Source organism: Mus caroli, unplaced genomic scaffold (genome assembly GCF_978045245.1).
Source record: "Mus caroli unplaced genomic scaffold, Mus_caroli_1 scaffold_1, whole genome shotgun sequence".
NCBI lineage: Eukaryota > Metazoa > Chordata > Mammalia > Rodentia > Muridae > Mus > Mus caroli.
The window spans coordinates 21,053,719-21,170,430 of record NW_028227256.1 but is presented as its reverse complement, the minus strand read 5'-3'; the positions used below and the strand labels follow the sequence as shown (position 1 = coordinate 21,170,430).

The 116,712-nt window shown below is 40.2% G+C and overlaps 2 protein-coding genes and 1 pseudogene across 9 annotated transcripts; 2 read left to right on the top strand and 1 right to left on the bottom strand.

The window, feature by feature from the left end:
- Window positions 1–12,214: 12,214 nt before the first annotated feature.
- Fam135a (family with sequence similarity 135 member A) lies at window positions 12,215–97,671 on the top strand. Of its 8 annotated transcripts, none has more exons than XM_021156641.3 (22): window positions 12,216–12,488; window positions 24,477–24,568; window positions 25,708–25,824; window positions 36,278–36,357; window positions 46,785–46,924; window positions 47,016–47,086; window positions 48,377–48,550; window positions 49,480–49,606; window positions 50,277–50,430; window positions 54,356–54,433; window positions 57,592–57,641; window positions 59,901–60,056; window positions 71,136–71,209; window positions 72,919–73,073; window positions 73,289–75,626; window positions 77,085–77,245; window positions 81,375–81,466; window positions 81,929–82,026; window positions 84,226–84,377; window positions 85,459–85,569; window positions 91,180–91,293; window positions 93,753–97,671. In XM_021156641.3, exons 3-22 carry the CDS (start codon window positions 25,748–25,750, stop codon window positions 93,956–93,958), a joined length of 4,608 nt encoding a protein of 1,535 aa, XP_021012300.1. In that variant the 5' UTR covers window positions 12,216–12,488; window positions 24,477–24,568; window positions 25,708–25,747; the 3' UTR covers window positions 93,959–97,671. The 8 variants fall into 8 exon arrangements, with proteins under 8 accessions (XP_085692203.1, XP_021012300.1, XP_029331763.1 ...); XM_085836075.1 differs by having other exon boundaries at window positions 12,217–12,488; window positions 73,877–75,626; XM_029475903.2 differs by lacking the exon at window positions 54,356–54,433.
- On the bottom strand, window positions 31,944–33,103 carry LOC110306443 (E3 ubiquitin-protein ligase RNF146 pseudogene; annotated as a pseudogene).
- Window positions 97,672–101,496: 3,825 nt separating the features above from the next.
- Window positions 101,497–111,706, top strand: Sdhaf4 (succinate dehydrogenase complex assembly factor 4). Its single transcript, XM_021170986.2, has 3 exons — window positions 101,497–101,594; window positions 104,337–104,486; window positions 111,300–111,706. Exons 1-3 carry the CDS (start codon window positions 101,540–101,542, stop codon window positions 111,407–111,409), a joined length of 315 nt encoding a protein of 104 aa, XP_021026645.1. The 5' UTR covers window positions 101,497–101,539; the 3' UTR covers window positions 111,410–111,706.
- The last annotated feature ends 5,006 nt before the right edge of the window (window positions 111,707–116,712 follow it).

Here is a 116,712-nt window from a genome sequence, read left to right as displayed (position 1 = left end):
CGCACCTGCATACAAGCTCACTGTGGGCACTCACACACGCACCTGCATACAAGCTCACTGTGGGCATTCACACATGCACCTGCATACAAGCTCACTGTGGGCACTCACACATGCACCTGCATACAAGCTCACTGTGGGCATTCACACACACACCTGCATACAAGCTCACTGTGGGCATTCACACACACACCTGCATACAAGCTCACTGTGGGCATTCACACACATACCTGCATACAAGCTCACTGTGGGCACTCACACACGCACCTGCATACAAGCTCACTGTGGGCATTCACACATGCACCTGCATACAAGCTCACTGTGGGCATTCACACATGCACCTGCATACAAGCTCACTGTGGGCACTCACACACGCACCTGCATACAAGCTCACTGTGGGCACTCACACATGCACCTGCATACAAGCTCACTGTGGGCATTCACACACGCACCTGCATACAAGCTCACTGTGGGCATTCACACACGCACCTGCATACAAGCTCACTGTGGGCATTCACACACACACCTGCATACAAGCTCACTGTGGGCACTCACACACGCACCTGCATACAAGCTCACTGTGGGCATTCACACACGCACCTGCATACAAGCTCACTGTGGGCATTCACACACACACCTGCATACAAGCTCACTGTGGGCACTCACACACATACCTGCATACAAGCTCACTGTGGGCATTCACACACGCACCTGCATACAAGCTCACTGTGGGCACTCACACACACACCTGCATACAAGCTCACTATGGGCACTCACACACACACCTGCATACAAGCTCACTGTGGGCACTCACACACACACCTGCATACAAGCTCACTGTGGGCACTCACACACGCACCTGCATACAAGCTCACTGTGGGCATTCACACACATACCTGCATACAAGCTCACTGTGGGCACTCACACACACACCTGCATACAAGCTCACTGTGGGCATTCACACACGCACCTGCATACAAGCTCACTGTGGGCACTCACACACGCACCTGCATACAAGCTCACTGTGGGCACTCACACACACACCTGCATACAAGCTCACTGTGGGCACTCACACACGCACCTGCATACAAGCTCACTATGGGCACTCACACACGCACCTGCATACAAGCTCACTGTGGGCACTCACACACACACCTGCATACAAGCTCACTGTGGGCATTCACACACACACCTGCATACAAGCTCACTGTGGGCATTCACACACATACCTGCATACAAGCTCACTGTGGGCATTCACACACACACCTGCATACAAGCTCACTGTGGGCACTCACACACACACCTGCATACAAGCTCACTGTGGGCACTCACACACGCACCTGCATACAAGCTCACTGTGGGCACTCACACACGCACCTGCATACAAGCTCACTGTGGGCACTCACACACGCACCTGCATACAAGCTCACTGTGGGCATTCACACACATACCTGCATACAAGCTCACTGTGGGCACTCACACACATACCTGCATACAAGCTCACTGTGGGCACTCACACACGCACCTGCATACAAGCTCACTGTGGGCACTCACACATGCACCTGCATACAAGCTCACTGTGGGCACTCACACACGCACCTGCATACAAGCTCACTGTGGGCACTCACACACGCACCTGCATACAAGCTCACTGTGGGCATTCACACACGCACCTGCATACAAGCTCACTGTGGGCACTCACACATGCACCTGCATACAAGCTCACTGTGGGCATTCACACACGCACCTGCATACAAGCTCACTGTGGGCATTCACACACGCACCTGCATACAAGCTCACTGTGGGCATTCACACACGCACCTGCATACAAGCTCACTGTGGGCATTCACACACACACCTGCATACAAGCTCACTGTGGGCATTCACACATGCACCTGCATACAAGCTCACTGTGGGCACTCACACACGCACCTGCATACAAGCTCACTGTGGGCACTCACACATGCACCTGCATACAAGCTCACTGTGGGCACTCACACACGCACCTGCATACAAGCTCACTGTGGGCACTCACACACACACCTGCATACAAGCTCACTGTGGGCATTCACACACATACCTGCATACAAGCTCACTGTGGGCATTCACACACATACCTGCATACAAGCTCACTGTGGGCATTCACACACATACCTGCATACAAGCTCACTGTGGGCATTCACACACATACCTGCATACAAGCTCACTGTGGGCACTCACACACGCACCTGCATACAAGCTCACTGTGGGCACTCACACACACACCTGCATACAAGCTCACTGTGGGCACTCACACACACACCTGCATACAAGCTCACTGTGGGCACTCACACATGCACCTGCATACAAGCTCACTGTGGGCATTCACACACACACCTGCATACAAGCTCACTATGGGCACTCACACACATACCTGCATACAAGCTCACTGTGGGCACTCACACACGCACCTGCATACAAGCTCACTGTGGGCACTCACACACGCACCTGCATACAAGCTCACTGTGGGCACTCACACACGCACCTGCATACAAGCTCACTGTGGGCACTCACACACGCACCTGCATACAAGCTCACTGTGGGCACTCACACACGCACCTGCATACAAGCTCACTGTGGGCATTCACACACGCACCTGCATACAAGCTCACTGTGGGCACTCACACACGCACCTGCATACAAGCTCACTGTCTCTGCCTAAGAAAATGCAGTTGCCAAGTCTTTGAGTTCTTCTGACTATCCTTCTGTCGTTTGGGAGCACCCTTTCAAGTATTCTCTACCCTGTGGCTTACAGGTCATCTTTCTTACAGAGATCCTGGTGTCAGTCACAGCTTCTGGAGACTCTGTAATACAGTGGCCTGCTTCTGCAGGTATGCATAGAGAAGCCAAGGAAAGCCAAGCCCAGATGTACCCCTCAGTTGGCAGCCAGTCTCTCAAATACAACAGACCTCTCCTTACAAGTTACATTCTGTTTGTAACTGAACTGGCCCAACTACTGGCTTATAGCTGCTGTGTTAAACTTGCCCCAAAGGGTGTTTGTTGGAGGAGAGGGGCTGGACAGAAACTACAGTCTCAAAAGTATAAGACTGTAACCTATCCAAATGGCATGCACGCAGAGCTAAATAAAGCCTTAGAGGTTTCACCCACACTTTGATCTGTGAGATTCTAGCCTGCTCTAGCAATGGGGGTCTTTATTTCCGGAAAGCATGAAGAGGGAGGTGCACAACCAGATGCTTCTGACAAGATGTTGGGTTTCTCTTGTACTCAAGTGTAGGGAAGCCCTGAATGATTCCATGCAGAGCCCGAGTGAACAGGAACTAAGTGACTGGATGGAGTTGAGACATCCAGATATGCAAGATATTCGTTGTGTGTGTGTCTCTGTGTGTGTGTGTGTCTCTCTCTCTGTGTGTGTGTGTGTGTGTGTGTGTGTGTGTGTGTGTGTGTGTGTGTGTGTGTGTGTGGCATTAGAATGTATGCTACCCTGATTCTGAAAGAATTACTTTAATATAATACTTGTGGGTTTATTTCCTCTGTACTGGGGAACAATTTATTATGGAAGGGCTGGAAATTTATTCTGGTTTCTTGTTATAAATGTATCATTTATTTTCTCAGTAATAGGACCAGAAAGATTCTCTCCACTTTTTTACTTCTGGGATAGAGTGCCACATAACCCAGACTAGCCTCAAACTCACCATTTAGCCAGTGATGACTGTGGATTCCTGATCCTCTTGCTTTGAGTGCTGGGTGAGATTACAGGCATATGCCACCACACCAAACTTCTGCTCCAAATTTAAAATGTCAACACTTTCATTTTAATATTTAAAAGTATATATTATAGCTACATACAATTACCAGTAGTATCTTAAAACCTTGTATTCTGGCTATATATAGGTAGCTTTTGTATTAGCAATATTATAGTGACTCTGTCAAAGTGAGAGTCACTATTCTCTAAAGTGCTCCCTGCCCCCAAATAATTCTGAACCATATGGCAGAAATTTGATACAGATGGTGAAACTTGCTGTCATGCTTGTTAATTATTAATAGCAAAAACCAACCCAGAGACTTAGATGTGACACACTGACCCCTCAGAACTATATACGTGTGTGAGATTCTATCAAAATACCATCTTAGAGTCCTCCAGAGCAAATAAAACACTAGGCAAAGGGGAAAATGTGTATTGCCAGACACTGAGGCAGGAACTACACATACTTTAGGTGATTTAACATAAGAGCATTCCAACAGAAAGCCTTAGAGGGCTGAAGACGTGTTTAGCTAGTTTTTCTTTTCCCAAGCAAGCATATCACTTGGTTTGCATATTCATAATGGAAAGGTTAACTGGCTCACTCTCATGATTCTCTTGCACAATTTTTGACAGTCTCATCTTCTGAATCATCATCTGCCTCGGGCTTTACTTAGAGCTGTCTCGGGAAGACTGGTTTAGCTCTTCAACTCACCTTTCAAAGTATTTCCAGTGCCGGCCACTCATTCTGTGTCCCAGGTGTCTAGTGAGTCATTTTCCTCTTCCCAGTCGCCAGAGCAGGATATCAAAGGCTCGTTTATCTTTCTGGGTGGATACGGCCGGCATCATTAGCTTAACTATGCCCTTGGCTGACAGACTTGAGGGTTGGGTTTAGTTATTAACTCGCTGAGCCTCCACCCAGCTAACTATTCTAGGAAATAAGTTGGTGAGTCAGGTGTTTTTATGTTCATATTTTAGCAACCGACAATCTGTCTTGGGTGCTGCAGCGACAGGCTGAACATCCTGAAAAATCTGTCTTCAGGTTTCCAACACTTCAAAGGCTGAGTGCTTCCCACACAGAAAGATACATTGTTTGCTTCAGCACCATTGTTTGTTTCTCCTTTGTGGCACATTGCTCCGGTTCTTATAAAAGGTCCTATTGGCTTGCCTCACTCAGTCTTGGTGAAGCTGTGAAGGCTTGACAAGCACAAAGCCACCTCCCGACTTTGAGAGTCTGGAAGTGAGAAAGCCAAAGTGACAGGCTGTAATGAAACAGGACTGAAAAAAGAGCTGTTCCTTCGCCCCTGGTAGACAAGTCGTGAGTACCATGATATGAGCACCGTGATCATGCGCCTCTCTGTCTAAAAGACTTGACTCACTGGCTCGTTTTCTTTCTGGCAGCTGTTTGTGCAAGCATGCCGAGTGGCAGACTTTCCATCACCCTTTTCTCACCAAACACGCAGGGTGGAGGATGGAGTGGGGGTGGGGCTGGGGAGGACGAGCAGGTTCGGTATCTCCCCTATTATACAGGAGTAATCATAACAGATTCTCATCTGCTTGAGAAGTAAGGACGCATCTAAATTATTAAAACACAAACACAGCTGAATTTCCTAAAGGTCAAGACATAAGGAAATTTATTTTAGGAAAAAGGGCTCTCCTAAAAATCAAATGATAGTTAATTTTCTATTGAATTCTTTTAGCAAGATAAATGTTAAGCCAAAGACAACTTGTTTGTTCTGTGTATGATGATGCTCACAAAATTTCTATAATGTTGCCAATATTTCATTTTATAGCTGAGCTTTTAGACTGTAATTTTTCCCAGGGCTGAGCCAAAACAGGTATCATTTTTTCTGAAGAATTATTATTATGTTGCATTTGGGTATTCCGGACTTACATACAAAATACTCTATGTGAAATGCTAGATATGTTGATTAACATAACTGTAGTCGTTTTAGTATATGTTAAAATATAATATTATATACATTGCTTGTGTATATGACTTTTATATGCCAATTATTCCCAAATAAAACTACCAAAAAAGAGATAAAACTACTGGTAAGTATATTATGTTGGAGATACAGTAATTCTTTTAAGATTTATTTCTTTTATGTGTTTGCTTATTTGCCGGCATATTTGTGTATACCTTGTGCCTCCAGAGGTCAGAAGAGGGCATCAGATCCCTGGAGCCATGGATGGCTGTGGTGCTGGGAACCCACATGGGTACTGGGAATTGAACCCAAGACCTCCCTAAGAGCATTAAATGCTCGTAACCCCTGAGCCATCTCTCCAGCCCCCTATAGCATTTTTTAAAAAAAGAAAATTAGTACCACTAGCATGTATCCTCCACAGCAAACTTCTGACCAGTTGGTTTATACATATAGAAAAAGAAAACATACAGACATCGGCAACTGTTTGACATAGTTGTGTACCATTCTTGAAACAAAATGATACAAAATCTTCAAAAGCAACATTGAAAAACGATGAGAAATAAAGAATACCATCAAAACACAGTAAAATGTATAATCTAAGCAGTGTCAAGATTCAGTGGCAGCGTAATGTTGTTAAAAGTCATGATGAGGAAAAAATAATGCTTTCAGATTGGACACAGATGGTTGGAGGGCTCTCAATGTGAAGATACGATGTGCAGATACATATGTACACACACATGTGCAGATACATATGTATATACACACATATAAAAATGTATCCATTAAATCAGATTATCTATGTAGAACTTTTTGTCACAATCCCTAATTGACTATTCTCTTTATAAACATATGCTCTATGTCTGAAGTAACAAATCTAAAAAGACCTAAGAAGAACAACTATAATAGCACAGGAAAATAAAATACGATTTGAGCTATATTGGTAAAGCAGTAAATTATCTTATATACTTACTATGTGATAAAAGTAAACAAACAAACAAACAAACAAAAAACCTTCCAAGTTTATTTGACAGAGTTTATATAAATCTGATATTCATAGTAAATATAAGTAAAAGAAAGGAGGAGGCACATAAAGGGTTGGGAGGAGGAGGAGAATAAAAGCCAGAAAAAAAAGCAAGGAGTTTTATTTGGGTATAATTGGCATATAAAAGTCATATATACATTCAGGGTATATAATGTGATATATTAACATATAGTAAAATGACTACAGCTACATTAATCAACATATCCAGCATTTCACATAGAATATTTTGTATGTAAGTTTGGAATACCCAAGATACAATTCACAGATCATATGAAGCTCAAAAAGAAGGAAGACCAAAGTGTGGATGCTTCAGTGCTTCTTAGAAGGGAAAACAAAATATGGAGACAAAGTGTGGAGCAGAGACTGAAGGAAAGGCCACCCAGAAACTGCCCTACCTGGGGATCCATCCCAAATACAGTCGCCAAACCAGGATGCTATTGTGGATTCCAGAAGTGCATGCTGACAGGAGTCTGTTATACCTGTCTCCTGAGAGGCTCTGCTGGAGCCTTATAAATACAGAGGTGGATGCTCACAGCCAGTCACTGGATTGAGGAGGAGTTGGAGAAGGAACTAAAGGAGCTGAGGGGGTTTGCAGCTCTGTGGGGGGGGGGGAGGAGCAACAGAAATAACAGGCCAGACCCCCTGGAGCTCCCAGGGACTAGACCACCAACCAAAGAGTACACATGGAGGGACCATACCTGGCAGAGGATGGCCTTGTTGGACATCAGTGGGAGGATTGGCCCTTGGGCCTGAGGGGGTTCAATGTCCCAGTGTAGGGGAATGCCAGGGAGGGAAAATGGGAGTAGGTGGGTGGGAGAGCACCCTCATAGAGGCAGGGGGAGATGGAATGGAATAGGGGGCTTCCAGAGGGGAGACATGGAAAAGGGATAACATTTGAAATGTAAATAAATTATCCAATACAGAAAAAAAAATACTAAATAAAAAAGAATATTTTGTATGTGATGAAAACATTGAAGATGTAATCTCAGAAAGGTTCTAGCATATTATTATTGCCTGTAGTCACCATGGCACATTGGAGTTCCATGACTTACTCAGTAAAAGTAAAGTGGAGAGAGATGGCTACCTGACACCCATAAAGTGTCCTATCTATACATATAAATCACAACAATAGTGTTTATAGAATCATGTAAAAACAACATAGCAATGAATGGAAAATACTTTTTAAAGGACAGCAAATTCATTATGGTAAATTCTATCTCCCCCACCCTTTAAAGTCTTTATGTAGATCTGGTTGGTCTGGAACCTACTATGCAGACCAGGTTGGCCCTGAACTCACAAAGATGTGCCTGCTTGTGACTCCCAAGTGCAGTGATTAAAGGTGAATGCTATAGAACGTGCACACACATGCACTCACATTCATATGCACACACACACACACACACAGACTCACATAACTCTGGTTGCTAAGGAGTCTCTGGTAATGATACAGAAACGAAAGCTTATCCCCTAGAATATTTTCCCTTAACCTGCAAAAGCAAGCATGTGGCAAATTTCCTCCTCAAGATATTTCTACAAATAGAATCACCCAGAAGCTGACAATGTGCTCCTGACCCAGATTAGTTCAAATTGCATTTTTTTTGGCTGAATAAATTAGAAAAGTAATTTAAATAGCCTTTCAAGATTAAATTGAATTTTAGTCAACAGTCATGCTACCCTGAAATTGATCAACCTGGAGGCTAAGCAGAGCCAGGGCCTTTTAAGATTTGGCTGGAAAGTTTTAAAAATTAAATTCCTTTTTTTTCATGATTCTGTATGTTTTTCTTTTTCTGCACCCTAGATAATAAATTCAACAAATGTAATATGATACATTTCAAAAATAAAAAAACCATAAGGATAGACAAACTTGTAGTTGGCAATAAAGGAAATTAAGCCTAATAATAGCAGAGTATAAAAGTGTTATTTTATTGTTGTGGCTTTTCTGGCTACTGTATTTATAATGGTGGGTACCATGTAAAACCTAGAACTGAAAGGAACTCTTCTCTGAGAAGAATTTTAAATGTTTAATTTTGCATTCTATATGGACATTTGAGTTTAGAGTTGTATGGATTTTTAAGTGACTTCAAGCAATCATTACAAATATTGTCCTAGAAACTCAATCTATTTAGGGAAAGAAATATTCAGAAACACGGGCCTTTTCTTTTTTTAAAAAGGTCTTTATAAGAATAAGTTTTCCAACACACCCATGAAGCAGCCTATTCCGTCTATAAATCAGAGAGCTATAAACATTTTCATAAGGTCACAGGTTTTATAAAACATTTCAACTTTTTAAATTAAGTAATGAATTCGTGAGATAACCGAAAAGAAGCACACAACTTTAAAAATTCTACAACTGAAAAGGGCAAGAACACTGAGTTTTGATGTTAAACAAACATGAAAGGTGACACACGTACAAACGGCAATAGTTTTATTTGATACAGGTAAGAATGTTTTCTTTTATGCAGGCTTTAATTCATAGTAAATTAGTGTTTAAATACCTTTAAATTTGTTGCATGACTATTTTATATAATATTTGCAAAGACTGTCCTGCATCAAATAATCTAAAGTTGACAGCCCTGCTTTATTCCCATTCGTAGTATGTTTTGATCCCTTTCTCTAGTCTCACTAGAAGTAATGCTCCTTTTTGTCCATGCCTGACTTTTCCTTGGAGTTGGAAATCATTTTGAAATAGAGAAGTATTTGGAAACCCAATCGGCACATGGACATGAAATATATGGGAGACACAAGAAAGCATCCAGTAGGACTGGGGGATTCTAGGCTTGGTAAGTCCATCCCGAGAACCCAGATGCAAGAGACAGATCTCTGTACCCAGGGAAAGGGGAAGTGGGCAAAGGTCTGTTTTAGCTATGGTGAAGAAGGCGGTTCGTCACTCTTCCTATGAAAAGCAGTCTGATGTGAGCCACAGATCTGTGGCTGGAACGAGCTAGAAGGTCAGGACTAGTGATAGGGCTTCAATCATAAGACATATGAGCTAGTCTCTCTGGTGTGTTTGCTATGGCAAAGCTGGTAGTAATTAGCATAAACACCACATTACAGAACACCACAGTAAGCTCTAGGCACACTGAGAGGAGAATAAGCCATGAAGTCAAGTCATTGCTGTCACTCGATACTATGTAATTACACTCTACAGGAGTGACTCAGATGTGTGGCGGTAGGAGGGGCGTCTCCTGTCTGACAGCTTCTGATCCAAGCAAATGCTTTGCCACTTGGAAAATCCAAATAATCTGAGTTGCAATCCAGAAGTAACTGCTTGAACCTTTCCATACCGTATTGTAAAAAGCACTCTGCAGTCCAATCAATTGTGCAGTATCAAGGTTTTCCTGGTAATGCATTATTAAAGGCTATGCCACATAGATTATAAAAGTGCATTTATTGTCTATAGATTCCAATCTTCTCCTTTACTATGTTCATGAAGATCAAGTAGCAAAGTCTTCTCAGTCCTCACTATCTCCATTCAACAACCAGATGCAAGTAACGTCACTAACTTAAAAAGAAATTCTCTCATACACTTATTGAGAAAAGGGATCATATCGTAGCTCAGGCTGGTCTCAGCCCGTCTAGTGCAGCAATTACAGGCGAGATGCCTGAAACACAGCTGAGCGCTTTCTTTTTAACTGGAGGATTGGCATGGTCACTGTCTTATACCATTCTTTTCCCAGAGAGACCACAGCCATTAAGCCATGAAGTAACATCACAACGTGATGAACTGATATATTCACCCTTTAAACCCGAAGCTGTTGTACCCATAAAGGAAGTGCTATACTTAGACTTCACTTTCCTCAGTCTCATATTTGCTGTTAAAGAAATATAACTTCCCAAAAATACCTTACCATTGTGCACTGTGGACACCCATCTTAGTAGATATGACTCTGTCTGTAAAAAACAAGAGTAACTGTACCAGAAGGATCATTTATGCAAACATTATCATAAGGTGACACGGGCATTCCAATCCTGTTCAAATTTTGCCCAAAAACTGAAGAAAAGCCAGTGGTTAAATCACATTTAACACTTGGTTTCAAACGGCCTAAGGTACAAGGCCACATCACCACTGCCAAGTGGACAGAAAGGTTTCATTCATGTTTATTCTAGCAAATATACACAGTATTTGCCATTTTTAACCATCTTCAAGCAGATTATCAGTGGCATCATGTTCCCTCAAATTATATCTAAGAGACACCACTTTCTCCTCCTAATTCATTTTTATCACAAGCTGTGTTCTGTTCTCCCCATTCATTTTATCTTGAGCTGTGTGAAAGTGTTACAGCTCTGAGGGAAATTTTCAGCTATTGCTGAAATTCCCAACCTTGAGTCACACACAGAAGCTTTAACGAGCTATAAAACGTCCTGTTGGTGGCCCAACTTGAGACCCATCCATGGGCAAGCACCAAACCCTGACACTATTATAAGGATACTCTGTAGGCTCCACCCAGGAGATGATTCAAACCGAAGCAGACACCCACAGCCAAACAGTGGATGGAGCGAGGGGCCTCTTAAGGAAGAATAGGAGGAAAGATTGCAGCCCTGAAGGGGATAGGAACTCCACAGGAAGACCAACTAACCTGGATCCTTGGGGCTCTCAAGAGACTGAACCCCCAACCAAAGAGTATACACGGGCTGGACCTAACCCCACTTCCTCCAGCATGTGTGGCTGATGTGTGGCTTGGTCTTCATGTGGGTCTCCAACAACCGGAGGGGGAGGGGGGCTACTATCCCCAAAGCAGCTCCATTTATGTGGGATATGTTTTATTAGTTGGGCTGCCTTGTCCTGCCTCAGTGGGAGAGGAAGTGCCAGCCTCACAGACTCAGAGGAGAAGGGCAGGGGGCATGGGGGAAGGATTGTGGGAGGGGAGGGAATCTGGAGTGGGGAACCGAGCAGGATGTGAAGTAAATAAATCTTTAAAAAATGTTCTGTTCAGACAGTGGGAAAGAAGAAAATGAAATTAACCAATGAAAGACTATGGGCATCCGTTAATGGAACTTAAGACCTGAAAGCTTCTATTTAAGATGTCATCAATCAAGGCACTAATAGATCAGCTACACGCATGGCCACACCATGAATGGCCCCATTAGCGACTGCTGGGGTAGCACCGACCCCACTGCCCTGGCAGAGGCGCGGGGTCGGCCCTAGCCATGGCAGCAAGGAGAGAAGACGTGGAGGAGAAAGGATGACTTGGAGAGAAATCTCTTCAGTCTTCAACTGTCCTTTCGCATCTCTTGGGGTCCTTTAACTCTCGACCAGTGGTCCACACTGTCCCCCAGCTCCCACTCCGGCTGGGCTCGCGCGTTTTATTGACGCAAGTCTCCCGTTCTCGCGGGAACTCGGGAGGGGCGAGCCGGGAAGGGAGAACAAATCTTCAAATCTCGGTTGGCGCCGGGGGCCCGCGGCAGCGGTGTCTCCTGGGGGGGCGGGACTTGGAGCCCAAGGGGGCGGGTCCTCGCCTCTGAGAAGGCGGGACGTTGCGGGAGGGGGAGGGGAGAGCCCCAGGGGCGGGGCCGCGGGCCGGGACCTGTTGAACGCAGGTAGCGCTCGGCGGCCGGGTTCCCTTGGGACCGACGCGACTGCGCATGCTCGCCGGCGACTCTGGGCCGGGAGCCCAGCGCGGGAGACGAGCCGGCTCTTGGCTTTGCGGTGGTTGCGGGTGCTGCGATGGCGATGTGAGCGGGCCCGGGGCGGGATGGTGCGGACCTGGCTAAGGACGCCTACCAGCCGGACGCAGAGCTCCTCCGTCGCACAGGCGCCAGCCGAGGCCGTGCCGGTTGAGAGGTGAGCCCCTCGCTGCCCGCGCGACTCCCGGCCCCGCGACGCGGGCCAAGTCCATCTCCCCCGCGGGGCCGGACAGGAAGTGGCCTCCTCGCCTCGTCCGCCTCTGGCGCCCTGGCCTCAGTCGGAGCCGGGTCCTGGGCCCGCTGAAGGTCGGCGGGGACGCGAGGGGCGCGGCGCGCGGGCGGGTGCTCCCGGCCGGCCCTTGCCACTCGTCGTGCCCGGTGTCCCGCCGGCTCTCCGCCCGGCTCCACGGTCGCCGCCTGGCCCTTCGACCCTCATTCGCTTCCACCCGCGCCCGCGCGCCCTTTGGCCCCGGTGGTCCCTCGACGTCGGTCGAGCTCTCCGCTCGGTCCAGCGCGGTCCCTCGACTGTGCATCCCCAGTCGTTAACCCCTTGGCCGTCGCCGATCAGTTTCCTCGCTGTTAGCACTATTTACTCCTTGGCACCTCGTTCTAGCTCTTTTGTTAGTTCCTGACTTGTGGGAGGGTGGGCTTTTGGCCTTTTGCGTTTTGTTGTTGTTGCGTTTTAGCATCTCTTTGCTCCAGTGTCGAGCCTTGCCTTCAGAGGCCCTCACTCTCCTAACCTCTTTTGGTCCCCGCCTCATTGCTTTCGGTCCAGCAGCTCCTAACCACCGAACCGATTTCAGTTCTTTAATGTTGGTGTTTTGTTTTTTAAGTCATAAAACCCCTTTTTCCTATATGTGTGGATGGAACCTCTTTTTCAGTCCATATGTTTTACTTTTTATTACATCCCTGAAGAGTTGTAACAACCTCTGTTCTCTTCCGCTTTCTATGTAAGCTAGGGCTATGCCTAGTATCCCCACTGAAGCTTCTAGAGCAGTTTCTTCATCTTTCTTCACCAGAAATTCTCTAAAGAATGGCAGTTCACTTTATTGGATCTTGAATTACATGTACCAGTCATGTTATGAGAAACAAACTGCCATTTATAAAGAATTAAGATTTGCCAGAGGTCAGTGCTCCTGTAAATAACAGTTGACCAGGAACAAACCTGAAGTGAAATTTAACAAAAATTACTATATAAAATGTATTGATTTGTTGTTTTACTCTTATGATTACGGTTGGTTACATCATTTTGAGCTTGTTCTATTTAATAAATGCGTACAGTTTTTGCGAACAAGAATAGGATTAATTGCTTATCAAGAAAGAAGTATTTAATCTTTTGATTTGGGCAAAAGAACTTAATATATTTGGGAGCTTTTCTTCCCTCCATTTTGATTCAAATCTAATTGAAATGAACCTTGTGTTTCTGTTGATGATGGTGTTTCACGCTCTGGAGGCATCTGCTGAGGCAGTTACTGTCAGTAAAGTTTGCCTTTGTTTTAGGGTTGAAGAACAACTGGATTATGTATTTCATTCTGGAATCTCAAAGCAGCCTACAAACAATAAGTTCTTCCTTATGTTATCTATGTCAGGTAGGACTTACATTGTTTTCTGTTTCTATTTTAAGAAGAAAAATACCAAGGCAGGGGGAAAAAGGAGTAGTTCTTGTTCAGAGTGGCCTTAAAATGAAAAAAAGTAGAAGAACCCCGTGTAATTAAAGTACATTTCTCTTAAAAGAACTTGTATGTATGATGAAGTGAAGAACTTTTCCTATAGTTTACATTTTAATGCTTTTTCAAATGCAAATAGGTTATTGTTGTTTCTCAAAGATGCTTGCTCTCCTTTAAAAACCAGTCTCTTTACTTGTAGGGAAATATCTATTAGAAAGTTACCATCTACAAACTCTTAGTATTATAGTGAGCTATGTTAATTTTCTTTGAATTGAAATAAGGGATCTGTGTTATACAGCAGGCACAAGAGTAAATGTGAAAAGATTTGAACCCAGAGCATAACTCAGTAGTAGTCTGAAGAAGCCATTGAACCTCCCCCTCAGTGTCTCCACCTGTAAACTGTAGTAGTAACGCTGGCAGCCCAGTAATCTGTCTGTAATCACCCCTCATTTAAACGTGTTTAGGGCCACCACAGACAAAAATTGCCACGGGAAATACATATTTTTGTTTGTTTAATTAGATACTAGCAACAATAAAGTTACTAGTCCTTAAATCCCTAAAGATTTAAATCCCTAAACAGTTTGATGTCTTTTTTTAAATTTCATATTTCTATACACTATATCTAGTAGAATAGTAGTGAACTCTGAACGAGCTTAGATTAGTTAATGTTCAGACACAATGAGCAGGCATTGGGTCATTCAGTATGTAAAAGAGACGGACTCTTTGTTTGCCCAGAGTCGATCCTGAAAGGAACTGTAAGAGTTCTATCTTTAGTGACTCTCTAGTTTTCTATTGTCTTTTATGTTCACTTCAGTTTCTGTAAACTAGAGCCCCTTGGACTTACGGGTCGTCACGAGAGATTGTTTAGGAGATGTAGAGGGCCAGGATTTCCTTTGTTTTTGAATTGAGGTATGGAGGAGAAAACTAGTGAACTTTGTGATGTGCACATGTGTTTGTTTAAGTGAGCAGAGATAAAGAAAGCATAGAGCCTTAGACTGAGTAGCTCAGTTTGCTTTGAGTGTCAAGGTTAAGGACCGAGTAGGAACCAGATGCAGAGCTGGGATATAGAGAGCATTCTTACTGGATCCAGACGTTTTCAAAAAAGTTACAGTGAGCGTGTTGGTAGGCTGCATGTTTTCAAGAGTGTAGTTAGGCTCTTCCACAGAGGTTGCATGTTTTAAGGATTGTCAGTTTTAACATGCACCTAAGTGTTCAGGTATAAAGGGCGTGCTAAATACAAAAATTAACCTCTTTAATAGAAATACAGAAATACAGAGGTGCCAGGTATACTGTCATTAAAGGGTATATCCTATCTAAAACTCTTACCCAGTTCTTGGTTTTATCAAACCAACTTTGTGAATTATCTCTCAACCAAGACAGTTCTAAGACAATTACAGTGTGTATTTCCTTTGTAGAGTTCTATCACGCCAATCATAGTATAGAAATTATTTCTAGAGTATCTTGTGAATATAGAAGTCTGGGTTTGGCCAGATGCAGTGGGTTCTCAATAGGCATTTAGAACATTTCTGTTAAGTTTTATTCATGTCCTTTAGCAACAGTTAGTTTAATCTGTCCTAGAATTGCTGTTTCCTATTGAATCCTCTCCGGGTTATACTATGGTAGGCGAGTGTAGCATTCATAATTACTGTTAACAACAGTGGTGACTGTCACATGTGATCATTGATGTATAAAATTTGCCAGTAAGCTATAGACTTGGAAGGTGTCTAAGTAGCCTCTTCCTGTCTAACAAGTCAGGGATCATCATCAGTGTAGGACCATGGAAGCCTGCGTCCTCTGCCCCTTTTGTCCTTTGCAATCGTGAACTCCAGGTTTTCATGCTGTCCTCATCCTTACTTAGCTCTAAGACTTAGAAAAAGTTCCCAGTACAGGTGGACAGGGTTAGAATGCAGGCTTTCCCCAGCTCCTTTGTGTAAAATTCCTAACTGAATTGCCATATAATAATATGATACTTATAGAAGAGCTTTTAAATCATACAGGTGATCAGGGGAAAATGTTAGAAGTGAAATCGGTAAAAAAGTTCCTTAAGTTTGTAATTGAAATCTTGAGTTGTTTATTTCCCCAGTCTTTATAAAGATCTGCTTTGGATTTTAATTGGAGTTAGTCATTCTCCATTTAAAGTTGTCTGTCCTACAAGTGAAGATATTGTCAGGCTATACACTTGAAAATTATAACTAGTTTTACATAATCTATATTATTTGGAGTAGAAATTTTCTTGAACAGAATATTTAAAAATTATGATATTTAGCTATTTATTGAGCATCATGCACCAAGTACCACATTTAATGCTTTGTGTATATTACTTTGTGAGCATTCGTTTTTCAGGTAGGGATTATAAAATTATTTCCATTTGTGAAAACAGATTTAAGTCTGAGTTAGAATGCAAGTCTGATATCAAAGTTGGTCGTGGAATAATAACTACAAAGAAGCATAGGATGTCAAGAAGTTAGTATTCCTTCACTCTGATTCTGAGGCTTGTTTTCTGTTGAGATAACAAACAAGCAAACAAAAAGGTTATGTTTTGTTTTTCCAACTACTGTTGAGTAGATCCTTGAACTAGACAGTAGAGGATCACTGGGATTCCACAGGCTTTTGTAACTTAGGTCCTTCGGAAGTCTTTTTATTTATTTATTTTTATTAGATATTTTCTTCATTTACATTTCAAATGCTATACCGAAAGTCCCCTATACCCTCCCCTCCTCCCTGCTCCCCTACCCACCCACTCCCACTTCTTGGCCCTGGCATTCCCCTGTACTGGGGCATATAAAGTTTGCAATACCAAGGGGCCTCTCTTCCCAGTGATGGCCAACTAGGCCATCTTTTGATACATATACAGCTAGAGATACGAGCTCTGGGGGTACTGGTTAGTTCATCATGTTGTTCCACCTATAGGGTTGCAGATCTCTTTAGCTCCTTGGATACTTTCTCTAGCTCTTCCACTGGGGGCCCTGTGATCCATCCAATAGCTGACTGTGAGCATCCACTTCTGTATTGGCATAGCCTCATACGAGGCAGCTATAACAGGGTCCCTTCAGCAAACTCTTTCTGGCATATGCAATAGTGTCTGGGTTTGGTGGCTGTTTATGGGATGGATCCCCGGGTTACAGAGACAAAGTCTGGAGCTAAGACGAAAGGATGGACTATCCTTCTGAAGTCTTAAAGAGTATAACCAAACCCTTCTGTCCTGTGCTGTTAGCAGGGTAATTCTCTCTTCCTCATTGCTCTTTGGTAGCCTGTGGTTCCTCTCTGGTTCTGTGTGAATTCAGCATATCCAGTTCTGTCAAATCTTTCTCTGATGCCTCACTTTGCCCCTCCATTAGACATCACTTTCAAACAAGGCTGTTTCCTTCTACAAACTAACCTTCCCTTCATTGTTAGGGATTAAAGGTGTGTACTGAGGGCTTGTCTGTATTCCAGCCAGATCAGACAGCCTGTAATCCAGGGTGTGATTCCAGTCTGCCCAGATCATATCTTTAAATGTGATCCCTTGCTAGAGCAGCCATGTTGCTGAATTAGAAGTCCTCTATTTTAATGTATCCTTAAAAAGTTTGGATGAACTGGCTTTAGTAAATCCCGCATTCCTATTGTCCAAATGACAATTGGAGGTAGGGTTTTCCATTGTCACATGAAAAGCTCACAGTTCACACATTCTCATGCACAGAAGCAAGCATGGACAGAGTCGGGAGAACTAATGCTTCCTACTGGCTTTTATTTCTTATTTGTCCTTTTTTATGCTATTGACACAGTTTTCTAATATCAACAGTGTTCCTTTTGTTGATTTTTAGAGTGCCTACTTATATAAATGTCAGTTGTAATATTAGTAATAATGCATTTTCTTTTTAATAGTCAGCTGTATAAACACAAGCTTTAATGAAACCAGAAGGGACAGTCTCTTCAAAGTATGCTTTTGTTTGTGGCAGTGGGTGAGAGAACTTTAAGGATTTCATAGCAATACCTTTGATTACATGGGAGACTGAACATAGTTAATCTAGTTAAGTATAGTTTTTCCCATTAGTGTTTCCTTCTGGTTTTTCCTCTGGTGGGCACATTTATCTATGGCTTCATGATCATTAATTGTTATTTACAGGTGTGAATTTTTGAGTATTGTAAGTGAAAATACAATATGGGTATGTCTTTTTTCATTAATTCCTTTCTGTGTGACCTTGGAATAGTTACAGGAACATTTTGTGTTACTGGAAACCTTACTTTGCAGGCTTATAGGAGAAATAAATCAAATAGCATAATTAAAGCTGCTAGTGTAGGAGTTGCTGCATAAGTCATAAGTGCCTGCATTTGCTTTTATTTCACTCTGCTGTTTGCTCTCTATTGGTATCACCAACGGAGAACAAAGCTTTCCAGAAACATGTCTGTCAAATTAATCTTCCCTTTCCTCCAAAGGCCTGTCTTCTCTCCCTTCCCCAAAGAAGGGAGTCTAATTCTATATTTATAATTTTGTGTAGTTCATGCAGTGTGCAAGTGGCTGGTAAAATGCTAAATTTAGAGTTTAGTTTGAGAAGTGAGGAATACCAGCAGAAAATTCTAGATAGACACTTGCCTTGCTTAACTTGTTTTAATGGAACAACTGGACTAAGCTCAGCTTTGCTGTGACTGGCCCTTGTCACATGCATGGTATGTCCATGCAAACGATTCTGCGTGAGTGGTTACAAGCTTTCTGGGTGGGTGGTGATCCTTAGAGGCTGGAGCTTGCCAGGTGGCCGGGCCCTTTAGAGCAGCTCTGATCCTGTACTGAGCATGGTTTGCCGAGTAAGAACGAATAAAATGGGCAGGGTGCCATGGCCTCAGCCACCCAGAAAAGGACTGCATATAAACCTACGAAATAAGACTTGCTCAGATATTCACAATCAGCCAGCCAGTGCATACTTAATCACATGACTTGATGCAAACCCTGAAAATCCAGATGTCACCAGCTGATTGTCTTTAGTATATATACTGTGTGGTTTATGTCTTGTCGAGATTAGCTCAAAACAGCTATGTAAATGTAGAGTTCGAAATTTAGATTGAAATTTAGGAAAGCTAAGCATTCCTTCTACCAGGAGGGATCATCTTTCTACTGCTTGGTGGGATACAAACAGGATTATTAAAAAGACCTTTGTGTGACTCACAAGAAAACAGCATTCTGAAGTGTTCTTGGCTTTCCCCTATTTAAGGCCTCCTATTTATTTCTTTAGAGAAACCCAAGGAAATTAACATGGATTCTGTATTCACTGCTATTAGATGCACTGAGGTAATGCCATTCTAACCTCATTAAAAGTCTCTCTTGTATTTCTAACTGACAGACTTAAATTTACCTGTGCATTTTAGATATTCTTCTATTGCTGGTTGCAATTTCCAAATGTTAATCTCAGTTCCCAGTCATCTCTTACAGTGTGAATGGTTCTACTGCTCCTTCCTTTGCAATCAGTCTCCATGTCCGTAATAATGTGAACCTCTCACTATAGTGAACGTGAAGATCTAGTAACAGTGTGGCTTCTTAGAAGGAAGTTTATGTTAGACAGTATTTAGCTGGGTAAAAAAATGAACTTTCAGACAGTACTGGAGGAAAAGTATTTCTTGTTTTTATGAGAAAATGACACACTCCATGTTAACAAGGAGCCTTTCAAGAAGTTGTTTGTTTTCTGTCGGTGATACCATTTTGGTGTCATTCTTTGGACCAACACTATCACGGGTTTTGTTTGATTTCTCTTGTCTTATAGTTCCTAAATTACAAGTAGAAGTCAGAAACTAGCTGTTGGTTCCCCCTTTTGTTGAAGGTGGCCGCTGAATAAAAATTCCGGGGGGAAAAAAAAGCCAGCAGTGGTGGCGCACACCTTTAATCCCAGCAGTCGGGAGACAGAGGCAGGTGGATTTCTGAGTTCAAGGCTAGCCTGGTTTACAAAGTGAGTTCCAGGACAGCCAGGGCTATACAGAGAAACCCTGTCTCAATAAATAAATAAATAAATAATAAAAATCTGAAAAAAGTGGGGAAACAGGTAAAATTAATTTTAATCTAGAGAACTACTTGAGATAGTTCAGTTCATAAGTTCTGGAGAGATGGCTTGATGGTTAAGAACACTTGCAGAGGACTAGTGTTTGGTTGCTAGCACCTATGTCGGACAGCTCACAGCCACTAGGAAGTCTGGCCCTGTGGGCACCCCTACTCAAGTACCCACATATACATATACATCGAATGCTTTAAATATTTAAAAAGACATATTGAGCTTGATAGTTTTACGTCAACTTGACACAAGCTAAAGTTATTTTAAGGCGGAAACCTCGATTGAAAAAAAAGAAAAAAAAGAAAAAACCGCCTCTGTAAGATCTAGCTGTAGGATATTTCTTAATTAGGGAGGACCCAGCCCATTATGGAATTGGCCATCCCTAGGCTGGTTGTCCCAGGTTTGATAAGAAAGCAGACTGAATAATTCATGGGAAGCCACCCAGTAAGCAGCACCCTTCCATAGTCTCTGTATCAACTCCTGCCGCAGGTTCCTGTCCCGTTGGAGTTCAATCGAGAGATCTCCTGCCTCTGTCTCCTGAGTGTTAGGATTAAAGGTGTACACTACCATGCCCAGGCCTAGTGTTTTTAATACTCACCACAGAATGTTTAAAATAGTAGTTCTGTCGGCACAGGGAAGTTGTGCTTAGCTATTAAGGTATAGATAATTCAGCTAAGCAATCTACAAATCCCAATCTAGACATGGGGCCACCAGCTGTGCTTGAGATAGAAAGGAATTAAGAATGACTGGAGTGGGCAGGCTGCTAAGAGATGAGGGCAGAGAAGTTATGAAGGAATCTGCATACAAAGGTATAGATTAAGTGTGCTTACCTATTAAGGTATAGATTAAGCCATGTAAAAACAGAAGTTTGACATGTCTTCTGTTAGATTGAAATTAAATTACGAAGTCAGTCCCTCACTCACACTAAGACAGTTTTGTGGTCTTCATGTTGGTCACAGCATTTCAGAAAGAACAAGAATGACTTTCAGATTCATAACTGAACTTTTTTCATTGAAAAAAACTTAGCTGGGCGGTTGTGGTGCACACCTTTAATCCCAGCACTTGCGAGGCAGGTGGATTTCTGAGCTTGAGGCCAGCCTGGTCTACAGAGTTAGAGCCAGGACAGCCAGGGCTACACAGAGAAACCCTGTCTCAAAAAAAAAGTAACTTTTCCTGAGGTATTACAATGTAATTTCTTTTTCTCTGCTTATTAGCTGTGCTTGGTAGGGATGGGCTTTTCAGCATGGATTTCTCACTGAGCACCAGAGTCATTCCTTGTCTAGATTGGGATTTGTAGATTGCTTAGCTGAATTATCTGCTGGTGATTTAGGAAATGGTGCAGAACGGATTTCTGTTTGATTGGCCTCCAGATTATTAAGTTTTGTATTGTTTTGCCAGGACTACAAGGGTAAACCATTTAGTCTCAGATAAGTCAGCTGATTCCGATAATGTCAGAGGCCATGGTTAAATCTATGAGCTCTGAGCCTGCCCTAGACTGTTGAAAAGGCTATGAAGCTCATGGCTTGTGACTGCAGAAGAGTTGTACTGGAGAATTCCCTATGCATAATTGTGATACAAGGAAAGAAGTCTTTTCTGACAGTTTTGTTAGTTCTTGAGAAAGGACAGACCAGGATTTTTCTTGTGAGTGGTGTAAAAATCTGTATAAATTAGAAATCAGTATGTTAGTCCATAGAATGAATTTGCACTTTTTGAATTTGATTTACAGTGATTTACAAGTTTTTTATCTTGATCTTTTAATGAGTTAACAACATTTAAAAGTAAGATTTCACCTTAAAGGGGAAAAAAGTCTTCCAGCTTCCTTCTGGGAATTTTGAGAGACATCAATGATTTCCACCAAGGGGTGGACTGTAGATCACAGAAAATGTCTGATTCCTCTTGCAGAGAGCCAGCAAGGATTGATGGGGCCAAGCAGCATTTTATGGATGGGAAAAAGACTAGTTTGTGTCAAGAGAATCACAATCATGCTCACTAACCCTGAGAGCCCTCTTATTTCTTTCTTCTTTCACCCTTACCTTTTCCTTAGTTCTTTTGTTATTTTTTTCCTCCAAACAATTTGTAAAAGTACATTTGTACATATGTATGTATATTTTTCTTTAATGTTGTTTAATAAAAAGAAAAGGATTTAAGACAAGTAGACAGCAACAATATAGTGAAAAGCATAGTAGGGTATAGGAACTGGAGCAGAGGAGAATTCTGAACATACACTAATAAGGGAATGTATTCCATCAGTGCCTGCTAACATATCCATATCATAATGCCTTCCTCCAAATTGGTTTATTTTAGATAGGAGAAAAATAATGATCTATTTATGAAATATTTAATATTAATATCTTAAATATTCACTAAGATTAAAATTTGAGTTTCTTCCATATGAGTATGAAGCAGTAAATAGAGTAACCAGAATGTCCCACTTTTACAGAGGTTTGTATTTAAGATGTAAGAAAGGGTAATAAGGCTGGATTTGATAGCTCGTGTTTATAATCACATTATGTGGAGAAAGAAGTAGAAATATTGAGAATTCAGGACCAGCCTAGGCTCTGTAGCGATCTAGATTTTTAAAGGTAGTGGGTAAAGTCTTCAATATTTTAAAGGGACATAAGTGCTTAGGAACAGGTAGGGTGTGGCTGAAGCAGGTAGATAATGTGGCCAGGGCAAGCCTGGTTGAGAAGCTGGTATATGAGTCTAGACCAAGAAAAGGTAACAGTCCATAGCTGGATGGAGGAGAGCTCCAGAGAACACCAGGACTTTGGGGCCACCAGCTGTGCTTGAGATAGAAAGGAATTAAGAATGACTGGAGTGGGCAGGCTGCTAAGAGATGAGGGCAGAGAAGTTATGAAGGAATCTGCATACAAAGGTATAGATTAAGTGTATTACTGTATCAAAGAATCATAAGACAAAAGGACTGAGCAGTGTCTAAGCAGCTAAGACACTCAGGAGTCCAGTATACTTCTCTTCTCTTGCCAGTGTTTAAAGACTTTTGCCCTAATCTTTGTGATCAAAACTAGACTACTGTCAAGAAGATATTCTTGCCTAGAAAAATGATGGGAAGTGAACTTAAGGGCAGAGAATTTCCTTTTAAACAAGTTAGTTGCTGCATGCTTCACTTCGGTTTATATTCCATAAGTGCAGTCAGTCAACCACATTCCATGGGCAGGGTAACTTGGCATCAAGAGAGATTGAGAAATAGTCTCGGGCTTGGTGACCATATGGCACGGAAAGGAAAAAAGAAGTGACATGCACTGTCTGCTACTCTAGCTATCACGATAGCCTATCAAAAATGTGACCTCCCTTCTTACAAAGAAAATCCAAAAGCCAAAAAGAAAACAAGAGCTCTACTAAAACTGTACCTACTTCCCAATTCTCTACATAAGAATTGGAATCCCAAAATGAAAGATGAGAATTTATGTCTTGTCCCTGTAGTAGGCTTATTACTGTTTGCTGTGAGATGAGTACTATCTATTCTTTGAAGGAAAGGAAGACAACATCTTGGGACTGAAGTCCTAAAGACTTATTGTACCTTTGTACTATACTATATGTGCTTCCTGCTTTTCTTGTGATTACTGAGCCCACTGGTACCTTGAACTGACCTCATTTCGATGAAATGGGGAGTCTCTTATCTAAAGGTACATTGATGCGATCTATGTTAATCCTTATTATAATTGATGAGGTGACTAAAGTAGTAGACTTGGCACAGTCTACATCATCATTAAGAAAAACAGTGAAGAGTGAACATGGTCCTCATTTTAATGTTTTTGAAACCTAACACAATTACATTCAAGTCAGAAGTTTTTTCATCTAAATATTTGAACTGTAAGAAAAACTGTATGCCGAGCAGTGGTGGCCCACACCTTTGATTCCAGCACTTGGGAGACAGAGGCAGGCAGATTTCTGAGTTCAAGGCCAGCCTGGTCTACAGAGTGAGTTCCAGGACAGCCAGGACTACACAGAGAAACCCTGTCTCAAACAAACAAACAAACAAACAAACAAAAAAAAAACAAAAAAAAAAGAAGAAGAAGAAGAAAGAAAGAAAAGAAAAGAAAGAAAAACTATATAGCATAGTCGGGCAATGTTTTGTTATTCTTTTAAATAGTATATTTTATGTATACATGTCTGTATGAAATACATGAAATTTCGAAACTTAGTTATTTTAAATGAAGAGTTCTCTATCTTAAAAATTATGAAGGTCTCCAATGTTTTAGGTGGTCATTGAGAAGTGTTTCTGAACCACTGAACTAAGAAAGTACTCTGTTGTACTGTGTTGTCTATATATGTGAATCCTTAATAGGAATACAGAATAGTTAATGATGAAGTTATAATGTATTCCTAAGCCTTGAGGAGGATGTAAGTCCTGTGTGTAAATTGTGAACATTAAGTAATGAAATATGGGTATTTTAAAGATAGATTTTGTATCTGTGGTTTTATTTTATTGTTTCTTTCTCATAGGGGGCACAATATATTTTTAACAACAAGAATCAGTAACTGGAAATACAAGGTTCATTATTTAATAATGTAAAATGAAGATCTGATCAGCAGAGGTAAGTATATGGCATTTCCTTTGCACTCACTTCATCATAGGTTAGAATACTTGCTGAATTTTGGCCAGTAGTTTTTCGAGAGCTGTGAAGGCTGAGAGATTTTACTATGCTTGCTAATGAGTTGCTTGCTATGGTGCCATAATGTTGGCAGGAAACATTGGACTTAACAGTCAGAGTCAAAGATGGGTTCTACTCAGAGCAGTTGGGCCAGGTGACATCACATAGCAACAAAGTATAGAAGAGGAGAGGAACCCTGAGCTAAAGAATCCTGGAACTTTGATCATGGACAGTCCACCCACTTGTTTTCTGCATGGGAAGGCTTTATTGTGTAGAATAGTAGCAGATCTCTTCTTAGCTCTAGTGTGAGACACTGTTGCTGGCTTTTCAGATGTCCATGAAGAGATAGTCTGGAACAAAGGCAACTGTTAGAGTCCTTGCCTTAGTAAGAGGTGCAGAGATACCAGAAATCAGTGGAGGATTATCTCCAAGCATTTATCGTCTCTAACTTGCTCTTCCAAATATGTGCTCTTGGTATGGATGTTTGTTATCTGTCTAAATAGTGAAAATAGAAACCACTGAAACAATAACACAGGCTGGCTTTTAAACTGCAACATGCCCACAGGATAATAGTTACAGTTAAAATAATGTCATTTACATTTACTGGCTTAAATGTTCTTCGGAAGCTAATTTGAAATAAGCCGATTAGAAAAATATACAAGTCACTGACACCAGTTTTATTTTTATACACACACACACACACACACACACACACACACGGAACTATTTTTCAATGCGTATGTGAATGTTTTAATTTTCACTTGCTTGTGCACCTTTTATTTTAACTTCCATGAAAATTAATGCCTTAGGTTTTTATGAGAGGGATTTTTTTTAATTCAAAAGTGCTTTGTTCTTTAAAAAATATTTTCTTCATTTAACAAAAATATCCATGGGTTATCGTATGGATGGCACAGGGGAAGAAATGTTAGAAAAACTTTATAACCAACACATCTTGTGGTAAAAGTAGCACTGCTGGTTGGTATCTCTGGATTCTGGTCCTGCTTGGTTGGATTAAGCTAAGCTAGGCTTCTAAATTGCCATTTCTGTTGTGTTTCTCATGATCTCTTCCCCTTTTAACTAAGGTGCTGTTACCAGATTTGCCCTCTGGGTATAAATTAAAAAATGACTGAAGTTCAAGCAATGGTAGAATTCTCCGTGGAGCTAAACAAGTTCTACAACGTGGATTTATTCCAAAGAGGGTATGCATTTTATAGTAAGAATTTAATTATAGTTTTTATATATATATAAAGAGAGCTATATTTAGGTGATTATAGTCTAAGTAATTTCATATAACTAGATATTTGGAGATTATGCACGTAGATTTAGTGATAATGTTGAATATATTTAATATGTATTTGAGATTTTGTATTGATCATTGAGGGGGGTACGTTAATGAAAATGTATTATCTCATTTTTACAGTTTATAGGCATATTATATAATGGAGGAAAGTTATATACAAAGAAATAGCTAAGTAGAAATATAAAGCATATATAACAAAGATTCAATAGAAATCAAGGAGGACATTTTTCTGTTAATAAAGTCATTACAGTGATATTAGCAGCAATAGGAAAACAGCCCAACACTGCCATGTAGCCCGAGGAATTTCCTTCCCAACTTAAAGGTCTCCATTAAGAGAAAGGCAGCTCCTTGATGCTTTGCAGAAAAGTATTTCATGGTAAGTCAGGATAAAGCTTATTAAGGCAAGGAAGAATAAACTCTCAAGAGTGAGCATTTAAGAGAAACAAAGAATTGTTAACGAAAATTGCAGTCCATATCCAAGACCTGTATGTGAGGTTCTTAAGAGAGAGTCTCATTTCAGTGCCGTTAGAGTCTGTGTCTCAGTTACATGTGGAAAGCAGGTAATGGACAACATGGTTTAAAGACTAAGCAAGGCTTAAAATTTAACTTACAAATTAAGGCAAATTATATGAGCTCATTTACTTTTTATTGACTTAAAGAATTTCCTTTTGTAAATGATATTTAAGGTGGTTTTCAAGGAACCTTGCTTAGGTTCAGTGGTGTGAGAGAAATGCTAAAATGGTGGGCTTCAGTGTTACCAAGACCTTTGCCCTACATAATCATGTTTTTTTTGTTGTTGTTGTTGTTTAAGATTTGTGTATGTGTTTGTGTGTCTGTGTTTGTGCGTTTATCTGTCTGTAAGTTTGTGCATGTTCATGCAGGGCTATAGAGGTCAGAAGATGGGTTGATATCCCCTGGAGCTGAAGTTACAGGTGGTTCTGGGCTACCTGACGTAAGACCTGGGCACTGAACTTGGGTCCTCTGCAAGAGCACTGCCTCCTCTTAACCATGAGCCATCTCTCTAGCTTGGTTTTTTTGAGTATTTTTGCTTGAAAGGTCTTAGGAAAACTGGCATTATCTCTATGGCAATTTTGACTTTATACTGAAGTTTCTTGACTTTAGCAGGAAAAGCCAACTAGATCTTAGGGTAAGGGATTTCTTCCTCTGTTTGTGTCCCTTCCTTTTTTCCTGTCTGTTTATCTTACGTCAGAGATAGAATTAAAATTCAGATAAGACTTAAAATAGGCAAAGGATGAAATGAAAGAGCCAAGTCTTAGAAATGTGATATATTATTTATTCAGCTATTTTGTAATTTTTGAGATAGGATCTTGCTACATAGTCCTGGCTGGCCTTAAATTCATAACAGTTCTTGTTCATCAGTCTCCCCAGTGCTGGGATTATGATAGGTATGTACCACCACATGAATATGTTATTTTTAAAGGGTTTTTAGAACTCTAGAAGAAAGGTGATGGAAAGGCAGAGCTGTGTTTCTGATACCCTTTAGTGTCTGAGATAAGTTGATAGTGTAGGTTTAGGTTCGGTGAGTTGTTGTGGGAGATATTAAAAAATGGCACCAAGCTATGTACTCTGTGCTATGTACTCTGCTCCAGCCATGGAGGCTAGCCCCAAGCTAGCTCCAGTTCCCTGCCTCAGAGCCACCTGTACCTCCCCAGCCATCCACCCCTGAGGCTAGTTGTCACAAATCCCCATAACCCAGTAAATAAAAACTCAAGAAGCTTATAATCCTAAGTCAGATTTATATATCAATAAATTCTCAATTCACAAGATGCCCACAAAATAATTTCAGAGCCAGTTGATAATGTTATAAATTGTCCACCTAGATAAGACATATTGTCCTGTAATTATCCATTCCTTATAAGATACTCATAGCTGCCTGTGTCTATTTAAAGCCACTCGGAATCTGGATTGTCTTTCTCTTCCTCCATCTTCCTCCCTTCTCTCCCCCTCCCTGTCTCTGTCCCTGAAACTCTTTGCTCCGCCTTCCTTTTCCCTGTCCAATCATAGGCTTCTTGTTGCAGTAATATTTAAATTAATTAAGAGAAAATTCTGCTGCAGTGAGTCATTTCCCAGTGAGAATAGAATTATTATCATTATTACTACAAACACATGTTAATGTGGTATGTTAGTTATTCTATTGCTTTGAAAAAATGCCATTAATAAATGCCATTATAAAAGAAACCATTTAACTTGGGCCTTATAGTTTCAGAGAACCAGAGTCTGTGGTAATAGCGCAAAGGCATGATGGCAGAAACAGCTGAGCACACATCTTGATCCTCAGTTTGGAGGCAAAGAGACGGGGAAATACACACTCTAGGAATTGCTCCCAGTCTTTTGAAACCTCAAAGCCTTCCCCAGTAACAGCTCCTCCAGTGAGGCCATACCTCCTAATCTTTCCAAATGATTCTACCACTGAGGACTGAGATTTCAAACATAGGGCCCATGGAGGCCCTCCTCATGCAAACCACCACATAGGGTAAAATCGATGGTTGCATGAAGAAATGCAAGTGGAGCCTGGAATGCTGGTTCATGTATGCGATTCCTAGCACTTGGGAAACCAGCACAAAAGGCTGGTCTGCGTTATGTAACTTTCAGGCTAGCCTGCACTACACAGGAAACCCTTTTCAAAGGAAAAATAAATGAGCACAGCAAGCATTTCAGAGGCATCTACAGAATGCTCATGTGTTAACTGAAGGGCTGTGTGTGCATTGTGCTATGCTGTCCAGTGCTGGGTCCATAACCAGCTGACTCACCTCCTGGATTCCAAAAGAAGTAAGGAACCAAATCGGGTCAAAAGTAACTGGATCTATCACTAGTCTAGCCAGGTCCCTGTTTTTTTTTTTTGTTTTTTGTTTTTTTTTTTGTTTTTTTTTTTTTGAAGAAAAACTCTTGGAATGTAGGTTTAAGATTCACACCTTTTGAGGGTGATAGAGTTGTTTGTTCAAAGGCAAAGGGAGGGTGGACTTAGGGTGGCAGAGTTGTGCTGAATGGTCCGTGACTGAAGTGAGGGCTACAAGTAACTTTGTATAGAATGTATCCTCTTTGTATATAGGTCATATCCTCTGCACCACGTCTAGGTCTAGCCTATCTTGTGGGGGCTCAATAACTAATTATAGTAAGAGATTTTCTAGGTTTAAGGAGTTTGTTTTTCAGAGGATTTGGCTTAATTTTGCTATGTTGTTATTTTAAAAAATGAAAATAGCCTGTTAATGTTTTCCTTTCCTCCAGTATATTTTGTGTAGCCTCTCATTCATTAGTAGGCTAGCCTATCTTAACTCGGACAACAGAACTCAAAAATAATTTACCCACAATACAAGGCACCTTGAATTGGCATGCTGTTTCATCCAGTGTAGGCTGCTGATTAAGAAAGTTACAGAACATAGCCAGGAATCCAGGCTGCTGGCTTTTTAGACTCAACATATTAGGCACATTTATACCTGAAACAGCCATGGCCTCATCCACACTTTAAAAGCTCATACCTGTAATTGTTTTTGAAACATGCTTGCTCTGTAGATGTAATCACTACCACTTGGGCATCAGAGTTCTTTGCCCAAGCACAGAACTAAACTTCCTAAAAAGCATTTTGTCAATCTAAGAATGCCCACGTACAGCCTACCTTAATTCTTTCTGTGAATTTTGAAGAAAAATGTACACTACATTTTTAATATAATGTTTGATTCATCTTATATCAAATATCTTTTAGATCAGAAACAAAGTATTTTTATTTTCCAAGTCCCAAGTCCTAGTTCCTCTGAGGTCCCTGGATCCTGATGTAAAGTGACTAATTCTTTCTTTAGCTTTTTCTCTCCTGTTCCATCTTACAGTGCTTAGTTAGTAGAAACCATTTAGGATTGCTTTTTCATCTCCTAAACTTTCTTAGGACATTGTTTAATTTCTTCCTAAGTTCTTATAAATAACATATTTTAATCATCCCATTAACAAGAGTTACTAATTTTCTAATCTGTAATGTCTTCATTATTTTTCTACTTCTTATAATTAACATTTACGTTGTTCATAAAGTCATTGTGTTTTAAAATTTTGTTATAGCAAGTACCAATCCTAAGTATTGATTTGTGCATTTTTTATTTATTGCTATGGTAATATATGTATAACCAGCTAATAGCAAGCACAGAGCTTATAATAGCATTGCATCAACATGTATTTCTGCTCCTAAAGCTGTACTAGCTAGATAGTTCTGTTAAGCTCTTTTAGCTTGGCTAATCTTTGCTGGGTTCATTCATCAATCCAGTCAGCTGACAGCTTGGCTGAGTACTAGCTGATGCCAAATAGCCTCAACTTGGCAGACACAACTTTCTTTTACAGATTTTTATCCTACGTCTTGTTATCATGGAGTGGGCAAGGATCCAAAGAGAGAAAGAAGCCATTCAAAGAGCTCTCTTAGCACTTAGAATTGGTCAGAGGAGCATGAACACACCTACACACACGCACACACGCGCACACACACACACACACACACACACAGAGAGAGAGAGAGAGAGAGAGAGAGAGAGAGAGAGAGAGAAATGTAGTAACATTTTTAATGCCGTATATGCTTTCTTTAGTGATATTTTTATCATGTGGTTTGTGTGTGTCTACCTGCATGTAGAACACATGTACTCCAGAATGCACACAGAGGTCAGAGGACAACCTGCAGGGGCAGGTCTCTCTCCACCTGTGGTCTCCAGCTCTCAAGTTCAGGCCATCAGGCTCAGAAGCAAGCCAGCTTAAGCCACTGAATCATCACTGCCACCTGCTCCCTGTTTTAACCACTTTTACCTCATACGATTCTGTTTAGAGTTTAAGAAAAATATTGTAGAAATAAAAACATTCTTTTAACGACTAGATTAAATTAACATTCACAGGTTACATTTGATTATATATCTAATTTTTTTTAAAGCTATAATCAGTGACATAATCTAAAGGCTTACACTCAGTAGTTTTTAGAAGAACACTCAAGTGGTGCTGTGTCCTTTTGGATACATTACAGAACATACAGTGTCTGGCTATTTCTTTTTGTGACAAGATTGATTTCAAATATTAACAGTCTGGTGAACCTTTATAAAGCTTTTTATAACCTAATCAGTGGTGTCCTTTGAAGGTCTTTGCCCAGGGTGATTATTTTACTACGAGTTTCAGAACAGTGGCATTTCTCTAATTGGCAAACTATTACTTCATTAGCTATTTGGTTGCTGAGCAGTGCAGTCTGTGTAGGGCATAGGTTTTGTTCCTCCTGTCCAGTAGCTTTCAGGATATTGTCTTGTGCCCTGGTCCCTTTGCGTTACAGTCAGGTTTTCTTCAGTGGCAGGGTGACCTCACAGATTCCTTAGCTTTTTAATGATGCTGTCTCATTTTTCTCTTTTTTTTTTCTGATAAACTCTAGTATTTATTAAATTATAAAGTTTTTTTAATCAAAAAGAAAAATGCAGACTAAGAGAAACCTCCAAGTACAAGGACAAGACAGCAAATCTTCTGGAAGGGAACACCATGAAGTGCAGTACAGATTCCTAAACCTCATTAGCTGCAGCTTTACCGTTTATCTGAAGAAGACCAGCTATAGCTGTTAATCATCTATTTTAAAATCCCAAAGTCACATCAAGCTTCCTGCTCTTAATGATATCAAATATCTCATTTTATTGAAGATTTTATACCAATCCATGCAGAAAAATAAGGCAGTGCAGGAGTCAGATGAGTACCATTAATGCACAGGGACACACTAGCCAGAACTAAAAACTTAAAAAATACACTATAAAGTAAACAGATGTCAAGAAAACTGTGTTATACTAAACAGCTCTCAACTATCAACACCCCAGTTCCTCACATTAAATAAATTTGAGCAGAGACATGTTAGACATTTTAATTTCAGGTCTGTCTTTCCCATATCCCTCCCCACCCCCCTACCCCAACTCCCACAATGCACTACTAAGGATGAGTATAATGTTACGTGGGCAGAAATTTACAGGTATCCGTTTTACCCTTGAGTGTGGTGCTGAAGACATTTGTTTAAACCGCTGTCACTGTGCACTGTCCATCAGGCCTTCTGGATCTGACATTGACACTCATGGTCCCACCCCCTGCAACTGATCGGTCAGTTCCTGATCGGTCTGACTGGTCGGCTACTGTCTGGTTTGCATTTAAAAAGTCTCTGTTGGGTCAAAGAGTGCTGTGCAACTACCACAGGGGCATCCTCACTATCACTACTGGCATCTGATTCTGTTTCTTCAACGGAGGTATCTGGTACTCTGCCAGAAGATGGCGATTCATGATCTTCTCCTTCACCTCTGTGACTCCTTTCAGCTATGCTGTCTCCACTGAGTTGTGAATGAGCAAGAGTCTTCCAAAGAAATGCCTGCATCAGGGGATGGTGTTACAGGGCTGGTTAACTGACCATCAACTGATGTCAGGGGCCTTGTAGAAGATGGCACTGCCAGCTGAACAAAAGCTCCAGTCTGTGCTGATCCACTGTCCGCACCATCAGCAGAACTCTCTCTTGCTAGGTTTACAGTATTGGTGTCACAGTCCAGCCTAAGTCCAGCTACTCCCTTCTTTGATATATCTGTTATATCTCGCTTAGTCTTCCTGCGACGTCCATGTTCATTTCTCCTATATTGAACCATGTTTTCAAGATCAACAACATACAGAAATCCAGCAATTAACATTTGCGTGTTCTTTTTACCTTTGGAAAAAGCATCTTCTAGCTCCCGACTGGTGCACTCATCATACTGCCACCACCCGTTCCTTCCTTCATAACACCACGCATATTCACCATTTCCTCTGCTTGCAGCCTTAAGTTCTTCTGGTGACAACAAGAATTGTCAAGAAAATCCTCAGGAATCTCTTGTTGACAAAGAGCACATCGCTTCCCAAGCCATGAAGCACCCTTTACGCACAGATAACAGAAAACATGCTTACAGGGCAGACTGACAGGGTGAACACTTGTTTGTAGACAAAGGCACTTTCGGGAGCTGTCAGAGAAGGTGCAGTATTAGAACAGGACTCATTTGCCTTCTTATTTGTAGGAAGCATATTTATTGTGAGATCAATTTCACCACAGCCGGCCGCACTTCATCACAGATTCCACAGGCACCAGTCACAAAATTAAAGCGTCTTCTTTACCAGCTGTCAGCTAATTTGTAGTGTTTTCTCTTGCACTGCTGGTTCATTCTCTGTGCTCTCAGCCACCACCACAGCCGCCTTGCAGTCTTTTCTCCTCCCTCATTTTTCTCTTTTATGCTTATGGGGCACCCCTCATTTCATGTTGGCTTCACACACACAGTCTTTTCACATTATTCATAGGACACACTTGGAATTGGCTTTTCTAACAGTATTTAACTTAATTTTTTTTCCATATTAATCTCTACTTTTCTGGTGATTATTGTAGTTACTACCAAAAAAATTTCAAATATGAAAAAAACCCTCAATCCATATTTGCTAACTAAGGTAATTTTTATATAATACTAGGTTAAATGCTATTACAGTGTACCATACTGCAGGGGACTAGATAAACAGGGCAGGAAACTGTAGTCCTGGGCCTAATCTAGACCTATCCATTCATTCACTGGTTCACTGCATCCGTGGCTGCTTTTTCTTAGCACAGAAAGAGTAGTCTAAACAGGGTGTGTGGCCCACAATTCAAGAGATACGTATTACCAGGCCTTGAAGTTCATTCGTCCTTGATGAAGAATATGTATGTAAGCCGGGCGTGGTGGCGCACGCCTTTAATCCCAGCACTCGGGAGGCAGAGGCAGGCGGATTTCTGAGTTCGAGGCCAGCCTGGTCTACAAAGTGAGTGCCAGGACAGCCAGGGCTACACAGAGAAACCCTGTCTCGAAAAACCAAAAAAAAAAAAAAAAAAGAATATGTATGTAATATCCCAACCTTTACAGCTATCCAATAGGTTGTCCCTAATATATTCTAATTTGAACATTTTCATAGTTCTAGGAAAATGATAGTCATTGTATTTTATAGGATACAGTGTAATGTTTTGATGTAGATTTTGGAGCCATTTAAGGTAGTGAGCTTAGTTGTTGCCTCACGACTTATCTCTTTGTGTGTGGTAAGAATATTTAAGATTCTTTTGACCCACCAGCCATGGGTCTTCTGCTCCACAGCCTTACCAACCCTGTTCCTTTTGATAATTGTCATTATATGGTGTGTGTGGGGGTGTAATTACGTATTTTAGAATTGTGGGGGTTTTTGTGTTCTATATATTCAATGCTCATATTTTGTGTAAGTTGTCAAATACAAAATTATGGTTAGACACTTAAAAAATAGTACTGCTTCAATGGTTTAAAATGAAATATCACCTAGTATTTATTTAGTCTTAATAAGCTTTTGTGTCATATACTTATGCTTTAAATTCACGTAATATTGAGCCATGTTGTTCTCATGGGAGGTTGAAGAGCCCCTTGAAGACTTTGCTCTTTGGTTTGAAGGTTTTTCCTGCTTGGGTTTTAACTCTTAGCTACCCTTGCTTGCCAGCAGGCTGTATAATCTTTTTAGTCGTACTACTCTGCCTCCATGGAGTTTGCTATGTCCATTTAGGGCACTTTACACTTCTGTTCACTGTGATTAATTCTGCCCCTGTGATATGACTACCTGCTTGCTCCCTTCTGCATGTCATTTATATACATCCTCCTCTACCTCTCCCACTAACACATTCTCTCTCAACTTAATGTGCTGTCTTTTTGATTTTTGTTTTCTATGGTCACTGAGAGCATGATCCCAGTATTGTCACCTTCAGTGTCCCTGCCTTTTCTTTTCTCTGTTTTGTTTTGGGGGTAGGAGAAGGGGGAGGAAAGGTTAGCTCTTGGCTGTAATGAAACTCACTAGTAGACTAAGCTGGCCTCGAACTCACAGAAATCTACCTGCCTCTCTCTGCCTCTCTGCCTCTCTGCCTCTCTGCCTCTCTGCCTCTCTGCCTCTCTGCCTCTCTGCCTCTCTGCCTCTCTGCCTCTCTGCCTCTCTGCCTCTCTGCCTCTCTGCCTCTCTGCCTCTGCATCGTGAGTGCTGGGATTGCAGGTGTGTGCCAACCTTATCCTTGTGTTTTAATGTTTGCCTCACTTTGGGAAATCTTGTATTAATAAAAAATTTTATTTTATAACTTTTATCTAATTTAAAATAATTACAGTGACGGATAAAATGACTTGAAACAAGAAAGTAAAAATGTATACAGTAACTCGCTCCTACCTTGAAAACAATTGAATTCTTAAACAATGAACCAAATACATATTTTAATTAATTAGTTTTTAAATTGATTTATTTCGTGCATGTGAGCAGCGTGCCTTGATCAGTCCATCTCCTCCCTCTCTAACTCCTCCTCTACCTCTCCCACTAGCACACTCTCTCTCTCAACTTCATGTGCGGTCTTTTTGATTTTTAATCTACTGAGTCCACTTGGTGCTCCCAGTGTACTCCTAAGGCCAAACTGTATATTTGCTTCTTCCATTAGACACGGGCAGCCTGTCAGAGGTTTCATCCCCAGTGGAAACGGATACTCCCCTCTCCCAGCAAGTGTCAGTTGCCAGTGACTGTTAGGGACAGGTGGAAGGAGCTCTGTGAGGGCCTTTCTGTTCCTTCTGGGTTGTAGCTAACTCCACTCCCGCAGGTCATCACCCGTCCTTTCTGGGCTCACAGCTGCACCACAGTGTTCATTTCTTTTCTCCCCAAGATGTCTACATAGTGCCTTCTAGCTTATCATATGAGGGGTTTTAGTGTTTGTTTTTCTAAGACAGGGTCTTATACAGCGCAGCTGGCTTCAAACTTAAAATCTTTCTGCCCCAGCTTCCTGATTTCCATGTACTAGAATTCAAGGCATGTGTAAAATCAGTTTTAAAATGCTATTTTGAATTAATCTGATGTCTTTCTCAAACTCACAATCAGAAACATTTTCTTTTCTTTGATTTTTTTTTTTTTTTTTTTTACATTTGTGTGTGTGTGTGTGTGTATAAGTGAGTCAGTTCTGTCCTTCAATGAAAGTTGTAAAAATTGAACTTAAGTTATGAAATCAGGAGTGGCAGCAGTTTGCTAGCCCAATTCCATTATCTTTTAAATAAATTAAATGCTGAAGTTCTTAGAAGACTTAATAATTCCATAGGTTAGTATCACAGTCACTGCTATACAGTAAAGCTACGGTGTATAGTTGTTTATGTTTCTATTGTTCTTCTGTACATGTGCCAAATCTCTCTTTTGGTTTCATGCTGTGCTAGTATTTCATAGGTGGATATGGGAAATGTTACAGGGAACTGATAGAATTGGGCCAGAATTTTATTTTAATAGATACAAAATGTAGAGATGGGAACATATGTTTTAAAATAACCTATTTATTGCGCTTTTAGTTTTTACCAAATACGTGCATCGATGAAAATACCACCAAGAATTCCCCACAGAGTAGAAGCCAGTTTGTTACACGCAACAGGTAAGCCAAAAAATATTTTCAAGTTAAAAATAAGAATTTGAAGTAGCATATTGGTCAGTGATAACATTACTTGACTCTTTTTACTATAAGCATGAATTAGCAAATAGGATTGCTATGATTTCCCTTTTAAGAAATCAGTAAAACAGGCTTAATTTGGTTTCTTAGAAACACCTGAAAAATGTGTCATATACGTTGAGGTTTAAAAGAGTATGCAGTCAACAAAGTCTGTACATATTTGACTTAAAAATTACTGGACTGTTATATGATAAAATTTTACAATATGCTTTTGAATTCTGCATTCTTGTGACTCAGCTTCTTGAATACTGGGATTACAACTGCATGTTGCCATGCCCAGCTTTAGAAGTTTAATAAAATTACTGTATAAAATTATCTCCATCCTTCATGTTTAAGAAACATAAAATTTTGCCTTTAGTCTTGAGTCTCACCCCCAGACATCATTATATCCACATATAAGCTAGAAGGTACGATGTATAAGTACTATGTATATGTCTGGATATTCCACAGTCTCAAAAAGATTAGAAACCTAAGCATTTCTAATCCCAAGCATTCTGGATAAGAAATACTCAACTTGTATGTGTTTTTATTCCATATAATTAGGAAGTGAGATGGGGGCTGGAGAGATGGCTCAGCCGTTCAAAGCTAGGCTCATAACCAAAAATATAGGGAAGCAAGATGGTTAGTAACAAATTCTAAATATTTGTCATATAAACCTGGTATTATCGTTTTCAAAGTTATAAAAATAATAACACACTAAACCTAAATTTAGGCTGAGCACAAACAGACCATTTTTGATATTTAAAGAAATTTACTAAAAATTAGAATTGTTAGCCTAGCATGTATCTCACATATATACTTACTGTTGTAATAAAGCCTTTTTTGTAAGTCCACCCTCAAGAAATAGAGAGGGGGCTGGAGAGATGGTTCAGCTGTTAAAAACTGGGCTCACAACCAAAATGTCAAGAAACAACGGCAGTAAAGCACCAGCAATTTCAAAACAGACTTGGTGCTCCTCTCTACACTCCCAAAATCCAGCAGGGGATGGGTTTACTGTTTATCTCTCGAGCTTGCAAAATCCTCAAACTTTGGTTTATGAAATACTTTTGCAGATGTCAATATAGTTTATGTAAATTCAGAAACACTAAGTTAACTGCTTTTTAGTTTTGAATTTCTTAAATAGCATTACTTACTTTATAGTAATGAAATTTGGAGAAAACTAGGCCAAATTTTATATTTATGTGTGTGTGTGTGTGTGTGTGTGTGTGTGTGTGTGTAATGTATCAATCACAATAATAATTGAAGAAGAAATTATGAAATTCAGAGGGAGTTGGGGGAACACAGGACAAATTGGGGGGAGTATACAGGATAAAAATTATATAAATACAGTACTAATAATCTCAAACACTAATGTAATCTAAAAATGTCAGCATAATATGTTAATATAGTAATAATATACTATATATTAATATATAATATATGTAAACAATGTATTCCTATATTGTTTATATTGATATATTGATATATAATATAATTATATTAATACATTATATATCAATATAATATTTACATATAAAATCATTTTGTTTTGGTTTTGGTTTTTTGAGACAGTGCTTCTCTGTGTGGCCCTGGCTGTTCTGGAACTCACTCTGTAACTCAGAGATCCACCTGCCTCTGCCTCCTCAGTTCTGGGGATTAAAGATGTGTGCTACCACTGTCTAGCCGAAAATTGTAAATATTTTTTACAGTTGATGTTTTTCTTAAGAAAGACTGAATTAATTTATGCTGAAGCTAACATTTTTGTATTTTGGACATTTTAATTTGGAATTAATTTAAAAAACATTGCCTTTTAGATGTTTAGGTATAGGATCATTTAGTTAATCCAGAAAATTCTAATTGTGGGTAAGGGGAGAGATAAGAATTCTAGAAAGAGAGTTGAGGAAATGATAGAATGTATACAAAACTAAGTAAGTTGTAGAGTCTGTGAAAGTCAAGAATGGAATGTTCTAGAAAGAATAAATTCGTTGTGTTCATTACATAGTCTTACTGTATGCAGTGGAAATAGCTCTTTGTTTATGCTAGATATATAGGGGAGGCACACATATCTAAGAGATAAAAACTTCTGTTAAAATTAAAAACTTTTAGCTGGGTGGTGTTCGCACATGCCTTTAATCCCAGCACTTGGGAGGCAGAGGCAGGCAGATTTCTGAGTTCGAGGCCAGCCTGGTCTACTGAGTGAGCTCCAGGACAGCTAGGGCTACACAGAGAAACCCTGTCTCGAAAAACCTAAAAAACAAAACAAAACAAAACAAAAAATTAAATGCTTTTTAGTAATTCAGAGATTACTTCTACCTTAGTTTTCTTAGGTTCTGAACAATTATTGGAAGGACTAGAAATTGTAGTCATCTTAGTATTAAACAATGATTCTAAGAAAGATTACAGAGCCAGAGTTAATAAGACAGTAGAGCCAATAACAAGTGGAGAGCTGTTATTTGAAAGCAAACATATATTTAGAATGATCTAGAAGATGGAAGTGAATGTCAGTGTATCGCATCTGAGTTATGTGTTTTGTTGAAAATTGCATTATGATAGTTATAACTTCTTTTTCTATAAGTAATCTTGACCTAAACTTTATCAAGCGTTTCTCTACTTTTACTTCCTGACAGTAAGCTGGGGACTAGAGGGAGAATGAGAAATTAATTACCAGGTGATTTAGCCATGGCTCTTGATTCTCTTTCCTCTTCTCGTAAGCTTTGAGTGACTCGCTGACTGCTACTTTATTATATTCCTTTTGTGTGTGTGTGTGTGTGTGTGTGTTTCATTCATAGTCATATTCCTGCCAAGAGTACTTTTTTCTTTCCCTAATCAAAAATAGTAATGGTCTCTTGATTGACAGTAAATCAGAATTATGGATCTTGTCAGGGGTCCTAGGATCTAGTAATTAGGAATGATGGAAGCAGTGTGCCATTCAACCCTTCTGGACCTTTGAGAGCAATTTATGTCCTGAAAATTGGAGCAGAAGCTACGTTTCATGGCAGTAAGAAAGTGAGCAATTTCCCCAGCTCCTCTGATAAACAGTTTGTCTAAATGAAGACAAATAGCCAAAAGATCAGTTTGTTCTAGAATGCATGCTTACTTCCTTTTACAAATGTTGTATTCCCTCTACCTTACAAATTCTTCCTGATTCACATGTAGATACATGTACTTTTGTTTCTAATAATAGGTTGAAAACTGATAACAGTGTTCAGGTTTTTTTGTTTTGTTTTGTTTTGTTTGTTACTGCATAAGAGGACATGGATTTATTAAATTGAAGTGGGTATCCAGCATGAGAGAAGAGCAAGCTTAAATTTCTAGAGGAAAATAATGCAGGTCTAGTTGTTTGAATGCTGATCTAATGGAGTGGGTAGATGGTTCGACATGCAGACATAGATATGGTTTAGCTGCTGATTCACATGCTGCTCTCAAATAATAATGATGGAGGTACTAGAATTCAGAGACCCCTGAGAAATCTCACTTTTTTCTCAGAAATAACATTCCATTATAACAACCAGCTATCAAACCCTTTAAAGAACAGTGCTTTAAAAATAAGGATAGTTTAAGGAAGTAACTGGAGGCAATTCATACCATGTCTTAAATTATTTACTGTTATTGGTAACTGAATAATCTCAACAGCCTTGAGTAAAAAATTCATTTTCAGATTTTTATGTTTCAATAAACTTTGAATTATGAAGCCTTTAAGTTGGCTTAGCATTTCAAACTTCAATTCTTTGCTCTCATTTGAACAGTTTCATTCTGTCACGGCAAAAGTGAAGCTCCGTGCCTGTATACAGATACAAATGTATCTGAACTGTGCTGTGAACGGCTGCCGCTTATGCTGCTATCCTTTACTTTGCCATGCTAGACACAATAAGGCAGAGCTGAATGCGAGGTCACCTGCTTATGAGTGATGCGAAAGCTGTGTGTAGGCACGGTAAAGCTGTGCATAGTGACTACTGTTGAGATGCAGACTGGTGTGAGCACTAACCCTCTGCATCTGCAGTGTGCAAAAGTACATTCCTGCGTGTGCTAGCGAAGAGCTGAGCAGCAAGCTGCAAATGCTCACCTCGACAAAGATAGGTCACGAAATTAAGAAGTTAGGTGTAACTTGTTCAAAAACAAATACGAAATGCTTACTGTATATAAGTTATAGCACTCAATCCAATACTAATAAACTAAAAAACATAAATGGTTATTGGCCTCATGGAGACGTTTCTTCTAACATGTTGAAAAGCTGTTTCTGATTGAGACCAATAGTTTGAACATATGCATGTGTTGACCTGTTCCTAAGCCATTTGCAAATGTCAGGATAGTATAGAAAGGATGACACAGGAGTGGAGTTGAGTGATGGTTACTCAAGCTGACTGTCTTGATTTGACCACTGCTTACACTGTTTACATTCTACTACATACCCCACAAACATGTAGAATTCAAAATCAAATTTAGTTTAAAAATCAAATTTTAGAAAAGAAAATATATATAAGAAATTAGGGTCCATTTGCCACCCCATATTGTAGGGAACTTTGAAACATAATAAAAGTTTATGAAAAACTTCAATTCACGTTCTCTTTACTGGTAAAAAGTTTATATTTCATCCATTTTTTTTTTCTAAGACAACACTAGTTGAGTGGTTTGGTTTCTAACTTGCATGATTAGAAGCTTCATTTAGGTTTCTGCTAGGTCTCAGTGTCTGACCATTACTGAATGAAAGGAGGGAGTAATTAGATATTGGAAGAGCTTGAACATATCTCTTTGAGATTCAATTTAAATTGATAAACTATTTGCTAAGGAATTCTTCATAGTATTTGTAGCTGCAATGTGCATTTTGTAGGGCAGAGGTTGACACTGAATGTTTTCCTATTTTTCTCTCCCTCCTGCCTTTAAAAAAACAAAAACAAAAAACAAAAAAACGCAGCATCACCCACTGAACCGGAAGCTTGCTGATTCAGCTTGCCTGGCTAGCCCACAAGCTCTGGGTATCCTTCTGTCTCTGTCCCACAAAGAGCTAACTACCACCATGCCTGACTTTCATATGGAAACTAGGGATTCAAAATTGAGTCTTGATGCTTGCATAGTAAGCACTTTGCCCATGACTTCCCTTCCCAGTTTCCTGGAAAATGTATTTTATTGGAGTTGTCAGAGACCTAATGTCATGAATTGTGAAGAATCTGAATATTTGACTTTGAACATTGTTGAAAATTACTTTGCATGCTTCTCCATGAGTCTGTACATGTTTTGAGCAGAGATACTTGGAAAGCCTATTAAAGACTTAAAAAGATGCTTGTGGACAACTTTGGAAACTGAAGTCTTAATTTGAGGCACTGAGTAAAATTTTTTATTTACTGTTTTTAGTCTGATCATGAGAATGTTTTCTGCTGATGCAAGATTCGACAGGTTTACATATAACTGTTGGTAAAGGTTGAGGCAACCACACACTCAGGGCATGTGTGACAGTCACTTAGCCAGTGACTCCCGTCAGACTTAGGAAAGGGAAGTAAGTGATATGCAGCCACTGTGTGTGCTGGGAATTACAAAATCTCTTGTGTCTTCTGTGAGCAGGCATGGAACTGTAGTAGATGAGCTGCTCAGCCTGTGAGTGCAATACTTTCTCAGAAGAACACCTCAAGAGTGTGTTATCTAGAAAGGCACATTAAAAAGTGTTCAGGACTGAGACACATTGTAACTATGGTAGATGCTGACAAGTGACTGAGATTTGAGAGTTTCCCATTGGATTTAACAGTGCAGAATTCATTGGTCTTGATGTGCAGTTGCATGGGTCAGAGACTAGATGGAATGTGAATTAATTCTTGCTGTGTAAAAAGTTGCTACCCAACTTAGTTTTAAACACCACATTATCACAGTTTCTGTGTCAGGAATTTAGCCCCGTGCCTCTGGCTCAGAGTCTCTCACAAGTTAAAGTCAATTACTTCTGTTTTGTTTACACAAGTTATACCATTACTTTTGCTTTATTCACAAACATTAATTCTGCTTACTTTGTGGGAAGAAATTATACAAGGGTATGGACACCAGGAAGTGAGAATCAATGGACCATCTAAAATTCTGGCAATAACAAAATAGGCTGAGAGATAAGAAGGAGAGGATATGAATTAAATAAACATATTAAATGCCAAGAACTTGAGCTGTGCCAGAAAAGGAAACAGAAACAATAACTTTGTCTAGGATCATCTGTAGGTATGTATAGTAGTAGAACTTATAGTTTTCAGCTGATGATGATGGAGAAGGAGAAGAAAACAACAGTGATGACTATCTCATTACATAAGAACCAAAGTGATAGAAGGCAGGATAGGGGACAGACAATACATTGTGAAGTTGTCACCTGGAAATGTGAGTTACGAGCAGGTTCAGAAGTCGGCATAATTGGCAGGCAGCACTAAAGGCTCCCCTGAGATAAGTGGCCATGACTGTAAAGCATAGCCAGACCAAAGAGTTGTATATTGTTCTCCAGGCATATCTCACTTGTATGGATTAGGCAGAGAGCTGCATTTCGCAAAACTGAGATATACAAGCAATTATATCAAACAAAGCTAGTAAATATTCACACACAAGCACACACATATAATGAACACTATATGTGTGTGTGTTATAATTATATATGTGTGTGTATATATATATACACATATGTATGTGTGTGTATATATATATATATATCAATGTTTGATGTTTGGTTTGTTTTCTGTGTTTTAAGACAAGAGTCTCATTGAGTTAGATTGAGTTAGCTAGACTGGAATTATCAGTCCTTTTAATGTTAGCCTTTAAAGACAGGTATTCTTGGCACATGTTACTGTTCCTGCGCCTTCTTGGTGGGATGTATGAATGTAAGAGGGTTTGATTGTGATGAATCAGAATTTAACAGGTACTTAGAAGGAAAATGGACACTTGGAAGAAAATGGAGAGGCCAGAAGAGGAACTAGAGCCACAGAATCAGTCCTAAGTGGGCCTGAAGGCTTGTTAGACATTGTTACTTGGGGAAGTACGCTGGGAAAATAGGTGTGGTTGTAACAGGAAGTCAATTTAAACTTAATGCTGCAGAGGAATTGCAGTCAAAAGCATTGTAAAAATCTAGGACATGACCGTAGGAAGGGGAAGCTAAAGAGGACTATGGTTCAGGAATACAGAGGGGAAAAGTTCCTAGACAGTTGGGTATAGCCCGTTTTGCTATACATCAGCAGTAATATAGAAGGTAGTTTTAGAAGGAATAAGTCTGAATTAAGAAATAAAATCATTAAGAAATTAGGATCTTGCCGTGCTCACACCTTTAATCCTAGCACTTGGGAGGCAGAGGCAGCCGAATTTCTGAGTTCAAGGCCAGCCTGGTCTACAGAGTAAGTTCCAGGACAGCCAGGGCTATACAGAGAAATCCTGTCTTGGGAAGAAAAAAAAAAAAAAAAAAAAAACAACGAATTGTTTACAAAAGAAATTAGGATCTTGGGGAAGGACTGGGAGGGGGAGGGAAACTGCGGTTGGGATGTAAAGTAAATTAAAATTTCAAAAGGAAATTAGAATCTTGATGGATCTGCAAGAATGAATGAGGTGGTCTGTAGGATATGAAGCCTAATGACAGAAAGCGCGACATTACTAATAGTGGTGGATGTAAAGGGAGCTGCTGTCTGAAAGCTAAGAAACAAGGATGCCCAAGCCCTGGGGGCAAGTGTAGGAAGAGCCTCACTTTGAAAAGTATCCACGGGGCTGGTGATATAGCTCAGCGGGTAAGAGTGCCTCACAGCTATCCATTGGATAGAGCACAGGGTCCCAATGAAGGAGCTAGAGAAAGGAAGGACCCAAGGAGCTGAAGGGGTTTGCAGCCCCATAGGAGGAACAACAATATGAACTAACCAGTACCTACCCCCACCCCCCCAGAGCTCCTTGGAACTAAACCACCAACCAAAGAAAACACATGGTGGGACTCATGGATGGCTCCAGCTGCATATGTAGCAGAGGATGGCCTAGTCGGTCATCAATGGAAGGAGAGGCCCTTGGTCCTGTGAAGGCTCGATGCCCCAGTATAGGGGAATGTCAGGGCCAGGAAACGGGAGTGGGTGGGTTGGTGAGCAGGGGGAGAGGGAGGGAATTTTGGAGGGGAAACTAGGAAAGGGGATAACATTTGAAATGTAAATAAAGAAAAGAAAAGAAAAAAAAAGAGCACTGACTGCTCTTTCAAAAGTCCTGAGTTCAAATCCCAGCAACCACATGGTGGGATGGCTCACAACCACCCATAATGATATCTGACGCCCTCTTGTGGTGCATCTGAAGACAGCTACAGTGTATTTATTTATAATAATAGATAAATCTTTGGGCCAGAGCGATCTACTGGAGCGAGTGAGGCCAACTGGAGCCAGCGGAGGTCTTAAATTCAATTCCCAACAACCAGTTGAAAGCTCACAACTATCTGTACAGCTTCAGTGTGTACTCATATATATAAAATAAATAAATCTTTTTTAAAAAAGAAAGAAAAGTATCCACAAAAAAAGGGTGGGCATGGCAGCCCCTGCACATGTGCATCTCAGCACAAGGGAGAAAAACAAGAGAATTCCCAGGGCTTGCTCACAAGCAGTCTAGCTCAATTTGTGAGTCCTAGATCCAGTCAGAGGCCCTGGCCTTAAATAAGGTAAAAAGCGATTGAGAAAGACACCTATGAGCAACTTGAGCTCTTGTCTACACGACTGGTCCTTACCCCCATATGCACACACTGTCACAACAAATACATGCAAACAGGACATACAGGAGGGAAAAGAAACAGAATTCATGGGAGGCAGTAGGAAAAGCCTTTGCTTTGTGAGGAAACAAATTCTAATTAGCATTGTCTGAAGGCTTTACACAGAATCTATATTGTATTAAGGGAAATTTCCCCATCTCAGCTTTTAAACATTCAGAATGAAATTTTTGAGCTATTCCATTTTGTCTATTGTGAAATATCTCAAACTTACAGAAAAGTTGTAAATATATTGAAAAGACTATTAATATGCAAGCCTTTTAATTATTTGCAAGCCTGTGTGTCCATGCAGTCACTCGCATGCCACAGCATGTGTGGGGGCCGGAGGACAACTTACAAGAGTTAATTCTCTCCTACCTTGGGCCCCAAGGATGGAACTCAAGTTGTCAGGCTTGTGCAGCAAGGGCTTTGACTACTGAGCCATCTTGCCAGCCCAGGGCCGTTTCTTATGACGCATTACAGCTGTGCCAACCTAAGATGGTGAGGAACTTGTCAGAGTACACACATCGTTTCTCTCGTAGAAATCTTGTTCCTGTGATCTATAGCTTGTTTTAGCTTTGGTCGTCCCTTCACATGTCCCAGACTATCCAGAGTCTGCCCAGAAGGCTAAATGAGTATTGTCCCTGTCACCTCCCACCCCAGTCTTAATCAGTGGTAGAAGGACAGTCTCAGACTGTTTGTCTCAGTTGGCCATTTAAGTTTAATAGTAAACGACTGATTAAGGGTAACAGTGCATTGTAAAGCTTCTAGAAGGAAGTTTTGTTTGTGTGTATTTGTGTGTGTGTGTGCAGAGAGGGGGAGTTTTCAGGTATTAGTTTTTAAAATCAGTACATTTTAATGGAAACAACTTGACCAAGTATCTGTTGCAGAATTTTGAGACTCACTAAAAGAACCTTAATGAGAAAAAAAAAAAAAATGGAAGAAATACATAGGACTGAATGTGCAAAGCCCTATATATAAGCTTCCATTGTTTTCCTCCCATAAAACCAGGGTGTATTGCACTCACTCCTATGTCCAATCAATCTAGATAGGAATGTTCAGTATTATAAGCCAGAGAAGCTCACCCAAAGTTCTGTGTCCAGATTTTATTGATAGGTTACTAGGTGAGCACAAGATTGGATTCTCCCCAACATAAATTCAAATTCCCAGTCTTTTCCCTGCTTAGATAGTAACCTTATTTCCTGTGCTGAAAGCCAGTTCTCAAATCACATGGTTTGTCTTCATATCATGGTAGCCTGGTTCTGGGTCTTCCTTAGCTAACATAAGAAATCTATGGACACAGATTTGGAGTCCTCTGTCCTAGCAACAAAGGCAAAGAGCCAGCTGCATCATTTTGTACTTGAACAGTAGAGATCTAAGTTGCCCCTTTTCTGTGTTAGAATAGTTTCACTCTAAAATACCTATTCATATTTCCTCACTTGTCTTTCAAGTAATGAAAAGTCTATACAGAAATTTTCATAATGATTATGGTATACTTATTTTACTTTTTATCAGAAATTGGTAAGGTTTCAGAAATATTTTTAACAGTTCTATATAAAATGCTAACGACAATCCAATAATATCAAATTATAGTATTTTTAAATAGTCTTTAATTTCTTGTACTCTTCATCTTTCACCTCTCAGTTGTATTTCTCATTTTCTTCAGGCATGACATTAGCCTTTCCAGCTTCCGTTCATGATGCTCTGGTATGCAGCAAAACATTTCAGATCCTATATAAAAATGAAGAAGTTGTTTTAAATGATGTCATGATCTTCAAAGTTAAAATGCTGTTGGATGAAAGAAAGGTGACTATCTCTTCATATCTACTTACTGTGAAACTTCAGTGCTTATTTATAACATTTATAAATATTATGCATCTTAAAACTTTCTCTTTAGATTGAAGAAACCCTTGAAGAAATCAGTTTTTTGTTATCGTTGGATCTACATTTCACAGATGGGGACTATTCGTAAGTAGGCTGGTGCTCGGACCTGTAAACATCTGTGGCCAGCTCATGGCTTATTTGTGTGAACCCCGTTTTCTCTTTGGAACCTCTTATGTTCTTTTCTATTCTAAAGTGCGTCTATTTTTCTGGGAAACCCTGTTGAGAAGGTAGGGAGTACTCTTCCATGCCCGTGCTGGGCAGTGAGATCAGATTAGGGGAAAAATTATAAGACTTTCCTAGACTCTAAACATTGTATGGCTGCTGTAGTAGCACTACCATAAAATACTTAACTGAGTTGTCTTCCACTGGCCTTTGATGAGTTTTTCATGGCATGAGTTACAGCTTGTGTAGGTGTGACCTTGTTGGTATTCAGAATGCTGGAGACTGATGATACTCAACGGGTGTTTCTGGTTTGTTAATCTCTGAGACCCCAGTTACTCAGAACTTGCCCACAGCCTGAACACGTGCGCTAGAGGCACACTTTGTTCGTATTCATTTAACCCATGGCTGTTATTTTTGAGAGCCTTTTCTTCATGTTAAGCAAGTATTAACAATACTTTTAACTAAGTAGTACCAAGCAGTCACATTACTAAAATGTCTGCTGTAAGTGTCCTCCTGCCTGTCATGGCAGGACAATCCTGCTTTCGTACCTGTTGCTCCTCTTTACACTTTTAAAAGTGAGTCACAATAACTCTTTGAGTAAGCCGAAGTAAGTAGGTGACTGAGTAGCTGAGTAGCTGAGCTATGATGTATGCATGGGTTTTAAAAGGTTATCTGCATAAAATTTTATGACCTCTTTTCAGGGTTTGTGTGTGTGTGTGTGTGTGTGTGTGTGTGTGTGTAAATATAGTGACAGACTATATAATAGCAATATCATTACCAAATAAGAAGTGGTTTGCTTATGAGATAGGGTCTCACTAAGGATTTAATAAATGTTCAAGGTGTCTAAGCAGCACTTAAGAAAATTTTGTGCAGTAAAAATAGTTTGATACACTTTGGGGGACTTATTTGACTTTGTAAGCAACAGTATTCCCCTTTGAATAAAATTTAAGATGGATATTAATCATTGAGCTATCAAAAAGAAGGTGTTTTTATAGGCATGTTAGTTAAGCAGCCCATATTGTATACTGTTAGGAAGCTGTGGGTTGAATCTAGCTGTTCTCACACTGCCGCCGCATCACACTGATGCTTGCAAAGTCCCTCTCATTGTAAGCTGAAGTAACGAAGCCTGTAAGGAATAGTTTCAACTGATTTAGAAATATCAGCCTTTACTAAACACCCCATAATTACATGAAAATATGTTGCTTTCTGTAGGGCAGATGATCTGAATGCCTTACAACTAATAAGCAGTCGGACATTGAAGCTGCACTATAGCATCTGTAGAGGCCTTCATCACCATGCGAATGTCATGTTTGATTACTTCCACCTGTCTGTGGTGTCCGTTACAGTTCACGCGTCATTGGTTGCACTACACCAGCCACTAATAAGGTGAATTCAACTAAGAGTCTACTACTAATTAACGTAAAGCCTTTCTGTTTCATGCTGAAAAACATACCTGGACAAAAGTAACTGAAGTAGTAAAATCATTATTAATAGATTTTCATTTTATGCTAAGATAATAAAATGACATAATTTAAGAGCATGGGACCATTATTATAAATAATGTTTTTATTACAGAAATATGGAGTGAGGAGTAATTTTTTTATAATTCAATTATTTAACTGAGTAAAATACAGTACAGAAATGATCATGCAGCATTGTTTAGTTTCTCTTTGATTTAATTTTTGATTTATTTTGGTTTGTGTAGGCATGCATGTGTATAATGGACTTAATCCATGAATGAGGATATGAATGTATTCTTAGCTTTGTCTTTTTCCTGGATCTTCTATTTCATACCAAAGTTACTGCCTTTTAAAGTTTCAAACAATTTATGAATTATGTTCATTCAGAGGAGATGCACCTAACCCTCAGGAGACTGGAGGCCCCAGGGAGTTTAGAGGTCAGGTGGGGTGGAGAGGAGATGTGGGATGTAGAGCAGTAGGAGGATGGATTGGGGGTGGGGATAAAATATGGAGTGTAAAAAATAAATTAATTTTTTTAAAAATCTGATTTACCAGCTAAGTAGGTGAGTTGTAGAATTAACCTCAGAGTTTGCTGGCACACTTGCCTGGTATATTCAGTGCTTGTCTGGCATGTGTAAGGTCCTTGGTTCAGTCCTCTGTGTCTCATAGAGAGAGAAAATACTCATTAAGTATTTTGTACTCATTGTACTTTTGTCATAAGGTCAAATTATTAAAAGAAAACGTAAGAATACTCTAGAACTTAGAATGTTATTATTTTGTACTTCTTTCTTTTGTGCATATCCTACATGAAAGTAGACTGTTGAGACAGTAACGCTGTGCTCCCTGTCCCCCCAGCTTTCCTCGCCCTGTGAAGACTACTTGGTTAAATAGAAATGCACCAGCACAGAGCAAAGACTCAGCGATTCCAACTCTGGAAAGTGTAGTCTTTGGTATTAACTACACAAAACAGTTATCACCTGATGTAAGCATTGAATATGTCTATAAACTATTCATATTTTATTTTTCCCTTATTTTAAAAAAGATATTTTGAATAGTTTATTTATAAGTGAATTTAATTTCTTTGATGAATTAGTAGAGTTCAGTAACTTAAAGATCTAGTTAAATAAAATCATAACCAATTGACTAGTCAGTTATGTATTATGAACACCAGCCTCTAAATTCAAAATGTTAACAGATTTAGTGAAAAGAGGTTTTTGACAGCCAGTGACCTTTGTAACGCTGTTGTGGTCACCTGATGGTCCCTGAGCAGACTTAGTGTGAGCATGCCCTGGGGCCTTTTTAAGAAGAATGGTGGACATAAGCATTGAGCCAAAGTAGCACTGGAAGGGAGAGATACCACTGAGGACTGAAAGCAATGTCTCCAAAAGAGCCGTAATAGGAACCTTATCTTAGCAAAGCCAGAATCTATCAGTGTGTTTATGCAGCCGTGATGGCTGGAATTGCTGTGATCACATTTTATACAGTTAAGTCACAGGGGAGCAAGATACTGATGAATTTCTTACACCTTTTACAATAACTCAATGGCAATAGGTTGGCTGTGGGGGTTCTTCTTAGTTTTTCAAGGTCTCAGGTGTAACGCATTTTGTTGTTTGCTTACTAACATTTTGTATTCCGAATCTGTTCCTTCCTAGGGCTGTAGCTTCCTCATTGCAGAGTCCTTCCTGCACCATGCCTATCATTTTCATTATACACTTTGTGCTACTTTGCTGCTAGCCTTCAAGGGATTGCACAGCTACTTCATTACGGTAACAGAAGAGATTCCCTCTTGTCAGAAACTAGACCTGGGTATGTTAAAAGCGGCCAGATCTCCTAGTCCTTCTCTCCACCGCTCTTGCTAGTGACCAGCTTTGCCGCACTTTTCCTGCATTAGTGCTTCACTTCTCTCTTAATTCTGACTTTTCTACCTTTGATAATCACGTTTGGAAATTTGAAACTTTTTCTTAGAATGTGGAGAAATAATCTCAATTTTAGAATGTGCTAAAATTGAAGTGAGTCTTAGTAGATTTTTAAAATAACAAGGCACACATTAATTGAAAAGTGTCCTAGAGACCACATATGATCACCTGCAGTCTTAAGAAGGTGAGTGAGATAGATGCACACGTCAGCAGCACAGTACACAGTGCAGACACGTGGACACTGTCATACGTAGTTGGCTATAGTTACCTCTCTTTCTCAGAGATTAAGTTAAAAATAATAACAGTGCTCAGTGTTTTAACATTTCAAAGATTAGTTTTTCTCAGATGTTTCATGGTTAGTTTATCTTCTGTTTATCTAATTGTTAGTTTGATTTTTCGAGACAGGGTTTCTCTGTGCAGCTCTGATTGTTCTGATACTCACTCTGTAGACCAGGCTGGCTCAAGTCCACCGAGATCCATTTGCCTCTCCCTCCTGAGTGCTGGGATTAAAGATTTGTGCCACTACCACCCAGCTTTACGAACAGTTTATAAACTTCAGTTTTCAGATATTAGCTCATAAAAACCCCATTTAATTTTCTTAAATGAATTGTTTTCATCATTATTTATTTAAATAAGTTAGGAATTTTTGAAATTTTTACTTAATTACTATTGTTCATATATTTCTTTGTACCTCAAGGAAAGTATTTTAACAATAGCAATATGTTCTCTAATATGGTAACTTATTTTAAATATTTTTTGGATTTGAGAATAAGTGAAGGTTTTTTTGTTTGTTTTGTTTTAATTGTGTCCTTGAGGTTATAAAACATTGCTAGAGGGCTAGAGTGATGGCTCGGTGATTAAGAGCATTGGCTCTACTTCCTAAAGATCCAAGTTCAATTCCCAGCATTCAACTTGGGGTTCACCACTATAATTCCAGTCACAAAAGGTCAACCTCTTCTGGCCTGTTCAGGCAATGCAACATGTGATGTGAATACATACGTGCAGGCAAAATACCCATGTGCATAAAATAAAAATAAGGGAAGAAAATTTTAAAAAACATTACGAGAAATCTTAAACCCTTGTCACCTCACTTCAGTTTAGTTCTGAGAGAATGCTAGGCAGTGTACTGCTTCTTAGAAGGCTGGATGTGGTGAGCGTCAGTTGAGTTCACTCCTCTTCACTTGACAAAACACAGCTATGACTAAGTGAACTGCTGATTGGATTCTGGAACCTCAAGGGAACACAGTTGCGAGGAGAATACACTTGCCTGCTCTCTTAGTAGGAAGATATGCTGACCACACAGCCTCCTCAAAGCAAAAATGATAGTATGAAAACGGGGGTTTTAGATCATTGTTCTCTGAAATCCCCTTTTGTTCTGGCTACTTCAAGTATTTAGATGCCTCTGTCTCCCTTAGGAAGATTGTATAGGAAACTGCTGCCTCAGACAGAAATGAAGTTCTCTGTTAGCAATGAAAGGATATTTTAAGCCGAGCCTTGGTGGCGCACGCCTTTAATCCCAGCACTTGGAAGGCAGAGGCAGTGGATCTCAGAGTTCGAGGCCAGCAGCCTGGTCTACAGAGTGAGTTCCAGGACAGCCAGGACTACACAGAGAAACCCTGTCTCGGGGAAAAAAAAAAATCATCTTTTATAAAGTAGAGCCAGTTTTGCTTATCTTTTATCTCTGATAAAAACAATGTGCTAAAGATATAACTTGATACTCAAATTATTTTTGCAAGTAAATTATAAATTTGGTTAGGATTATCAACTAGAACACAAAATTCTGAAACCACAGTGTAGTTGAAGGGCACTGTGTGCTAGAAGGGAGGACTTGTGAAAAGCAGTGACCTAAAATGTACAGACAGGATGGGTGGGAGACCCAGTAGAGTCCTTGCCTGGTAATGTATGAGCCCTCGGCTGTGTCCTCAATACCAGCATAAGATAAAAAATTCAACTTCGTGCGATGATGGCATTTTCATGAGGAAAAATCAAATTACTGCATTAGAATTAAGAGAGGCTTTTGTTCATCTTCTGTGCTTGAGAGTGCACATTTGAAGGCAGCGTATTGTTCGCTTTGCTTCTATAAACACCAGCTAGTTTGCACTCTCCAGATAAGGAAATCACTGTTGTGCATGAAGATCAAAAACTCAGGGTAAGAATACTCCTGAGCCAAAGCTGTAAAGTTGTAGCAGCGGGGACACTTGTTGGGGTAATTTCATTGGGTTTTAAGGCAGCTTTGAAATCAGCCACCCTGCTAGGTGCAGGTGAAACCAGTCTGACACTTAAATAACTCTTCTAGCATCTGTGGTAACAAACCAGCTCTTTGCTAGGGTAGACAGAAGAGTCGCATAGCAACACTCAGTGAGTTTGTGTTTGTTTGTTTGTTTGTTTTGGTTTTTCCAGACAGGGTTTCTCTGTGTAGCCCTGGCTGTCCTGGAACTCACTCTGTAGACCAGGCTGGCCTCGAACTCAGAAATCCACCTGCCTCTGCCTCCCAAGTGCTGGGATTAAAGGCATGTGCCACCACTGCCCGGGAAAAACAATTTTTTTGTCAAATTGCTTAGACAGTGCTAGCGCTATTTTTATTTTATTAGTCTAACTTAGCTTAATAATTTATTTGGACATAATCTCAGATTTCTTAATATGTATAACTTTGGGCTTATAAGTACATTTTATAAAATTTCACATTAAAAATGTCCTTATTTGAATTTGGCAGTTATTAAGATTTCTGAATTACTTACTTTAAAATATTGCAAAACAAAATTCTAAAGTAAGCCTACACTTCAGTATTAGAAAATAAGATTATAGTATATTGGTTATACTTACTGAGAATATACTTACTGAATTACTTAATTAATAAAAATGGGAAAATAGGGTTTTTATCGTGTTGCTTGAAAAGTATAGCTAGTCAACACAGCTTATAGTAGTTTCCTAGGGATTTTTTTTCTAATTAAGACTCATCTTCAACAAATATTTATTAGTAAATTCTGTGTCTCTGTAAACTTTACTATTTATATTGTCTTTTTCTTGATTGTAGATTAGTTTACTCTTGAGTACATCCTCTAGAGAATATCTAAAAATACTATAAACTGCTTAAAGTAAAAATGTTTTGCATTCTGAGCTTATCAACACTGTTTTTGTTCCAGTAAAATTGAATTGTGGACACTAATATATTTCCGTGGTGTATAATGTACTATTTATTTATTAAACATCATTATGATCACTAGTTTTAATAAGGAGATATAAAGTAGCTCCTGATTAGAGAATATATTATATTTTTATATTACCTAATATTTTTAATGTTTCAAATAAGCATAGAGCTAAATTTCTTAAGCACCATGCTTTGAAAAACTAATGTAAACTCTTCCCTCTTTTAAAATAATACTTTAAATTCCTTCCTGCTCTTTTGTCCTTTTCTTCTCTCCTAGATAAATGATGTACATTGTGTTTTGAGGATGTAGCAATAAACACTGGTCTAGGTTTTGACAGGTCACTAGCCTGTCTGAGCCTAACACCTACCCTTGCTCAAGTGCAGAGTTGAGCTGGCTGGTCTCTGAGACTCTTGACCCCACTAAAATTCTCAATCTATGAAACTGAACATCAAAAAAATAATGGAATAAGAAATATTTATCAGCACAATATAAATATTAAAAAGAAAATAATTTAAACTTGAATGTACATCATTTGTAATTCTTATAAGCTAATTAACCATTTGCCCTATCAATACTAAGTCTGTTATTAACAAATTGGAAAATTCAAATAAGTTTTACTGTAAAAAGAGTATAGTAACTAGTGCTGTGTGCAACCCTTATGACTAGCCAAGGCCAGCATGCAGGTCCTATATGAGCGCCTCCTCAGAAGAACACAGCCAAGAACTCAGAACGACACGTGTCTAGGTATGTTTGCAAATAGGTTAATTAAATAATCCCTTTCAATTAAACTTTGTAAAGAGCAGAGTGTATTCCCGGCACTTTTAAGAGCTAATGTATATAATCAGTTTGGTTTGCAGATAGATTTGGAATAATCTAATTGATTTTTAATGTTGAAGTTTTTATTTAGAAGTGAAAATGATAGTATGAAGATCTCTTTGGCTTTTCACATATTCTAGCTTTTTCAAAACCATCTACACCACAAAAATGTGCTTATTGAATAAAAATTGCTATTAAAGTCCTTAAAGTCATTTCATCTTTGGATGAACCTAATCCTTAGTGATGTGATTGAAAGACTGAAGCTGGTTTTGTGAGTGGGAGGGATAAACCCTCAGAATTGGGTTCATGGCTGTAGTCAACTTGCATGGTTTTCATCATCCTAGCCTTAAGACAATGATACTGAATGCCTGCTATCTAAATTGTATTGTATTAAAGGAGGAGGTCCACTTATCTGTTTTTGTTTGTACTTTTCATATTATTTATGTATAATTTTTGGATCACAGAAGTCTGACTGCCTCTACTTTTCACGTGCTGGGATTTGAGGTGTGAGCCACCATGCACGGCCACCATGCATTTTAGCCTTGTCCTTGCATAGCAGTAGTACCTATACTTAGTTTACTGACTTTCTGTAACTATATTAGAAGGCTTTACATGGTGTTCAATAATGGTTACAGCCTTTAAAGTTATGAATACTTGTTGAAATTTTCAAATGAAATCCAGTTGTATTTTCAGTTTGTCAGATAAGTGAGTAAGATGAAATGAAGATGATAAGTGTCTGTCAGATGCTTGCTGGCTGGGGCTTCACATGCTTAATTGTCAGTTGTTTATCATGATGGAAATAAGTTATTTAAAATTAAATCTATACTACAGTCTATAGTACAGTATGGCCATTTGCGGCATATGTTAGCATTCTGTATAGTGTTTAAAATATACACTAGGTCAAATTAGTGTACTGCCAGCCTCGCTGCTTAGCTTGTCAACAGCATAGTTTTCTAAAATGCTGCTTAATATAATTAGGGCTTCTCTTAAAGGGTGTGTGTGTGTGTAATTTTATTTGTTGGGGAAAGACCTAAAACTAAGGCTTAAACTCAGAGGGTGAGGAAGTGGTGGCACATACCTTTAATTCTAGCCCTGAAAAGGCAGAGGCAGGCAGATCTCTGAGTTTGAGGCCAATCTGGCCTAGAAAGCAGATTCTAGAACAGCCAGTGTTCCACAGAAAAACCTTGTCTCAAACAAAACAAAACAAAACAAAAACTCTAAAGCATACAAAAGTCCGTTGTAAATAACATTTGAGTGTGTAAACAGTCAGATCTAGAAAATACCAGGTACCTGAATATATCTCTTATAGCCCAAGTTCTGATTACAAAAATAATGTGAGCTCTTTTGTTTTGTTCTTTTGTGGGGAATGTTTTTTTTTTAATGTTTTTTAAAGAAACTTGTGCAAGTAAGTTTATTACATTATTTTCACCAATATTTGACCAAAGAGTGAAATAGGGAAATTTTTGTTGTATTTACATAAAAAGTAGCTTTATTAAAAGTACTTAAGCTTTCAGATTTCACTGAATAACTGCTGAAAAAACGACCCAAAATTCAGAGAATGTGTGAAACAAAATTCTATTGTTAGAAACCATTAACTCTAAACCTCATATATGCACGTGTGTTCATTATTTCAAAAACATGGAAGAATATGTTCTATAGTATAACCTTGGGCAGTAGGAAACAGATGTCATCAAGATAATTGAATAAAATAATGGGTATAATTTTACATTTCTATTAATTGCTGTATCATAATATAGTGTTTAGAAAGAAAAATATAATTAAAACTAATTTTTAAAGTGAGATAAAACTCTAAGTGATTAAGTTTAGCAGTTAAATTCTGCTTTCACTCCTTGTTAAAGCTGCTTTTGAGCAGAGGAGGTGACTCAGTGGTTAAAGTGCTTGCTACAGAAGTGTGAGAACCTGAGTTAGCATTCCTGTCACTAAAGTTAAAGCCAGGGTCAACCGCTTGTACCTGTGTCCTAAGCAGTACTGGTATGGAGACTGACGAACCCCTGGGGTTTGCTGGCTAACCAGTAACCTAAAACAGTGAGCTCTGATCCACTGAGAGACTGAAGACATGGAGCATGGACCTTTGCTTACACACAGGAATGTTTTCCCTGTAGTAGCTCGCTAACTATAATGGATATTTGGACTCTTAGATAGAAACATTAGAAAAGGGTATCCAATTTTTTGGTTTATCTTCTGAAATGGGATGAATATACTAAATCTAACTTTAATGATTTTTCTCTTCTGTGATAGGAAAAGATGATGAGCAGTCTGAAAGGAGATGCTGGCATGTCAGCATTATGCAGGGCTGGCTGCTGGGTTTTTGTTTTTAACTTGCATTAGAGGCCACTGATGTTTCTGACAGAGAAATTAGTTGTGAACCAATGAGCTAATGAGCTCATTGCAGCACGCCATAGGATGTATCTTTGTGTGAACCAATGAGCTAATGAGCTCATTGCAGCACGTCATAGGATGTATCTTTGTGTGAAGATGAGTTCCTTAAAAAGGAGTACATTTTAGTTATATTTTTCTTGTTAGGAATTAAAAATATTTAAAGGTTATATTTGAGATGTTAATGTAATTATCTTCATTTAAAAGTAACTAATCTTGGGCTGGTGAGATGGCTCAGTGGGTAAGAGCACCCGACTGCTCTTCCGAAGGTCCAGAGTTCAAATCCCAGCAACCACATGGTGGCTCACAGCCACCCGTAACGAGTTCTGACGCCCTCTTCTGGAGTGTCTGAAGACAGCTACAGTGTACTTACATGTAATAAATAAATCAAAAAAAAAAAAAACTTAAAAAAAGTAACTAATCTTTATGTTGTTAGTTTCATATGTCCCTGTGTTATTATACTGTTCCCTGTTGATATTACACTTTAATTATAAATTTCTTAACATGCTTAGAGTGTACTTAAGGAAATCATAATTATATGACCAAAACTCACCTTACTTGTATCTGATAGCCTGTTAGATCAGGGCTTAACTTTTATTGCAAAAGAGTCTGTCCTTCATATAATATCAAAGATAGTTTTCAGAGCTAACATTGAAATCTTTCCTCTAATTAGTTTTTACCCCTTTCAGAGGAAATGGATGTAGAAGCTCGTCTTACTGAACTGTGTGAAGAAGTTAAGGTACTTGTAGCTTTTTTGTTAATACTCATTCTTTGAGTGATTTCTATTTTCTATTCTAAATATCTGTCTAAGAAAATCGAATTACTTGTCCTTTTTTAAGATGCAAAGATAAGTTGGGTATTCATGGTAAAATCACAGATTAGATGGTCAAAAGCATCCAGCCTCAACATAAAGTTAACTCTTGCTTTGAAAAGTTTATTATTTTATACATAAAACAGTTAACTGATCAAATGTATATGTTTTCTTCTGCGATTTTATTTAAGGAATTTCTAGACAGGTTTTAAAAATACTTGTGTTGTTTTGTAACATAATTGTTTTCATCCAATGACTTTTGGTTAGTATGCAAAGAAATAAGTTTCCTGTGACACTCTTAAACACTTCTTGTCATACTTGGTCTCATCTGCCCCTCCTCCCACACCGCCCTATCTGTCTGCAGCTGGGCACTCTCGCCAGCCCTCCTGCCTGACAGCTCTTTAGAATGACACGTTTCACTACAACAGACTACTTACAACTCATGCTGCTTTTCTAGCTCATTCTTACAATCACATGGGATACGTTTTTTTCATTTTTAGTCAGGAAGCCAAGTGCCCTGACTGTTAGGTTCTCTGTAAACCCACTCCTCACAGCTGTGTCGTGGGAGACATCAAAGCCCTGAGCCACATGAAACTTTACATTTGGTTTGGAGTGTGTGTCTATGTTTCAGTAAAAACTAGATTCTCTGTGAGAACGATCCCTTTAATGATTCTAAGTATGCAAGGTGGATAAGGATGTAATTTTATGTAGTATCACAAGGCTTCTTTATTATTCAGTTGACCGTTTTCTTTTTTTTTTTTTTTTTTTTTTTTTCGAGACAGGGTTTCTCTGTGTAGCCCTGGCTGTCCTGGCACTCACTTTGTAGACCAGGCTGGCCTCGAACTCAGAAATCCACCTGCCTCTGCCTCCCGAGTGCTGGGATTAAAGGCGTGCGAAAAAGTTATCAGTGTAGGGCTGAAGGGGTAGCTGAGCAGTTTAGAACTCTGGCTGTTTCTCCAGAGGACTGGAAGTTCTATTCCCAGCACCTACATGGCAGTTGACATTGATCTGTGACTCCTAAGGAATCCAACACTGTCTTCTGACCTCCATGGGCACTGAACACGTGTGTGTGTGTGTGTGTGTGTGTGTGTGTGTGTGTGTGTGTGCAGGCAAAGCACCTGTCTATATAAAATAAAGGGTTAGATTACCCAATGTGTATGTGTGTGTGTGTGTATATACATATATATGTATATATACATGTATGTGTATATATGTGTGTGTATATGTATATATATATATAAATATATAAAAAACAATTGTTCTTAAATAGTTACCCAAAGGGCCATATTCATTTAAGAACAATTGTAAAAAGTATGCACTCAATATTTTTTTTAAAAAATGTAGTCTTTTGGAGATTAGAGGGTTAGGTTAAGTTTGGTTTCATTAGGTTTTGATCTTTTAGTATTTAAATCTCTTTACATTTCGTTCTTTTGGCTGACTTTTATTCATATTATAGCTGCCCTTATATTTCCCTCACATTTCATTCAAGGGGGGCCTCCGTGTGTCCTGTCTCCCCCAAGTCCTCTTCTCGTGTCAAGCACTAACAGGATAAGGTGCTGAACCTTCCTTTAAATCCCACTTCTCTGTAGATCTGTCATGTGAGGTTTCTAGTGTGCTGTCACAGCTGTCCCTGCTTCCGACAGAGTTTTTGCAGAGTCAGGATGACTAGTCTGCATCTTATGTTCCAGGATACAAGGAATACAGTTCTTCTCAGTCAGCCCCTGGTGGATCTCCTTCACTCTCCACTCCCTGTCCATTCCAGCTGAGCAGCCTCTGTTTCCATGTTGGGAACTCCTGTGTTTTCTTTTTACGACGTTTTTTTTTTCAAGACACAGTTTCTCTGTGTAGCCCTGGTTGTCCTGGAACTCACTCTGTAGAGCAGGCTAACCTCAAATTCAGAAATCTGCCTACCTCTGCCTCCCAAGTGCTGGGATTAAAGGCATGTGCCACCACTGCCCAGCTTCTTTTTATGATTTTAATGTTTTGTTTTTATATATATGATATTACAATACTGGCTAGTGCACTGAAATCACTTCAGTATCTATGAGTTAAATAAGAGATCATTATTCAGCTGTTGTCTCACACGCACACACTTACCTTCACACTGATGTTCTCAGTAGTGTTGTGATGAGAGGCAAGTCAGTAATTCTCGGGAAGCAGTGAAGCTGTTTGTCCTTGTCGTTTTAGAAAGTAGAAAACCCTGATGAACTGGCAGAACTCATCAACATGAACCTCGCACAGCTCTGCTCACTTCTCATGGCTTTATGGGGACAGTTTTTGGAAGCTATAACACTGCATGAAGATTTAAGAGTGCTCTTAGCACAGGAACACCATACTTTGAGGGTAAGTTTGTTTTTAATGTACTTTGAGTAAGCACTATGTATGTTTAAGAATTTCTTATGTAATATGTAGATAACTCGGAAGAGAGACTTCATTGTGTTATTGTTTGGTTCTGAAGCCAACTAAGAAACTCTGCTACTAAGAAGTCCACCCAGAAGTAAATAAAACATGAATATTTGTGATATGAGAGAGCTCCTGGAACCCAGAAGCAGGAGGTAGAAATCAGTAACTCATCTGTGAAAGTCTTTTGTTTACTCCTACCTTGGTTTTCCATTGTCTTCCCTAACCTTATGTGTTAGGAATTTTGCAAGGTAAAGAAAGTAGTTATATTTGCTGTAGATCTACTGTTGCCCTTACTCAGAAAGTTTATAAAATTATTTTATTATATAGCAAATGCTTATTATTAAATTCTGTATAAATCAGATCCTATGCTGTGTATATATCCTCTTGTATGCTACATTTTTTATAGCTACCAGTTGTCTTCTCTTGTAATATGCACCATTTATGCATATATATGCAGAATACACACACACACATATACACATACAATTTGACCTGTTGATAGACATTTAGATTTCTCCTATGTTTGTAACTGTAACAAACCAAGAATAGTGTCCCTGAAGGGGACCTTTATCCCTTCTTCATATACTACTGCAATATGTATTTCCCAAGATTCAGAATACCTAATCTATCATAGTAGCCAACTTAAGACATTTTTATACCGATATAATAATAATGTTTAGTGTCTGGCCTGTCTTAGTTAAATTTTTGTTGATATAAAGTATCCTGAGAGAAGCCACATAAGAACTTGGAAAGCATGGTATCATTCTGTTTCCATTGCATTAGCAGGGGGAAGGGGAGGGAGGGGAGAGGACATTTCACATTCAAGACTCAGCATGGTCCGTATGTAAATTTGACCAATTGTCCAATTGTCATGTCCTATTTGACAGCCTCACCCCTGTCTCTATTTTCAGGTTCAAACTCAGATTCACAAATCACACTCAGTTTTACTGGCCCTTTAAATTCATTTGCTGTGTCTTATGTCGTTACCTTCTGTGACTGATTGTGTCTTGCAGAGTGTTGGCCACTGGTTGCATAGAGTACCCTCAGTTTGGTCTATTCTTCCTAGTAAATAGAGTAAAATGACACAATGTAAGTAGGGATATTAATTTCATTTTTTATAGTTTGAAAAATTATATTTTTCTAAGGAGTTTTTATGTTCTGTCTATATTTTTAAATTTACTCTTACCAGATAACAGAATTCTCCCCCTTTTTTTAATATCTGCAAGTTCTGTAGTGTTTTCCACAAATCATGAGTAATATTTTTATGCCCTTCTTCTGAATTGGCCTTAAAGAGAACATCTCTTCTTAGTATTTTTAATGGACTGTTTTGTCACGTTGTTACTTCTCTCTTTGCTGTGTTTTGTTTTCTGTCTTGTTCTTGTTACTATATTTCAGTAAGTAGGATTATAATACTGGAAATTTTTTATAGAGTTCTTCCTTAGAAGTTCTTTAATAAAGGTTAGTCACTTCTAAAAGGCCTAATATGAGATTTCACAGTGGGTAAAATAGTGTAACTGCAGTAGTCACCTTACTAATGATCTTTAGCTTAGTGTAGTAATTTAAAATGAATAGCTCAGTAAATGCAGTATAGTTCTTTCAGGCAATTTTTCATTAACATTTTTCACCACCAAGACCTTGAACAGTGATGAATTTTTGTAGAAATGCAGCCGGTTTTGGGTGGTGTGGTGTGTGGTGTGGTGTGGTGGTTTGTGGTGGTGTGGTGTGGTGGTTTGTGGTGGTGTGGTGTGGTGTGGTGTGGTGGTTTGTGGTGGTGTGGTGTGGTGTGGTGTGTGGTGTGGTGTGTGGTATGGTGCTAACACTGATGAACTAAAGCCTTTTACTTGGTGCTTTTTGGAAATGAGGACTTGAGTGCCAGGCTGCCTCCTCAGGGAGGTCACCATATGCTTGTCATGGTTTTCTTAATAGCCATTCTGACTGGAATGCCATGAAGTCACAGAGCCACCAGGGACTGAGGATATTCAACACTTGTTTCACGTGTTTATTGATTTTTGAGAACTTTGTTTCCAAATAGTTCACTAGGCCATTCATTAATTGGTTGAGGTAGACTCTGAAGCTGCGTTTTCTTTCATATACAAAACATAGATTTTCAGTAGTGTGAGTGGGGATAGGGAGAGAGGTGAGGATGAGATGGAAGAGATTTTAAAGTGAGCTGTGGGAAAAGTGTGGGTAATGGAAAGCCTAAGCGGAAACTCTGGTAGAGGGGGCGAGGGAGATGGCATGCATGCATGAAAGCTCTATGAAGATGGTGCTCTGTATGCCATCCTTAAATATTTTATTACTTAAGAGGGAAAACAACACAAAAATCCTTTGATCCTAAGCAAGGCTAAGAAGATAAGTAATTCTTAATACAAGTTGATAGAAAATAAGTTTATTTGAATCTTACTCCTTATAAAGCTCTTTAGCACAGAGAAGATACTCTTCAAAATATATTTAAAACTTTTTAATAGATATAAGTTCTATAGTTTTGTCAAATTACTGTTATTACCTTCTGAACCCTAGTGTAGTTTGTGGAAAGAAATTGATAGCAAAGATTGGAGACAACTTTATAACATACCTTGTGGAGGTAAAGATGTTTTGAATAGAAACAAAAATATAAATGTAAATACTGGCATCAGCTAGTGTGTACACTTTGAGAAGGTGTAAAAAGGGGAGACAGAGATCAGATTTGTAGAAGATTAAATGCTAGGAGCTAGAGAGATGGGTAAGAACACTTGTGCAAGCATGAGGATCTGACTTCAGAAGCTCAACACCATGGAAAAATGTCAGACATAGCTATACATGCCTACAATCCCAACATTGGAGGGTGGCTTAGTTAGGGTTTGGCTGCTGTGAGCAGACACCATGACCAAAGCAGCTCTTAGAAGGACATTTAATTGGGGCTGGCTTACAGGTTCAGTCCATTATCATCAAGGCAGGAGCATGGCTGGGTCTAGGCAGGCATGGTACAGGAGAAGCTAAGAGTTCTACATCTTCCTCTGAAGGCAGCTGGGAGAAGACTGGCTCCCAAGTGGTTAGGAGGAGTGTTTTAAAGCCCATGCCCACAGTGACACACTTCTAATAACAAGGCCACACATCCTAATAGAGCCACTCCCTGGACCAAGCATATTCAAACCACCATATAGGATGAAATCAGATGGAACCTGAAAGCTTCTTGGTCAGGCAGCCTAGATAAAATGACTAGTTTCTCATTCAGTAAGAGACCATTTTTTCAAGGGAGCAGTAAAGGAAGACACAGAATATCTTCTTACACTTGCACATTCATTAAATGACACAGATAAATTTTAACGTTTTACTCAGGCATCCCTTTCCATGCCCTATTTTTAATACCAAAATAACCCATATTTTAACTCCTAGTGGAAAAAGAAGTAGTTAAGATATAATGAGAAAATGCTGTAGAACCTTGCTTTGTAGTGTATCACAAAAACTGTGGCAGTTATAGCTTTGATTGATTTCTGACTCTCATTTATTCAATTCAACATGGACTTATTAAACTGCCTTGACATTCTGAAAGGCCTATAATAGCCAAAGTAGCCCAAACGTCTTTGTTCATGGAAAGAGAGCCTAGTGAAGTGAGTGGTTTTATGATGTGTTCACTAGGAATAGCATTGTGCTAGGTCCCAGAGCTGAACTTGTGATAAGAAGTCTCTTGCTCTTTCTCTGGCCCGCTCCCTCGCTCCCTTGTTGTTAGCTTACTCTGCTTCTGGGTATTGAGACCAGAGCCTTGAGTGTATTGGCAAGTCTTCTCCCACGGAGTTGAATCCACAATTCCTAGTGACATCTCTTGTATTACAGTGTTCGTATTGTAAGATCAGAGATGACTATAGTTAATGTAATTTATCGATTATTTAATGTTAATTATTAATGTTTAATGCAATTATAGCTTGTACCCAGAATGTTGTTAGTCCAGTATTAAACAGATCACTGTATGTAGTTTGAAGATTTGAAATGCTAAACTTTGTGCATGTACTTAATAGTGCTGACTTATTTCAGTCTCTTTGATTTGTATCAGTCTCAAATGGACTGGAAAATCCCTTTTTAGGCCTAATGGTCAAAGTGTTTGACAATCATATAAAGATGAATTATCCCCAACCTGTGTAAACAATTCTGTTGTGTCTGAATTTTTTTATATATGACATAAATACTATATTTATGTCAATATAGTATTGTCAGAATACCTAGTTATATTTGGATTTTAAATAAACAGCATATAATAAGGTTATATCCATCTAGAATTAAGCATATCTAATGTATTCCTATGTAAGTGAATACTAAAGCATCAAAGAACTTATCTTTGTCTTTGTATCTTTCAATCAAGTATGCCTGCTACAGAAAATGACTCTTTGGTAAAAAGAGAACTCATTTTGAGTCCATTTTCTTCAAATGGAGCCTGCGGCAAACATTTGGTCTTACTGAGCTTATAATTTCGTAGTTCTAACCAACAACAAAGAAACTCCAATTTCATATGGTGATTCCATTGTATTGTAACTTAGCAATGGGAGAGTCATTGCCTAGTGTGCACACAGGCTCTGAGTTGTTTGATCGTCATTGCCACAAAACTGTTCAAAAGGAAAGAGGAAGGGTAGAACCTGGAAGTAGAGATGGGGGCAAGGATTATAATTAGACTTTAAACAGCTAAACTTGTTGGAACATGTCTGTAACCTCAGCACTCAGGAGGCTGTGAGAAACTTACAATCTTAAGAGCAGCCTGGGCTATGGTAAGACTGTCTTACAAACAGATAGCAACAACACTACCAGACTTCCCGTGGATAAGAGGGGACCCTGACACTGCAGGTGGAAGAGTACTGGATGTTGTTGGTTGTTAGTTTGTTTTTATCATTTGTAACTCCCAGGTTTTACATGAATACATAAAACCATTAGTGTATACATGACAGGAAAGAAGAAGAAAAGCTCTCTAGAGCACTAATGTGGGAGAAGGGAGGGTATGAGAGGAAGTGTGCTCACATGAAATATGTTCACATAGAGTAAGCAGTAGTCCTGTGTGCCGTAGCATACCTTTCATTCTGATTCTTGCATGATGTGCCATCTGTGTTTTACACATAAGGTGACATATAATCTCAATTATATTTTCTGTGATCACCATGGCAATAAATGATATGGATTTGAATTTTCATTTTGTTTGAATAGGAACTGATATTAACATGTTTCATTTGCACTTATGTACTGGAATTGATGACCTAAAATAGTAAACATCCCACCAATAGCCTAATGGCTAGGATATCAAAATACGTATTGATAAGACTTCTAGAGTCAGTGCAATAGGTAACATATAGCTGTTTCCCAAGAATTTTTCTTCCTTTTTTTTTGCACTCAGAAAAATATATAAAACAAGTTAAAGATTATATATAACTCTGTAACATTTATTGTATTTACAGTGTTATGCAACTGTCACCTTTACCTTCATCCAGGACTTTTACCCAGATGTGAACCTACCGTTCTTCCCTTCCCTCCCTCTTCTGTGGTCACTGGTCTACTTACAGTTTCTGCATGTTTCATATCAGTGGACAGAGCCATGGCCATTGCACTTGGTTTCTTTCAGTACACTGTTCTGAGTCCATCCTGTTAGTGCATCTGTTAGTACTTTATCTTATGGCCAAATTCCATTGGATAGATGAACCGCTGGTATGGTTTAAGTGGGAAGTACCCATCACAGACTCTTGTATGTAGGAACCCCTAGTGGCACCCTTTTAGACCGTTCTGCAACATTTAAGACTGGCCTAGTTGTCAAAAGGGGGTTACACCTTAAAAGTGTATCTTCTGGTTCTGAACCAAGACACAGCATCAAGAATGCTGTGCCTCCCATTTTGGACACTATCCTCTGAAATTGTGAGTTAATGTAAGCATCTCCCTTTCCATTACTTCTATCACATTGACAAAAAGTACAAAATCCTTTTGCCTCTGACGACTATGAGCGGTGAGTCTATGAACATTGTCTGAGAACATTTGGATGACTACCTGCTGTCGTTTCTGTTGACTACATAGCCAGGAATGGGGTCAGTGCGTTGCTCAGTCGTTCTCTGTTAGGCTTTCTGAGGAAACTTCAAACGTTTTTGTTTTTGTTTTTGTTTTTGTTTTTTCGAGACAGGGTTTCTCTGTGTAGCTCTGGCTGTCCTGGAACTCACTCTATAGACCAGGCTGGCCTCAGACTCAGAAATCCGCCTGCCTCTGCCTCCCAAGTGCTGGGATGAAAGGCGTGCTCCACCACCGCCCGGCTAACTTCAAACTTTTTTACATGGAATTTGTACAATTTTATATTCTTACTAGCAGTGCAGAAGGATCCTGTGACTTCTGCCAATCCTTGCTAACAGTTACTCTCTGTATTCTGTTGGGTGTGCATTTGTGTATACAGGATACATGAACGTGTGGGGTGCACGTAGCTACCATTTGTTTGCATTATATTGAATTTGTTTTGGAAATATTTTTACTGTTTTTGGAAGTGATGTTTTCTGTCCATCTAAATTATCCCACGTCAGTTGTCATGTCTCAGTGGAGGCTGACTCATCTGTTTGCTTGGGGATGAACCCCATGTCAGTTGTCATGTCTCAGTGGAGGCTGACTCATCTGTTTGCTTGGGGATGAACCCCATGTCAGTTGTCATGTCTCAGTGGAGGCTGATTCATCTGTTTGCTTGGGGAGGAAACCAGGGCCTGGGATTTGTTGGGATTTGTTTGCTTGTTGGTTTCCTTTCATAAAGCTAAACTTTCTCTAAAAGATTTTAAAAATAGAACCCCTACTTTATAACATTTATATTACCTTGAAGCCATCTTTACGAACTGTATTTACTTCTTGATTGTGCCTTATATCTTCCTGCTTCCTTGAATGTTAATGCTTTTTTCTTCAATTCTTGCTATTGTTATTTGATGTATTTTATCCAGTTTTGTAATTTATTTTAATTATATTACAGGTTCTGTATCAGTTTCTCAGTAATGAAATTAAAGTAGAAATTAAAACAATTTTTCAAACCTAGCTAAGAAACATTAAAAAAAAAACATAAAATAATGATTGAGGTCCAGACTTAGGTAAATTTTTTTAAGTTTGCCAAGTTATTATCAGGTCTACTGTTGCCTAAATTAACACCATTCTTGTAGGAAGAGTGGGAGCTGAACTGTGGCATGGCCTCCCTTGAGTGCAGTTCTGACTGGGGAAAGCACAGCTTTTTGTTTTTGGTTTTTGGTTTTTTTTTTTTTTTTTTTTTTTTTGGTTTTTCGAGACAGGGTTTCCCTGTGTGGCCCTGGCTGTCCTGGAGCTCACTCTGTAGACCAGGCTGGCCTCGAACTCAGAAATCCGCCTGCCTCTGCCTCCCGAGTGCTGGGATTAAAGGCATGCGCCACCACGCCTGGCTGGAAAGCACAGTTTTACACTGGCACTTTAAACTACCAAACTGACAGTCCCTCTTTCTAATGTGTAGATACTGCATCCAATAAGACCAGTGGGCCAGGGAACTATGAGAAGCGTTAACTAAGGTTTAAGAATTTTTTTTTTTTAATGTTGGCTGTTTGATATTACAACTAAGTGGTAAGTCACTTGCCTAGCTTGAGTTTGACCCAAGACACCAAAAATGAATGAATGAATGAATATTTTAACGTGTAGGTACGACTTATGTCCTAGGAAGAGTTTGAAATAGCCACATTGCCATTTTTACAGTGATGTAAAAAGTTTGCATTGCATTTTTAAAGATATACTACTCTCTAAAACTATTTAATATTCTTTTAATACAACTCTGACTATGAATGTTAAGTTATTAAGGAATATTTTCTAAATAGTTTTTGCTTTATTTTTTACAAGGTTTGAACAGACTTTCACTTTTACTGTCATTATAAATAACGTTTATATGTAAGCATTCAAAAACATACATAGCATTTTCCTGAATATATCTGTCCAAAGTACAATAATGTACTTTCTAAGGCATTTTTTGTTTTAAATTATTTTAACTTTTACTTGGAAAATTTATGTAACTCATGATTTTCTACTTTCTTTAGAGTGTAATACCTGAATTTAGTCCTTTCCTAATGATGGAATTATTACAAAGTTTAGATAAACTCAACCTGAACATACAAGCATCCTATTCTACCAAAATTATTGGAATATTAGTTCCTATGTTAAAAGGTCCCAAGTTGTATTTTTTTATTAGTATTTCTTTTTTTATCCTTTACTTACAAGGATTTTTGGAAGGGGATTAGCTAGCTAGTTGGATTAGTCAGTTTTTTGTATCTTCTTTCTTTTTCGTTTTTTGAGACAGTCTTACTATGTTGCTCTAGCTGTCCTGGAACTCAGCATGTAGATCACGCTGGCCTTGTACTCACAGAGATCCACTTTTGCCTCTCAAGTACTGGAAGTAAAAGCATGTGCTACCATGCCTGAGGTGGCTGTTTCTGTATCAGGTTATTATAGCTGGGTATGGAAGTAAAAGCATGTGCTACCATGCCTGAGGTGGCTGTTTCTGTATCAGGTTATTATAGCTGGGTATGGTAGTTCATGTCTGTTATCCATGCGCCTGGATAGCAGAGTCAGGCTTGCCATGAGCTTGTGATCAACATGAAGTACAAAGCAAGTATAAGGTTACGGAATAAGACCCTGTCTCAAAAAGGAAAGAGAAAGAGAAAGCACGCAAGCTTTGCTTGTCACAGTGTTGTCTGACTAGGTACATGCTGTTGTCACTGCAAATCGTCGTCATGTTCTCCTTGACGGTATGTCCTTAGTACAGTGATGCTCTCGTGTGAATTCATCAGAATGTACTTTAAATGTGTAATGCCATACTTCAGATATCACTCCATAGAATCGGAAAATGCTGAGCAAGGAATGGAGCTCTCTGGGTAGGCACTGCCTCACATATGTGCTGGGTTCAGATTCCAGCACCAGGAAGAGCAGAAAGGCCTAGAAAGTTTTAATAAAGATAGGTAAAATAAAATGGCCTATCACAGGTACAAAAATAAAGTTTTACTTTTTTAATTTGCTCTTTTGGAAGAGATGTGGATAGAGAAATCAATTCATTTAAGTAAGTTAGAATTGTATCTGTTATTAAATGTGAGATAGTTTATGTACTAAAGCATTACGGTAACACAAAGAACAAAGGACATGCAATCAAACATTTGTCAGGTACGTTCACTTTTCAGGTTACTATAACAATTATAGTCTATGACATGGAGACGCTGCACATGTAGTGTCAGGCATGTAGAATTAGTATAACAGATACTCTTAACAATTTGAACAGAATAGTAGAGTAAACCCAGAAAAGAACAGTTAGCTCTTGAAAGCAAAAGTTTATCTTTTTTCTATTTGTTCAAGTTTGAATAGTTGTGATATTGCCAAGCAAATTATTTTTAAATTAGAGTATACAACCAAACCCACCTTTATAAGCAGCTGTAACAAAGCAATGATATGGGGGAGGTGTTGTATCCCTTACATTTAAATTGGCAAACCTAACAAATTTTAATATTATGTGTTGCCATCAGGTGGCAGTCATACCACAGTTACCATGACACAATAGACTCATTCATTGCATGTTATCTTAGTGTGCTAATATAACTCAGAGAATCTGGGAAAAGAACTTCATTTGAGTACATAAGGCAAGGAAGTATTTCTGCAACAAGCCTTGGTGTAAAAAGACAAAAAGCTAAGACCTTTAGAGCACAGTTGTGGAGTTTCCCAAATGTGTACTTGAAAGGCCAGGCTTATCACTTCCTTGGCTCTTTTGCAGTAGATTCCTCAAGTACTAAATGAAGATACCTCCCCTGTGGCATGTTAAGGTTTACATCAGTCTCAGCACAGGCTTACTGTAGGAATCTGGGCTGCTAAGGAGAGAAAGGAAGCAGCTCGCTGACTCTAGAAGTCCAATGGAAGATAAAGGAAAGGAAGGTCCTCTGAGAGAGGAGGTCCAAAGGAGAGAGAAAGGACATAAGGGTGGATATTATTAAAGAAATATAACGTGCACTTAATGTAATAAAAATAGACATTTATACTTTATAGTCACCAAATGAATGTATATACACACACACACACCAAAAAGTCCTTAGTATAATATGATTTGAACATGTGAATATTTCTCTTCCCTCTGTGTACCCAAGTAAGATATCTTCCCCTCTTAATTGGCTTACTAGTAAGTATTCTAGTACCAAAAAAAGTCCAAACAAACAAAAACCCTCCCCTTTTATATTTAAAAATAAATGTCAAAATACAAGCACAGTGGAGGAAATAGCAAATTCAGTATATATTTACCAAGTGCATTCTTCTATAGCATGCCAAAATGTGTTATTAGTGGGCACAGAAGCCATCATGGTGCACACCTTTAATCCTAGCATTGGGGAAGCACAGGCAAGTAGATCTCAGTGAGTTCAAGGCCAGCCTGCTCTACATTGCAAGATCCAGGCTAAACAGACCTAAACAGTTAGACCCAATCTTAAAAAGCAAAGTACAAACCAGAGTTCCTCTTGTAAAGAACACCATATTACTAGAGAAGGATGTGATCTGTGCATAGTTGTGTTAAGGCGGGATGAGGGGAGTGCTAGACAAAAGCATGTGCTTATAGACTGTCCACATTGAAACTCCTGGGCACATAGTCTTTGATCTTCACAATGCCATGTGCACAACAGGTATTGATTGTTATTTGAAAGTGCATCACCTGAAGCTCAGAAGTCAACTGCCCAAAGTCCAAGTGCTAATAGGTCAGTCAGTTCATGGTCACATACATCAACAGTGTCTGTCGGAGCAGACGTTGTCCGTCCCCCTTGTGTCAGGAAGCAAACAGAACAAGTACCATGGAGGAGAAGTGAGATACACAATGTTAAATTCTCTCACTCAGTTTTCTGTTTCTTTAGTCCACACAACCTAGAAGTGCAGTGATTTAGCAGCACTGAAGGGAAGAAGTTGAGTCCTCACAGGCCTGGCTTTGGGTGCCTGGTGGAGTCGGCATCTCCACCTGGATTCTGTGCTGGACTGACGTGAGCCGCCACGTGATCAATGCTCCTTTTTTAAATTCTGTAGGTTCGCAGATTTTCGGAGGCATTCTTTTGTTTTGAACATCCAAGAGAAGCTGCCATTGCATACCAAGAACTCCAGTAAGTAGCACAAATTCAAAATGCAGTTAATTCTATTTTATACCCTTTTACATATGCTATCTTAGACATAATTAATAACAGACTTCATAGTGTTTAAAGCAGAAGAAAATGAAGGCATTTCAGATTTAGAAATCCAATCACATTAGGTTTAATCCTAGGAATTACCGCTTGAAAATCCCTTTCTGATCAAGTAAAAGCATAATGGACTAGTACTGTTTCCCTTGATGTAAGCTTTGCCACACCTTTGATAGTACCGTGGGCCTCTGCTCTGCCCATGCTGCCAACTTCTGCTTCTCCTTTCTCAGATCAGAATAGCTCACTTTCATCGTTTTTGTGTAATATCTCCGCAGTCTGAATGTGAATGGCATTGCCTTCAGTGACATAAGTGATAAACTGAAAAGAGCTGGACAGTGGTGGCACACCTTTTAATCCCAGCAGTGAGGAGGTAGAGGGAGGTGGACCACCCTAGTCTACATTGGAGTTCCAGGACAGCCAGGGCTACATAGAGAAACCATGTCTTGAAAAACAAAACAAAAATCCAAAGAAATGCCTTCCATCTTTTCTACTGACTATGGCCAGGGCTCATTTTCCTTGTCCTTAAAGAGTTATTGGAAGTAATTTCACTTGAAAAAGTGAATTCCGTATGATTTTATATATATGAAGTTTTGAACAAGCAAAACTTTAAAGTGAAGAAAGTCCATACAGTGGTCCTTTTGGGGTTGACATGACTGGGAAATTATGGAAACGGGAGGACACTGAGTAGATGGAAATAATTCTGTGTTGTATATTCATTTGTTAAATCATAGGATATATTTTATGTGTGTGTATGTATATATATCCTCCTAAAAATACCCATAAACAATAACTGGACATTAAAGATAGTAGTGAATTATAAAACTAGGACAAGTGTTAATTGCTCAGACTGGGCAATAATTAAATGGAGTTTTTATTACACATTTTTTACTTTTAAAAAAAAATTTTATTAGAATTTTTTCTAAAAAATTTTTGTATTTTTTTTTAATGTGTCTGATGTTTTTTTCTGAATGTGTATATTTCTCCATGTGTGTGCCTGGTGCTATTGGTGAGCAGAGAAGGGATTCAGATCTCCTGGAACTATAGTTACACATGGTTGTAAGCCACCATGTGGGTGCTGGGATTCAAACCAGGCCTTTTGCTAGAACACTGAATGCTTTTAATCACTGAGTCATCCATCTTCCAGCCCCCCTAGAATATTTTTCTGATCACTATTTTGTATTAGAAATTTATATATCTTGTTTTAGATGGCTGTTCACTGTACTTATCAGTATGTGTTAATAAAACAGCCATATGGAACACACATTTTCCCTGTGTTCTTTTTATATAAGTAGGAAGCGTTGAACTTTTGGTACTACTTCTCTGGGCTGTTTACAGCAAATTTGACCCTTCAACCAGTATGCATTGACATTCACCTTGAAATAATATAGGAAATGATACAATAGATTAAGAATTAGTTTGTCAACAAACTATAATTTTTTGTCAATAATTTAGTATCAGTAAACAAACCCTAATTTTCATTTTACCTGTTTTTTTCTCTGACCAAGAGAATGCTCCCAAGGATATATTATCTTGAAAGGGACTAGAACTGGTGGGGGAAGAGAACAGGATAGAGTTTAAAGTGGAGTGGGTGTAATTATTTTTTCACTACCATCTGACTTAAGAATATTTTTCAGTGCTCAGAGTCATCTACAGATGTGCACCGCTATCAAAAATACTTCCTTCTGCAGTTCTCTTCCACCCCTACCTATTGAATGTAGTGAATTAGATGGAGATCTCAATTCATTACCTATAATCTTTGAAGATAGGTATTTAGATTCAGTTATTGAAGGTAAGTATAATCTAACTAAAATACATAAGCTCTGTATGTCAATTTTAGTATATTCTTCCAAGTATATATAAAACCATCCCCTAATAGTAAATCATTTTCCCTTCTAGTTTCATTTACTTTTGAGGAAAGTAGAAAGTTATAGTTAGAAAAAGTAGTTTTGATCCTTTGAGTTCTCACACTTGTAAACTTGAATCTTTTTTTTTTTTGAATAAAAGACTTAGATGCGCCCTGGATGGGAATTCAGAGTCTTCAGATATCAGAGGCCAGTAAAACGGATAAACGTGAGACTGAAGGAAGCTCTGTAGCAGGACTTTCTAGCCCAGAGTTGAAGGTCAGACCTGCTGTTGCCTCCAGTAATTGCTATACAGAAGGTGAAAAGCAGCTAACAAAATCTCTAAAAGGAAAGAATGAAGAATCAAATAAATCCAAGGTTAAGGTCACTAAGCTCATGAAAACAATGAAACCAGAAAACACAAAAAAGTTAATAAAACAGAACTCTAAAGATTCTGTGGTTTTAGTAAGCTACAAATGTTTGAAAACTACAGCCTCAAGTGATTTCACTAAATGCTTGGAAGGCAATCCTTCACATAGTCAGAAGGAAGGTCTGGATCCCACACTGTGTGGAGGGCATTTTGACCCAAAGACCTACATGAGACAGCCAAGTCCAAAGGAAGCTAGCTCTTTGTCAGCTAATACAGACAGAACTGAACATAAGTCTCCAGATACTGAAAATATGCAACCAGACCAGTTCGATCTCTTGAACTCTGGCAGCCTAAATCTTTGTGCAAATTTGTCCATTTCAGGTAAACTTGCTATATCCCAAGACAATAGTGATATCTCAGATACGGAACACAATCTGGCATCTACAAGTTCATCAAATGATTGCCATGACTATCAGACAACCCCATCTTCGGGAGTTAGAACACTTGAAGTCAAGTCCAGCAGTAAAGAGTCTTTCAGTGGAGAGAAAATAACTGTTAAAATTGGACCTTGGACAGAGCTTCAAGAAGCTGAACTATTTGTGGATAATTTACTGCCGGATTTTGAGGCCTTAGACTCTAATGATAAACCCAAGTCTATAGATATACCACTTGAAAAGGATGCTTTACAGGAGACAAAATGTCCTTCTACTGAAGAATCATTAACTAAATTCAGAAGTAATCTACCTGCTCCTTCTACAAAAGAATATCATGTTGTAGTAAGTAGTGACACAATTAAATTACCAGACACTAATGCCACGTATGCCTCCTCTAGATTTTCAGATTCAGGTGTTGAAAGTGAGCCGAGTTCTTTTGCAACACATCCAAATCCGGAGATAGCCTTTGAGACTCTCCAAGGGCCAGGTCCTTGCAATAATGAAAGGTTAGTTCCTCCGCTTTTCATGAAGCCTGATCACAATGTAAAATTGTCATTAGGAAGTCATTGCACTGAGAGCACAAGTGCGTTAAGTGAAATACAGTCATCGTTGACGTCCATCAACTCCCTGCCTTCAGATGATGAACTGTCTCCGGATGATAACTGTAAGAAATCTGCTGTGCCTGACTGTCATCTAAGTGACAGTCAAACTGTATTCAATCTAGGAACAATGGATCTGCCAAAATGCGACGATACTAAAAAGTCAGGTATTATTTTGCAACAACAAAGTGTTGTTTTTTCAGGACATTTGGACAGTGATACGTTAGCAATGCATTCCTTAGATTTACGCACTGTGGACCCTTTACGGCTCGTTTTCTTGGATGAAGATGGTGTGGGAAGTAGCTGGGGCTCCAAACCTCATTTGGATGCTCCCTTAACAGGCTCCCAGAGTCAGGGTACATCTAGTAACAACTCCACGGAATCAGTGCCAACACTAAATTCAAAACTGATTTGCTTAGGTTCTCCTTGTGTGGTCTCAGGTTCTGTTTGCACTGATGCAGAGCTCAGTGCAGATAGAACTGTGGAAGGAAAGAGCGGTGAGCCATTAAATCACAAACAAATGTGTTCAGAAGCCCCTGTTGTGGAAAGTGACCCTCTGAGTACAGATGACCCTCTTTCCAGCAGTACTGATGTGGTAAAACAAGGGCTTGTGGAAAATTATTTTGGATCTCAGAGCAATACAGATGTTTCTAATGCATGTGCTATTACCTGCCACAGTCCAGTTAGCTCTCAGGAAACCTGTGACAAAGGGATTAGTGATCTTCAGCAGGAACAGGGCAAAGAGGAAGAGGAGGAGGATCAAGAAATGGTCCAAAATGGGTATCACGAAGAAACAGATTTTTCAGCTATGGATGGAACTGTAAGTGTTCACTATATAAGTGGAAACGAGTTAGGAGAAGGGAGACATGAACAGTCTGAAAAACTAAGCAGCAACTATCTGAGGGCTGGTGTGACCGTTCCTGCTGTTTGTACGTCTGGTTGTTTGTCCTTCCCATCTGCTCCGCGAGAGTCTCCTTGTGTTAAATATTCTTCTAGAAGTAAAGTTGATGCCATTACAAAGCAACCAAGCAGCATTTCTTACAACTTCAGTTCTTCAACCTCCTGGTATGAAAATTCACCAAAACCTCAAATCCACGCGTAAGTAATGGAACTCAATATTGTGTGCTAAGCATATATCTGGAACATCAGTATAGTGCCAGAAGGTTTCCTCTAACAAAACATGTTTCCTTGATTGTTAGAAATGGTGAAATGGGCACAGTATACCTTTGGAAGCCTTTTTCCAAATGGTCCTGTCGTATAGGTTGGATTTGTTTTTCAGCTGTTTCACGTTAGAGTTGTCCAGTAGCTAAGATTAAAACCCTGCTTTTGTCAGGACATCAGTTTCCTCATAACTTCAAGGAAGAGCTGATCTGTAATGAGCACACGTGGGACATACGGGGGATAGTAAAGAAATGAATGGCACATCTGGAGGACCTCCTTAAGCCTCCGGGCCTCAATCAGTCACCTTGCTTAAGTCAGTTGTTTCCAGTAGCAGATGGATCTGTGTGCACAGGTTCCCAAGATCTTCTGTTTCAACCTAGACCAAGCCATCATCTGTGAGGCTAGGGCACGTGTACAGTGGATTTTTAAAGTAATAGGTTACTATGGATTATATATAAAACCTAAGCAATAATGGAGTAACCGTCACTGATTTGAAAACTTATATACTAACTTGACATGATAGCATATTTCTTTAATCCCATACTCAGGAGTGAGTCAGGCACATTTTTATGAGTTCAAGGCCAGCCTGCCCTCCCAGGGACAGCTATGGCCACATAGACAGACCCTGTCTCAGGAACAAACAAAACCTGATGGCACCTTTGGGATCTTGTCAGTTCCTCTGAGGCATCAGAAGACAAAGTGTCTGTCTTCACCCAGTGTATACTCAAGAGGCTACCATCCATCTGCTCCTCCTTTCCACGTAGTTTTAGCCAAATGGCTGTCATGTTAAACAGCAGTTGTGGTGTTCACAGTCCTCAAATTAGATTTATTCCCATGCCAAATACTATATGCTGCCTGGTAGAGTCCTGTACCTCTCTTGGTGCTGCTCCTTATTGGAATATTAGAGAAAAATTCATAGAACCCACCTTGCTTTAATACCATGCTCACAGCTGTGCTTTATATGATAGCTTCCTTCTTTCTTGTTTTCTTTTTCAAGTTGTAAAAGAATAAAGAACAAAGAGTTTGGTTACATGATAAATACCAGTTGCCTTTTTCCAGTGCTTTCAGTTTATTCTATGCATGTAATATTAAATTTTGGAGAAAGTGTAAACCACTTCTAACATTTTCTTAGTTTCAAGATGAAAAGACTACCTTAAAGTTACTTCAGGCTTAAAGTGTTCATTGTTTTTAATTAGAATATGTACTAAAAGAACCAAAACAGTAATCCTTTGATAAAATCACTTAGATGACCCCACGGAGTTTCTTGATTTTTACAAACATTGCTGATCCTCTTTTCCTACACTTCTCTAAATTCATTATGTGCTCTTTTTGTTTCTAAAAGCAAAGGGTGACTGATCTTTAATAAAGGCTATTTTCTATAACACTTCACTTCAGCTTCCTTCAGGCAAAAGAAGAACTGAAGCAGCTCAGACTGCCTGGTTTCATGTACAGTGACGTTCCTCTGCTGGCATCCTCAGCACCGTACTTCAGCATGGACGAAGAGGACGGCTCTGAGGACGGCGTGCATCTCATTGTCTGTGTCCATGGTCTAGATGGTATGTGCCAGCCATTGACACGTGCCATGGCAACTCTGTACCTTTTCCTAATAGGACAGTCAGTTTTCTGTAATCTTTGAACTTGAAAAGTGCTGAATTGCTAGAATTAACTGAATATTACATTTTGAAACAGATATACTGTACTTTACTAAATATAATGTTAGATTTTGATTTTTGTTCTTTTTTAAGTAAATTTGCTGCTGACTATAATATGTATGTATATATGTGTATATATATGTGTATATACAGTAATATATATATATATATATGTATATGAATGATGAGCTGACGCTCATGTAAATGTTTTCATTGTAATTTTTCGGTATTCTTGCTGACTTTATCAACCGTGCCCTTAGGACTGTCCCTTAATAGTTTCCTATTCTCTTCCCCTTGCTTCTTAGACCTGAGGAACTGGGAGGAAAGTGGCATCCTTGCTAAGCTTAGGCATCACTGACGTCATGCTGTAGCTTCACAACAGCAGCAGGTCTTCCTTTCTAATTTCCGAAGCTAATAGAAAAACACCAACTATTTCTAGATTAATATGGCATATTACTTTAATTCTACAACAAACTATTTTGTGGGATATAAAAATGTTAAATAAAGATCTTTTTTAAAAGACTCTAAAAGAAATAAAACATCTTCAATACCAATCTTTTAACCCTATCTTCAAATAATGTCATGTCAAAGAACTATCTGCAAAACAAGATTTTTTGACAGAATTATCTGGCAGATTTTCTTTATTGAAAATTTCACAACACAGACTGTCTATATGTCACATAAAGAATAGTTCAGAATAGTAGAAAAAAGATGGGCTGCAGCCCATTCTTTGGTTATTCCAACTACGGTACCAAATCTGGTAACACCATCATACTCCCCTAAACAGACGATTTGATATCGTGAATAAAACTCTAGCTTGTACCATTAATATTAAATTATTATAACAAATTTCCTATGTCCAGAATACAGCAATAAATATAAAGAAATGTCTTTACAGTATAGTACATAAATAAATTAATATGAATAATGATGAGATACAAGAACCATTCCCAGTGAATATGAAGTATGAAGCACACATTAGGTAGTTAGGAGAACTACTCCCCAGCCCGTAGCTGTGGTTAATTGGATATGTTTCTAAGCCATGGAACTCTTATATTTAACAGTGAAAGTTAGAGGTATACATTTTAAAATTAGGAATAAAAAAGAATAACATCTCAATAATTGATAATGAAGTACCAAACCGTAGATATTCGAAGGGTAAAATAAAACTGAGCACCTGCCTAAGCCTGATAAACAGCTTCGGTGAAGTAGCTGGATATAAAATTAACTCAAACAAATCAATGGCCTTTCTCTACACAAAGAATAAACAGGCTGAGAAAGAAATTAGGGAAACAACACCCTTCTCAATAGTCACAAATAATATAAAATATCTTGGCATGACTCTAACTAAGGAAGTGAAAGATCTGTATAATAAAAACTTCAAGTCTCTGAAGAAAGAAATTATAGAAGATCTCAGAAGATGGAAAGATCTCCCATGCTCATGGATTGGCAGGATCAACATTGTAAAAATGGCTATCTTGCCAAAAGCAATCTACAGATTCAATGCAATCCCCATCAAAATTCCAAATCAATTCTTCAACGAATTAGAAAGTGCAATCTGCAAATTCATCTGGAATAACAAAAAACCTAGGATAGCAAAAACTCTTCTCAAGGATAAAAGAACCTCTGGTGGAATCACCATGCCGGACCTAAAGCTCTACTACAGAGCAATTGTGATAAAAACTGCATGGTACTGGTATAGTGACAGACAAATAGACCAATGGAATAGAATTGAAGACCCAGAAATGAACCCACACACCTACGGTCACTTGATCTTCGACAAGGGAGCTAAAAACATCCAGTAGAAGAAAGACAGCATTTTCAACAAATGGTGCTGGCACAACTGGTTGTTAACATGTAGAAGAATGCGAATCGATCCATTCCTATCTCCTTGTACTAAGGTCAAGTCTAAGTGGATCAAGGAACTTCACATAAAACCAGAGACACTGAAACTTATAGAGGAGAAAGTGGGGAAAAGCCTTGAAGATATGGGCACAGGGGAAAAATTCCTGAATAGAACAGTAATGGCTTGTGCTGTAAGATCGAGAATTGACAAGTGGGACCTCATGAAACTACAAAGCTTCTGCAAGGCTAAAGACACCATCAATAAGACAAAAAAACCACCAACAGATTGGGAAAGGATCTTCACCTATCCTAAATCAGATAAGGGACTAATATCCAATATATATAAAGAACTCAAGAAGGTGGACTCCAGAAAGTCAAATAACCCCATTAAAAAATGGGGCTCAGAACTGAACAAAGAATTCTCACCTGAGGAATACCGAATGGCAGAGAAGCACCTGAAAAAATGTTCAACATCCTTAATCATCAGGGAAATGCAAATCAAAACAACCCTGAGATTCCACCTCACACCAGTCAGAATGGCTAAGATCAAAAATTCAGGTGACAGCAGATGCTGGCGAGGATGTGGAGAAAGAGGAACACTCCTCCATTGTTGGTGGGATTGCAAGCTTGTACAACCACTCTGGAAATCAGTCTGGCGGTTCCTCAGAAAATTGGACATAGTACTACCGGAGGATCCAGCAATACCTCTCCTGGGCATATATCCAGAAGATGTCCCAACCGGTAAAAAAGACACATGCTCCACTATGTTCATAGCAGCCCTATTTATAATAGCCAGAAGCTGGAAAGAACCCAGATGTCCCTCAACAGAGGAATGGATACAGAAATTATGGTACATTTACACAATGGAGTACTACTCAGCTATTAAAAAGAATGAATTTATGAAATTCCTAGCCAAATGGATGGACCTGGAGGGCATCTTCTTGAGTGAAGTAACACAATCACAAAAGAACTCACACAATATGTATTCACTGATAAGTGGATATTAGCCCAAAACTTAGGATACCCAAGATATAAGATACAATTTGCTAAACGCATGAAACTCAAGAAGAATGAAGACCAAAGTGTGGACACTGTGCCCCTTCTTAGAATTGGGAACAAAACACCCAGGGAAGAAGTTACAGAGACAAAGTTCGTAGCTGTGATGAAAGGATGGACCATTTAGAGACTGCCGTATCCAGGGATCCATCCCATAAGCAGCTTCTAAACGCTGACACCATTGCATACACTAGCAAGATTTTGCTGAAAGGACCCAAAGATAGATGTCTCTTGTGAGACGATGCCGGGGCCTAGCAAACACAGGAGTGGATGTTCACAGTCAGCTATTGGATGTATCACAGGGCTCCCAATGGAGAAGCTAGAGAAAGTACCCAAGGAGCTAAAGGGATCTGCAACCCTATTGTTGGAACAACATGATGTACTAACCAGAACCCCGGAGCTCTTGTCTCTAGCTGCATATGTATCGAAAGATGGCCTAGTCGGCCATCACTGGAAAGAGAGGCCCATTGGACTTGCAAACTTTATATGCCCCAATATAGGGGAATGCCAGGGCCCAAAGAATGGGAATGGGTGGGTAGGGAAGTGGGGGGTGCTATGGGGGACTTTTGGGATAGTATTGGAAATGTAATTGAGGAAAATATGTAATAAAAATATTAAAAATTTAAAAAAAAAACTGAGCACCTGATAATAGCATGTACACATTCCTAGCAAACCAAAGGGATCAGAAAAATCTACTAATTTTAAAGGTGTTCTATATTTTATATCTGTATATTTTATTTCTCTCTTTAAATATGCCTACTGATGTATTTTTAGGTAATGGTTATTAAACTGAAGCCACCAAAGGAAAGTCAACAGACTAAACATAAATATAAATATATTCAAAATTTATTACATTACCTAGGGCAGTGATGGAGAGCAAGTCACTCGTTGACTGCTGTTAGTCTGTAAAGGGCTGTGCTGTTTGGTGGATACAGGAACCAGACTTCTTAAGAACTCAACTGTTAAAGGATATTGGCTGGAAACTCTTTTACACAACACATTGTCTGTCAGCAATTGGATTAAGACAAGAACTTTCTGTTTCCAAAAAGCGTGAAAGTGTGTGATTGTATGTGTGACACCTTTTCCTCCTCCTCCTTCTCCTCCTCTTTAAACGTTGCTTTTCATTTTCCAGGGAACAGTGCAGACCTCCGGCTAGTGAAAACATACATTGAACTTGGGCTGCCTGGGGGAAGAGTTGATTTCCTTATGTCTGAGAGAAACCAGGTACAATAAGGCGGTATTTGCAGTGGCAGCAAACAGTTTTGTGCCAGTTCCTACGTTTTGCTAGCTCCACAATGCCTATGGTCTTACAAACACTTCTGACTTTTGTGAAATTACCATCAGTTCATAGACAAAGGACATACGTTCTGACTTAGGAGTCCTCTTTGTGCGTAGAACATTTTAGAGTTCACATTTCTGTACAAAAATTGTATTAATTAAGTCATTATTTGAGGCCCTGTGTTTAATCCTACTAGCCTAAGACATAGCTAAACGAAGCAAGTGCTATTACAGGTACTCCTTTCCCTAGAAACTTTCTTGTTCACTTTAATATAATGAATTCTACAATCACTAACTTGCCTTAAAGTGAACTCAACTATATTGATAAAACCTAAATTTAAAAAAATGTCTGATTGTATTTCATGTTATGGTATATTTTAGTATATAATGCATTCTCCTCTTGTTTAGAATGATACTTTTGCTGATTTTGACTGCATGACTGATCGCCTTTTGGATGAGATCATACAGTATATTCAGATATATAGCCTAACAGTCTCAAAAATAAGGTAACATTATTACAGTCTATTTTTATATTTCTGTGACTTAAAGAACAAAACAGTCTGTAGTACTGTCAACCTAATCTGTTCAGCTGATAACAAGGCTGTGGTGCTGTGGAGAGAACCAACATCCATGTACTGTCCTCTGTCTTCCACATGCACACATATGCATCATACATACATACATACATACATACATACAAAATAATTTATGTTCGTGTAGTGAATTACAAGAACCTATAACTATATTTTAGAACTAGGAAAATTGGCTCAGTTGGTAAATTGCTTTGTATCTTGCTATGCAAGAATGAGGATCTAAGTTCAGATCCCCAACACCATGTAAAAGCCAGGCACAATGGTGCACATCTGTCAGTCTAGTGCTGGGGACCAGAGACAAGTAAGTGGTTCCTAGAACTTGCTGGCCAGTCTGTCTAGTCAGTTTGTGAGCTCTGGGTTCATTGAGAGACCCTGTCTCTAAAGAAGTAAAATGGAAAACAATAAAAGAGTATAGTTGATGTCAATCTCTGGCCTTTACACATGTATGCACATAGATGTACCTGTATGTATATGCACAGAAACATGTACACATGCACTCACCATTGAGGAAAGGTTATATTACTTTATTGTATAGAATGTTTAGAATAAATTTTAGGGACAGAAACTAGGTGAGTAGTAGCAGGTATTGTTCCCGTGAGAGAGCCAGCAGTTTCCAGCAGATTGAAGTGATGGCTGTCTGAGGACATGCAAATGCTGACTACCCTCATTTGGTGATGAGACATGACATACATGTTTTGAACCAAAACATTGTAACCTACAGATACATACTGGTAATACATGTTGATTAACATTTTAAATTATTTTCCTTAAATTTTTGATGTATGTGTGCATGTACATGCATGTATATTCACACACAGAGAGACCAGAGGATAGCCATGGGTGTCTATTCTCAGGCACTGTTTGAGACAGGCTTTCTCCCTAGCCTTGACCTCACCAAGTAGACCAGAGTGATTAGCTGCAAACACACCCCAGAAGTCCATCTGTCCCTACCTCTCCAGCACCTGGGATGCAAGGAAGCACCCACATGCACATCTTTTTTGGTTTTGTTTTTTTTTTAATAAAATGTATTTACTCTGTGATTGGGGGGTGGCATACGTGGGGTGACTGCAGGGCAATTAGCCAGACTCAGCTTTCCCTTTCCATCATGTGACTGCTGAGAGGTTGCATTCCTAGCATGTTCTTTGAGATGTGCGTTTAATGACTGAACTCTGGTCCCTAAATTCCTAGACAAGCACTTGGGCAACTACACTATCTCCTCATTCCATTACTTTTAAACTCTCAACAGGGTAAGAGCAGCAAATAGATAATTTCTTACAAGTTGTCTTGTCTTTTATATGTACAATTTCATTGTTATATTTGAGGCTTAACAAGTAAATAATTTGGAAAAGTTAGGACCGAGTTATTATATGACTATTTCTTAAAGATTTCCATTGTGTATACAAATGTTTTATCTTCATAAGTGTGTGTGTGTGAGAGAGAGAGAGAGAGAGAGAGAGAGAGCGAGATCTGTCTGCCTGTGACCATGAAAGCTGGAAGAGAGCACCAGAACCCCGAGACCTGGAGTCGCACACACCTGGAGGCTGTAGTGCAGCAGCCAGGATCTGAACCAGGCTCCTTTGCAAGAGCAATAAGTACTTTTAACTGCTGAGCCATCTGTGAACCATCCAGTCTCTACAAATATTTTTTTAATTTTTTTAAAGATTCATTTATTTATTATATGTAAGTACACTGTAGCCATCTTCAGACACACCAAAAGAGGGGGTCAGATCTCATTACGGGTGGTTGTGAGCCACCATGTGGTTGCAGGGATTTGAACTCAGGGCCTTCAGAAGAGCTGTCAATGCTCTTAACCGCTGAGCCATCTCTCTAGCCCATACAAATATTTTTAAATATATTTATTTCTACACAGTTACTCATTATGATAGGTATTATAAAATGTATTTCTTATCATAATAATTTAGATCCAATTCTTATATTTTTATAAGTTAAAGTATTTCAAATATTAAACTATAACTTAATCTCAAAATCTCAAAATTCATAATATTTCAAAATAATCTCTTGTGTATCAGATTTGAGTGTTTTTCTTGGTTTGTCTCTCTCTTTAAAATGAATATTATATGGTAAATACATTTTTCTGTTTCTTTCTTACAGCTTTATTGGACATTCGTTAGGCAATTTAATAATCCGTTCAGTGCTTACAAGGCCAAGGTTTAAATCTTACCTCAGCAGACTTCATACCTTTCTCTCTCTTTCTGGACCTCATCTTGGTACACTCTACAACAGCAGTGCTCTCGTCAATACAGGTACAAAGGTTTGTTACTGTATAGTAACAAAATGTGACATAGATAATTTTAGGATTTTTTGCTATTTATATTTAGAGCCAATTTGTTACATACCTGAACTCTCAAAATAAAAAATAAAGCTCAATTTTATCTTGTATATATGAAATAATTTAATAAGAATATTGTTATAACAGTTACTTACAGATCTTCCCTACTAGCCAGCTGGCCACTTTTCAGAGCTTTAATTATAAAAGCATAATGGAGGACTGGAAAGATGGCTTGGCACTTCAGGACGTGTTGCTCTTGTGGAGAATCCAAGTGTGATTCTCAGCACTCACATGATTTCTCACTCATACCAAGTCTAGGGACTTTCAACAGACATGCACGGGGTGCACACAATCATATGCAGGCAAGAGTTTATACTCAACAAACTAAATACATCAATAAAAAGTAAAGAAGCATAACTCTAGGATTAAAGGTTATGTGTCATATTGCCAAACCAATATAAAAAGTTATTGAGATGTGACAGGTCCTTAGTTTACCTATAGGTTGATTTAATTTTTCCCTTGGATTTTTTTAATATGATAGCTTAGTCAGATTCCCACTGTAAAAATACATTTAAAATTTCATTGATGAATCATTCCAGTTTCTTTGTACCCATTTCCAACCAGTCATTTCAAATTGTCACTAGAAGATGTCGATGAGTCATTCATTCCAAGTGCTGTTTAAATTCGTCTATTTACCTTCCTTGTAACTACCTTCACACTAAAAGTCCAGCGCATGGACATTTGGGCCTACTGTGGTTAAAGTTTTGCTCTCTGTGTTTTATACTTTTAAGTAGGCTGTCTAAAGGTGGACTCATCCCAAGTTTGCTATTTGTATACTACTATATATTCTGTCTCTACAGAAGCCTCCATGAACCACCATTAAGCAATACATGTGAAGATGTTTATCAGAGAGTAAAGTACTTAGCAAATACATTTTATTAACCAACAAAATGTTAATTATTAAATGTTATTTTTAATGAGTATATATTAACATTAATAATTTTATGTATTCCTACCTTCCCATATGTGCTCACGTATCATATTCAACTTTCTAGGTCTCTGGTTTATGCAGAAATGGAAAAAATCCGGCTCTCTTTTACAGTTGACATGTCGAGATCATTCAGACCCTCGGCAAACATTTTTATATAAGCTTAGTAACAAAGCGGGTGAGTATGCCACGGCAGTGTAGAAGATAAGCTCGCAAGCTAACAGATGGTCACATGTCTTTCTGGCGACAGAACTGTATCATTCTGGCATAATTTTGGAAAGAAATAGCAGAATCTAATGCTAAACTATTAAAGTAGTTCTTAATTTCTTGATAGGATTGTGGCTTTAACAAGCTGTATAGAACTTTAAATTTTGCATGTGTGTGTAGGCAGGGTGGACACATGCATGCCACAACACACATTTGAAAGTCAGAGGACAATATGGTGGAATTGTGGGTCAGCAAGCACTTTTACCTGACTAGCTGTCTCACCAACCCTATTAGTCAGGACTGCGTAGCACTGTCTCTGTCCATCTCTGTGGTCTTCTAGCTGTCCGCACCACAGCCTTCAGCCTTTTTTATAAACAGCCAGATATTTTTCTTTCTTGTTTCTTGTCTGTTAAATATGTTTCTAAAATGTCAGAAATTGCACTTTCTTTGGGGATAGAGTGCTAAATGTCTCGTCTTTCCTCTTTTGAAAGCATGTTTCCCCTCCCCAACTCCTCCCAAATGCTTCCCACCTCCCTACTCACCCAGCTGTGTGTTCTTTTTCCTCTTTCTTTCAAAACACAAAAACAGCCGGGCGTGGTGGCGCACGCCTTTAATCCCAGCACTCGGGAGGCAGAGGCAGGCGGATTTCTGAGTTCGAGGCCAGCCTGGTCTACAGAGTGAGTTCCAGGACAGCCAGGGCTACACAGGGAAACCCTGTCTCGAAAAACCAAAAAAAAAAAAAAAACACACACACAAAAACACTGCAGAAACACAGAAATGAAGATGAGAACAAAGACTGTTAGGACCCCCCCCCCCAAAAAAGTAAAAAGTACATAAAAAAATTTTTTTAAAAATTAAGTTTGTTGTGTGTTGGCCAACTACTCCTGGGCCTGGGACTTGCCCTGAGCTGTCGACATCTAGTGGGACTCCGCTGATTTTCCTGTTGTCAGCAGGTATCATCTACACATAGCTTCTTGGTTAGAGTCAAGAGCTTGTGCCCACTGTGTCCTCTCAGCAATGTGTCTCTGTACAGGCCTTGTGTGTGCTGCCACCATCTCTGTGACTTCTTGTGTGCATCAATCCTGTCATGCAAATACTGTTTGCTTGGAGTCATCCATCACTTTTGGCTTGTAGAATCATTTTCTTCCACATAGATGCCTCAGCACTGAGGAATAAATGGGGTTTGATGTAGACATCTTATTTATGACTTAGCACTCCAAAGTCTCTCACTCTGCACATTGTCCAGTTGTGGGTCTCTGTGTTAATTCCCTATAGGAAGAAAAGTTAATTCTGCTGAAAGAAGATTTTCAATGTGGTTTGAATGAGGCACCCATCTATGCACATAGCAAAACATCTGCAGAATAATAGTGTTGCGTTTCCCTTAGTCTCGTGACCTATCTAATCTCAGGATATCAGCCACTTTAGCAGTGGCATGTATAGGTTCTAACAAGGAGTGGGCCTTAAATTCAAACAGAAAGTGGTGGTTACTCACTTAACATTTGTGCCATTATTGCACAAGTGTGTCTCACAGCAGGTTGCTGTTGTGGGTTCTAGAATGTGTAGTTGGGAGATACTGATGCTTTGCTTTCTCTGGTAGTATGCAGAATACCTTAAACTACCAGGCATGCTAGTCAGTAGAGGCGAAGCCTCTAGCTTGGCACCAGCTCAGCTTCTCTGCACTTGAGTGTTGTCTTCAACAATAGGGCCTTACCATCAGGTTATGGGGGGCGTCCAATAGCCTGTGATGTTGTGTAGGAGTTGGTGAATGACTCAAGATTTAACCCATTCCTGACGTTGGAGGTTTTACTTGGTAGCAAAAGATACCTAGTTGGAGTATTGTTGAGTGGCTCAGTTCTCATTGTTTCTATGTGTATATACTCTGCAGAGCTTCTGCAAAGTAGGTTTCCATTTGGATTTTAAATAGTCTTCAGTGTGTTCTGTTCCCTCTCTATTCCATCCTTTGCTCTTCTCTTCATCCCCTTCCTCCTTAGCCGTGCATTCTGGTTTCTCCCTTATCTCTCCATGGCACTGTATCTAATGACCCTTCCTTGGAGGATCTTCTCCTGCCTGGTACCTTACTAAGTACCTAACCTCTGTGTTTATATGGGTTACAGAACACACTGAAGCTTGAAAGCCAACATTCACACGTAAGAGAAAATACACAATAGTTGTCTTTTGAGGTTTGGGTTACTTCACCCAGGATGATTTTTTTGAAAAATATATATATAGCTACATTCATTTACCTGTGAATTTTATTTCTCTTAAGAGCTGAATAATACTTCACTGTATAAACAAAGCACATTTTATTTATCCATTCATCCACTGATGGATATCTGGTCTGAATATAATTTCTGGCTTTTATGAAGAGACCAGCAATAGCATGGTTAAGCAAATAACTCTATGGTAGGATGAAGCATCCTTGGATATATATTCAAGAGTGATATATCTAGACCTTGATGTAGACCTATTCCCAACGTCCTGAATACTGCCTGCACTGATTTCCGTAGTGGCTGCACACATTGTCACTCTCAATAGCAATGCTTGAGCGTTCTGATTTCCCCACATCCTCACCACCACATGCTGTCATTTGTTTTATTGATCTTAGCCATTCTCACTGTGGTAAGATGAAATCTCAAAGTAGTTTTGATTTGCATCTCCCTGGTGACTAAAGATGTTGAACATTTTTTTTTTCTTAGATTTATGTTTCCTCTTTTGAGAACTCTCTTATTTAGTTCTGAACTCCATTTTTAATTAAGTTACTTTTCTTCTTAATGTTCTTCTTTTAGTTCCTTATATACTTTAGATATTAGCATGCTACAGGAGTGTAGTTGATTTAAAAAAAAAATCTTTTTCCTATTCTATAGCCTGTTGCTTTGTCCAGGTCATGTTCTTTGTCATACAGCAGTTTTTCAGTTTCATGAGATCCTGTTTATTAATTGTTGGCCTATGCTATTGGTGTTCTGTTCAAAATATCCTTTCCATGCCAATGGGTTCTCACTTTCTCTTCTATTAGATTCAGGGTATCTGCTCTTATACTGAGGTCCGAGGTCCATTCAGAGTTGAGTTTTGCGCAAGATGATAGATAAGGATCTATTTGCATTCTTTGGATGCAGCCATCCAGTTTGGTCAGCATCACTTGAAGATACTGGCCACTGGCTTCTTCAGTGTCAATTTCTGACTTCTTTCTCACAAAACAGGTTTCCATAGGTGTATGGACGTATGTCTGGATCTTTAATTCAATCCCAACTCACCATTGTGTCTGTTTTTATGCTGATGCCATACTTATTAAATTATTATTATAGCTCTTCAGTACAGCTTAAAATCAGGGATTGTGGTACTTCCAGCATTTTTATTTATTATTATTATTAATTATTCTGGATTGTTTTAGCTATCCTAAGCTTTTTGTGTTACCATGTGAAGTTTAAATTTTTATTTTCAATTTCTCTAAAGAGTTGTATTGGAATTTTTATGGGGATTGCATTTGATCTGTAGATTGCTTTTGGTAGGATGACTATCTTTGCTATATTAATCTTCCCAATCCATGAGTATGGGAGATCTTTCCATCTTCTGCTATCTTCCTCAAAGTTTTTTCAGTGTCTTAAAGTCTTTATTATAAAATTCTTTGACTTGTTTAGTGAATGGTCTCTATCACGTGTCTTTAACGCTATTATGAAAAGTGCTGTCTGCCTGGTTTCCTTCTCAGTCATTTGTCTATTGGAAGGCTACTGATTTTCAATTCCCTGCTGACTAAAGATGTTTTTAGCACTCATCTAAAAGTGATGAAATGCCTTATCCTCACAAAGTGGGAAAAGACTGTGACAGAACAGGAGAGATGCCTCACAGTTATGGGTTCTTGCTGACCCAGGTTCTATTCCTCACATCAGTATGGCCGCTCACAGACATTTGTGACTCTAGTTCCAGAGACTCTTACACTCTCATCTGGCCCCTGGGGGCCTCATCAGGCACAATTGTAGTATCCATATACACATGTAGGCAAAATAGTTACACAGAGAAAATAAGAATAGACAGATTGTTTTGTTTCAGTGGGAAGTGAACAACAAATCATCATGAGAAAGCATTGGAAATCAGTGCTGACGGACGGCACTCTGTGCCTCCCTTAGAGAGGCTGGGCAGTCACGGAGGGAGCAGTCGGGGTGCAGACCTGAGCACTGACTGGGACCTGCCCGATCGTATGCTGCCAAAGGGAGAACAGATCACCCTATCTGTTCAAATGGGACGATGAAGAAGGCAATCATAGTCTCCAGATTTTTATGAAATATTTGTGTTTATGTGTGTGTGCAGTTGATTAATTCCTTTATAGATATTTGATTGTTTCTTTTACTGCTTGAGAATTGTGGTTTTCAGCTTGTTACTCTTGTTACTTGTCACTTGTAACAGTTGTTAGCATTTCATGAGGAAAAGGGCAAAATGGCTTTGTATTCTGCATACATGATATTGGCCATGAGTATTGCTGGTCTTTCTGTAGGTTCAGCCTTTTAAGAATCACTCTCCTTGAGTTACAAAAGAAAAAGAGATGTCTCCAAAGTCCAGCCTTCAGAATCAACAGTCATCCCACAGTTACCTTGTCCTAAGATTCTGACTAAAACATAAAGTACCAAATCTTTACTGTGTCACATTCTAGAACAAAATACCATGTGTATGTACTTCCGTTCTAATATAGTGCCATTAGTATAGTTAATAATCACAAGAATTTTTATTCAGTAATCAAGACAAACAGCAAATTTGAATATTGCTGATGCTAAGCGGTCAAGTACTACATGAGTTTTTTTAGTCATCAAGAACCCCTGTATTTACCCGAACGAAAACGGTCTGGGGGCGGGAAGGGGGTGTGTGACAAAAGTGTGACTGGGTCACAGCATCCATTACTATTGTCACTAGGAAATTCTAAGCATGTGTTCTCTTCACAAGTCAAATAAGCAGAACATGTGAGTGATGATAGACAAGTGTTATGAGGGAAAACAGAAGAAAAAGCTTTAAATAATTTTAAGTGGAGTGGTGTGGGTTTTTTTGTTTTGTTTTTTGAGGGGTTTTGGTTTGGTTTGGTTTTTTTCCTTTGGTTTTTCGAGACAGGGTTTCTCTGTATAGCCATGGCTGTCCTGGAACTCACTGTGTAGACCAGGCTGGCCTCGAACTCAGAAATCCACCTGCCTCTGCCTCCTGAATGCTGGGATTAAAGGCCTGTGCCACCACTGCCAGGCGAGTGGTGTGTTTTTATGGAAGAATGTGACTTTGTGTCTTTGTTATTATCCGTAAGTATTACAGAGTATATTGGGAGGTCAGAATGCCATCACTCCTACAAACCCTAGAGGCCCACACTTGAGTCCTCAGTCTACCATGTCACAGGCCTTGTGCTGTCAGAAAGTACAAAGAAGGATTTCTCCTAGATTGCAGATGGCATGCATCGAAACAGGCTTTTTCTAAAACGTAGAAATTTGGAGAGTAGATTCATAATTATTTTCAAAGTCAAAAATGTAGTACTAGTGAGGAAGTTTAATTTTTATGATACTCGTTTTAAATCTGGTTAGGTTTTGCATTGTAATTCATTATTTTCTACCTTTAGGACTTCATTATTTCAAGAATGTTGTGCTGGTTGGATCCCTGCAGGATCGCTATGTTCCTTACCATTCTGCCCGCATTGAAATGTGTAAAACAGCTTTAAAGGACAAGCAGTCAGGTAATGACGTGGCCAGTACCACAGCCAGTGTCATCTGGGAATGAACTGTTCCCGAATATGCCTTGAAGTCACCTCTTTCCCTTTCCTCCCTTCCCCTCCTGTGACCAAAGGCCATGGTTCACCATGGTTTTCAGTTTCCCCTCCTGATATGTGAGCTGTCTTTTGTGTATGTAATGCTTCTGCAGTCGGCTGTCTGGAAAGGAATCTGAACTTTGGTTCCCCTCCATTGTTGGGCTTGGTTGTTTTGTAGCGTTTGTACTTCGTGTGTTTCTGTGCACTGCTTAGGGAGAGATGGCAGCAAGGACTGTACCCTTTACAATGCCACTGAGTGCTCTTGGTTCCTTTGCTGCTTGTTAAATTTTAAATCATAGCTAGTTGAAGCTTCCAGGCAACCTGAGTCTTATTTGCTCATTCAGTTACTAAAGCTCAAAGATATTGACAAATACAAGATTAAAGCGAGGATCCGGGTCTTCTGCCTTCAGTATTTATTGTCTCTGTTCCCTTTTTAACCACTGGATCCTTTTCTCGGTGCGCACTATGACAGCAGAAAGCTCCTTCTGGCAGGGGCTTTTACAGTGTGCATTGGCGGAGCCTCGCATGGCACTTGTTTCATCTCACATTTGTTATGACGTCCGAATAACCAGAGCCTACATAGGGGAAGTACAAAAGGTGTTCATAGGCAGCCAAAAGGAAATGGATGTCTTTCAACAGTGAGATTCCGAGCTGCAGGACTGCAGCTTCCTGGGTTACCTAACAACAACAAAAAGTCTTCCTTTTTAAACATACTTGTAGGAATAGCATGGACACACAAAAACAGTTTGAATCCCATTAAAAACTGAAGAAGGAAGGGAATGAAAAGGACTGGTTGTAGTTATTTTGGTTGGTTGGTTGGTTGGTTGTGGGTTTTTGTTGTTTTGGGTTGGGGCAGTCAACTTATGTGTTATTAGTCTTCTTCTAATGCATGTCTCTTTGTATTTATTTTTCTATATACTCCATTCTTGTCATTCCTCGGGGCTGCATCCTGCGTGTAATCTATCATACTTAAGCTGCTCCTTCCATGGACGCATTAGCTGCTTACCCATCGCTGATAAGCAGTACAGATGCAGTGTCAGCAGTGGGTTTGCACCTTACAGTAGTTCCCATCCTTAGTATTACAAGCCTCATATGTCTAATCTTTATCTCTTCTGCTTAACATGACCTGCTAAACCCCTTGTATGAATTAACTTAAAGAGAAGCAGGGACGGGCTGGAGAGATGGCTCAGCAGGTTCAGTGCACTGACTGCTCTTCCGAAGGTCCTGAGTTCAAATCTCAGCAACCATGGCCCGCAACCATCTGTAATGAGATCTGACACCCTCTTCTGGTGTGTCTGAAGACAGCTACAGTGTACTTACATATAATAATAATAAGTAAATATTAAAAAAGAAAAGGAGCAGAGAGTAGGAGTACATCTTTGAATTGAGGCAGATTCGAGGTGTTGTCTGTTTTGTATACAGAAAAGTGGGGTCCGCTGTGATGTTGTTTTCCCTGTATTCTCTCTCTTACCCTTCTCCCTTCCTGGTCTCCTTCCACTTCTGTTCTGCTTCTGTGAAGTACATATCTAATTATTCTCATGCTTTCCCTTTTCTTCTGACCTCTGAAAGTGTGGTACATATTCAGTTATTAAAAAAGAATGAAATCATGGTGTCCATGGGAAATGGATAAATCTGATATCACCATGTTAAATGAAATGAGCCTGGCTCAAAAAGAGAAACACCATGTTCTCCTTTAATGATGGGTGAAAGAATCAAACTTCAAATATAAATACATGGTGGGTAGAGAGCCTGAAAAGTGCTCAATAACCTCCCAGACCAGAGCCAGCTCTGCGAGCCAACTCATGTTCTGACAAGACGGAGTTGCTGTTCTTTGTCAAAAAGTTCTTGCTAGACTATAAAATAATTTATTTTACCTAATGAAAACATTATCACAGTCAGCTTATTTCCTTTGTTTAGCAAATTATAATTGACTGCATTCAAAGAAAAATTTTACATGCTTTGTTCTGAGTTTAAAAATTGACAAAATAGTGTATAATGAATTTGAGCTGGCCAGGTAAGGTGTTATTATTATTTCCGTAAATACTTCCTGTTAAACATTCTCAAAATAATAGCTAAAGAACAAATTTGATGATACTTTTCTGCTTTATATGGGAATAATATAAATGTTATAAGCCGGGCGTGGTGGCGCACGCCTTTAATCCCAGCACTCGGGAGGCAGAGGCAGGCGGATTTCTGAGTTCGAGGCCAGCCTGGTCTACAGAGTGAGTTCCAGGACAGCCAGGACTATACAGAGAAACCCTGTCTCGAAAAACCAAAAAAAAATAAAAAATAAAAAAAAATAAAAAAATAAATGTTATAAATTAGAGAAACGTTGACATAGACTTTTTAAGTTATGCAAATAATTTTTCTTTTTGTCTACTTCATAGGACAAATCTATTCCGAAATGATCCACAACTTGCTTCGCCCAGTTCTACAAAGCAAAGGCTGTAATTTGGTTCGGTACAATGTCATTAATGCATTGCCCAACACGGCTGATTCACTCATCGGAAGAGCTGCACACATAGCTGTTCTTGATTCTGAGATATTTTTAGAGAAGTTTTTCCTGGTTGCTGCCCTCAAATATTTTCAGTAGGACCGAAGCATCATTAGAGACTTACCAATTACCTCATTCAGCAGTGATTTAAATAATGTATTATAGTTGTGTAGATGCTAAGTTTATGACATATTTATACCTTTTTATATGGAAGATAATTTATATCATCCATGTGTAGAGCCTTTTAAACATCAACTTTACTTTCTAGGTAATGTGGCTGTGCAATATTTTTTTAATTTTATCTTTTTACTTTTCTATTCATATATTTTGCTACCTAAGTATTTCAGTGAACCTTGTGCCCATGTGTATGTCTGATCATTTATTATTGGCTTCCACGATCCTTATTCAGACTATATCACATTAAAAGCTGTTATTGCTAGCATAGTATTTTAAATTCTCTAATTTGGGGCTTTTAGTGGACAGTAAATTTTACCTTTAACACTTTATTCTGTTTAAACTGGAAGTAAAATAATGGCTGCTAAAATGTATTTTTGAAATCAACTTCTTTAATCCTAAGATATTAAATTTACATTTGATCAAACCAGGTGGTTCATACATGCCAATGTTTTAAAGGTTTTCTATAAAATCATATTGTTGCTGTTAAATGTGTCATGCTTATTAAAATATATTTTTACTGGTAATTTCAACATTATTTCTCATGTTGACTTTTGTTACTGGAACTTTTCTTGTTCATGACGAGTGTATAAAGATTTTGACTGCCCTCTGCCGTGGTTAGGCTGTAATTTTGCTGAATTTAATAATGCTGCTTGAACTTCTCGCAGCAGCTCTGTAACCCTTTTCATAGAGCTCCTTGTATATAATAATTAAATGTGGAAATTTATGAAGGACTTTTATGAATTTAGATAATTTTTAGATACTATTAAAATTTATCAGGCTAAAAAAATCACGTAAATCAAATACTCAGTTTAAAATTGAGAGACAATTAACTTTACATGTTTGGTGGTACAGATGCAGGTGTTTTTGATACATGGAAATATTGAGTCTTTACAAAAGGTGCTGATTAGCATTAAATTCACTATTTTTCCTCCTGTTTTACTTGTAAAAACAGTAATGCACTGAGGGTGGGTGGAAAGGACTGTTTCCCTACACCGATTGCTGTGGACAAAGGGTTGTTGAGTCTGTGTTATGTATAATGGGTGCATGTTTATTTTTAGTATCCTGTTAATCGCCTCTGATGTTAATAAATGAGCAATGCCTTTCTGGAGGGATAGCAATGACATTTGTAATGCTTGCTTACTCCCAGAATGCTTAGGCGTGCAGCAGTGGCCTGAATAACACTGTCAGTGGCGTGGCCACCCAACCTCAGGGTGTCCTGACACTGCAGCACCCAGATCTCTTCTTAGAATGTGTTCCCATCATTAAGTGATAAATGGCTGCCTGTGATTTCATCCATAACTCGATAGTGTAATCTTTCAGATATACCAAGTTCTTAAAGAATTTCATTGATTTTTTTATAATTATTTACTTTTTAAAAGTTATTCAAAATTTTTATTAACTGAACTAAGCAATAAATTTACCAAAGGCATTGTAGATGGAAAACAATGCGTTCATTGTCAACCATATTTTTTTGCTCCCTAATTTTTATGTTTGGCTAGGTTAGGTAGTTGATCTTTTAAGTTTAAACACCTTCTGACTTGACAGAGGCCTCATTCATAATCATATAAGTCATACCTAAAGGAAAGCTCGAAGAATCATAGTTAATTAAGTGATTGTGGTTTAGAATCTGATGCTTAATCCCTGATTCATCAGGAAAATCAGTTACCTCCATAAAGTGACATTCTGAAAGAGACCTGGATGCACACAGTACATAGTTATGACTAACTTAGGCATTGGAAGAATAGCAGGTCTGTCAAAGAATGGATGAAAAGGCTAAAGAACAGGATTGCTGGACAGCAGCCAAAGGAAAATGCAGTTCAAATGTCATCTGACCGTGATAAGAGTGAAGGAAGATTCGAGAACTCGATGGCAGAGAACCTGTGGGCACTGGCTTTCAAATGCTTCCTCTGGATTCAGAGTCTGGTGGGAATGCCCAGCTGACCAGGGCTGTGTTTTGTGCCAGTCATGTACTAAGGTCATGAAGGACAGCAAATGTATCTGACCCTGAGTTTCCAAAGTAGGAAGTGGGCAAATGTAGAAAGAATCATGCTTCTCGCCTCACTTTAACATCATGAAGTTCTGTAAGTGTGGCCCAGGGAAGGTGTTGACACCTTCAAAACAGGTCGATCCCGAGTCCTAGCATAAACTGGCCAGTCTGTAGCTGTAAGACCTTGGGCAAATCCTTTGACTTAAAACAATCATTTAGACCTCATCTGTAAGAACAGATAGAACGGTACCAATTACACACCAAACTCAGATTTTGACCTTTGACTTGTAAATATGACCTTGCCAGTGAGCATTGCCAACTGCTCTCAGGAAGAGACAGGTGTCATCAATGAAGCATGTAAAGCGTGCCCTCACCTGATCTCTGTCATCCACTATGGGTATCATTTGCTTCATTAGTGATCAGTCTAACAATTAGGATCGGAACCATCACTTCTATATTCAGTAACAGTGTCTTAGTTACTGTTACTAAGTGTTAAGCATCACTTAAAAAGAAAGTCTTTACTTGGGAACTTGCCTAACAGTCTTAAAGGGTTATTCTGTGATCTTCATGGCAGGAAGCAGACAGGCATGATGCTAAATCTTGCATGAGCTTTTTGAAACCTCAGAGCCCACCCCTAGTAACACCTCCTGCAAAACCACACATCCTAGTCCTTCCCAAGACAGCTCCACCACCTAGGGAGTAGACATTCAGATAGACGAGCCCGTGGGTGGGTCATCCTCATTCAAATCACCACATTTCACTCCCTGACCCCTCCCCGTAGCCTTAGCCATATTGCCACGCTCTCCAGTCGAGTCAGCTTGACAGGCTGAGGTTTGAAAGCTGCTCACGAGGCAAAAGAGTTTCACAGAAACTCGCTCTTGGAGTCTGGCGTTCTCTCTAACCCATACATTAATCTTCCATTCTCGAGTTAGTCTAGTGTATGGATCCACGTGCTCTCTTTTAGTATTATCCTATTATAAGTGCCTTTTAAGATTGAATTTTGACATAGCTAAAGCCAGTGTTTCAACAGTCCTAGAACGTCCTTGAGCAAGACCATGGGCTTAAAATTCAGTAAAAATGTTGCTATTCACTGACATTTAGAATAGCCTCTGGTATTACACTATCACTTAGAATAAAAGCCAAGTCGCTCCCATATACAGGAATTTACAATGGTTTAGGAAGTAGATTGGGCTGTGGTTTTAGAGTATTGCATTATTCATGAGATGGTTAGCTAAAACAGAACTCCCTAGTTAGAACCATGACTTGGGTGTGAAAGCCCTTGCCCTAGGAGAGTAAAGACCTCACACCTGGCTTCTAAGACTATAGCTGAGTTACACCCATACACACATATTTACAATGGCCTGAGGGGAAGGTGGACTATACAATAGACTAAAATAAGAACTATGGCAAGGGCACGAAGCCCTTGACCCTGGCTTCTAAGATTAAGCGAATGTTAGGTAGAGCCCTTTTTGATCCCAGTTAATAATGAAGTCTATCCCAGGTGGTTCCTGTTAGACCTTCTGTGTTTGCATTCCTCTGTTTTATGTAAGATTCCAGTAACCTCTTTGTACCTTGCGGGTATGTCACCGAACTTCCTTATTGTCTTCTGCATAAAAAGTCTGATGCTCGATTTGACATTACATTCAAATTCTACACAACCTCTCCTGTGTGCATCTGTCTGTCATTCATCCCATCCGATGCTTTGCCCACCTGTCCCAGAGACCCATTCCACGAAGACAAAGAGGCCCAGAGGGTCTGCGGCACCATATCATAATGCAAAATATATTCTGTCCAACTTTAAAAGTCTCCATAGTCTTTCAGTCTCAATACTGTCTCAAAGTCCATGGCTCCTGAGTCTCAAGGAAATCTCTTAACCCCCATGTAAAAGCAAAAAGCAAATAACATCCTCCAGCATATAATGGCACAGGATATACATTCCCATTCTACAGAGGACGAGACGAGTGAAGAGTCAAAGCACACTCCATATCCTGTGTCCTTTCCAAAGGACTTAGATGACTCTTCTTCCCTCCATCCCTGCTCACAGCAACTTAAATCTCTTGGGCTGATTCTACAGCTTTTCTTGACAGGTGACACATCTCTAGGATCGCCAAACCAATCCAGGCTTCACCTCCACAGTGTCACAAAATGGCTGGTCTCTGGTAGCCCCATACCAGGACACCCCTACTACAAGCCTCGCCTTTTAATTGTGGAGGAAGATAATCCCTTTTTGTTCTTTTTCTTTCTTTCTTTTTTAAATTTATTTTAAACTCCAGATTTTATTCCCCTCCTGGTCCACCCTCTGACTGTTCCATATCCCACACCTCCTCCCCACCCTCCTGTCTCCACTTGGATACCCCTGCCCCCGACCCCACCTGACCTCTAAACTCTGTGAGGCCTCCAGTCTCTTGAGGATTAGGTGCATCTTCTCTGACTGAAACCAGACCCAGCAGTCCTCTGCTGTATATGTGTTGGGGGCCTCATATCAGCTGGTGTGTGCTGTCTGTTTGGTGGTTCAGTGTTTGAGAGATCTCAGGGATCCAGATTAAGACTGCTGGTCCTCCTACAGGGTCACCATCCTCCTTAGTTCCTTCCAGTTTTTCCCTGATTCAACCTCAGGGGTCAGCAGCTTCTTTCTGTCCATTGGTTGGATGCAAATATCTGCATCTGACTCAACTGCTTGTTGGGTCTTCTGGAGAGCAGTCATGATAGGTCTTTTTGTGAGGGCTCCATAGCCTCAGTTTTAGTGTCAGGCCTTGGAGCCTCCCCTTGAGCTGGATCCCACTTTGGGCCTGTCACTGGACCTTCTTTTCCTCAGGATCCTCTACATTTCCATCCCTGCTGTTCTTTCAGACAGGAACATTTATGGGTCAGAGTTTTGACTGTGGGATGGCAACCCCATCCCTCACTTGATGCCCTGTCTTCTTGCTGGAGGTGGGCTCTATACGTTCCCGGTCCCCAGTGTAGGGCATTTAGAGTCTCTCACCTCCCAGGTCTCTGGTACATTCCGAAGGGTCCCCACAACCTCCTACCTCCAGAGATTGCATGTTTCCATTTTTTCTGCTGGCCCTCAGGGATTTCAGTCCTTCCCCCACCCAATAACTGATCATGTTCCCCTCTCCACTCCTCCTCATCCCTTTTCCCTCAAAGGTCCCTCCCTTCCCCTTTGTGGTTGCTTTCCTCTCACTCCCAAGTGAGACTGAGGCATCCTCACTTGGGCCCTTCAGCTTGTTGACCTTTTTGTGTTCTGTGGGCTTGAGTATTCGGCACTTTTTTTTTTTTTTCAGTTAGTATCCACTTATTAGTGAGTACATACCATGCATGTCCTTTAGAGTCCGAGTTACCTCACTCAGATGATACATTGCCCAAGCCTTGTGTAGCTGGAGCAGAATTACAGGCATTTCACATCACTGGTACAGTGGGCCATAACAGGCAGTGACAGGGTATGGTAGATTGTTTCTTCAAGTGGAAAGTAAAACATCGGAAGTGTCTAAGAAGTAACCAGGGTGTTTCCTCACTCTACTCTCGGAACTCTTTCAACCCAAGTTGATCTCAAGACTGATCTTTGGAGTATATGACATCTTTTAGGGCTAGCACATCCAAGTTTATGATCACCTGGTTCCAAACCCCAATCAGCCCATCATCCTAGGAGGCCAGTGCCTGGAAGATGGAATAATTGATACGATCAGTGGATCCTCTCAATAGTAGTCCCCTGATTTACATCCACAGGAAAAAGTTCTTTTGATATGCAATTTGTGTAGGATACTTTATATAGTACAAAGCATTCACTAAGGCCACAGGTGAACTGTATGAAAGGAAAGATAATCAGGAAAACAATTTGTTACGAAATATAATGCAGTAAGGGCATACCTAGTGGTAGCATGCCAAGGTGTGCCCCTGAGAATTTATACCATGCAATAGATCTCCTATTGGGGGGGGGGGGGGGGGGAGAAGGGGAGTGAGGACCTGGAGAAGGGTAGAGGCAAACATGTAGACGGTGGGAGCAGAGCCATGAGCGCAGAGAAGAGGATGGAGCACAGAGAAGGACAGAAAAGGGGAGAGACCAGCGGGGAATGTGGGAACAGAGCTGGAGGTAGTAGCAGGCGAAGACAAGCTGTTGCTAGGTCTCTGGGAGGTGTCTAGTGGAATTGCCTGTAAACTAACACAATTCAAACATAATTATTTAAGAGCAAATTGCTACCTTCTTCATAATTGGATAAGTGAATTGATTCTCTTGAAGTCAGCCCTGTCTCCCAGGCTGCTTAATACTATAGTGCAGGTTGGGAGCTGGTGAGATGGCTCAGGAGTTAGGAATATGGGCTGCTCTTTCAGAGGACCTGAGTTCAATTCCTAGTAACCACATAGTGACTCAGGACTATCTATAGAGGGATCTGATACCCTCTTCTGGCATGCACATATACATGTAGACAGCACTCCTGCGTCAAAAACAAAAATACAAACAAAACAAACAACACAAAACCACTCTAGTGATGAAAAGGCACAGGTCAAGTCAGTTGTGCTAGCCAGTAAGTCCTGGGAAGAGAAAGACAGTTAAATGTACATTGGTGTCTTTGTTCTTATCACTGTGGCTATTGTATTAATGGATCCACTGAGCTGTGCTAGGGGGAAGGTGAGGTGATCAAGGTGTTCTTGGGGGTCAGCACTCTTGACCGAAAGATGGGAATTTAATGGATCACTCGTCTGACCAGCTATCAGTTTGTTTTTTTTTTTTTTTTTTCTAATAATGGGGGGAAACTTTTAGCTGTCATACTTTAAGGGTTTTAAGCTCAATATTTTTAAAAGATTTCTTTTGTACGAGTGCTTTGCTGGAACGATGTATGTATGTATGCAAGTTTGCATGCCATGTGTATGCCTAGTGCAAAGTCCAGAAGAGTGTGTCAGACATTCCGGAATTGGGGTTAGAAACTAGTTGCCATGTTGGTGCTGGGAATAGAACCCAGGTCCTCTGAAAGAGAAGCCATCTCTCCAGCCTCAGTGTTTTAAAATAATTTCTAACAGATCCTTGTCATGGAACAATCTCAATAATCAATTCACATGACAATATTTGAACGTACTAAAAATTTTTTAAAATGTGGGAATCTGTAATCTAATTAAATGTTTTATGTTAGGTATTTTTAACTACAGATTTATGGAGCAATTAAATTAGGGTGATTCAAGTTTCCATCTCTGTATTGGACTTTGAACTTCCCTCCTTAAAGCATCATACACTAAGGTGGTGTGAACTTTAGAATTTATTACTTTCGTGCAGGCTTTTGGTTTTGTCTTTTAAGTCCATCGGAATGGCTAAGAGCGCTGCCCAGGTACTGTGCAGGACCAAGGTTGAGGACTAGGCAATTCAGGATTACCCGAGGCCGTTGAGCAGTTGTGGGTGGCCAGGGACACAACCAAGCTCCGCCCTACTCTGCCCTCATTGACGCCTGCGCAGAGGCGCGGGCTCCCCTTGTGGAGCGCCCCGCCCACCTTGGTGCGCGTGCGCAGACGCTGTGGGAGCCGGCGCAATGGTCTCCACGATCCTTTCCGTTTCACGGATGACTTTCGTCTGGAGAGCAGCAAGTAAGGCCATCCGCCCGGGGTCCCGAGAGTTGGGGGCCCGCGTGGGAAGCCGAGTTCCGAAATGCGAGGGCGCAGGCGCGGAGACGCTGCCGCGGTGGCTGCAGAAGCATTCGCGGTGCTTGGCGTAGGGTTTCGAAAAGCGCCTCGCTCTTAGATGTGGCTAGAAAAGTATGGAAAAGACCGGTGTCATTAATTTACAGGTTTATTTACATCAAGAATAATTTATACCCGGACCAGGGACGCATGCCTATAGACCCAGCACTAGGCTGGCAGAGGCATGAGAATCTCTGAGTTCAAGGTCAGCCTGGTTCAAACGTTGGGGAAGTGCACACGTAGAGCAAAGAACAAAATAAAAATTGCACAAAGCCAAGAACTGTTAGAAGAGATGCCCTCGTCTTTCTGTAGAAGCTAACGTTTTCAGAACTATTGCATTCTTTCTCAATATACCCCTCAATTATCATATCAAAGAGCACGCAGAATGCAAGTTTACTTGATGACAACCCTGAGAAGTTATGTAAACCAAAGACAGAATTACTGCTTTCATAACAAGTGGCCTGGTTTTTATTTTACTTTTTAATGTTTCCCTTCAAATACTTAATACCTGTTGGCTGTTAAAATCTTAAATAATCTGTGAGAAACCGAAAGGGTCGCTCCAAATCCTTATTTCTGTTTATCCAGCATTCCAGTGTTTTGAAACAAAAGAAACATTAACAAACCCGTGTACGAATGTGATAGACCTTTTCCATTAAGTGCCTGTATGATGTTTTCTTCCTGGAAAGGATTTTATGTTGATTGTATTTATTGCTTTTTCTAGCAACTCACAGTTCGAGATCATACCACACTGAAATGTATCCTCGTGCATCCTTGGACAATTCTAGACACATCAGTATAGACTGCTACACCTGCTGGTGTGTGTTTCCCCGGGCCCCAGCACAATGGATCCTTAATTGATGCTGATTTAATGATTCTGCTGTCAGGGTCAGGGCAAGCCTGGTGCTTCCTTAGTCAAGGAATTGAAATTAAAACCCATACTGATTATAAAATATCAAGGACACTTTATTTAAACCCTTGCTCTGCAAGAGATCAGTAGGCCAGAGTGAAGGAGGCCCAATTCGTTGCCTCTGGTCTTTTATGGAGCTACAGGAAGAGAAGGATGGAAGTAAGGGGCATAGCTTGGGCGGTTCTCACTCTGATTGATATTTTAGGCAGCATTATCAATTTTTGTGTATGTTCCTTCTCATAATGCATCTGACTTCAATAATACACCTGCCAAAATTAGCATGGCATAGTAAATAAAAGATTTTCCTTTAAAAAAAATACACTTTTTTTGGCTCAGTTTGTCTTACTGAGTGTTTTACTGGTTGATTTTGTACGCCAACTTGACACAAGCTGGAGTTATCACAGAGGAAGGAGCCTCCCTTGAGGAAATGTCTCCATGAGATCTAGCTGGTTTTTTTTTTGTTTGTTTGTTTTTTAAGATTTATTTATTTATTATATGTAAGTACACTGTAGCTGTCTTCAGACACTCCAGAAGAGGGCGCCAGATCTCGTTACGGATGGTTGTGAGCCACCATGTGGTTGCTGGGATTTGAGCTCTGGACCTTCGGAAGAGCAGTCGGGTGCTCTTACCCACTGAGCCATCTCACCAGCCCCCTGTAGCTATCTTCATATACTCCAGAAGAGGGAGTCAGATCTCATTATGGGTGGTTGTGAGCCACCATGTGGTTGCTGGGATTTGAGCTCTGGACCTTCCGAAGAACAGTCGGGTGCTCTTACCCACTGAGCCATCTCACCAGCCCCCTGTAGCTATCTTCATATACTCCAGAAGAGGGCGTCAGATCTCATTACGGGTGGTTGTGAGCCACCATGTGGTTGCTGGGATTTGAACTCAGGACCTTTGGAAGAGCAGTCGGTGCTCTTAAACGCTGAGCCATCTCTCCAGCCCGAGATCTAGCTGTAAGGCATTTTCTCAATTAGTGATCAAGGGTGTGAGGGCCCATTGTGGGTGGTGCCATCCCTGGGTTGGTAGTCTTGGGTTCTATAAGAGAGCAGGCTGAGCAAGCCAGGGGAGGCAAACCAGTAAGTAACATCCCTCCGTGGCCTCTGCATCAGCTCCTGCTTTCTGACCTGCTTGAGTTCCAGTCCTGACTTCCTTTGGTGATGAACAGCAGTATGGAAGTGTAAGCTGAATAAACCCTTTCCTCCCCAACTTGCTTCTTGGTCTTGATGTTTGTGTAGGAATAGAAACCTTGACTAAGACAGTGAGTAAGCACCAAAACCCAGTATAGGCCAGATGGGCCTTTCTGGCCCAGTATTGGAACATGGGGAGAGTACAATTGTTATTTAGAGAAGAGAAAATCCCATTGTCCAAAGAGGAATGTACATACATCCTGGTGTCTTGGGGTGTCTTATGTCACTAAGAGGTTGTTAGGTGCATCTCTTGGAGAAAGGTATGTGTGCATAGTATATACACATAAGGAAACTAAGCTGCCAAGTACATTATTAGAAGAGGACTCTGTGCATAGTCCAAACTAGGTGGAGTCTAAGGTTGCTGAACTATCTCCCCTATGCTTGACTGTCTCATTGCTTTATAGCTCTTCTTGAAAACTTGTAACATTGGTTATCTCCAAGGCAGGGAAATATCCTATCCATGTAGAATGAAGGGAAATACCCTATTGTGTAGAATGTAGGTGTTCAGAAAGGAATTTTCACTGTATGCCTTTGTCCTTCTTTCTCCATTAGGACCATCTCTTCTGAATCATTCTTTGAGGAAAATGAGTTATCAGGAAGGAAAACCTGAGCCTGCAAAGCAAGCCCTTAAGAAGTCAAAGCTGCCACTCGGTCGTTTTGACTCACTGGAGGATTCACCCGAAGAGAGAGACCCACTGCAGAGTGAGTAGTGGTTAGTAAACCCGTGTCCATACTTAACATGGCAAGGTCGATGCTCATTACTGGAAAAGGTGAAAGAAGTGAAATATGGTCATAATTGTTATTATCGGTTATAAAGGATATAGTGAGTAAAAATACCATATGTACTATCCATATGTGTAGTTGTTACTTCTTTTAAAAAGTTCTGGGTTGGTGAGATGCCTCCGTGCATGAAGTACTTGTAGGACATGCATGAGGGCCAGAGTTCAGATCCCATCACCCTTGTGGTAGTGGCTGCGGCAGGCAACCCACTATAAGTTCACACTCAGAAGACACTGGGGATCCCTGGGGCAAGTTGGCTACCTAGACTAGCTAAGTCAGCAATCGCTGAGCTCAAATGAGAGACCTTGCTTCAATGTCTAAGGTCGAGAACAGTGAAGGGAGACACACCTGAAGTCAGTCTCTGATCTCAGCATGCACATGCATACAAGCACATGGGTGCACACACAGTGGCACACACACATTAAACATGCATATACATACCACCACCAAAAAAAAGTCTTTCTAGAGCTAGAAACGGTGGCACATGTCTGCAGTACCAGCACTGATGCCAGAGAATCGGGAATGTGAGAGCAGCCCGGACAACATAGACTGTCTCAAAAAAAGGGCTTCTAAGTTCTTAGTACTTACTTGGTTTTGGGCAGGGGAGGGGTTGTTTATTTATTTGGTTTTTACTATGCTTTTATTACTCAAAAGGTAAAACATATAAGATGAGATCTTTGATACAAATCACAAACCTGCATTTGTTGAGAAAACTTTTGGCTGTTAAGAAAGAAAAAGAATCAGCTGCAGTAGGATTATGACTACCGTTCAGGGGAAAGCCGAGGCATCGTTAAGGTACAGTGAAGAAGCTGGCCCTCAGAAAACGATGGGAACTGCATATCAAGACAGCTCCCATTCTCTTAACTAATATTAAACCTTCCTTCATACCGGCTCACTAAAGGAGAGGAGCATCTCTTAGCTACTGTCAGGCCAGAGCAGCCACATGTGGGCTCGGCTCTCACTTCTGATCTTAAGCTCCCTGAAGAGAAGGCTGGTAAGCAAGCTCAGCTCAGATACCCACGGCTGAGCCCCTCAGAGCGACCGTTAGATGTTTAGATAGGAAACAGCTCAACACAATTGTTCTCACGGCAACACGGTAGCTAAGGACCCAGGCCAGATAGCTTCAAGATGAGCAGGGTTGGTGCACACCCAGGTGAATCTCTTAAGTTCAAGGCCAGCCTGGTCTACAGAGCAAGTTCCAGGCCAGGCAGGGGGTACACCGAGAAACACTTTTAAACAAAACAAAACAAACAAAAAAAACAACCAAGGGCTGGAGAGATGGCTTAGTGGTTAAGAGCACTGACTGCTCTTCCGGAGGTCCTGAGTTCAAATCCCAGAAACCACATGGTGACTTACAACCATCTGTAATGAGATCTGATGCCCTCTTCTGGAGTGTCTGAAGACAGCTACAGTGTACTTATATATAATAAATAAATAAACCTTTAAAAAAAAAAAGCCAGAAGCAACAACAAAAAAGAATGAAGAGCTTTAAATGTTTTTATAAACTAAACATAATTTACCTTTGTTTTTATTTTTTAATTTTATTACCTTAATTATGCATATATGTACATGCATGTCTCTTTCTGTGTGGATATGTGCATGCAACCAGAACCGTGGGATCCCTGGAGCTGTTATGAAAACAGTCGTGAGTCCCCTGCATCGCTGCTCGGAAGCAAACTCTGGTTCTCCCAGCCGTTGCCCCAGCCCTGTTGTTCCCACTTTGATTGCATTGGGTGACTTCTCATGGGGAGACATTTTAAAAGCTCAGTCCACCTCAGATAGGGCACCAGTAGATCAAGGAAATGCTTCTGTCTAATTGATGAGCCGACAAGTTGTTTGTGATTGCCGGGAGGAGCATGGGGAAGGGGTGTCGTGGTTACTTTCTCTCATCACTAGGAATGTGTGTTTAGCTCACAGTTTAAGAAGGGGTGCAGTCCATCGTGATGGAAGACGTGACGGCAGGAGCGTGAGTTGACTGACAGTCACCTTGCGTCTGTTGTCAGGAAGCGGAGAGAGGCAAACGCTGGTGCTCAGCTCTGCTTTCTCCTCCTCCAGATCCCAGCCGTGGTATGGGGTGGACATTTGGAGTGGATCTCTCTCTCTCTCCGAAAGCTCACTCCTGGCCATGTGTCCCCTGGGTCACTTTACATCTTGTCAAGTTGACAGTCGAGATTAACTGTTCCACAAGGCTGCTTACAGAAATATAGGCAAATGAAAACCAGGAAGGAAGTTCATTGTTGGCTTACAGTTCTGCAGGCTGAGATGCTAAAAGCATAGCTGGCATCCGGGCTTCAGGTCCTGCTTGTTAGAGAGAGGACATGAGATAGACGAGAGGCAGACGTGGGGCAATGTGTATCAGTCTCTTCATTTATTAGTGCCCGGCAATCACATTCAAACCACCATTCCTTAGAGTGCCAGTAGACAAGCTTTCAGCCTTCCTTGAACAGTCCACAACCTTCATTTGTGTCAACCCAGCACTTCTGGAAGTTTCCAGTTCAGCTTCTGGTCCTCTTTCTTCATCTTCCCTGTTGCTTCTGCCATTTCTCCCAGGGCTCTTTGCAAACTCATTTGTCTCAAGCCAACATCTGAATGTGGGTTTTGCCAGGCCTCTGTCCACACCTGCCCTAAGCATCCTCAGAAGATCCGTACCTTCCTCAGACAACTTTAAATTCTCATATATGCTTCTCAGTTGTCCTGTCTGATTTGTGTGTGTTCCAAACATCTCAAAATGGCTGCTTCTGAAATTCAACATACCCTGTGCCCATGCTTTCACCCCACCTAATTCCTCCGCCAGCCTCTTTCCTTCTGCTCTCCTCTCTAATAGTCTCCATCCTCCAGTTCATAGAAGTCCAATGTCCAGGGTCATTCATTAGAGCCCCACTGTTTCCTGTAGCCAGTTATAAGCCAAGTCCCTGTGATTCTCCCTTAACTTCTCAGACTCGTTCCCTCTTGCCCTCCCAGTAGAGCCCCAAAGCAAGCATATCTAACTTGTTTCCTTTAAGTCTTGGTTTTGTTCCTTTTTTTAAAGATTTATTTATTTATTTTATGTATATGAGTACACTGTAGCTGTACTGATGGTTGTGAGCCATCATATGGTTGGTGAGATTTGAACTCAGGACCTTTGGAAGAGCAGTCAGTGCTCTTAACCACTGAGCCGTCTCTCCAGCCCCAGTTCTAAGGAAAATTTTTAGGCTGTCCTGTTGCTGAGCATATGTCTCACTACTGAGATGATAAAGGAGCCAGGCATGATGGCTTACACGTGGAATTACCCAGGAGGCTGCTAATGTGGTGTAGTGATTGTTAGGTCAGCATAGGATACATTACCAGACTCTGTCCTGTGATAAAAAAATAAATAATAAATAAGGTAAGCGGAAGATGAGATACATAGCTATCTGCGAGCATCTGGTGGTAATTAGCACGGCAGACTAAATAGATCAGAAAAGGGTAGTGTGGTGAAATTGAAAGGAAAAGTAAAACCTTGACAAATAGATGTGCTGGGAAGATGTTTAAGAGAGAGGAAGGTATGGCCATGCAGAGAGACCACAGAATGTGGCACATGCCAGACATGGCTAATTGGCCTCTTTGGCCTCAGCATAAAGTATAGGTGGTAGATTAATAGAACGTCAGGCTTTTTCATGCCAAATCTGAGGTTAGGGGCTGGCAAGACAGCTCAGTAGCTAAAGATACTTTCTTAATACCAGTGGGTCCAGTCCCAGGGGTTCCAACACACACAGGAAAGCCCCAGTTCCTGAATACCATCCTCTGACACACACACCGTAGCACACACAAAACACAACACACATATTCACACGCACAGGCAATCAATGTAAGTAAAATACTTTAAATCTGGGCGTGGTCAGTGAAGGAAGTGGGGCTAAGTCATTGGAAGAAGGCAAACCTGAGAGGCCTGCAGGCCCGGCCTCTCTGGCCTCCTTCCAAACACATACATCGTGGCGCAGGCCTGTGATGCAAACACAAGGAAGATGGAAGCAGAGTCACAAGTTGAAGACATGCAGCCTGGGCCACATGACATCCTACCTCAGGGAGGAAAGAAAGACTTGTTTTGGTTACAGTCTCAATATGTAGCCCTGGCTAGCTGAGCGGGAGCTCCCTGTGTAGACCAGGCTGGACTTCGGCTCACAGAGATCCTCCTGACTCTGCCTCCCAAGTGTTTGGATTAAAGGCGTGCGCCATGTGTGGTCTCGTTTTTAAAAATACTTTGGGCTGGGGATTGCTTAACCATTTTTATTTAAGTGGGATCTATGTATGTGAGTCGGTGAGTTCTCCCAGATGTTTGCGGACATGTAGGCAGCATGAGGTTAACATGACAGGGTGATCTTTTGTGTCTTTTTAATCAATCCTAACCCCACCTCTTTCCACACCCACTGATCTGCCCCCACCCCCTGTCACTGTGCTCTTTGTAGGATTTTAGATAAATGCGAGGCTCTATAATCTTCCATGCCTGGCTCTTTTGCTGAGTCTACTGTGGAAGAGAAGAGGGCCTGCGTTAGAAGATACTTTAGCTTCTGTACCCATGTGCTTGAGATGTAAGAGGCAAAAGCAGGTAGGTTAGCAAATTACGGCAGCGGTAAGAGATTATGGTAGGTGGTAGTAGAAGAAGGGAAATTCAGGAAACTTTTGGGTACAACAAGCACAAAAATTAAACAAATGCAGAGATAAGAAAGGGGAAGATTGTGCTCCCAGAGGAGAGAGCTCAAGTACGGCTGACTCGAAGAAGAAACATTCAGGGGATAAGAAGGTCTAGTGTCGGTCAAAGTAACATGAACCTCCTTAGGTTGCCTCAGTGTGTGATTGTCCCTAGTATGGAGTTGAGATGATGAAGGCTGGGGGTGGATGAAACTATAATCCAGTATTCATCTTTGGAGCAAGATAGAACAGTGAGTTACTACACTCTAGAGGCAAGCATTGGGTAGGCATGTGGCGTGGGATTCAGCAGAAGAGAGCCCGTCAAGGTTTGGTGGTAGATGTCAGCACTGAGAAGCGTCACAGCGTGCATATGTGCATGTGCGTGCGTGTGTGCGTGTGTGTGCGTGTGTGTGTGTGTATGTGTGTAAAGGGTCTCGTAGTCTAGACTAACCTGGGATTACTAGGCTCAAGAATTTCCCCTCTTCATTTCCTGAGTAGCTGGGGCTGCAGGTACACACTAAACCCAGCCCAGCTTATTCTTTTCTTCTCCCAGTGATGTTAAAGCCCTGACCCCAAATGTGAGGGTGTTTGGAGATAGGTTCAGATCATACGGGTGAGAGCAGGGCCCTTATGAGAGACACTGGAAGCCTCACTCTCTCCCTCCTTCCCTTGGATGACTCAGAAGGGACAGTCCACAGGTCACTCCAGCCCAACCAAGCTTCTACTGGGTAAGCCACACAGGCTGTGTATTTTGCCTCAACATTCCCAGCTGTCACACTCAACCCCAGGAGTGAGGGACAAAGACAAGCTTCAGTTAGTTACAGGGGTTCACAGGGACATCACAGATGATCTCCAGAAAACAATAATGCCAAGGGTAGGGAAAGTTAGTCATGGTACAGCAAGGACACAAAAAGGACGAAACCTTTGGAAAGTTTCAGGGTGAGATTCCATATCTTCTTTGGTATGTCTGCAGAGGGGCTGTGTAATTTGGGGGCAGTGATCTTTGAGTTTTCCAAAAATATACCACTTAGGATCAGAGGCTGGCTTTTCATCTGCTCTTTCTACACACACATAAAGCAGGATGGCGTGTGGGTTGGTTGCCTTCAGGCTCGGTCTCAGCCTTCAGTCTCAGTGCCACACTGAACGACTCTGTGCACCTGCGACATGGGGACAGTGTTGTTTCCTGTCTCATGTGGTTATTACATGGAGTGAGCGAGTTACTGTGTATAAAGAGCTGAGAATTGAAAGCCCAGAATCAGGTTGTAACCAAAGGGTCGTTTGACCCCGGGATTTAACAACAACATGCACAGGATTAGTAACACCTAACGCCAAACAGCAATAATACCAAATTGACTGATTAATTAAAATTTAAAATCCTTGCCCAGGTGTGGTGGCAAATCCTAGCACTTGAGAGGCAGAGGCAGGCAGAGCTCTGTGAGTTCAAAGCCAACCTGGTTGACAGTGTGAGTTCCAGGACACCCAGGGGTACACAGAGAAACCCTGTCTCAAAAAAAGAAAAAAAAAATGAAATTCTCAGAATTTGGCTGGACTTATAGTGAGGACTTTTATCAGGAACATGCAATACATGTATGCATTCATAATTATACCTTATATTCCTAAAACCATCTGCTGACGCCAAAATCCTGTTACACAGCAGGGATGCTCATAAATAGAACCTGTCAGCTGAGACAGACCTTGTTCAGTTCAACACTAAGGCAAAATTGGGAAGCAAATGGAGACATTGATCTTGTTTCTGAACCTTCCAAGTTCAGGGAAGCCGCTGTCTGTTCTCTGTCCTTCCCTCCTGTCGGGTCCAGCACCACTTAGGAAACTACTGTCCAGTGGTTTTTAGACTTGAAAGCAAACAAGAGTTGGGGGTCACTAGTGTCGGTGGTAAGGGTGATAGAATGTGAAAATGCATTGCTCAAGTTCTGGGGGCAGAAGAGAAGGAGCCCCATCACAGCTCCTTGAAAGACTGGGATGACCCAGGCACTCACACCTAGATCATGCAGTCCTGTCCTCAACATTGACCACACCATTTCTCTCCATCTGTGCTGACTGCCTTCTCCATATTTCTGTCTTCCTTAGAGTTTCCGGATGATGTAAATCCAGTTACCAAAGAAAAAGGTGGACCCAAGGGCCCAGAGCCTACGCGATATGGAGACTGGGAGCGGAAAGGACGCTGCATTGACTTTTAAGTCACACAGTCTCACAACTGAAGAATCATTACCTGAACTGTTTACTTCAAGTTGTTTTCTTTTCTGTATCCTTTAAATGTGTAATTTCCATCATATGTCCTAAAATGCATGTGACAGCTTTGAGTAGCAAATGCTGCTACAGATCAGGAATGTGGAAACGCTTCCATTAGCGTCTTAACCTCACCTTACGTGTGTCAGGGCAGAGTCTGGGATGGGAGCAGCAAGTCTTTGCCATTTATTTAATCAGTTGCTTATAAAATACACATGTAAATAAAGACCTCTTGAAGATTTTCTTTAGATTTATTATTTTATTTTTGTAAGTATGAGTGAGTTTTTTTCTGTATGTAAGTATGTGCTTAGAGCCCGTGAAGGCCAGAAGAAGGCATTATACCCCGCTGGAACTGGAGTTGTGGGTGGTTGTGAGCCACCCTGGTTGCTGGGAACTGAACCCAGGACCTCTGCAAGAGCAATAGGTGCCAAGACCTCTGTGCCATCTCTTCCCCTCCTCCCCATCCCCAAAGTACTGTGTCTGTGTGTACATACACGTGAGTGCAGTTGCCCTCACAGGCCAGAAGAGGGTGGCAGATTTTTCTGGGGCTGGGGTTATGGACTGGTGTGAGCCTCCTGTCCTGGGTTGCCACGAACCAAGCTCAGGCCTTCTGTAAAGCTCTTCTCTCTCTTAACCACAGAGCTGTCTCCCCAGCCCCAGTAAAGTGGCTTTTACACAGTCATTTCTAAGACTAGGTGTGCTGGTTAGTTTGGGTCATGTTTCTGTAGGCTAGAGCCATCTTGGAAGAGGGGACCTCAGTTAATAGAATGCGTCTATCAGACTGGCCTGTAGGCAAGTCTGTAGAACGGTTTCCTGACTAATGACCGATGTGGGAGGCCTAGCCTGCTGTGGGCAGTGCCACCATTGGTCAGCTGGTCCTGGATTGTATACAAAAGCATGTTGAATTAGCCACAGGGAGCAAGCCACTAAACGGCTTTCCTCTGCTTCAGGTCCTGCCTCGAGGAACTGCTCTTACTGCCTTGATTTCCCTTTGTGATGGATTATTACATCTGTATAATCTGTGAGGTGGAATAAACCCTTCCCTCCCGCCGAGCGGCTTCTAGTACATGTTTTATTAAAGCAATAGGAACCAAATTGGGACACTAAAACAATTGTGTGTATGTGTGCTGTGCATGTGTGTGTACATGCGTGTGTGCATGTATGTGGTCCTAAGCACAGAGGTCAGAGGACAGCTGTGGAGATTAGTTCTCTCCCCTCCGCATAGGTCCCAGGGGTGGAGCACTAAGGACCTCAGGCTCATGCAGTCAGCTTTTGCCCCAGTAAGTCACCCCCCAGGCCTCATAGTGACTTTAAGTGTAGGTTAAATAATACAGTAGAGTTCATGAAGGCCACAGTAATGAGACAGAATATTGCATTTGAAGCTAAATGAGCTAAATCCAGTCCTGCCCCCACTCCTTGCTGTCTATGTAATCCTGAACATGTTACTCAATGTCTTTGTACGTCTGTATCCTTTTGTGTAAATGGGAGATGATACTAGTTGGCAGGACACTTGAGTAGATTAAATAAATGAATCTGTCTTAGTTAGGGTTTTATTGCTGTGAACAGACACCATGACCAAGGCAAGTCTTATTAAAAAAAAACAAAAAACAAAAAACAAACAAAAAAAAGCCATTTACTTGGGGCTGGCTTACAGGCTCAGAGGTTCAGTCCATTATCATCAAGGTGGGAGCATGGCAGTATCCAGGCATGGCGCAGGCAGAACTGAGAGTTCTACATCTTAATCCAAAGGCTGCTAGTGCAAGACTGACTTCCAGGCAACTAGGCAACTAGGGTGAGGATCTTAAGCCCACATCCACAGTGACACACCTACTCCAACCAGGTCACACCTATTCCAACAAGGCCACACCTCCAAATAGTGCCACTCCCTGGTCCAAGAATATACAAACCATCACAGAATCCATGCATATTAGAGTTCCTGAGAGAAAACCACAGGTGTGTGTTTGTGTGTGTGCGTGTGCAAAGACAGAGAAGTTATGAAGAACTAGTACAGGAGTAGGTTCTTTCTCCACTGTCTAGATTCCTGGGATGGAACTCAGGTCGTCAGACTTTTAGCAGCAAGCACCTTTAGCCACTGAGCCATCTCACCCTGAGGCAGAGTTTGGGAAAAGCCTGGACAGTATAGTAAGAACCTACTCCCTTCCAAGCAAACAAGAATCCCTTTCTGAGGCACCCTTGTAGATGTCCACAGACAGTTTCAGTGTGCACACCATTCACAGCAGAGCAAAAGGCATGGCTTTCCTTGTGTTCCCTATTCTGATCCCTGAATGGATTTTTCCAGATCACTAGGCCGTCCTGTGGGAATGATCAAGAAAAGCAAAATTTGAAATATATGAATTAAATTACTTTGATATCTTCACATGAAAGAATCATTAGTTTAAAACAGTGATAATTTCGGTGGGCAGAATGAAATGTGTATTTGTAAGACAGCAAATTAGAAAAGCAGGGGGAGAAGTTTCTGTTGTGTTCATTTTGATAACTCGACGGCTCCTATCCCATCGATACCTGGGCCAGACCCACTACACATCTCAAGCACTACACATTTTCTGTGGTGCTGAGGCTGGGCCTGCAGCCCCCTGGCTATGTGAATTGCTTAGAAAGAAAGGGTGTGCAGAGCTAATAAACACTGCAGACAGACAGACAGACAGTGCAGTGGGCTGATCATTAAATGACGTCAACTGTAAGTGCAGTTTGATAGAGGCATAGCTGAAATCATTGAAGAGGATAAACTTTTTAAAGTTTTAAATGTATTTTATTTTATGTGTATGAGTATTTTGCTTGCATGTATGTATGCACACCATATGCATGCCTGGTGCCTGAGGAGGGCAGAAAGGGGCACTGCATTCCCTAGAACTGGAATTATAGATGGCTGTGAGCTGCCAGGTGGGTGCCGAGAATCAAACCTGGGTCCCCTGCAAGATCAACAGGTGCTCTGAACGTCTGAGCCAACTCTCTGGCCAATGGAAGATCATTCTTAAATTAACTGTGACCAGAGGCTAATTTTCATGTTAATTAAACTCGATTTGCTTTTGTCACCTATGAACCAACGTAAGTTCCTTTCTTTAAAAAGATATTTCTATTTCATGTGTGTCACTGTTACCTGCATGTGTCTGGGAGCCCCGTGTGCATGCAGTGGCCTTAGAGACCAGAAGAGGTGGCAGAGGTCCAGAAACCGGAGCTCCAAATGCTTGTGAGCCATGGGCAACATTTGTTCTCTTTCTTGTCAGTTCTGCTAAGTAAAAATATTTTGAAAATCTCCTGTAATTTAGTCAACCAAATTAGTGAACATTCATTAAATTAACATTTTGAAAAATACTATGTTAAATTAGTTTTGAATTGTTAGTTGAATTGATCATAAGAAATCAAAACTGTGCTGGTCTAGACTACTTAGCACAATATGTGAGAAAAGAGTTTATATACTTCAATAACGTATATAATATACAGTAAATGAGAGTCATTCCATTTATCCCAGGATACAGGAGGCAGAGGCAGTTGTGTTTCTGTGAGTTCAAGGCTGGCCTTGTCTATATTCCAGGACAGCTAGGGCTAAGTGGAGAGATCATGTCTTAGGAAAACACACATACACACACTCACATACTTGCTAAGCAAAATATGAGATAATAAAAATCTCTGTTAATATTATCATATTTTAGGACAGCAAGATGCTCAGCAGGTAAAGACCCTTGTCACCAAGCCTAATGACCCTAGTTCAATACCCGGGACCCACGTGGTGAAAGGAGAGAACGGACTCCCTCAGGCTGCCCTCTGACCTCCAGAGGCACACACAAAATAGATGAATATAAGAGGTCTTTTAAAAGTAATCTATCTTATGTCCTTTATCAGGTATATTAATGGCATGAGAATGTTGGTATTCACATCCATCAAACATTGATGAGAAAACTTGAAGACTATCAGGTTCGCGGCTTACTGCAAACAAGTGGCTGTGGTGAAAATGACAGCACTCAGTATCCAACCGGAAGCAGAGTCGACTCGGATTCCTCTCTTCTACTCCTTGCGATCCGCCATCGCCTTCCTGCTTCCCAGCCATAAATGAGTATGGCAGGGCGATGTTGTGTGGATGGTCAACACGCTCTCAGGATCAAGTAAATTAAGTCAATTGAGGTAGACCCGCCCTGAAGGAGGGAAGCCTCATGACCTGTGCTTGGGTCCTGACTGCTTAAAAAGGAAACTGGTTGAACATGGGAGTCTTAGTTAGGCTTCCTGTTGCTGTGGATGAAACACCTTAAGCAAAGAATTTGGGGGAGCAAAGACTTTATTCGGCTTATGCTTCCACATCACAGTTCGTCATCAAAGTAAGTCAGGACAGGAACTCAGGCAGGGCAGGATCCCGGAGGCAGGAGCTGATGCAGAAGCCATGGAGGGGTGCTGCTTACCTGTTGGGTCCCCATGGCTTGCTTATGGGAGCACCCGTGTTAGAACCCAGGATCACCAGCCCAGGGATGACACCACTCACCACGGGCTAGGTGCCATCAGTCACTAATTAAGAGAATGCCCAGCAGGGTTGCCTACAGCCCAATCTCATGGAGGCATTTTCTCAGTTGAGGCTCCCTCCTCTCAGACAGCTCTAGCTTATGTGAAGTTTACATAAACCTAGTCAGTACAGTGGGCATTCATCCTTTTTTCTCTCCTGGCTCCTAACTGGCTCCAGTGTGACCAGCTGCCCTGTGCTTCTGTGGCTGTGATTTCCACCATGAGGAACTGTGAAACCATGCGCCTAAATAAACCCATCCTCCCTTACATTGCTTTTATCGCTATCTTACCACCTTAGTAGGAAGAGTGACAAATACACAGGGCTATTCATGTAGCCCCTCCCACTTCTACCCTCTAAACAGAATCTTCATTAGGCTATGTCACTGACTGCCCAGAATTTTATTTGAACTGTGCTCCTGTCCGAGGCTCTGTATATCCAGTCTTCCATGCCTTCACTCCCGTTCATTGATGTCAGGCCAACCTGCTATAGGAGGTATGAAGGTCCTCATGTTCAAAGATAAGCACAAGGGGACCTGAAGTGTTACCCAAAAGACTTGTCCCTTCAAGGGAAGGAATTCTATACCTGTCATCCACCCAGAGGCCTGGGAGTGGACAAGCATTCTACGCTAGTGCTGTTTATGCCGTGTGGCTCGGGAGACCACATTGGAGCCTTCCCCAGAGCCTGATCCCAAGTTCGCTTTTCTCAGTTAGTCTCTAGGTCCCATCTTTATGTCATATGTTGTCT

What these genes read in the sequence shown, in the direction of transcription:
- Fam135a (XM_085836077.1), top strand. Translation starts at nt 12,400, where the DNA reads ATGGTGCGGACCTGGCTAAGGACGCCTACCAGCCGGACGCAGAGCTCC. An exon ending in TCAGAACGACACGTGTCTAG is followed by an intron (nt 54,434 to 57,591) that starts GTATGTTTGCAA and finishes TACCCCTTTCAG; the next exon opens with AGGAAATGGATGTAGAAGCT. An exon ending in CAGTGCTCTCGTCAATACAG is followed by an intron (nt 84,378 to 85,458) that starts GTACAAAGGTTT and finishes TCAACTTTCTAG; the next exon opens with GTCTCTGGTTTATGCAGAAA.
- Sdhaf4 (XM_021170986.2), top strand. Translation starts at nt 101,540, where the DNA reads ATGGTCTCCACGATCCTTTCCGTTTCACGGATGACTTTCGTCTGGAGA. An exon ending in TTTCGTCTGGAGAGCAGCAA is followed by an intron (nt 101,595 to 104,336) that starts GTAAGGCCATCC and finishes TTTCTCCATTAG; the next exon opens with GACCATCTCTTCTGAATCAT. An exon ending in AGAGAGAGACCCACTGCAGA is followed by an intron (nt 104,487 to 111,299) that starts GTGAGTAGTGGT and finishes TGTCTTCCTTAG; the next exon opens with AGTTTCCGGATGATGTAAAT.